Genomic DNA, 144179 nt, shown 5'->3' with positions numbered 1-144179 from the left:
GAGATGAATGAAGACACCTCCCCACTATTGAAGCAGGTTTCAAAGATGTAGTCCACATTAGACGAACTCTGTTATCAAATTTTTGTGTGCATTGTGTTGATGGTATCCTTTATGTCTCCTCTTCTTTAAGTGTTTACACATGTGGTTTTTCATGCACTTTTTCATGCAATTTTATAAACATAGATAAAGTGATGATCCCGGATCACCTAACCATTTCCTTGTTTAGGACCACATGTGTTGGACTTAGGAACAAAGTATTGTTCTCACAGTCTACACATACATCCTTAACACCATCCCAGACCCAACCTTATTATTATATATGATTATATAAATATACGCATATCTATTTATATCTCTTTTATTCAGCCATAGAGGTTTTTTTCCTTAAATATTATTTGCTTAGGAACCCTTTACAGGCTTCTTATCCAAATATTTCCATTTTAACTCAAGAACTTCTATTCCAGAACCTATACATCTTTTTGATCACCTGCGAAAGCATTGCTAACTTATCATAACATAATTCTAAAGACTTTATCTCTATGTTCAACAACATAAATTTTTCATCCATACAAATATACAAGTACCTTTAAATCTTTGACATGAACAATACTTTCTACTATACCTTTTCTTTATAATATACACATTTATAATACTTACTACCTATTACACTTATCTAAATTCCCTCCACGAACAAGCTAAGGTTTCCACATTCCACCCAATTTTGAACCAAATTCTCTTGTTAGTTCCCCTCGAGCTATCCTCTAACTGTCACAAAAAACTATGTAGAACTTTGTTCTAAATATCACTTCCTAAACCCTTAGTAGTGTCTTACTAATTTCTCTTATTCAACTAATGTTTCTCTAGATATCATAAATAACTTTGCTCAATATAATTTTCTACTATCATGAATTTTTTCTTAATAACAATCCTAAATAATTTTAGATGATAATAATAATTATATGTTCCATTATATATATATATAATTTAAGATGAAATTTTTTAACTTCAAAGAAATTGAAACATATAAATAAAAAAGCTAAACTAAATTTAAACATTAAAAAATAAAAATAAAAATAAATACCAAATATTAATTAACAGATAAAAATAAAAAAATTCAAATAGTCTAAGGTTATCTCTAATCTAAATTATCGATAAATCTATAATCATATTATACTTTAGTTGATTCAATTTTTAATTGAATAAATTGCATATTACAAGTCGTGCACGATCTCAAGTGGACACTACTTTAGTTGATTCAATTTTTAATTGAATAAATTATAATCCAAATGGAATGGAACACCCTCACCTGCATACTTTGTTGGAGTATCTTTGTTCTGAAATCCCTTTTTATCTTTATCGACTTTCTAAAGGTTACAAATACCTTCAAATTAATAACAATAGACACCATTAAGTATTATTTACATGATTATTGTGTTAAGTTTATGTTAAAAGTTGCCAATTATTTCTTTATATTTTTGGGATAATAGCCCCCCAAAAAAATGGTTGTAAAAGAATATGTAAAAAATAAATTATGTAACTGCTTTAAAAGTTATGGATAGAGTTAGAAAATAGTTGTTAGGTTGATATTTATCCACACAGAGGCAATAAGAACACACATAAACTGAATAGAAAATGGGTTGAATGGTTAAATAATGTATGTGATTGTTGTAAATCTCCCTTAAATAATAAAAGTGACTATTATTGCATGATTCTACTATCTTGTTCATTTGCCATTATTTTCAATTAAAATTTATTTGCAATTTATACTTTAACTACTTAACTCAACAATTTAACTAATAAAATCTTATTATTTTATTTACTACTTATATGGCCTATCTTGTGAGGCTCTCCTCCCCTTGCAACAACCTGCTTTCCATATGGTCTCTTTTGTGCCTCTCATCACCCTGTTAGCTTAACTCCTTGCTTCTATCCAAGTTCTCATCTAAGCATACCTCAGCGTGGTGCAACGCAGCACAACAAAACCAAGTTTGGTCATAGAGAACTCCCGTGAACCCATGCTCACATGATGTTGATAACTCCAACTCCATTAAAGAAAAGAAAATCAACAACCACGAGTTCAATGATAATGAAGAAGAGAATATTCTAGTATCATTGTCTTGGTAATTATGTAGACACTTCATTGTTTTGAAATATTTTAGAGTAATCATTGCAGTATATATAAATAAAAAATTGATATTAGTTTCAAGAGTTAGTTTAAGTGGTTTAAAATTTGATGTGAGGCTCTGGGTTTATGATTTACTGGGTTTAGAAAGCATGAAATGTGAGGAAGAATTTTGGATTCTTGTACTTTTATTTTAAGTAGAAAACACAAAAATTGAGATTTATTTCCAAATTGCTTATGTTATTTTTTTTCTTTTAATTAAATTGTATAATTAAAAAGATTGTCATATGAAAGTGTCATTTGAAGTGAGTTATGATTTTTCGGACTTATGGTATTGATAAGTCATGGTATTGGCACATGGTAGTGTAGCAAAGTTTATTTATCTTCATGGTAAAGTAGAGACAAATATCCATATTTGAGAATATTTTTCAATGTTTTTTTAAATTTATATATGTTTAAATTATATATTAATTATTTTATAATTACCCCTTCTTCCATAATTTTAATTTAGTTATCAATAATCATTAGGTGGATGGTAAAGATTTAACCTCCATGAAAATGGAGATGAATCTCTATGGTTAAGAATATTTCTTATGATTATGTCACTTCCAAGGAATTGAACCCCTATGGAGAGATAACCCCAATTGGCATGGTTAAGAGTATTGTTCAAATGTGTATTATATTTAACTCATATATTAATTCTTTTTAATAATAATAATAATAATAATAATAATACAAAATTAAAATTTACTTAAATATTATGACTTTTGTATACTATTATACTAGTTAATAATAACGATATCCATGAAGTTTTGGTTTGATGGTAAATAGATGTTTTGTTAGTGCACTTCATTCAAAAAGGTCATAGGTTCAAACCCTTGTGTAGGCTATATAAAATCATTAATTTTGTTACTTTTATGATTTTTTTATGATTTTTTTTTTTTTAATTCTAACAATGTAAGATGTATAATGAAATAAATGTTTTGATACTTATTATGGATTTAGACATATCAAACTTTACCAACCATTTAATTTATATGGTTAAGCTAGTTTAAAGTATAGACTAGGCAATAAGAACGCAAAGGTTATCACACTTAGTAATCAAGGATAAGTTGTTTTTTTTTGTGAACTAAATGAAATATAATTTCAATGTAAAATTATATACGATTATTTCCATTAAATTAGTAGTATAATAATGACATTAATAATTCATTTTTAGTGGGCTAAGTCACTAACAATTTGAACTTGACTTTTTGGCAAGGAATATCTTAATAACACATCCATTGACCATCAATTCAAAACCCCAAACAAAATTTAGTGTATATATATATATATATATATATATATATATATATATATATATATATATATATATATATATATTTCATTAATAAATAAATGGATTTCATATTTAAAAAATTAAAGAATTATTAAAAATAGATTATAAAAATATAGGTCTAATTTTTCATTATGTTCTAATTAAAAAATAAAAAATCGATCCTTCTGAGAAGATCTATGTTGATGGTAATATTTAGTTTGGTTACAAGAAATTTATCAAATACTAAAAAAATAAAAGAATATTAAAATTTTATTTATATGTTGGAAAAAATTTGACCAAAATATTATTAAATAATCATCATTGTTGAAGGCTTTTTATTTCAACTTAAGGTAGATAAGGATTTGTCCAGAATATAACAAATTTTTATAATCATTTAAATTACAATTGATTATTTTATTGGATATTTTTTACAAGTTTTATTTTATGTTATATAAATTAAAAATATATAAATATAAATATAGATTTTATATTAATCTATATATTTGAATTAATAATAATAAAATATAAGAAAATGAGTAATTATGTTGAAAGATGTTTTACTCTAAGATGGTAAGGAATTTGTTATGTAATGTTTTGAAAACATTTTGACATGTAAATTTTTTTGAAGTGAAAAGAGTAGATCACGAGTTAAAATGGATTTAGGCTAGTTTAATTTACCCCTTTAAATAGGCTATATTCCACATGAATACCATGGGTCAATAACATGGGTGGATACCATGAAGTTATTTTTATTTTAATTTTTTTTATATTATATTTTTTATTTTATTTTGATCAAGTAAAATTTTTTATTTTTATTAACTCTCTATGCTTACTTTTGCATCTTAAGATATTTGCACATCAAGAGATTTGATCTCTCTCTAGGTTGGTTTAATTCCCTACTTAAATATGCTATAGTCCACATGAATACCATGGTTTTTCATAAACCTCTCTCCAGGCTGGTTTAATTCCCCCTTAAATATGCTATATTCCACATGAATACCATGGCTTTTCATAAACCTGGAGCTTAAGTATCCAATAAAAATTAATAAAAATAATAATAACATAGAAATTTTTATTTAACATATGGTTATTTTTATTACCTTTACTATTCAACAAAAATTGATAAAAAGAATATAACATAGAATTTTTATTTTAACATGGGATTATTTTTATTTTATTTTATTTTGACCAAGTCAAAATGTTTACACAACACGACATTATAACATGTCTCCCATAGTGAGCTGGAGAGATGCTGGAGAGTGTCTATTGGCACAATAAAAATAATTTTAAACTAAATAATAAAATAAAAATCCTACCATGGGGTATAGGATAGCCATGAAGGGGTGTTCTCTTAAGGCACTTTATGGTGTAAACCTACCCATTTGAAATTTCGTGGTCATAAATTTTTAGTTGGTGTGTCTCGGTGAAATTCGCGGGGTTTTTTATGTCTTAGATGCTCTTTGGTTGCTACTATGTCTATAGGCATAATAAAAACAATTTTAAACTAAATAATAAAATAAAAATCCTACCACGGAGCATAGGATAGCCGTGTTTTGTTAAGGAACTTTACGGTGTAAAAGTTACCCTATGAAACTTCATGGTCATAAATCTTTGGTTGTTTCTACTCAAGCCACAAGATAGATGTGTCAATGATCCATAACTCACATATCCTAGCAAAAAAAAAATCTACATTATTATTATTATTATTATTTTGGCTAGTTAAAGTAAACTTGGCTTGGTCAAGTTACCGATCTATGTTTATGAGAACCCATGGTATTGGTATGGAATATTACCTATTTAAACTATTTAAACTAATAAATTAAACAAGAAAAAATGCATTTTAACTTTTGATGTACCAAGCCTTGAGAGTGATCAATTTCGTGTTCACTATAAAATAAGATTACATATGAAGAAATTTGATTATCTGAACACTTGGTATGGATTTGGGTTGGTATATTAACATTTACGTTAGCATTAACTATTATGTAAATAAAATTACAAATAAAAGAATATATAGACCAACCTAGATCCATTTGGATCTATCATGCCTCTCGAGGGATCAAATCCCTCAAGGTGCAACCCTTGTTTTTTGAGTATTTTTTAGTGTAGAATATGAGGAAATTTTTTCACCTTGAGGTATTTGATCCCTCTCAGTGCATGATAAATCCAAAGTTAGATAGATCTAGGATAGTTCCAGTTGAAGGTGTCATATTTTTATATTATCTTTATTATGTATATGTTTGAGATAAATTTCATATTTTGAAATTTACATTATGTTTTTTTTATTGACATGACCATATCATTATTTTCTTTAATTTACTTTGTGTTGCTTTCCTTGAATGGTTTAAAGATATGTGTTTGGATGTTTTGAGTGGTTTGTGTTTTTATGTGTTTGGATTTGGATGGTAATATTTATGAATGTTACAATGGTTGTGTTATATTTCTATATGTCTATGTTGTGTGTGTAATATTCTATATGCCATTTTCCATCTTTTCATATCCATTATATGAAAAGGGTAGCTGCAATCATAAACCATTCAAATCTTTAACTCTAGCACACTCCAACACAATTTGGTTAAATCTAGTTAAATATTAGCTCAAATCTTTAGCTCAAATCAAGTGGATTCCAAATTGTGGTTAAATCTGGTTAAATATTTAACTCAAGCTATTGTAATAAACGTCATACATTTCCTCTCTTACTCTCCAATATTAATAGGTTGAATTACTATAACACAAAATCAATGCACATTGTTAATTTTTCCTCTCTTACTCTCCAATATTAATAGGTTGAATTACTATAACACAAAATCAATGCACATTGTTAATTTTTTTTGTGCTTACACTGGAACCAATGCACACTATTACTCTAGTCACTTCAAAATTAATGCATCATCATACATCCAATCACATCGAATTAAAAATTAACATCTACACATCTAGTTTAAGAAATCAACATCTAGTGTAAGAAATCAAATAGGATTAGAAATCAACATCTACACTAAAATCAATTCATCTAGTGCAAGCAATTAAATAACATTAGAAACCTCCATCTACACTGAAATCAATGCATCTAGTGCAAGGAATCAAATAGGATTAGAAATCAACATCTACATTGAAATTAATGCATCTAGTGCAAGCAAAAAATAGGATTAGAAATGAACATATATATTGAAATCAATGCATATAGTGCAAAAATTCCAATAGAATTAGAAATCAATATCTGCACTAAAATCAATGCATCTATTGCAAGCAATCCAATCAATGCATCTAGTGTAAGTAATCAAATATAATTAGAAATCAACATCTACATTTAAATCAATACATCTATGAAATCAAATAGGGTTAGAAATCACCATCTACACTAAAATCAATGCATCTAATGCAAGAAATATTCTTACCTCTCCCCCCTCCATCTATATCTATATCTCCCTCTATCTCCCCTTCTTTGTCTCTCTACTTCATCCGCCCACTCACCCACCCAAACACGCACGCTCTCTCTCTCCATATATATCTATTTCTCCTTCCCTCCCTCCCTCTCTCTGTCTATCTCTCTCTTCTTCCCTCTCTTCACCTTCCATCTACACAAATATTGAGGGAGAGAGAGGGGGAGAGAGAGGAGAGAGGGAGGGAGATAGTGGCAGGGTTGGAGGGAAGAGACAGAGAGAGTGATGGGGTGAGAGAGAGGAATGTAAGAGAGCAATCAAATAGGATTAGACATCACCATCTCCCTCTCCCTCTCTCTCCATTTCCCTTATCACTCCCTCCCTCTCTCTCCATCTCTCTCTCTCTCTATATTTCCTTTTACCTCCCCCTCTCCCCCCCTCTAACTCAATCTCTTTCTCTCCCTCCCTCTCTACTTTTATCTCTCGTCCTCTCTCTTCCTTCCTCTCTCTCCATTTCTTTCCCATCTCTCTTTGTGTCTACCCCTCATCTCTCTCTCTCTCTCTCTCCCTCTCTTCCCCCTTCTCTCCATCTCTCCTTCTTTGTCTCTCTATCTCACTCCCAAATATTCACACTCTCTCTTCATATCTACCTTTTCACTCCCCCTCTCTCTCTCTTTACTTTTCTCTCTCTATGTATTTCCTCTTCCCTCTCTCTCCCCCTCCAACTCCATCTCTTTGTCCCTCCCACTCTTCTCCGCCTTGTCCCTCCCTCTCTTCTCCTCTCTCATCCTTCCTCTCTCTCCCTCTCTCTGCCCCATCCCCTCAATGCCCCCTCTATCTTTTTGTCTCTCACCATTCTTTCCCTCTCTCACACCTCTCCTTCTCTCTTCATTCCTCTTCTCCCTTGTCACTCCCTCTATCTCTCCACTTCTATCACTCTGTCTTTATTCTTCTCTCTATATATAATATAAAAAAATAATATTATATTAATTTTAATAATATATTAATCTAAAATTATTAAATCTAATAATATTAATATACTATAAATATTAGATTTAATAATAATAATAATCATAATAATAATAATAATAATAATAATTTAAAAGATTTATTGATATTTTTTGAAATAGTATCGTAATAAAATTTATTATAAAACTATATTAACTTATATTTCCAATGTCTTTACCTTTAATTAACATTTAGCTATAACATTACATCTTCGTGTTTAATTCTGGTTTATTTATATTAAGCACAATATGACATTTTTTTTTTGTCTATGTCTGTGTTACATTTAGTTTCCCTACATTTAGTTTCCCTACTAAGAACAATAGAGAAGACCCATGCCCCTCCACACAAATTAGTTAGGTAATACTACATCCTTTTTTTCCATTTTAATCTTTTCAAGTTCCATCTATTAGAGCTCCGGTTTATGTTTGGATTGCCAAATATTTAGAGAATCAGATCGGTAATTGAGATAAGCTCAAGATAAAGATATAATCTTAATGTCCAATTCCATGACTTGTCAGATCTAGTGAGTAATATCCAACAGAGAAGAATACCCTAATTGCTCCACCTCCCAGCACAATTTGGAAGCCTTGGGACATAAACCTGAAGCAAATGTTGAAATGGTGATCTTAATTAATGTTCAGGTGAAGCGGACTTAACACATAATATAATACTAAATAATGATTAGAACCTGAAGGGAGACAATTATATGGCAAGCTATCAGACTAATAAATCCTTCCTGCACAACTTTGTTGACGAAGCATATCAGCAAATTGTAGCAACTGTCTACTGAAAGCGATTTTCTTTTGTTAATAACTAGTCATTGCATTTTAAAGATGTAAGTCCTTCGAACAAATATGAAATATGTTAATAAATCCAAATTAATCTGGGAGACCTTAAAAGTATTCATTTCGGTGTTTGTAATAGCCCTAGTCTAACGATTATGTTTTTTTTGGGCAGATTATGTTTTTTGGTCATGAAATTTAAATTTCATTCAAATGGTAATAATATTAATATTTAAAAAATTTAACAAGGATTTTTGTAAATTCAAGTAAAAATTATTAAATTTCATAATTTTAGGTGTTCTAAAGGTTTTTGAATGCGTTGAATCTATTTTTACTATCAAAAACATGATTCAAACACCACATCTACAAGATTTTTTGAAATTTTTTTACCCAAATTTTAATCACTTTTAATCATCCACACAATTCCTCCACCTCCATAAACAACTCCTTTGTGATATTGACGTACATGAAATACACCCCTAAACTCAATAATTAATACAATTTCATAAAAAAAACACTAATATGAAACGTCTGACTCATAATCATTCGTGAGAGCAACCAAAACCTAAAGCAATATTCATTGCATGGGATACTCTTGATTCGTTGTTTCTATCCCACAAAAATCTAAAGGAAAGTAAAGCAGTAATCATTGCATGGGATACTCTTGATTCGTTGTTTCTATCCAACTAAAATCAAAATGAATACTCATTGCATGTGACATTATAAATGGAAAAACGTGAACATGGATGTGATGCTAATTTCATTAAGATGTTTCACATTCGTAAAATGTTTTAAAGCGTGGGAGATGAGATGTCGACCGCCATACTCATGCTTGTCTTTTCATAAAATCAAAATCAACATTAATATTTAGTTTTTTAATAATTATTGAAGATGAATTATTATATTAAAGTAATTTGGTGTGGTTTATATTGGAAGTGGTTTGAGAAATTTTTTATTTTTACATTATAAATTATTATATTATAATAATTATGTAGAAGGTATAGTTTGTGTGTTTTTTAATCTAAATTGAGTTTGAGAAATTTTTAATTTTTAAATTATAAATAGGAAGGTTTGATAATTTTGAAATATTATTTGTCTAATATATAACTCAACAAATAATATAAAAAGTATGTGAATTATTATATTTTTATTAAAAAATAATTCATATAACATAAATTGTGTTTTAATTTATTAAAAAAATTATTAATATCATATTTTAGCATGATTTTGTGTGGCAAAGTAGAGGGTATGCACTATGTCTAAAACGCTAAAAGATTGTCTCTCTGTAATATCATTATAATGGTAACATATAAATTTTATTGTCTATAATCATTTTTATGCATTATTGAGCTTAGAGGCTCATTCTACAACTTCTGAAAATAAAAATAAAATATTTGCTAAATAAAAAAGCAATTTAGTTATAAAATATTGGAATATGAGTTATGAATAAAATATTTAAATATGAATTAGTATTGACATATACTTAAAAATATCATATTAACAAAATAAGAAAAATTAATTTAATGTGCATTAATAAAATGACTCAATACACATATTATATAATCTCTATAACATTCAAAAATATAATTGACTCTAAAAATAAATTTATACTGTTTAAATCTAAACTAATTATTACTTACATAGTAAGCATAAAATATAAAACTTTTATCCAAAAATCTTATATGTGATTGCACCCTTACCTAGAGCAATACCAATCAATCTTGTAAACTTTTATTGAATGTAAAATATATTGTTTTCGTTATTAAAGAAATGGTCCATGTAAACTATTTAATGGATGGGTTATTTAATTCTACACTCTAAGCCACCAAGCCACAAGTCCATCCTGTAATATGTTAATGAGCGTCTCTTAATTTACATGCCTATGTCACCCAGTGATACCGCTGTTAATGGATCATGAAATCCCGATGATTACATTCACTGATTCTCTGCAATAACAAATACGTGAAGCATTATAATATCAACCCTATGCACTCGTAACAGCAAAATGTTATTATAACTCAATTATGGATTATTATAAGTCAATTATGGATTATTAGTAATATAATTTTCTTTTACATAATTATGGATTATTAGTAATAAAATTAAAGTTAATAATTTTGTTGTAATGTATAATAATGTTTTGAGTGTATATTAATTATATTTATTAATTTAAATTTATTAATGTGATTGTGCTAATTACATATATATAAATATATAATCTTTTACATACCATATACAAAAGAATTATTTAATGTGAAATTTAATTAAACTATTATTTAATAATAATAATAATAATTATTATTCTACAACCATTTTAAAAATCTAATTTAACTATTATTTTTAAATAAGTAATAAAAATAATCCGAAAATAAATATATATATAACCCTTAATTAAACTTTCCAAAAAGATTACCTAAGCTCTTGAACCAAGTCTATCATGATGCACTGTGACCAAGCAGTAAAACCTCGATCAAGATGTTTAGATCTTACTTTTATGTCTTTTCTAAAATCAATCTAGGCTCTACCTTAACCATATTCACTTTCACTTTACTATAGCATCTATGCCCAACAGTAAGCCGTTTATGTTTTTGTGGTTTTTTCCTTAAACAAATTGTAAAATTTATATAATTATATTAGTGGTATAACCGCATTTTTTTTAAGAAAAATTGTAAAATTTATATAATATATTAATGGGTATAATCATATTCACTTTAAGATTGCAATTATGCCCAATCCTAAGCAATTGTTTTTTTTCAAATATTATATAATTATATTAATTGGTATGTTTATTTTATAATAAAAGAATTAGAATTTTAATTGAATTTTTAATAATGATTAAATAGATAATAGAGATTTAATTTTCATAAAACATTCTAAAATATTTAGATATTAAATTTTGAGATTTATTTGAAAAGTAGTTATGCATTTTCTAAATTTTTAATTAAATTGATTAATTTAAAAAAATGTGACATGAAAAAGTGTCATGGTATTGGCTATCTTATTGTAATGAACCCTATTTCACATTAAAAATATCCATGGTAAGTAGGGGTGAAACTCCATGGTTAAAAACGGTGTTATATATATATATATATATATATATATATATATATATATATATTCAATAATTATTAATATTAAATTAATAAAGATATAGTTTAGTTAATTTTAATGATTTTTTAATATTGGAAAATGTGGACTTACTCGGCTTTGGATTGACAGTGAATGGGTGCATGTTAAGGAACTCCTTACTATATGTCACATATTCAAATCCCTCATGGGTTTAGCCTGCCAAGAAAAAGGAAAAATTGGAAATGTGAAACATGTCATGAAGTAAGAAATCTTTTTTATCGATCCATAGGTAATGGATTGACAGTGAATGGGTGCATGTTAAGGAACTCCTTACTATATGTCACATATTCAAATCCCTCATGGGTTTAGCCTACCAAGAAAAAGGAAAAATTGGAAAGTGAAACATGTCATGAAGTAAGAAATCTTTTTTATCAATCCATAGGTAATGGATTGACAGTGAATGGGTGCATGTTAAGGAACTCCTTACTATATGTCACATATTCAAATCCCTCATGGGTTTAGCCTTCCAAGAAAAAGGAAAAATTGGAAATGTGAAACATGTCATGAAGTAAGAAATCTTTTTTATCGATCCATAGGTAAACTCTAAGCCCCTAAAAAAATAGAAAATCAATTATTTAGTAATTTCCTCACCAGTCTTTTATAGGTAACTCCATAAACAAACATGGCTAAGAATCACCTCTCATCTGTTACTAATTGTAAATGATGGAAAACTAAAATCTAGATGCCTTATAAATGACCCGAGTATAATGCTAATGTTGACATGTTTCATATAAACCTTTATGCATAAATTTCCACTTTCTTAGGAAAAGAAATGTCAACAAAAATGCATTTTCACTTTTCATCCAAGCCGCTAGAAAATGTATGAGAATATTAATGGGGCGGATCATAACGTTGTTGAGAAATTGAAAAGGAAACCCCTCTTAGGGTGCCTTAGACTTGAACACTAAGCTCCAAGGAGAATAAACAAATGTTTGTTTATGTGAATAACTCCCATGATGCTCATTTAGCATCACCACTTATGTTACTGAGTAGAGAGAGTTGCAAACTAGAAGTTCACTACCCTAGAAATTATTTGTGACCATTGTAGAGGAGGACTCGATAAATATCTCACTTACAACCACTATTAACATCAAAAGACACTTCCACCTAAAATAAGTAATCACTTGCAACACATCAAAGTCTTTCAAATAACACAAGCACAATGGGAGTGGTCATCACATTGAGTAGTAGAGAAATTGAAAAGGCTGGCCTTTTTAGGGAGCCACAAGCACCACTCAACCTTCAAGAAGAATGGAAATGTTTCTCTTTATACCACTCATGTTACTAAGTGGAGAGGGTACCAAACTAAAATTCTACCACCTTGCAAATGACCTATGGCAATCATTAAAGGAGCCCTAATAATCCACTAATTTACCACCACTATTCACATGAAATGACACTTCCATCAATAAAGAAATCATGCATACAATACATTGTAGCCATTCAAGCACTTCATAACTTACTTATAATGCAAATATGGTATCAAATTACAAAAGACAATCCCTCTTACGGAAACAAAAAGAGCTTTAAACATCCCAAATAGAATTGAAAAAAGTTCCCTTATAGATGCCTCTCTATGTGAGCATGGCCAACAACTACCTCTCATCTATTATTAAGTGTAAACAATGGTAGACTAAAATCCAACCACCTTACAACCATGTTTTTGCTACCAAGAAGTGCCTAATTTGAGTTTATTAATACCTAATTTTAAAGCACAAAAAAGTATGTTCCACTTTAAGATCATGTTTTTGTTACCAAAAGGTGCCCAATTTAAATTTATTAATACGTAAATTTCGAGCACACATTTTCTTCCCACTCCCATGATGCTTTGTTTAAATGTGCTTACAATACATAATTTTCAAGCACAAATGATTGGTTTTTTATTTCTTTTTTCTTTTTTCTTTTTTCAGTTTTTCCTGATAGCAAGGAGCTTTGTTTAAATGTGCTTACAACACCTCTATAGACCTCTTGTATCAAATTTTCTACATACAACACCTGAACAATGCATAAACACATCAAAAATCCTTGGTGCTTTGAAATTTTCGCTTATTTGCACTTGTGGCGTGTGCTAACCTATGGTCCTATGAAGTTTTGTCTCATGGTGCATTTCATTGTCTATATCGTAGTGTTGCTCCTCCATATCTTTTGCCAAGCAAGTGGTGCGTGATCTCAAGTGGACAGAATTCTTATTAAAAGCAAACCGAATTTAAAAACCAAGATCGCAAACGAATAATCTTAAAGATAAAATAGTTAATGTTGATATAGTTTATTAAAAGATAGTTGAGATTCCTCACTATAATGGAAACTACACACATAATAGTGGTCACATTCAATTACAGGATTCTCTGCCCAACTGCACTTGCAATCATAATGGACTTCTCTCCGCTGTTTCAAAGAGCCGGACATCGAAATGAGCTATTGGGATCTGTTATAATCCAAATGGAATGTAACACCCTCACCTGCGTTTTGAAATTCATTTTCATCTTCAGCGACTTTGAGATTTGCAAATACCTGCAAAGTAATGAATAACAACAAACAACATTCAGTCCTCTTCACCAAATTGTTGCATTTAATTAAAATTATAGAATCGGATTCTTTGCTCTATCAACTGAATCTCCCCAGATATCTTATGCTTATAGAATATAACTTAATTGTAAATTTCAGAAATATTTGATAATTTGATTAATAGAGGAAAGTTAATAGTTTCACCTTGGTCTCTTAAATTTTTTATTTTTTTTTTCATTTTTCCCAAATATGAGTTGTATATTCTCTAAGTCTCAATCGCGGCATAATTTTCTGAGGTAAGCCCCATGAAGAGTGACATTAAATGGAGACAATTCATTACTCAGGATGTTGAGAAGAAGTTTTTGGTTGGTTTGAAATAGGCTTTATGAAACATGACATTAAAGGGAAACAATTCATTATTCAGCAGGTTTGGAGAAAGTTTCTGGTTGGCTTCTTTGATGGTGTATGTAACAATATTAAATTAGGGAATTTGGACATTATTTTCATTTCTGGTGAGGTGGTGGCAGGGTACTAATAACCTGGTAGAAATTATTGTATTTCACAGTTTCTTATACTCGGCTAAATGACTCAACATCAAACATATTCAGATATATGGTGACTCAAAAGGCTGTATTGATTAGATCAAAAGGCTAAATTGCTTTCAACCTCCAATAATATCATATTGGATGAAGTACCTTTCAACACTTCTCATTTACACACATTTTCTAGGAGAAAATCATATTGCAGATATGCTTTCCAAAAGAGACGTGACTGGAACACCTAGGTTATCTCCTACTTTTCATATATACAAGACAACAGGGTCTATACTGACAGCTTTGATATTTTCTAATTTTTTCTAAACTTGATTTTGAATTTTGGAGAGTTAATATGCTTTTTGGTAAGACTGTGCATGTTTCTAACTGCTTTATATTCTTTTGAAAGATCATTTTGACAGAATGTAAGTGATTTAGCTTGGTTTTTTTGTTCCAACATGTCATTGCTAGTGAAAAGGAAGAAAATATTGCTCCTATGCAAGAAACCAGAAAAATAGAAAAAATTAAAATCTATGTATATGCACTCTTTTTTTATTTATAAAAGATAACATATTTTTTCTTTAAAAATAAAAAAAATTAAATACTCTATAGGATGAATATCTTCGCACATCTATCAACATAATAACTAACTGTCAACGTCCATCATGTAACATGCCAAAATTGAACGATTAGAGAAAATTCCATACCTTCCTTCCCACCACCCATAAGAAACCACAGCCCAACCCCAATAATTAATTTCCTTTCTAAAAATAATTTATAATGCATATTATAATTTAATAAATCAGTCATCTTATCATCTTCTTTTCCCAAGAAAAAAGGCTCGATCATTATAACACTCCTCCCAACCTCCCAAGGATAAGACGTTCCTAGTCAGCTCGATAATACTATAATCGAGCTTAGATTCTCCAAATTAAAAGTAAATTAAATTAATATACTCTGCGTTAATGTCCCTGGATGGGGTGACAGCATTCTCCCACATGGACCAATGATGAACTGCAGCTCAGTGTGGACAGTGCATGCAACAAGATTTAAATTTATGGAAGGTGGTGCCAAACATTTTCTCTATCGTGCACACCATTTCCATCCCTTCTGAATGATAATTTCTATTTTTCCTTTACCTTTTCGTTTTCCCATCATGAATCTTAACTCCGAGAATATTATCAGACTCTTCTGGCTTTGGAATTGAAGTTTTCTCTCGACAAGGTAACCATCTTTTTATTGTTATCTTGGTTTTCTATATATACTCAAGTGATTTTCCTGGTTGGGAGTGTTATCTTACTTCGGGAATCCTCCCCTTTCTTAACTTCCAGCGGAATTTGGGTCCTTACTGGTTTTTTATGTTCTTCTTTCCTCTAGCTCAAAGAAGTTTTTTTCCTTATGGCAAATAGCTTTGTAGGTTCTTACCCTTCAAAAAATTAAAGTGTATTGCCAAGGTTTTCCCATCTGTTTCACTTCTTCTTTGTAATTTGAGGTGGTATATTTTGTGAGCCTTTCCTCCCATTGCAATAAATTGTTTCTTCTACTCTCTCATCTTTACTTATACTCACTATGTTATTTCAATTTTTTTTATTGTGAGTTTTTCAAGTAAGTATTTTTTAGTGCATGCTAATGTATAGTAAGAAAAACACAAGAAAACCACCTCTCCGGGAACCTAGCTCAGAGAAATGAAACATGTTTCCAACAATTAAAAATGAAGTTAATATTGCAAAGGTAAAAATAAGGGTAGAAGGAATAAGATAAAAAAATAAAAGAAATATGTGTCATGGATCCATGATATTGGAACTAACATATATCTTTACACAATGAACCTTTATTACAAGGTGTCAACCATTAGGGGAGAAGTGTTAGTGAAATGGGTGAGGTTAAATAGAAAATCTCGTTATGCATAGATATTTTGGAGCATAAATTTAGTGGAATGAGTGAAGACAAATAGAAAATTCCTTTATGCATAGACTCTCTTGAGCAAGTGGAAAAATGCGACCATAAGGTATCTTAGCTTGCAAAGAATATAGCTAACCTAGAATTCCTTGATTTTAAACCAGAAGAGGATTTTCCAATAGTAGAACAAGTGATTCACCTTCTAGAAAATCATTTCAAGAATTCATTTTGTCCTTTTTTTCCATTAATAATAAATCTACTATTAATTCATCCAAAAGTGGCTTTCATCCTCAATTTTAATATGGTGGAGACAAAATCCTAGACAAACAAATTAGTCTACACCTCATGAGTTGTGTATTTTACTATTATATCATCCATACTATATCTATAAAGATAAGAAACATTTCATTGAATCATATTTAGTTTAGTTGAATTAAATTTGGTTTGGAATACAAAGTTATATTAAATTTAGTAAAAAAAATGAAAAAAAAATAATTGTACATAAAAGTATTAATGAAATAATATAAATATGGATAAAATTTACCCTAAAAACGTATGCAAGATGAAATGGTCAAAGGCTCATAATCATACCTCTCCTTTTTGTAGTCGTTGTTTCTATCTTACATGCAATCCTTTTTGGATTCGTTGTTTCTATCTTAACAAAAGTCAAAAGCAATATTCATTGCTTTTGAGATTATAACTGGAGGAACGTGAACATAGATATGATGTATATTTCATTAATAAAAAATTATAAAACATGGGACATGAGATGTCAAATGTATCATTCATATCTGGCCCTCTTTAGATTCGCTTGTTTCCTTTTCCTGTCCCTCATTGGATTTGTTACTTCCTTTTTACAAAAGTTAAAAGCAATATTAATAGCATGGTATACGTTATTGTTTAGAACCACATATTATGAAAAGTGTGGATGAGAAGGAACAAACAAAAAGAATAAAAATGGTAACTTTACAATGATGAAGAGTGGAGATTTTTTTTTGTTTTAAAAATAAGATGGTTTTAAATTTGAGTTTATTTTTAATTACGAAATAAAATTAATAATTATTTTTAATGATTCAAAGATATATATAGAAAGAATAGAAGATTTTGGAAAATCAGCTTGAAAAGCTAAATTATTAGATATACTAGAATAAATATTAGATAAAAGATTATTTGAAAACAAAATTGAGAAAACTCTATGGGAAACTTTCTATTTGAGTTGTTGTTTATTTGTTGATGGAAAATTTGTGGTTACAACATTTTATTATGCCCAAAGTAACATGATTGATAGAAAATTAGGTAGGTAAATAAGTAAAAGACCACACAATTTATAAAATTCCTTATTTAATTCTTGGAGTATTAAAGAATACTTGGTTTATTATACTGCCTGCAATATTCCGAAGACAAAATGGATTAGTTTTTACACTATAGCTTTCACCACTCCAATCAATACAACTTAGAGGACAACTTCAAAGAACTAGAAAAAAAAACTTGGAGGACAACTTCAAAGAGCTAGACAAAAAAATTGACCACGCAGAAATTGTTGGGAATTGCCAACTTGTTAGTTTGGCAGAGTCTTTACCGAGCCGCCCAACCCCAGAGAGAGACACCTTCCATATAATTAGTAAATGTACAACAATTTTAACAATAATACATCAAACTAACCTTTTAGGTAAAAATTATACTCAATGAATATGCTTTTGCAACACCTTCCATATAATTAGTAAATGTACAACAATTTTAACAATAATACATTAAACTAACTTTTTAGATAAAAGTTATACTCAGTGAATATGCTTTTGGGATGCTCGTATTATAATTTCATATCTAAATATATATATTTCATATAATTAGTAAATGTACAACAATTTTATGTTGACAATAATACTGAGAGGGGGGGTGAATCAGTATTATCTAATTCTTTTAACAAATCTTCCTTATTTTTTCTTTGAATTATTTTTGCATGTCAGTACCATAAAATAATGAGCATGAACAAAGAAAACAAATAGTCACACCAAAGAACACAAGATGTAAGGTGGAAACCCAATGTGGGTGAAAACCACCTGCTGCAATATGTCTCTATCTTCTTTCAAATTAGAAACTTCTTTTACAATGGTTTTGTACTGGTGCAGTCCTTTACCAGTACGCAGGCTGCAACCTGCAGAGAGCTACAACTCTCTCTCTCTCTCGTTTTCTAGTCTCTCCTGGAAGGGAGCTGCAACCCCCTACTTCTTTTCATAAAGCATCAAATGATCATCAAGTACATAAAAGTTACAGACCACTACAGTTATCAGATCAGCAATAACAGAACTAACCCAGAACACCTTATCAACTGAAAAATTCAGTCAACAGAACATTTTAAGACAGATACGCAGTTTTCCCTTCTGTGGCCTGCATCGCTACGCAGTTCACCTTCTGCTTTCCTGCGTATAACCGCAGGGATCCTTCTGTCGAACTGCGTGCCCACGCACTGTTCCTTGAACCGCGCTGCGTACTATTACTGCAGGGACGCACCCAGAGATATTATCGCGCCGCGTACTGTTACTGCACGGACGCACCTGAAAATACTATCGCGCCGCGTACTTTTACTGCACGGACGCACCTGAACCTTAGTCGCTCTGCGTACCCACGCAGTTCTCCTTCTTCTACTCTGCGTACCGACGCAGGTCTCCTTCTTCTGCTCTACGTACCGACGCAGGTCTCCTTCTTCTGCTCTGCATCCCCACGCAGCTCTTCTGTTAAACACCTGCGTCCTTCTGATTAGGGCCGAATAGGCAGTCTACCAGAATGGCACAGTTGCTCAGATCTGATCATGTGCTCGAGAGATCACCCTTCACAGATTCGCCTTCAACTTCCCTTTCATATAGATCAAGCTTTTAAGACCATAACCCAATATTTCAGATCTAAAGATATTCAATTGCAAAAGATGCTTAGCCAAGTGATCTCCTTTGCTTTATATAGGCAAGCTCCTCCTAAAATCATGGAACAATACCACGAGCTGACACCGTAATAACCCAAAACCGTCGGCTAAATACCAAGAGTAAAACATAAGAAACCCCACGTGTGCTTTTCTCTGCCTTGAAATGTGTGCACTGGGGGGACGCACCTCCTGAACGGTTGGCCTGCGTATCTGGACGCGGTCCCTGCATGGTGTACCTGCGGGTACGCACCTTCTGAACTGATTTCCTGCGTACTTCTTTATTTTCAACAAATTTAGGGCCTTTCCACGGGAGTTGCCATCAAGTACAACATTTGTAACATATAGCCATACCAGAAACATAATGCCAACAATCTCCCCCTTTGGACTTGATGGCAACCTCACAAACCTCAGCTTCATTCTCCCCCTTTGACATCAAGGGCAAAGGGGTATGCTCCCCCTAAGATCATGCTCCCCCTGAAAATGAACCAGATCTGCAACAAAGAACCATAATCCACCATGAAAGAGATAGAGACATATTGCAGCTATTTCCAAGATCTCCTTCTGACCATTCTCCATAATGCCAACAATGCATTATATGCTCCCCCTGAACCTGTACCATCAATCAGAAAAGGTTCAACAATAAGATGATGCATCAACAACCCCCAGCTTTTGCCTGAGGTATTCAAAAGTGTCCCTGGGCAATGGTTTGGTGAGAATATCAGCAACTTGTTCCTTAGAAAGAACATACTCCAACTTGACCTTCTGTTCAAGTACTTGTTCCCGGAGAAAATGGTACTTGATTGGTATGTGCTTGGTTTTTGAATGCATAACAGGATTCTTTGAGATGCTGATTGCACTTGTGTTATCACATAAGATGGGGATTGGTGGTTTACAAGTGATTTGAAAATCCTGCAAAGTCTGCATCATCCAAAGGAGTTGGGTGCAACAAGATGCAGCAGCAACATATTCCGCTTCAGCTGTAGACAAGGCAATTGAACTCTGTTTCTTGCTGAACCAAGATACCAGTCTGGAACCCATAAAGAACGCACCACCACTTGTGCTTTTCCTGTCATCCACGCTTCCGGCCCAATCTGCATCTGTATAAGCATGAAGTGTAAGATCTGTATCTCTAGGATACCATAAACCATAATTTTGAGTCCCTTGAAGATATTTGAAAATTCTCTTCACTGCCTGAAGATGAGTCTCCTTCGGATTTGCCTGAAATCTTCCAACTATTCCAACTGCATGCATGATGTCCGGTCGGGTACCTATCAAATAAAGTAAACTTCCAATCATAGATCTGTAGGTTGGTTGATGTACTGCTGCAGATTCATCATTTGCACTGAGGCTACATCCTGTGACCATGGGTGTACATACTGGTTTTGCATCTTCCATACCATATTTCTTCAAAATCTGTTTGAGATACTTGGTTTGAGATAAAAATATTCCTCCTTCTTTTTGTTGGATTTGCAAACCAAGGAAATATGTCAGTTCTCCTAGCAAGGACATTTCAAATTCTTTCTGCATGACCAAGGCAAAGTTTTGACTCATAGCTTCTTCATTGCTCCCAAAAATGATGTCATCTACATACACAACAAGTATTAGCAATTTGTCATTTTCAACTTTTATATAAAGATTGCTATCTGCCGATCTTTTTGAAAAACCTTGTTGATGAAGATATTTGTCCAAACGGTAGTACCAAGCCCTTGGAGCTTGTTTGAGACCATAGAGAGCCTTTTTCAATCTGCATACAAGATTTGGATCATTTCCAAGAATGAACCCATCTGGCTGTTCAATGTACACTTCTTCTTCCAAATCTCCATTCAGAAAGGCTGATTTCACGTCCATTTGAAATACTTTGAAGTTTTGAAAACTTGAGAGAGCAAGGAACATTCGGATGGCCTCAAGTCTTGCAACAGGAGCAAAGGTTTCTTCAAAGTCTATTCCTTCTTGCTGCGCATACCCTTTACAAACAAGTCTGGCTTTGTTTCTAATTACTTCCCCATTTTCATTCAATTTATTTTTGAAGACCCATTTTGTTCCGATAACATTCTTATCCTTTGGTCTAGGAACCAGCTCCCAAGTGTTGTTCTTTTCGATCTGCTCAAGTTCTTCATCCATTGCCTTCACCCAACATTCATCTTTGCATGCCTCTTTCACACTTTGTGGTTCAGTAGAGGAGAGTAATGCCAAATAGCTTGAAGCTTCTGCAACTGTTCTTCTTGTTTGTACACCTGCTTCTTTCTGCCCCATAATCTGAGATTCTGGATGATTCTTCTGAACATATCTGGATGGAGTCTTTTCTTCTATTCTAGTCTGCTCCTCTGGTTCTTCTTGAGGTTCTTCTTGAGGTTCTTCTTCTTCATCATTCTGTCTTTGAGGGTAGCCTTCATCTTCTTCGATGTCTTCATGATGTACTTGCCTAGGAATGTATCCCTTCTCATCAACCACTACATCAATGCTGTCAACAATTCTGCCAAGTCTTTTATTGTAGCATTTGTATGCTTTGCTATGTGGAGAGTAACCAAGAAGAATGCCTTCATCTGCTCTAGGTTCAAGTTTGCCAAGTTGCTCATCAGTATTCTTGATATAGCATTTGCTCCCAAAGATTTTGAAGTGCTTTACCGAAGGAGTCTTACCACTCCAGAGCTCATGAGGAGTTTGAGTGTTGTTCACCCAGACATTTGTTTTGTTGAGAATAACAACCGCAGCATGTGCAGCTTCACCCCAGAAAGTTGCGGGAGTTCCTGATTCATCAAGCATAGCACGAGCCATTTGTTGGACTGTTCTGTTCATTCTTTCCACAACTCCATTTTGCTGAGGAGTTCTAGCTATAGAGAATTCTCTTCTTATCCCATGTTCTTCACAGAAATCGAAAAATTCGTTTGAGGTAAACTCCCCACCTCTGTCGGATCTGAGGCACTTAATTTTGTGACCTGATTCATTTTCAACCAAGGCTTTGAAGGATTTGAATTTTTCGAATGCTTCATCTTTGTGCTTCATAAGTCATAGCCAGACAAACCTGGAGAAATTGTCAATGAATAATATCAAGTATTCTTCTCCTCTAGGTGTTCTTTTCCTGAATGGACCGCATGTATCTGTATGAACTAGCTCAAGAGGCATGCTAGCTAATCCTTCCTTCTCTGGAAAGTTAGTTCTGGTTTGTTTTCCAAACTGACATGATTTGCATATGGTGTTGTCAGGAATTTTGATATCTGGAAGATCACGAACTGCCTGATATTTGCATGCTTTCCTTATTTGTGAAAAGCTTAGATGCCCCAACCTCCGATGCCATAACCAGTGCTCATCATCCTTGCTCAGATAGCATTGTTGTTGTCCTTCTTCAAATATGTACAGATTATTTGGAGTTCTTTTACCTTTGATCACTGTTTTACCTGTATCAAGATCACGAACAAGACATCCATTTGATCTGAATATAACCTCGGTTCTTTGATCACACATCTGGTTGACACTTAGAAGATTATGCTTCAAACCATCAACATACAAAACATTTCCAGCCTTGACCTTTTCTTTTAACTGAGCAATGCCCTTTCCTTTTATAGTTGCAGGAGTATCATTTCCAAAAGAGACTTTCTTTCCCTTTTCTAGAGCAGAATAAGACTCAAGTTTTTCTTTATCACCTGTCATATGCTTCGAACATCCACTGTCAATGTACCATAGATTTTCCTGTCCCTCTGCATAAAAAGTTATCCCACGTCTTTCTGTTTGAGGTTCCTTTATTCTCCATGTTTTTGTGCTTGAGGCTTGTTCCTTTTTCTGCTGAAACCTGCTTCTGCATTCAGAGTCTTCATGACCAAAGTTATTGCAAATAGAACATTCAACTTCATTTTCAAGAACCGAAAAGTTGTTATAGGTCCTTTTTGTAATCCCTGTCATACTTCTTTGTTTTTGAGCTTCCCTAGTCATGATCGTTTTATATGCAACACATTGAGCTGCTTTGTGACCAAAGTTATGGCAAGAAAAGCATTGTCCATTGAAGAAACTTCTACGGTTATCAAATCTACCAGCCAACTGATTGTAATTTCTATTTTCATCCATTCTTGAACCAAATTGAGAAGATTTTACGTGTGGTTGGTTGTAGCTTTTGTTCACCCTTAAGATGGATTGCCCCTGATAGTTTCTGTTTGTAATTCGTCCCTGCTTTACCTGATGATCTTCATTGTTCTTTTGCTCATTTCTTCTTGCTGCATCAAGATAACTTTTTGAGGTGGATGCTTGAGAAGTTTCTCCATTATAGCCCAGACCTGTCTTGTTTAGTGGAGACCGCTGCACATTGATAATCTCATCCAAAGTTTCAGATCCTTTGACAAACTTGAGATTAATAGCTTTTGTTTTCTCAATCTCTTTTCTAAGACCAACAATTTCACCTTCTAATTTTTCAAGATGTTTTTCCTTCTCATCAATTTGAAATTGTAGAGTATCAATGATCATGTTCTTTTCTTCTATACATCTCTTGAGTCTAGTAATTTCATCATAAAGGTTATCCACATCTATAGCATCCATATAATCATCATCTTCAAATGCCATTAACAACTTATATTCATTACCTTGTTCATCTTCATCACTGTTTGATAGACCATCACTATCTTCATGAGTGTAGTAGCTTTTCTTATTTGCGTTCTGTTTCTTGTTCCATCTAGCAGGTTCCTTTCCTTTATCCTTATAAGGACATTTTGCAGCATAATGACCTACTCTTCCACAAGCAAAGCATTTAAAAGGTAACTTACCTCTGAACCTTCCAGAACCCCTTTAAAGATTTCTGACGAAATTTGATTCTTCTTCCTCTTCTTCTGGGACGTGGCTTGCTTCATAATAATCTCCTTTGCCTGATGCCTTGAAAGTAGCTTCTCTTCTGTCTGATGGACCTCCCTTTCTCATTTCATAAGCAGTTAGAATCCCATGTAGCTGAGACATAGTAAGAATTCATAGATTTTCCTTTTCTTCTATTGCAGATACTTTAGATTCAAACTTGGGGGACAATGATCTTAGGACCTTTTCAACCACAATAGCCTCTTTTATTTCTTCACCCAAATTTTTCATACAATTAACAACCTCATCTACCCGAAGAAAATAGTTAGCCACACTTTCATCATTATACATTTTGAGAGTCTCATACTGAATTCTGAGAGTTTGAAGTTTAGCACGCTTTACCTGTTCGTCTCCTTCATAGCTCGTGACAATTTTGTCCCATATTTCTTTTGCGGATTTATAGTGCATTACCTTCATGAATTCTGATTGAGATATACATCCTAATAGAGTACTGGCTGCTTTCGCATTTGTTTCATACTTCTTTTTCTCGGCTGCATCTGTAGGAGTAGCTGAAGGGAAAGCATAGCCTGTCTCTACGATGTCCCAAACTTCTGTACCAAGAGATTGAAGATAGGCAGTAACTCTTACCTTCCAATAATTGAAGTTTGTCCCATCAAAAACCGGTGGCCTGATTGATGCTTCTCTCTCGTAGTTGCTCATGATGAACGATCCACCTTCAAGCGATCAAGCTTCTCTGAAGGACCTGCTCTAATACCAATTGTTGACAATAATACTAAGAGGGGGGGTGAATCAGTATTATCTAATTCTTTTAACAAATCTTCCTTATTTGTTCTTTGAATTATTTTTGCATGTCAGTACCATAAAATAATGAGCATGAACAAAGAAAACAAATAGTCACACCAAAGAACACAAGATGTAAGGTGGAAACCCAATGTGGGTGAAAACCACCTGCTGTAATATGTCTCTATCTTCTTTCAAATTAGAAACTTCTTTTACAATGGTTTTGTACTGGTGCAGTCCTTTACCAGTACGCAGGGTGCAACCTGCAGAGAGCTACAACTCTCTCTCTCTCTCTCGTTTTCCAGTCTCTCCTGGAAGGGAGCTACAACCCCCTACTTCTTTTCATAAAGCATCAAATGATCATCAAGTACATAAAAGTTACAGACCACTACAGTTATCAGATCAACAATAACAAAACTAACCTGGAACACCTTATCAACTGAAAAATTCAGTCAACAGAACATTTTAAGACAGATACGCAGTTTTCCCTTCTGTGGCCTGCGTCGCTACGCAGTTCACCTTCTGCTTTCCTGCGTATAACCGCAGGGATCCTTCTGCCGAACTGCGTGCCCACGCACTGTTCCTTGAACCACGCTGCGTAGTATTACTCCAGGGACGCACCCAGAGATATTATCGCGCCGCATACTGTTACTACATGGACGCACCTGAAAATACTATCGCGCCGCGTACTTTTACTGCACGGACGCACCTGAACCTTAGTCGCTCTGCGTACCCACGCAGTTCTCCTTCTTCTGCTCTGCGTATCGACGCAGGTCTCCTTCTTCTGCTCTGCGTACCGACGCAGGTCTCCTTCTTCTGCTCTGCGTCCCCACGCAACTCTTCTGTTAAACACCTGCGTCCTTCTGATTAGGGCCGAATAGGAAGTCTACCAGAATGGCACAGTTGCTCAGATCTGATCATGCGCTCGAGAGATCACCCTTCACAGATTCGCCTTCAACTTCCCTTTCATATAGATCAAGCTTTTAAGACCATAACCCAATATTTCAGATCTAAAGATATTCAATTGCAAAAGATGCTTAGCCAAGTGATCTCCTTTGCTTTATATAGGCAAGCTCCTCCTAAAATCATGGAACAATACCACGAGCCGACACCGTAATAACCCAAAACCGTTGGCTAAATACCAAGAGTAAAACATAAGAAACCCCACGTGTGCTTTTCTCTGCCTTGAAATGTGTGCACTGGGGGGACGCACCTCCTGAACGGCTGGCCTGCATATCTGGACGCGGTCCCTGCATGGTGTACCTGCGGGTACGCACCTTCTGAACTGATTTCCTGCGTACTTCTTTATTTTCAACAAATTGAGGGCCTTGCCACGGGAGTTGCCATCAAGTACAACATTTGTAACATATAGCCATACCAGAAACATAATGCCAACAATCTCCCCCTTTGGACTTGATGGCACCTCACAAACCTCAGCTTCATTTTAACTATAATACATTAAACTAAACTTTTAGATAAAAATTATACTCAATGAATATGTTTTTAGGACGCTCATATTAGAATTTTCATATTTAAATATAGATATTTATAACTAGCATAGATCCATCTTAAATAAGGATATAACATGAGCCGAGAGATCCTGTAACACCTAATAGTTTTAATGGCAGAAGTGTCCTCAGACATGTAATTTTATTAATCAGAAAAAAACAATTACATAATTGATTTTGCAAGAGTTTACACCCGAACAACAAAACACTCTTGCAATGAGCTATTTATAAGCTCCATGTCCTAACTACCTCTAATTATGGATCACTTATTAAATAACAAGTGTCCATTTACAATAAATGCTATTCAAACCAACTAGCTAACTAATCTCCTCTAATAGAGCCTAAGATACGACACATTTGGAGAGTCATATCTAGTTACAACAATATGCTAATTCTAAAAGTCTCCATTAAATAATTAAACATTCTAGAATAATAATTATTAATTTAATATCTTAAATTAATAATTATTTTATTCTAATTTTATAACCTATGATAAAATTTGTATTTTTGGATCATCTAACATTCCCCCCTATGATCCAAAGATACATTACAACAGATACCAAGTTCATCCCTGAACTTCGTAAATTTTATTCTGCCAAGCAGTTTTGTGAAAATGTCGGAGATCTGATCTTCAGAAGGACAATAAACTGGTTTGAGGACATCTTTGGCAATGAGAGACCTGATATGATGATACTTGGTGTCCACATGCTTTGTCTTTGAATGAAAAACTGGGTTCTTGGAAAGTTTGATGGCTGACTGGTTGTCAATGAACAATGATGTAGCTTCTCCCTGAGAAATGCCCAAGTCCTGCAAAATTCGGTGCAACCAAACAATTTCACATGTTGCTTCCCATGCTGAAATGTACTCTTCTTCTGCTGAAAAAGTGGCCACTGTAGCTTGTTTTTTACAACTCCAAGATACTGCTGCTGACCCCATATTCATTAAATAACCTGATGTTGATGCTCGATCATCAATACTCCCAACAAAGTCGGCATCAGAATATCCACCAAGTACAAAATTTTTAGTCTTTGTGTAAAGAAGACCAAAATATTTTGTTCCTTGGATATATCAAAGAACTCTTTTGGCTGCATTCCAGTGGCTGTCTCGTGGTTCCTGCATTAATGTGAAAGAATACTGACTGCATAAGATAGATCAGGATGAGTATTTGTCAAATAAATCAAGCTGCCAATCAACTGTCTGTAAGTTGTACTGTCCACCTTTTCCCCCCCTTCAAATTTTGAAAGTTTCAAGTTTTGCTCCATGGGGGTGAGAACGGGCTTGCAATCTTGCATGCCAAATCGCTGAAGAATCTCTGCGGCATACTTACTCTGAGAAATGAAAATATGATGTGGACGTTGGAAGACTTCAACTCCAAGATAGTAGTGAAGTAATCCCAAATATGTCATCTTAAAACCTGCATGTAACTCCTTTTTGACCTGTGCAATATGATCATCATGATTTCCAGTGATGATCAAATCATCCACATAGATAACAAGAATTACCAGATATTTGCCCTGTTGTCGCACATACAAAGTATCATCAGATTCACTTTGTTGAAAACCAACTTTCTTAAGGTAATCATCCATCTTTGCACACCAGGCTCGGGGAGCTTGTTTTAACCCATATAAAGCCTTGATCAATTTGCAGACTTTATGTTCTTGTCCTTCAATTTCAAAACCTGGTGGTTGGGTCATATACACTTCCTCCTGTAAATCCCCGTTGAGAAAAGCACTTTTCACATCCATTTGATGAACTTTCCATCCTTTTTGAGCGACCAATGCAAGTGTTAATCGGATGGTGTTCCATTTAGCTGTTGGAGCAAAGGTTTCTTCATAATCAATGCCTTCCTGCTGCGCAAAACCCTTTGCGACAAGTCGTGCTTTATACTTTTCAAGTTCACCCTTCTGATTATACTTAATTCTGTAAACCCATTTGCATCCTATGGGTTTAACATTTGCTGGACAATCAACAAGTTTCCAAGTGTTGTTATCAATTACTGCTTGATATTCTTCAACCATAGCCTGTTGCCATTCTTTATGTTTTACTGCCTCTTTGTATGTGGAAGGTTCAGTAAAATCATTTGCTATCAAGGCAAAATTGCCTTCACTTCTATGTGTCCTTCTGGTGCCAGTTTTATTCTGTTCATCAGGCTTTACATCTTTCAAAAGTTGAACTGCCCATTTCGGAAGTTGGTGCTCACTTGTTTGTGCTTCTGTAAAGTCCCCGTCATTGTAAAGAGGATTAATATAAACTGATGTACGTCGTTCAGGTGAAGAATGTGGAGACTCAATGTCTGAAGAACTGTTGCTGCTTGGAGATGCGAATGAACTGCTAGAAGACCCAGATGATGTTGTTGATGTAGATGGACTGGATGACTCATCGTCAGAGGAAGGAAAATCAAGTTCATACCAATTTGGTGAAGTTGGTTGACTTTGCATTTTTCCATTTCTTTTACTTCCCTTAGTTTCTAATTTGTGAAGAAGATTTTCAATTTCTTCAGCACTCTTACTCTCTGTTTCATAAAAAATGACATCCCTGCTCACAATGAATTTTCCATTGGTCAAAAGACGATACCCTTTCTTCTCATCAGAATAGCCAATCATTGTGCATTTTAAACTTCTTGAGTCAAGCTTAGTTCGTTTTTCTTTCGGAACTAAGGCATAACACACTGACCCAAAAACTCTAAGATGTTTAACTCGAGGTTTGAAACCAAACCAAGCTTCATAAGGTGTGATTCCGTCTAAAGAAGCAGTTGGAGATCTGTTTCTTAAGTAGACAACTGTATGAATTGCTTCTGCCCAATATGTTGGACTTAACCTCTTGAATGTTAACATGGATCTCACCATTCCTAACAAAGTGCGATTCATTCTTTCGACTACTCCATTTTGCTGTGGAGTGTAAACATTAGTGAGATGTCGTCTTATGCCATTTTCACTGCAATAAGTTTTGAATTCATTTGAAGTGAATTCTCCCCCATTATCCGTCCTGAGAGTACTTATCTTTTCTTTGACTTCATTTTCAACAAGTTGGCGAAAAATTTTAAACTTATCAAATGCTTCTGACTTGTTCTTCAAGAAGTAAACCCAAGTCATTCTGCTAAAATCATTAATGAATAGTAAGAAATATTTGCAACCACCAAATGAAGTTTGTAGTGGACCACAAACATCACTGTGAACTAGTTGTAGCCGCCTGTTTGCACACCATGAACTTGTTGGAAAACTTTCTCGATTTTGTTTGCCATAAATGCAAGCTTCACATTTTGCATTTTCCCTTTTGAATGTGGGAAGTCCTTTAACCATTCCTTGTTTCTGCAATTGAGAAAGACTCTCAAAATTCAAATGTCCATATCTTACATGCCATAGTCTGATAGGTCAAATACCTGTAGTCACTGCCCCTGCAAAATCAGAATGTCGTGGAATAACTGTCCCTTTCATCCGTAACAGTTTTCCATATTCATAACCTGTCATAACTGTTTTCAAGTTCTGTTTCACTGAATTAATCTTCACTAAACCATCTTCCATAATCACCTGATGTCCTGCTTGTCGAATCGTGACTAAAGAGAGCAAATTTTTCTTGAAACTGGGTACATACCATACATTGGAAATCATTTTTTCTCCAATGTCAGGGAGAAAAACTTTTACTACTCCTTTTCCATAAGGAGTATGTTTTGTATCATCAGCAAGAAAAATTGAATTAAGGTGGCATTCTTGAAAATTCCAGAAAAAATCACGTCGACAAGTCATGTGCTGAGTTGCCCCGGAATCCAAGATCCAGGCATCTTCATAGTCACTTCTAAGATGAGATGAAATTTGTGATGCTCGTGAGGAAGTAAAAACATATTCTGAGTTATCTTCATCTTGATCATTTGCAAATTGTGTTGAATGCTGCTGAAACTTGGGAATTTTATTAAGTGAAGTTCGATAATCTTCAGCATAATGGCCAACTTTGTTGCATCTTCGACACACAATTTGACTTAAGTCTCTTCCTCTTCCTGAAGATTGTCCTCTGCCTCTGCTTTGACCTCTATTTTGAGATTGTCCTCTACCTTGATTATTATATCCTTGTCCTTGAAAATTGCCTCTTCCTTGGTTGTTTCCTCTACCTTGAAAATTATTTCTTCCTCCTCTGTTAAAATTGTTGCCTCTGCTTTGGCTTCGACCTCGATTATGAGCTGCTTGATTATGATTCCATCTACCTCTTCCTCGAGAACTATCTGCTGATGACTTACTTGTGCTGGCTTCTGTGAGAAAAACATCTTCACCAAATTTCTTCTTCTTCCTAAAATTTTTATCATGTTGACTTAACATTTCACAAAGTTCATCAAACTTTAGTTTTTCTAATTTCCTAGTTACTTGTAAAGTCTCTAAAAAATGCGTATAGGAAGAAGGAAGCCCAACAATCACAATTGTGACCATAAAGCTATCATCAATTGCGGGAAAACCAGCATTAATAATTTCCGGCTTAATATTCTTAAGTCTGGAGAGATATTCAAGAATATCACCATCTTCAGTTAATTTTTGTTGCAACAATTTTAACTGTAGATCAACCTTCTTTGATTCAGGCTGAGTATCAAAGAGGTCTTTAAAAGTTTTCAAGGCAGTCCATGCATCTGTGGCATTTTCTATATGAACATACATTTCATCATTCACAGACGATTTAATAAGAGCTAAGGCTTTAGCATTCTTGATTTCCCATTTTTCCAGTGCATCTGCATCTGTGGGTTTATTCGGCTTAACATCTCCATCACATATTCCTTCCCATAATTCATTGTAAATGAGTGTGCTTTCAATAAGACGATGCCATGTTTTATAAGATTTGGTGCCTTCAAGTTTGTCGGAATCAGAAAATAATGGCACAATAATGGCAGAAGTGTCCTCAGACACGTATTTTATTAATCAGAAAAAAACAATTACATAATTGATTTTGCAAGAGTTTACACCCGAACAACAAAACACTCTTGCAATGAGCTATTTATAAGCTCCATGTCCTAACTACCTCTAATTATGGATCACTTATTAAATAACAAGTGTCCATTTACAATAAATGTTATTCAAACCAACTAGCTAACTAATCTCCTCTAATAGAGCCTAAGATACGACACATTTGGAGAGTCATATCTAGTTACAACAATATGCTAATTCTAAAAGTCTCCATTAAATAATTAAACATTCTAGAATAATAATTATTAATTTAATATCTTAAATTAATAATTATTTTATTCTAATTTTATAACCTATGATAAAATTTGTATTTTTGGATCATCTAACAAGTTTATCTCAAGTCAATTCATAGATACATAAATAACAATAATAAAGTACCACCTAATTGTTAAACATCACTAGTAATAGATCCTATGTTTTATAAACCGTATAACTATGACTTCTATAATGTAATGAATAATCAGTCCTTGGAAATTTGACATATAATACAATTGGCATGGCTTACATTATGACTTATAAATAAGTTAATGACCATGGAGTGTTGGGAATGGTTCTCGAGGCCATCCTTGTGCCCTCCAGGTGTGCTCCACAAGGTCTGCCACATGGAAGCCATCCCACAGTCATTATTCAATTGGGAAATCCAACGGCTCAAGTATTTTGAATCGTAATTAGGATAACTTTTGATGGGCATATGGACGAGCACAGTCATTCATTGCAATGCCTTGTCAAGAAAATGACTTTGCAACCTCTTCATGCCCCTACTTCCTGTAGCCAGAAACCTAGCCAGACGTTGTCGTAGTTATTAATCGATACTGCCTTTACAGTGTTTCTCAGGCTTATACGGTGGGTTGACATGGTCTCCAGTGCTTTTACTTGGCTTTCCCTTGGAGAAGGTTACTCCTAGTCCCTTCTCTCATCTCAATTTACTATAGACTTACCCATTGATGATAGTCATGGCTCAGAAGAATCGTTTCTCTTCTAGTAGACGTTTGGGTCACAAATTAGGGCTACCCTCCTTACAATAGACTTAGGTAATGAGGGCTTTTACTATAACATGGATGAATTGTGCTTTTGTTCATTTTATCTCTTTAGCATATAACTAAGGTTTTGGGTTTTCATGTTACGAGTGAGTCGGTCGATCTCCAGGGGGTTTGTGATGGCAGCTGCTCCTGGGTCTTCTGTGATGACCCAACCTCATGGATTGCCAGGTTGATTTCTCGCTACATTATGGTCATTCTTGGGTTTTGTATGGTCATAATCCCACTCAGTAATTTAAGGGGATTCTCCTGGTTTATTGTTAATAAATGTATAAATTTTTCCACTTATGGAAGGACTAGGTAGTCCCAAGACCCATTTTTATTCGCTTGTTGGTTTGGCCAAGATCTATGCAAACCTTTGAAATTTCTCTTCTTCAGACTTTAAAGAACGAAGGGTTTGTCTTTGTTGTTCTCATTTTCAAGTTGAGGGTATATTTATGCACGTCTCTATTTTCGATTCTTAGTTCAAACTGGTTCCATGTTCTATTATGCCATTGTTAACTTATTAACTTATATGGTATAAACTTGGTTTACTCATATTTTCTTCCTTTCTGTTAATTTCTCTGCACCAGGTGGATATTGCTGGTGCTATTTTAAGAGTACGAGGATTATTAAAGTAACAGGTTTTCTGGTTGTTTCAATTACACTTGTTGTCTGTATTTTATTTTCAACCCTACTAAAATTGGCATCGGTTAGTTTATGACATATTCTTGCTACTGGTTTAGCTCCATTAATATATAACTATTGTAAGTTTTCTCCACAAATTTCTAGTTGTCTAATGTTATATATCGAGATTATCTATCTACATTTCTTTTTCTAGGGTCCTAATGATCACATTAACCTCTATTTCAGAACATTAACACTCTGAGATTCAATTAATGGTTCCATATTGTGAAATGTGTTATCTCCAAGATTATCAATAGCCCAAAGGGTTTCTTTCTCATGTCGAGTTCATTAGCAGAAATTCTTGGCGATTATGCATTTTGTATCCACCAGAGTCATCTGGTGTTATGAAACCAGCTCAAAGAAAGATAGAAAAGATAGATCGATGCCTTAGAAATAAGCCTCTTCGAGGGGGAAACCTCCTTTACAATACACAAATGAATAATTCTTCGATGATACAAATGAAAAGACCTCCTTTCTATATATAGGAGTCTAAGGGGTCATAATATAATCAAGCCAACATAACAATAATAATGTAAGGGCACAATAATAACAATATGGGGACTACATGGGTACAAAAATATAATAAGGGGGTTGTACTAATAACAATAAGGGGTTACACTAGTAGTATAGGGGCCTAACATCTGGTTTTCAGTGTGAATGGTTAGTTATTTATTTAGAATAGTTTGAAAGTGAACTGTTTAATTTTTCGGGTGAAGAGTTTAAATTTTCAATTAGATAGTTTATTTTATGTTGCAGGACTACTCTTCATCCTGGAACTGCTAATGAGGCTGTTAGAAACAACCTGGCCTTTGGGATAACCCAGGTAGCAGACATAGTTGCCATCCACATTATACTCAAATTTCGAACCTAAAATTAGTTTATTTTTTTTCCTTTCTTTTTCTAAGGTGGGTTGTTTCATTTTCTCGTACCTGGATAAGTTTTCTAAGACAAAACCCCCATTACTGGGTTCATTATTTGTTTGCAATAATTTATTTTTTGGAGAGACTGTAGAACCTGACACGCACTAAGCTCTAGTTATTAGTATGTTTCATTCTCACAGATGGAGCATTTTAATCCTCTCTTCTCCTTGTAGATAGGAAATCTATGGTTGTAGAAACAATCCTAAAGCTATCTTTTCCATTTACACCTATATTATATCAGATTCACACCAACAGTTGTTTTCTTTTAACATTGCACCTTTTCTTTAGGTAATTCTAGTTAATAAACAACACTTGATCCAAAGATATCTTTTTTAATTTCTACTTTACTTTCCTATCAGTTGTTCGCATCATTATTTAATCATGACTCATACATAGAAATGTTTCCAGTTCTGTTTAGTCAATTTAGTGTTTCTAAATTGATGTCATTAATTGTCAACCCGGGGCTCGTAAGCTGATGAAGTGAAGGTGTACTATATGTACTTAAGTAACCTCTTAGATCTTTTTGTCGTTTGGGGGTGTTGTTTGTGGTCAATTTATCTTCCTAAGATGGAATGGAGTTTTTATAAACAGATGAGTGAGTGTGTGTGTAAGGTGATTTCTAGATGAGTGAGTGTGTGTTATAGGTGATTTCTAACTATCTTCTAAACTGCAAAGAAAAAGCTTGAAAGAAATAAATAACTTGAAATGAACTGAAAGCAAAGAACCACTTTCTAATGGCACTAGACACCATTCATGCTGCTGCAAATAAAAGGTAAGAAAACCACTTTAAAAACCAATGATAATGTTTATCTCTTCCTAACTCTCTGCTTCCAACATATGGTACTATGTAAAACACGATTAGGAAGTAGTTAGAGATGAGTTTAAAAAGTGATCAAAAATGAGAAAAATCTACTTTAAAGACTAGTTATAATGTTCAGCTCTTCCTAACTCTCTGCTTCCAACATATAGTACTATGTAAAGCATGATTAAAAAGTAGTTAAAGATTAGTCTGAAAAGTACTCAAAGCCAGCTGTAATTTATTAGTATTCTGATCTCTAAAAGATGAACAATTTATGATAAAGAGACCATCAATATGTTAGCAGACAACTTTGAGAAACTAAACTAGAAATCAGCTATGAAAATAAAGTAAAGGCAGCAACTTTGAATCTGTCAACTGAAAATACCATCAGATATTAAGCAAATACACAAAGACAAAACAATCCCGGGTTAAAAACCTGCAAAAAGAATACTGATCAGTTTAAAATGAATGCTGGAAATAAAATGACATGAAATCAAACTATTATACATGATAAAAGAAATAAAGATTGCTGAAAGCATGAAAATGAAACCAAACACTATGTACACGGGCTGTCATAGATGGGGGCCCTCCATCCACGCAACCAACTTAGAAGATCAGCTACGAAAAGGTGAACAGAACAGTCTTCTTTTATAAAAACAGCATGTCAAAAATACAGTGAAAAGTGTTGTAGGAACAACCTTCTAAAACAGAGTTTTTATACAAAATCAGCGCAGCAATTACAATAATCCAAAAGCTAATCTACAAGCGTTGGCACACGCTTATTTATAAGCACAGAGGCAACTACTCTCTGCGTGTATTAAGCAACTACAGCTTAACCTATTAACTACGCAGCAACACGAAGTCATAGCTAACTAGTTTGTGCAACAAACACGTAGGTAAATCCGTGCACTTTTAAGGGAAACGGTCATCATGGGAGACAAATCTATGCTTGGATCCTGTCTTTAGCTGTCCTCGTGGCAGGGAAGAGGTGCCAGCTACAGTTCCGTGTCCCAACTGCTCACGGCTCCTGTGCCACCGTTCAGAACTTGACCGTTTGACCGAGGGAATACCTGCGTTGACCAAGGGCATACGTGACTGGTTTGGCTCAACCAATAGCATACAATCCATGTGTACATCCAACCCAACATGCCCATGTGGCTCGTTCCTTGAGAGGACACGTGGAGCATATCAAACAACAAAAAGGCTGCGGAATCTCTGAACAACTGCGGAATTGCTGAACAGTTGCGGAACTGCTGAACAGCTGCGGAATTGCTGAACAGCTGTGGAACTGCTGAACAGCTGCGAAAACTCTGTTTATATGTCAAAAATCTAAACCAACAGTAAAACATAAGCAAAGTTAACTAATTATGCTTAGAGACATCAAATGTAATGATCTGGGCGGAAAATAGAGCAAAAGAGAGGGATAAGTGAAGAAAAGCTGTAGGTAATGATGGATAATCAAGTGCAAGTTAGAGGCTCTACATACCCCCACTACGAGGGTGTTGCATGTCCTCATGCAACGAAAACATTGTTTAGTCCACCTGCTGAGATGCCTCTGCTAAGACATCTAGTCTTCTCTTCTTCCTCTGTGTGGCCACATTGACTCTTGGTCTTTTCATCAAACATCTGAATTTTAAATTGATCAAAGCTCTGTTTAACTTTCTGCATTTCTTCTTGAGCTTTTTGTTTTCCTTTTGCCAAAGGCCCATATGAAGCATGGTGTTATCTTGGACCATCTTGTCCACATTGCTCTGTTCCTTCAGTCTTTCATTTTCTTGTTTGATGTGGCGATTTAGTACCTCTAGCTCAAATACTTCTTGCTTCAGTGATTGAACTTGCTGTTCAAGAGGTAGAACAGTGCTTGGACCAGCAGCAGCTTGTTCTAATGTTTCCAGGTAGTTATATACTCTTTGCTGGTCTGGGTCAATCTCTGGTGACCTCTTTGGACTAGGCTCATGCTCAAATTCAGGCTCATGCTCAAAAGGATTTTCCTCACGTGGAGTACTAGTCTCAACCTGCTCAACATGTGGAGAGATTTTTTCAAAGTCAAGTCTTGTAGCAACCTTTTGAGGTGTGCTCAAGTCAATAAAGAATGACTCTTTGTTCTCTATGGCCCCCATTTTTCTCTGTAACCTGCTGCTCCTTCTCACGGTGGTGATGCTCTGTTTTTCTTTTTGTTGCTTCTGTTTTTGTTTTTGCATCTTCTTGGAAAGGGAAGCCTCATGAAGTTGGGCCAACCTATGTGCCAATGGCTGAGTGTCCTCTTCACTAGAATTCTCAGGAGTAAGGTAGGTTTCTTGGGCTATGGCTTTTCCTTTATTTTTCTTTTGTTTCTTCCTATTCTCCTTTTTCTTTTGAGCAGCTTCTTGTACAATTTCTTGCAGGGTTTCTGCAATGATTCCTTGAGCTGTTTGATCAATGTCTTCAGCAGGTTCAGGGTCAATTTCATGTTCAGAATGATGGGCAACATTTTCTTCTTCAACAAGGTCTTGGACAGTTTCTTCTTGGACAGCAGTTTCAGGGGTAACCTCTTCTCTTTTTCTTCTACTCTTTCTAGGCACTGAGGCTTCTCCTGCCTCTTCAAAGTGGTTTCTCACAAGGAATCTTTCCCAGGTATCCCTTTTGGCTTTTAATTGATCTTCAACTAGTATTTTGACAAGCCCATGATGGTATAAATGTGGCTCAATGTTTCTTGGATTTCTTTGGACTATTGAGCACATTTTTCTAAGGCTTGAGAGTAAAAAGTATGGAAGGTTAATGTCATGCTCTCCTAAGAAATGCATCATAATTTTTGCATGATAAACATATAGAACTCCAAACCTTCCCTCACATGTAAAGAATTTTTGTACTAGTAGAAGCAGAGCTGTCCATTCTTCTTTGACAAGATTAACAAGGATTCCTTTTGTAAAGATGCTAGTGTCCATACCTGGATTCTTCAGAATTTGCTTCCATTGTTGGTCTTGTACTGATCGGTTTTTGAACCATCTCTCTCCAGTTTGTGGTAGTGAAGTGGCCTGTGCCAAACTGCTCTCGGTGACTGTGAATTTCAGATCTCCTATCTCCACTTGGTTGTCTTTCTCCTTGAAAGAACGTGCAAAAGTCTTTGTGACCTCTCTATGATAACCCTTGAATTTTTGAATGCACTGGAGCCAATTTGCCTTTTGCAAAGGGTCTTTGACTTGGGGATATCCTTCCAGAAATTTGGAGCCCTCTGGCTCTGCCCTCAGAAGTTTACCCATCGATTCTCTGGCTCTGTTTTAATACTCTTTGAGAAAGGGTTATACGGATTCAACAGTGGTTTTAACTCAACAGCTTTACGGCTTCAACAGTGGTTTCCACACAGTAGTCTTACGGCTTCAACACAACAGTCGTAATACATTCATAACAGTGGTCAAAGTTTAGCAGAGGAGATAGATGAAAACAGAGTATGGTTACGATGACAGAGTGGTGAATAAGGCAGAGCAGTGGAAAGCAAGGAAAATGCGGAAGTGAAACAACTGTGTGAATGAGATAATACATGCGTAGGAGGGTTATGAATGATGGGAAGAAACGGTTAAGTCCTACAACTTCGGTCATGAGTGTACATTTGGCTGCGGAATCACAACGCAGAGAGTCGTAGTACAATTGCCTACGTCACTTAGGTACAAAAATTTGAATGGAAATGCAGCCGTGTGTGGGCTTTTAAATCGTGATAAATGGTGGCTGTTAAGATTGAGAGATACAGGGATTTCGGTCGAGCAATGGAGAGGATTGGCAATCATTACATTGAATGGCAAAAAAAACACAACCCGTAAACTATGCAAAATGTTTAACCATAGGTTTAGAAGTTAGATCATACCTTTAGGTGTCCGCGTTTTGATTCCTTTTGCTGATCTGACATTACCCTTTCATTATTTGTTGCTGCTACATGACCTTTGGACTGCAGATTCCTTCTTTAAACAGACTATGTCTTTTTATGCAGGTACAGAAAGTGTATTGGCTGCGGAATTGGGATATTGGCTGCGGAATTGCTCCTCAGATGCAGAAACTGCAGAAATACCCTTTTGACTGCACAAAACAACTTTAGCTGCGTAAAAATAAATCTGACAATGACTTTATTGATGGAATGGAATGTAATGGATGGATGAATGAAAAGAAATGAGGTGGAGTGAGAGTGGTTGAATGAATAAGATGGTAAATGAAGTGGATGAAAAGGCGAAATGAGATGGAAGAGAGAGAGATTTGTTTTTTGGAAAACATGAGGTGTCAGGTGACCCTGATTTTCACCTCAGGTTTTCTGCATAAGACTGCCAATCAGAGATTGGTTTTCAGGATTATACACTTATTCCCTTTTTTTTTCTTTTTTTCTTTTCTTTTTTTTTTTCTTTTTTCTTTTTTTTTTCAAAAACCAAAGATTAGGCTGATGGAGGAGAAGAATCCTTCTCCACCAACCTGATTGCAGAATCTTCTTTAAACAACTTGAAAAATTCCTCTTTTGAGAGTGGCCTCTGGTAGATTTTCAATCTATGGCCGTTCACAATAAGAGGAGTATGAAATTCATCAATAGTTTTCACTGGAACTGCTCCATTACTAAAGACTTCATCAACCTCATATGGCCCAAGCCAATGAGTTTGAAATTTTCCTTTGAAGTCCTTAAATTTTGAATCAAACAATAGAGCCCAATCTCCTTTCTGAAACTTTCTTTCTTTGATATGACGATCATGCCATTTAGATCTTTGGTGCTGAACTAGATCGGTCCTTAGAATTGCATCTTGTCTTATTTCATCTAGCTCATTTAGCTGGTCCATTCTGTGTTTTTGGGCTTCTGAGAGGCTCATTCCCAATTGGACTGCCATCTTGAAGGTCTTGATTTGGAACTCAATGGGGAGCAGGACTTCCTTCCCATAAACAAGTTCATAGAAAGAATGTCCTGTTGTGTTCCTCCATGTGGTTCGATAGGCCCATAAGGCTTCAGGAAGCCTTTCCGCCCAATCTCTTCTATGAAGATGAACAGTCTTGGTGATAATGCCTTCAAGAACTTTATTGGTAGATTCCACTTGGCCATTGGATTGCGGATGGTAGGGAGTAGATGTTCTGTGCTTGATCTTATATTCCTCCATCAGCTTCTCCATCAATTTAGATGTAAATTGGCTGCCCTGATCTGTTACAATTTCCCTTGGGACACCAAAACGAGTGAAAATATCCTCAAAAAGAAATTGAACAACTGAATTTTCAGTGGCAGAAGGCAATGCCTTGGCTTCTACCCACTTAGTAACATAATCAGTACAAACCAGTATATACTTCTTTTGCTTTGATGGTGGATTAATTGGTCCAACGAAATCTAGAGCCCATTTCTCAAAAGGTTCGATGCATACCTGAGGCTGTAGTGGCATTTCATTTGAAGGAGTTGGTCTCCCAACTCTTTGGCAGCTGTCACACCTTCTAACATACTGCTTTGCATCTTTAAAGAGAGAAGGCCAATAATATCCTAGAGAAAGGATTTTATAGGCTGTCCTCTTGTCAGCAAAGTGCCCGCCGCATGTTTCATCATGACATGCCTTAAGGATGTCAGGCATTTCATCTTCCCGAACACACCTTCTGATTATACAATCTGGCCCTGTTTTGAACAATTCATTAGAAATCCAAGAATAATGTGAACTCTCCTGAATGATTTTCCTTTTCTCATTAGGAAATAAGTGCAGAGGAAGCTTCCCTGTAACTAGATAATTAGCCATATCTGCATACCAAGGAGTTTTGGTGGTTACTGCAAACAAGTATTCATCTGGAAACTTATCTTCTACTGGAGAATCCTCATTAGTGTTTTGGATTCTAGCCAAGAAATCAGCTACTGTGTTTTGTTTTCCAGGTCTATCTAACACAGTAATGTTGAATTCTTGTAAGAGTAAAAGCCATCTTGTAACTCTACCATTGGTAACAGGTTTGTTCATTAAATATCTTATGGCAGAATGATCAGTATGGACAAAGGTTTCATAGCCGGTTATGTAGTGTCTAAACTTATTGATCGCATGTACCACAGCTAAGAACTCTTTTTCTGTAACAGTATAATTTAACTCAGTGGGAGTCAAATTTTTACTGGTGTAATAAATGGCATAAGGGATCAGATCCTTTTGTCCCAAAACAGCTCCTAGAGCTGTATCTGAAGCATCAGTAGAAATGTGGAAAGGGAGTTTCCAATTTGGCCCCCTTAAGATGGGTGCTTCAGATATTCTAGTCTTTAAAGCTTCAAAGGCAGATTGACACTCAGGATCCCATTTGAACTCACAGTCTTTGGTAAGCAATTTGAAAAGAGGAGATGCTATCTTAGTGAAGTTTTCAATAAATCTCCTGTAATATCCAGTAAACCCAAGAAAACTTCTAACATCTTTCTGGCAATTTGGAACAGGTAACTTAGAGATGACTTCAACTTTGGATCTATCAACCTTAATCCCATCTCCTGAAATATGATGTCCTAAAACAATCCCTTCAGTAAACATCATAAAACACTTTTCATGACTTAAAGAAAGATTTGTTTCCTTACATCTTATCAGTACTTTTTCCAAATTTTCCAAAGCTTCTTCAAATATATTACCATAAACTGTGAAATCGTCCATGTATACCTCTACACAATCATGAATCAGCTCTGAAAAGATTCCTAGTACAGCCCTTTGAAATGTAGCGGGTGCATTGCACAATCCAAAAGGGAGTACTCGGTAGGCAAAAGTTCCCCAAGGACAAGTAAATGTGGTTTTGTCTTGATCTTCAGGTGCTACCTGAATTTGATTATACCCACTAAAACCATCCAAGAATGAGAAATACTTTTTACCTGCTAAAGTGTCTAGTACCTGATCAATAAAAGGTAGAGGGAAATGATCCTTTAAGGTTGCCTTGTTCAATTCTCGATAATCAATGCAAACTCTCCATTTACCATTCTTTTTGGGCACTATAACCAAGGGAGAAACCCATTGGCTATCTGAAATGGGGTAAATGAAGTTTACCTTGAGCAATTTCTGGAGTTCTTCTTTCACGATTTCCCTAAGGTTTGGATTCATCCTTCTTTGTGGTTGCCTAATAGGTCTGCTGTTTTCTTCAATATAGATGTGATGAATACAAGTCTTAGGATCGATTCCTTTCATGTCAGTGTATTCCCATGCAAATGCAGTGGAATGTTTTTGCAACAGTTTAGTTAATTCTTCTTGTTGTGGTCTTTCCAAGTTTTTGTTAATGTTCAATGGTTTTCCTGGAAGGATTTCAACTGTAGAACTACCAAACTCTTCCATTGAGAAGAGAGACATCTGTCTAGAGGAGAGATATTCAATGTCTACATCTAACTGAAACTGTGTAGAGTCATATTCTAAAGGTATTTCAAAATTTTCTAATGTATTTATAATTTGACTATCCTCACTGATCTCAGAGATGGTTAGGACAGGTTGAATAGTATCCTCATCATCAACCCACTCATCTTCTCCTATTTCTGTTATTGCCTTTCCTGGAGGATACAAGTTGAATTTCTTGGTGGAATTACCATCTGATATATACATGTCCCCAGACCTACAACTTATGAAAGCATCAGCTGTGGCCAGCCAAGGTCTTCCTAAAATAAGAGGATGTCCTCCTAGATTGTTCTTGGGAGTTAAAATCATAAAATCAACTGGATATTCCCAAGAATCTAGGGAGACTGGAATGTCTTCCAATACACCATCAGGTTTAATGATTGATCTATCTGCAAGTTGCAGTAAAGTAGGTGTAAAGAGAAGGTTAGGAAGCTTTAACTGATCCATGGTCTGTCTACTCATGATGTTGATAGCGGCTCCTAAGTCAATCAAAGTATTTGGGATTTCAACCCCATTAATATGAGTTTTGACAATAGGGCTACCGGGGTCCACATATTTTTGCATGGTAATCTTACCCATCATAATGTCTGCAATTTTTCCAACTAGATGTATCCTTTTGGTATCTCTGGTTCTCTTTCCTGTTTTCTTCAAACTCAACTCCTTTATTGTCTTCGCTAGAATGGGAATTTCCTTAATGGCTTGTAACAAGGGGATCTTGATACAGACATTCTTCAATTCATCTAGAAAACTATAGTCAGGCACCCATATTTGCTTTTCCACTCCTTTGTCAATTTGTAATCTTTCAGGAAAAGGAGGTGTAGCTAAAGGTGTAGGTTGCTCAACTATGGGAGTTGTAGAGGTTGATTCTTTTTCTTTTTCTTTTTGGATATTTTGGTTTTGAAGTGATACTTCAGAACCCTTATTGACTTTGAGAGATTCTTCCTCAGAAATGCTTGGTTGTTGAACACTTGTAGAAGGTTGATCTAAGATTCTACCTGATCTGAGTTGTACTTCATTGAGAGGAACAACCATATAGGTAGGGAATGGTTGACCTTCCATCATGTAAGCATTTTGAGGGTTCCTATTATTTGGATCTAGTAATGGCTGAGAGGGAAGTTGATTTGATTTCTGCTAGGATTGAAGCGATAGTTGAGAATTTTGATTTTGTGGAGGAGGTTGTTGTTGTTGAGGGTATGGCAATGATAGTTGTTGACCTTGATTTGGAAGTTGTGGAGCCTGCTGATTCTGAAATGATGGAGGATATTGATAGAATTGAGCAAATCTCCCATAAGGATTTTGCATGCTTTGCATCCATGCTTGAAAAGAATTTTGAGGTTGAGGCCAAGGTTGTTGCCAAGGATTCCAATTTGGTTGGGATTGAGAATTCATAGAGTTGTTAAACCCTTGATTCTGTTGCCCTTGCCAAGGTCTCCTTGCAATAAAACAGAGAGATTCAAGTGTACTTGGATCCTCTTGAAAGACTGCTTTGAGGCCAGGTATTGAAGGACAATCCTTAGTCTCATGAGTTTCTGAGCAAATTACACATGTTTCTACAACGTGTGTGTCCAAGGGACATTCCCTTAAAGCATGTTTCTTTCTACATTTCGGGCAAAAAATGGCCAAAGCCTCAGCTTCTGCTTTTTGTTTATTGTGAATCTTAAGGGTATCTAGTTGTTCACTAAGACTCCCTAAGATGTCAGTTTTGAATTCATCAAGCATATTGCCGATTTCAGCCCTACTTACTGATCCTGTTGCAGATTTATTTGCCCTAAGGAGAGAAGGATCTCTAGGCCCTTTTTGAGTTTTTGATTTGCCTCTTGAGAGATGGATACAAAGTTCTGCTATATCATTGAGTGAAAGTTGAGAAATATCCCCTTTCCCCATCATGTTTAAGATATCTATCCATTCATCCCTAATGGCTTTTAATAAGAGGGCTTTTAAGGTCTCTTCATCCAAGCTACTCATTTTTGCTCTTTTCAAATTATATTGAAATCTTTCAAGTAAATCTTCTAAGCTCTCATCCTCTCTTTGTATCATTTTAAAAACCTCGTCCTTGTGATTAGTAGGCATACAATAGTCCAAATACCTATCCAAAAATGTTTGTTTCATTTCATCCCAAGACCTAATGGATTGAGTGAGTAACCCCATGAACCATTTCAAGGCTTGATCCTTCAGTGTTGAAGGGAACAATTTGAGTTTCTGAGAGTCATCCAGGTAATCATAAGTTCGACACACCACTTCAAACTCAAACAAAAATGTTTCAGGGTCCTCAGTTCTTAACCCATGGAAATTTGGGAGGACAGATGGTGATATGTTTTTCATAGTGGCTCGGGAATCCTCATTAACAATGGGAAACCCAAATGAATTATCCCCATCTCTATTTCCTCCTCCAAGGGGACCTCTACCTCCATTATTATTGTTGTTGTTTCTTCCTCCTCCTCTACCTCTACCTCTACCACCTCCTTCTTCCTCTGCCATGATGGTTCTCCTAGGGATTTCAAAATCTTCTGGTTCCTCTACAAAAGGTGAATGAGAAGAGATTTCTCCTTCTTCTTCGGATGTTTCCACTTCCTCAATTACAATTGGTCTTTCTGTAGGAGAAAGAGAAGAGTCTCTTCCTGGTTCAAATTCAATAGAAGGTGTAGGAGAGTCAACTCTTGGCTCTTGAATTCCAGGAATTCTAGGACTAGGAGTGTCGGTTGGAGATAAGGGAGGTGTCTCTTGTCTATCCCTTGAAGCAGATGGACTTGTAAAAATTGAACTTCGAGCTCTAGCTAAAAACCTTCCCCTAGAATCTCTAGCTCTATGCATGTCATTTTTTTATTATTTTTCTTCAAGTCAAGTTAATAGTTCTTTTTCTGATCTTCCAGTTCACTCTAGGTACAAGAAGAGAGCATACTCAAGAAACTACCAAATCAATAACTTTCTCTTTTCTGATCCTCCAGATCACCTTGCAGTGCAAGAGGAGAGCATACTTTGATAGGTTATCAACTTCTTTCCTTGAAATTTTTATGTTTTTTTTTCTAAGAATATGGCTACTTAATTTCACTTCCCCGGCAACGACGCCAAAATGTTTAGTCAATTTAGTGTTTCTAAATTGATGTCATTAATTGTCAACCCGGAGCTCGTAAGCTGATGAAGTGAAGGTGTACTATATGTACTTAAGTAACCTCTTAGATCTTTTTGTCGTTTGGGGGTGTTGTTTGTGGTCAATTTATCTTCCTAAGATGGAATGGAGTTTTTATAAATAGATGAGTGAGTGTGTGTGTAAGGTGATTTCTAGATGAGTGAGTGTGTGTTATAGGTGATTTCTAACTATCTTCTAAACTGCAAAGAAAAAGCTTGAAAGAAATAAATAACTTGAAATGAACTGAAAGCAAAGAACCACTTTCTAATGGCACTAGACACCATTCATGCTGCTGCAAATAAAAGGTAAGAAAACCACTTTAAAAACCAATGATAATGTTTATCTCTTCCTAACTCTCTGCTTCCAACATATGGTACTATGTAAAACACGATTAGGAAGTAGTTAGAGATGAGTTTAAAAAGTGATCAAAAATTAGAAAAATCTACTTTAAAGACTAGTTATAATGTTCAGCTCTTCCTAACTCTCTGCTTCCAACATATAGTACTATGTAAAGCACGATTAGAAAGTAGTTAAAGATTAGTTTGAAAAGTACTCAAAGCCAGCTGTAATTTATTAGTATTCTGATCTCTAAAGGATGAACAATTTATGATAAAGAGACCATCAATATGTTAGCAGACAACTTTGAGAAACTAAACTAGAAATCAGCTATGAAAATAAAGTAAAGGCAGCAACTTTGAATCTGTCAACTGAAAATACCATCAGATATTAAGCAAATACACAAAGACAAAACAATCTCGGGTTAAAAACCTGCAAAAAGAATACTGATCAGTTTAAAATGAATGCTGGAAATAAAATGACATGAAATCAAACTATTATACATGATAAAAGAAATAAAGATTGCTGAAAGCATGAATATGAAATCAAACACTATGTACACGGGCTGTCATAGATGGGGGCCCTCCATCCACACAACCAACTTAGAAGATCAGCTACGAAAAGGTGAACAGAACAGTCTTCTTTTATAAAAACAGCATGTCAAAAATACAGTGAAAAGTGTTGTAGGAACAGCCTTCTAAAACAGAGTTTTTATACAAAATCAGCGCAGCAATTACAATAATCCAAAAGCTAATCTACAAGCGTTGGCACACGCTTATTTATAAGCACAGAGGCAACTACTCTCTACGTGTATTAAGCAACTACAGCTTAACCTATTAACTACGCAGCAACACGCAGTCATAGCTAACTAGTTTGTGCAGCAAACACGTAGGTAAATCCGTGCACTTTTAAGGGAAACGGTCATCATGGGAGACAAATATATGCTTGGATCCTGTCTTTAGCTGTCCTCGTGGCAGGGAAGAGGTGCCAGCTACAGTTCCGTGTCCCAACTGCTCACGGCTCCTGTGCCACCGTTCAGAACTTGACCGTTTGACCGAGGGAATACCTGCGTTGACCAAGGGCATACGTGACTGGTTTGGCTCAACCAATAGCATACAATCCATGTGTACATCCAACCCAACATGCCCATGTGGCTCGTTCCTTGAGAGGACACGTGGAGCATATCAAACAACAAAAAGGCTGCAGAATCTCTGAACAACTGCGGAATTGTTGAACAGCTGCGGAACTGCTGAACAGCTGCGGAAACTCTGTTTATATGTCAAAAATCTAAACCAACAGTAAAACATAAGCAAAGTTAACTAATTATGCTTAGAGACATCAAATGTAATGATCTGGGCGGAAAATAGAGCAAAAGAGAGGGATAAGTGAAGAAAAGTTGTAGGTAATGATGGATAATCAAGTGCAAGTTAGAGGCTCTACATACCCCAACTACGAGGGTGTTGCATGTCCTCATGCAACGAAAACATTGTTTAGTCCACCTGCTGAGATGCCTCTGCTAAGACATCTAGTCTTCTCTTCTTCCTCTGTGTGGCCACATTGACTCTTGGTCTTTTCATCAAACATCTGAATTTTAAATTGATCAAAGCTCTGTTTAACTTTCTGCATTTCTTCTTGAGCTTTTTGTTTTCCTTTTGCCAAAGGCCCATATGAAGCATGGTGTTATCTTGGACCATCTTGTCCACATTGCTCTGTTCCTTCAGTCTTTCATTTTCTTGTTTGATGTGGCCTTTTAGTACCTCTAGCTCAAATACTTCTTGCTTCAGTGATTGAACTTGCTGTTCAAGAGGTAGAACAATGCTTGGACCAGCAGCAGCTTGTTCTAATGTCCAGGTAGTTATATACTCTTTGCTGGTCTGGGTCAATCTCTGGTGACCTCTTTGGACTAGGCTCATGCTCAAATTCAGGCTCATGCTCAAAAGGATTTTCCTCACGTGGAGGACTAGTCTCAACCTGCTCAACATGTGGAGAGATTTTCTCAAAGTCAAGTCTTGTAGCAACCTTTTGAGGTGTGCTCAAGTCAATAAAGAATGACTCTTTGTTCTCTATGGCCCCCATTTTTCTCTGTAACCTGCTGCTCCTTCTCACGGTGGTGATGCTCTGTTTTTCTTTTTGTTGCTTCTGTTTTTTTTTTTGCATCTTCTTGGAAAGGGCAGCCTCATGAAGTTGGGCCAACCTATGTGCCAATGGCTGAGTGTCCTCTTAACTAGAATTCTCAGGAGTAAGGTAGGTTTCTTGGGCTATGGCTTTTCCTTTATTTTTCTTTTGTTTCTTCCTATTCTCCTTTTTCTTTTGAGCAGCTTCTTGTACAATTTCTTGCAGGGTTTCTGCAATGATTCCTTGAGTTGTTTGATCAATGTCTTCAGCAGGTTCAGGGTCAATTTCATGTTTAGAATGATGGGCAACATTTTCTTCTTCAACAAGGTCTTGGACAGTTTCTTCTTGGACAGCAGTTTCAGGGGTAACCTCTTCTCTTTTTCTTCTACTCTTTCTAGGCACTGAGGCTTCTCCTACCTCTTCAAAGTGGTTTCTCACAAGGAATCTTTCCCAGGTATCCCTTTTGGCTTTTAATTGATCTTCAACTAGTATTTTGACAAGCCCATGATGGTATAAATGTGGCTCAATGTTTCTTGGATTTCTTTGGACTATTGAGCACATTTTTCTAAGGCTTGAGAGTAAAAAGTATGGAAGGTTAATGTCATGCTCTCCTAAGAAATGCATCATAATTTTGGCATGATAAACATATAGAACTCCAAACCTTCCCTCACATGTAAAGAATTTTTGTACTAGTAGAAGCAGAGCTGTCCATTCTTCTTTGACAAGATTAACAGGGATTCCTTTTGTAAAGATGCTAGTGTCCATACCTGGATTCTTCAGAATTTGCTTCCATTGCTGGTCTTGTACTGATCGGTTTTTGAACCATCTCTCTCCAGTTTGTGGTAGTGAAGTGGCCTGTGCCAAACTGCTCTCGGTGACTGTGAATTTCAGATCTCCTATCTCCACTTGGTTGTCTTTCTCCTTGAAAGAACGTGCAAAAGTCTTTGTGACCTCTCTATGATAACCCTTGAATTTTTGAATGCACTGGAGCCAATTTGCCTTTTGCAAAGGGTCTTTGACTTGGGGATATCTTTCCAGAAATTTGGAGCCCTCTGGCTCTGCCCTCAGAAGTTTACCCATCGATTCTCTGGCTCTGTTTTAATACTCTTTGAGAAAGGGTTATACGGCTTCAACAGTGGTTTTAACTCAACAACTTTACGGCTTCAACAGTGGTTTCCACACAGTAGTCTTACGGCTTCAACACAACAGCTGTAATACATTCACAACAGTGGTCAAAGTTTAGCAGAGGAGATAGATGAAAACAGAGTATGGTTACGATGACAGAGTGGTGAATAAGGCAGAGCAGTGGAAAGCAAGGAAAATGCGGAAGTGAAACAACTGCGTGAATGAGATAATACATGCGTAGGAGGGTTATGAATGATGGGAAGAAACGGTTAAGTCCTTCAACTTCGGTCATGAGTGTACATTTGGCTGCGGAATCATAATGCAGAGAGTCGTAGTACAATTGTCTACGTCACTTAGGTACAAAAATTTGAATGGAAACGCAGCCATGTGTGGGCTTTTAAATCGTGATAAATGGTGGCTGTTAAGATTGAGAGATACGGGGATTTCGGTCGAGTAATGGAGAGGATTGGCAATCATTACATTGAATGGCAAAAAACACAACCCGTAAACTATGCAAAATGTTTAACCATAGGTTTAGAAGTTAGATCATACCTTTAGGTGTCCGCGTTTTGATTCCTTTTGCTGATCTGACATTACCCTTTCATTATTTGTTGCTGCTACATGACCTTTGGACTGCAGATTCCTTCTTTAAACAGACTGTGTTTTTTTATGCAGGTACAGAAAGTGTATTGGCTGCGGAATTGGGATATTGGCTGCGGAATTGCTCCTCAGCTGCAGAAACTGCAGAAATACCCTTCTGACTGCACAAAACAACTTTAGCTGCGTAAAAATAAATCTGACAATGACTTTATTGATGGAATGGAATGTAATGGATGGATGAATGAAAAGAAATGAGGTGGAGTGAGAGTGGTTGAATGAATAAGATGGTGAATGAAGTGGATGAAAAGGCGAAATGAGATGGAAGAGAGAGAGATTTTTTTTTTGGAAAACATGAGGTGTCAGGTGACCTTGATTTTCACCTCAGGTTTTCTGCATAAGACTGCCAATCAGAGATTGGTTTTCAGGCTTATACACTTATTCCCTTTTTTTTTCTTTTTTTTTTTTTTTTTCAAAAACCAAAGATTAGGCTGATGGAGGAGAAGAATCCTTCTCCACCAACCTGATTGCAGAATCTTCTTTAAACAACTTGACAAATTCCTCTTTTGAGAGTGGCCTCTGGTAGATTTTCAATCTATGGTCGTTCACAATAAGAGGAGTATGAAATTCATCAATAGTTTTCACTCGAACTGCTCCATTACTAAAGGCTTCATCAACCTCATATGGCCCAAGCCAATGAGTTTGAAATTTTCCTTTGAAGTCCTTAAACTTTGAATCAAACAATAGAGCCCAATCTCCTTTCTGAAACTTTCTTTCTTTGATATGACGATCATGCCATTTAGATCTTTGGTGCTGAACTAGATCGGTCCTTAGAATTGCATCTTGTCTTATTTCATCTAGCTCATTTAGCTGGTCCATTCTGTGTTTTTGGGCTTCTGAGAGGCTCATTCCCAATTGGACTGCCATCTTGAAGGTCTTGATTTGGAACTCAATGGGGAGCAGGACTTCCTTCCCATAAACAAGTTCATAGGGAGAATGTCCTGTTGTGTTCCTCCATGTGGTTCGATAGGCCCATAAGGCTTCAGGAAGCCTTTCCGCCCAATCTCTTCTATGAAGATGAACACTCTTGGTGATAATGCCTTCAAGAACTTTATTGGTAGATTCCACTTGGCCATTGGATTGCGGATGGTAGGGAGTAGATGTTCTGTGCTTGATCTTATATTCCTCCATCAGCTTCTCCATCAATTTAGATGTAAATTGGCTGCCCTGATCTGTTACAATTTCCCTTGGGACACCAAAACGAGTGAAAATATCCTCAAAAAGAAATTGAACAACTGAATTTTCAGTGGCAGAAGGCAATGCCTTGGCTTCTACCCACTTAGTAACATAATCAGTACAAACCAGTATATACTTCTTTTGCTTTGATGGTGGATTAATTGGTCCAACGAAATCTAGAGCCCATTTCTCAAAAGGTTCGATGCATACCTGAGGCTGTAGTGGCATTTCATTTGAAGGAGTTGGTCTCCCAACTCTTTGGCAGCTGTCACACCTTCTAACATACTGCTTTGCATCTTTTAAGAGAGAAGGCCAATAATATCCTAGAGAAAGGATTTTATAGGCTGTCCTCTTGTCAGCAAAGTGCCCGCCGCATGGTTCATCATGACATGCCTTAAGGATGTCAGGCATTTCATCTTCCCGAACACACCTTCTGATTATACAATCTGGCCCTGTTTTGAACAATTCATTAGAAATCCAAGAATAATGTGAACTCTCCTGAATGATTTTCCTTTTCTCATTAGGAAATAAGTGCAGAGGAAGCTTCCCTGTAACTAGATAATTAGCCATATCTGCATACCAAGGAGTTTTGGTGGTTACTGCAAACAAGTATTCATCTGGAAACTTATCTTCTACTGGAGAATCCTCATTAGTGTTTTGGATTCTAGAAGAAATCAGCTACTGTGTTTTGTTTTCCAGGTCTATCTAACACAGTAATGTTGAATTCTTGTAAGAGTAAAATCCATCTTGTAACTCTACCATTGGTAACAGGTTTGTTCATTAAATATCTTATGGCAGAATGATCAGTATGGACAAAGGTTTCATAGCCGGTTATGTAGTGTCTAAACTTATTGATCGCATGTACCACAGCTAAGAACTCTTTTTCTGTAACAGTATAATTTAACTCAGTGGGAGTCAAATTTTTACTGGTGTAATAAATGGCATAAGGGATCAGATCCTTTTGTCCCAAAACATCTCCTAGAGCTGTATCTGAAGCATCAGTAGAAATGTGGAAAGGGAGTTTCCAATTTGGCCCCCTTAAGATGGGTGCTTCAGATATTCTAATCTTTAAAGCTTCAAAGGCAGATTGACACTCAGGATCCCATTTGAACTCATAGTCTTTGGTAAGCAATTTGAAAAGAGGAGATGCTATCTTAGTGAAGTTTTCAATAAATCTCCTGTAATATCCAGTAAACCCAAGAAAACTTCTAACATCTTTCTGGCAATTTGGAACAGGTAACTTAGAGATGACTTCAACTTTGGATCTATCAACCTTAATCCCATCTCCTGAAATATGATGTCCTAAAACAATCCCTTCAGTAAACATCATAAAACACTTTTCATGACTTAAAGAAAGATTTGTTTCCTTACATCTTATCAGTACTTTTTCCAAATTTTCCAAAGCTTCTTCAAATGTATTACCATAAACGGTGAAATCGTGCATGTATACCTCTACACAATCATGAATCAGATCTGAAAAGATTCCTAGTACAGGCCTTTGAAATGTAGCGGGTGCATTGCACAATCCAAAAGGGAGTACTCGGTAGGCAAAAGTTCCCCAAGGACAAGTAAATGTGGTTTTGTCTTGATCTTCAGGTGCTACCTGAATTTGATTATACCCACTAAAACCATCCAAGAATGAGAAATACTTTTTACCTGCTAAAGTGTCTAGTACCTGATCAATAAAAGGTAGAGGGAAATGATCCTTTAAGGTTGCCTTGTTCAATTCTCGATAATCAATGCAAACTCTCCATTTACCATTCTTTTTGGGCACTATAACCAAGGGAGAAACCCATTGGCTATCTGAAATGGGGTAAATGAAGTTTACCTTGAGCAATTTCTGGAGTTCTTCTTTCACGATTTCCCTAAGGTTTGGATTCATCCTTCTTTGTGGTTGCCTAATAGGTCTGCTGTTTTCTTCAATATAGATGTGATCAATACAAGTCTTAGGATCGATTCCTTTCATGTCAGTGTATTCCCATGCAAATGCAGTGGAATGTTTTTGCAACAGTTTAGTTAATTCTTCTTGTTGTGGTCTTTCCAAGTTTTTGTTCATGTTCAATGGTTTTCCTGGAAGGATTTCAACTGTAGAACTACCAAATTCTTCCATTGAGAAGAGAGACATCTGTCTAGAGGAGAGATATTCAATGTCTGCATCTAACTGAAACTGTGTAGAGACATATTCTAAAGGTATTTCAAAATTTTCTAATGTATTTATAATTTGACTATCCTCACTGATCTCAGAGATGGTTAGGACAGGTTGAATAGTATCCTCATCATCAACCCACTCATCTTCTCCTATTTCTGTTATTGCCTTTGCTGGAGGATACAAGTTGAATTTCTTGGTGGAATTACCATCTGATATATACATGTCCCCAGACTTACAACTTATGAAAACATCAGCTGTGGCCAGCCAAGGTCTTCCTAAAATAAGAGGATGTCCTCCTAGATTGTTCTTGGGAGTTAAAATCATAAAATCAACTGGATATTCCCAAGAATCTAGGGAGACTGGAATGTCTTCCAATACACCATCAGGTTTAATGATTGATCTATCTGCAAGTTGCAGTAAAGTAGGTGTAAAGAGAAGGTTAGGAAGCTTTAACTGATCCATGGTCTGTCTACTCATGATGTTGATAGCGGCTCCTAAGTCAATCAAAGTATTTGGGATTTCAACCCCATTAATATGAGTTTTGACAATAGGGCTACCGGGGTCCACATATTTTTGCATGGTAATCTTACCCATCATAATGTCTGCAATTTTTCCAACTAGATGTATCCTTTTGGTATCTCTGGTTCTCTTTCCTGTTTTCTTCAAATTCAACTCCTTTATTGTCTTCGCTAGAATGGGAATTTCCTTAATGGCTTGTAACAAGGGGATCTTGATACAGACATTCTTCAATTCATCTAGAAAACTATAGTCAGGCACCCATATTTGCTTTTCCACTCCTTTGTCGATTTGTAATCTTTCAGGAAAAGGAGGTGTAGCTAAAGGTGTAGGTTGCTCAACTATGGGAGTTGTAGAGGTTGATTCTTTTTCTTTTTCTTTTTGGATATTTTGGTTTTGAAGTGATACTTCAGAACCCTTATTGACTTTGAGAGATTCTTCCTCAGAAATGCTTGGTTGTTGAACACTTGTAGAAGGTTGATCTAAGATTCTACCTTATCTGAGTTGTACTTCATTGAGAGGAACAACCATATAGGTAGGGAATGGTTGACCTTCCATCATGTAAGCATTTTGAGGGTTCCTATTATTTGGATTTGGTAATGGCTGAGAGGGAAGTTGATTTGATTTCTGCTGGGATTGAAGCGATAGTTGAGAATTTTGATTTTGTGGAGGAGGTTGTTGTTGTTGAGGGTATGGCAATGATAGTTGTTGACCTTGATTTGGAAGTTGTGGAGCCTGCTGATTCTGAAATGATGGAGGATATTGATAGAATTGAGCAAATCTCCCATAAGGATTTTGCATGCTTTGCATCCATGCTTGAAAAGCATTTTGAGGTTGAGGCCAAGGTTGTTGCCAAGGATTCCAATTTGGTTGGGATTGAGAATTCATAGAGTTGTTAAACCCTTGATTCTGTTGCCCTTGCCAAGGTCTCCTTGCAATAAAACAGAGAGATTCAAGTGTACTTGGATCCTCTTGAAAGACTGCTTTGAGGCCAGGTATTGAAGGACAATCCTTAGTCTCATGAGTTTCTGAGCAAATTACACATGTTTCTACAACGTGTGTGTCCAAGGGAAATTCCCTTAAAGCATGTTTCTTTCTACATTTCGGGCAAAAAATGGCCAAAGCCTCAGCTTCTACTTTTTGTTTATTGTGAATCTTAAGGGTATCTAGTTGTTCACTAAGACTCCCTAAGATGTCAGTTTTGAATTCATCAAGCATATTGCCGATTTCAGCCCTACTTACTGATCCTGTTGTAGATTTATTTGCCCTAAGGAGAGAAGGATCTCTAGGCCCTTTTTGAGTTTTTGATTTGCCTCTTGAGAGATGGATACAAAGTTCTGCTATATCATTGAGTGAAAGTTGAGAAATATTCCCTTTCCCCATCATGTTTAAGATATCTATCCATTCATCCCTAATGGATTTTAATAAGAGGGCTTTTAAGGTCTCTTCATCCAAGCTACTCATTTTTGCTCTTTTCAAATTATATTGAAATCTTTCAAGTAAATCTTCTAAGCTCTCATCCTCTCTTTGTATCATTTTAAAAACCTCGTCCTTGTGATTAGTAGGCATACAATAGTCCAAATACCTATCCAAAAATGTCTGTTTCATTTCATCCCAAGACCTAATGGATTGAGTGAGTAACCCCATGAACCATTTCAAGGCTTGATCCTTCAGTGTTGAAGGGAACAATTTGAGTTTCTGAGAGTCATCCAGGTAGTCATAAGTTCGACACACCACTTCAAACTCAAACAAAAATGTTTCAGGGTCCTCAGTTCTTAACCCATGGAAATTTGGGAGGACAGATGGTGATATGTTTTTCATAGTGGCTCGGGAATCCTCATTAACAATGGGAAACCCAAATGAATTATCCCCATCTCTATTTCCTCCTCCAAGGGGACCTCTACCTCCATTATTATTGTTGTTGTTTCCTCCTCCTCCTCTACCTCTACCTCTACCACCTCCTTCTTCCTCTGCCATGATGGTTCTCCTAGGGATTTCAAAATCTTCTGGTTCCTCTACAAAAGGTGAATGAGAAGAGATTTCTCCTTCTTCTTCGGATGATTCCACTTCCTCAATTACAATTGGTCTTTCTGTAGGAGAAAGAGAAGAGTCTCTTCCTGGTTCAAATTCAATAGAAGGTGTAGGAGAGTCAACTCTTGGCTCTTGAATTCCAGGAATTCTAGGACTAGGAGTGTCGGTTGGAGATAAGGGAGGTGTCTCTTGTCTATCCCTTGAAGCAGATGGACTTGTAAAAATTGAACTTCGAGCTCTAGCTAAAAACCTTCCCCTAGAATCTCTAGCTCTATGCATGTCATTTTTTTATTATTTTTCTTCAAGTCAAGTTAATAGTTCTTTTTCTGATCTTCCAGTTCACTCTAGGTGCAAGAAGAGAGCATACTCAAGAAACTACCAAATCAATAACTTTCTCTTTTCTGATCCTCCAGATCACCTTGCAGTGCAAGAGGAGAGCATACTTTGATAGGTTATCAACTTCTTTCCTTGAAATTTTTATGTTTTTTTTTTCTAAGAATATGGCTACTTAATTTCACTTCCCCGGGAACGGCGACAAAATGTTTAGTCAATTTAGTGTTTCTAAATTGATGTCATTAATTGTCAACCCGGGGCTCGTAAGTTGATGAAGTGAAGGTGTACTATATGTACTTAAGTAACCTCTTAGATCTTTTTGTCGTTTGGGGGTGTTGTTTGTGGTCAATTTATCTTCCTAAGATGGAATGGAGTTTTTATAAACGGATGAGTGAGTGTGTGTGTGTACAGTGATTTCTAGATGAGTGAGTGTGTGTTATAGGTGATTTCTAACTATCTTCTAAACTGCAAAGAAAAAGCTTGAAAGAAATAAATAACTTGAAATGAACTGAAAGCAAAGAACCACTTTCTAATGGCACTAGACACCATTCATGCTGTTGCAAATAAAAGGTAAGAAAACCACTTTAAAAACCAATGATAATGTTTATCTCTTCCTAACTCTCTGCTTCCAACATATGGTACTATGTAAAACACGATTAGGAAGTAGTTAGAGATGAGTTTAAAAAGTGATAAAAAATGAGAAAAATCTACTTTAAAGACTAGTTATAATGTTCAGCTCTTCCTAACTCTCTGCTTCCAACATATAGTACTATGTAAAGCACGATTAGAAAGTAGTTAAAGATTAGTCTGAAAAGTACTCAAAGCTAGCTGTAATTTATTAGTATTCTGATCTCTAAAGGATGAACAATTTATGATAAAGAGACCATCAATATGTTAGCAGACAACTTTGAGAAACTAAACTAGAAATCAGCTATGAAAATAAAGTAAAGGCAGCAACTTTGAATCTGTCAACTGAAAATACCATCAGATATTAAGCAAATACACAAAGACAAAACAATCCCAAGTTAAAAACCTGCAAAAAGAATACTGATCAGTTTAAAATGAATGCTGGAAATAAAATGACATGAAATCAAACTATTATACATGATAAAAGAAATAAAGATTGCTGAAAGCATGAAAATGAAACCAAACACTATGTACACGGGCTGTCATAGATGGGGGCCCTCCATCCATGCAACCAACTTAGAAGATCAGCTACGAAAAGGTGAACAGAACAGTCTTCTTTTATAAAAACAGCATGTCAAAAATACAGTGAAAAGTGCTGTAGGAACAGCCTTCTAAAACAGAGTTTTTATACAAAATCAGCGCAGCAATTACAATAATCCAAAAGCTAATCTACAAGCGTTGGTACACGCTTATTTATAAACACAGACGCAACTACTCTCTGTGTGTATTAAGCAACTACAGCTTAACCTATTAACTACGCAGCAACGCGCAGTCATAGCTAACTAGTTTGTGCAGCAAACACGTAGGTAAATCCGTGCACTTTTAAGGGAAACGGTCATCATGGGAGACAAATCTATGCTTGGATCCTGTCTTTAGCTGTCCTCGTGGCAGGGAAGAGGTGCCAGCTACAGTTCCGTGTCCCAACTGCTCACGGCTCCTGTGCCACCGTTCAGAATTTTGACCGTTTGACCGAGGGAATACCTGCGTTGACCAAGGGCATATGTGACTGGTTTGGCTCAACCAATAGCATACAATCCATGTGTAAATCCAACCCAACATGCCCATGTGGCTTGTTCCTTGAGAGGACACGTGGAGCATATCAAACAACAAAAAGGTTGCGGAATCTCTGAACAGCTGCGGAATTGCTGAACAGCTGCGGAACTGCTGAACAGCTGCGGAAACTCTGTTTATATGTCAAAAATCTAAACCAACAGTAAAACATAAGCAAAGTTAACTAATTATGCTTAGAGACGTCAAATGTAATGATCTGGGCGGAAAATAGAGCAAAAGAGAGGGATAAGTGAAGAAAAGTTGTAGGTAATGATGGATAATCAAGTGCAAGTTAGAGGCTCTACAAGTTCCTTGCTCATTTTCCTTCTATACATTAAACATTAAGCACATTACTCACATTAAGCACAGAGATTCTTGCATTAATAAACATCATAAAACAACAAGAATTCTTCTTTAATTCAATAGAAAATTTCTTCCCTTGCAAGATTTAAATTTCCTGTAAAAATTGTACAACAAATAATAGAAGTATATAATCACAAAATACTTTGAACACCACATTGCCCTACTTATGTATGATTTCCTCAACCATCTAAGAAATTGTATTCAGGATGAGTACGCTCCTCCCTTCCAATGGAACTGGAAATTACGTCCAAGTTCCCCCCCTAGCGTTCACTTTCTAGCACAGTTGGATATTAACCTCTACAGGTTAAGTTCTCAAACCTCAGGACTTGCACAGTCCAACTTAGAACATTCAAATTTTCATTTGACTGGAGAGTTTCCACTGGCCAAGAACCATCTCAGGACAACGCTGTGGTAGCATTCGTGTTCCTTCTCTTTCTTTCCTAAGGTGGTTCTGCCTACGTCTGGTGGCTAACCCCTACTAATCCCTCAGGATATATTTTATCTATAGGATTCAGAATAAAAAGGAATAACTACCCTCAACTATTTCTTGAATGTTTTAATTAGTTAATGTGTCCTCACCCTTGTTCCACTTCTTAACAACTTTTCTTTAGAATTATCACAAAATAAAATTTATTATTGTTTTTCATAAATTGTTTTCCTTCTTTTACTTACAACTAACTCTAATAACAATAATAATAGTAATTCTAGAATTTACTTTAGCATCTGAGGGTGTTACATCTCCCCCCTTGAGCAAAACACCATCCCTGATGTTCATTCCTACCCTTGAAATAGGTTGGGATATGTTTGTCGCATCACAACCTCGTCCTCCCAAGTGGCCTCTTCCGAGATAAAGTGCTTCCATTGAACTTTAACCTAGGTGATAACTCACTTCTGCTGTGTGGTTTCTCTTTGATTAAGAATACATAGAGGCTCTGCCAAAAATTCCCCATCCAGTTTGACCTATAGGTCATCATTCAAATCATTAGTTTACATGTCTTCAATCATCGATACATGCATTTTTTAGAATTCGTTTATACTTTATTGTGTATATTTCTGGTTGGTAACGTGTCTGGAATCATACACATACTTATTTAACAGGGAAATGTGAAATACATTATGAACCCTTATATAACTTGGAAGAACAAGTTGATAGGCCACTGACCCTATTCTTTCTAAGACTTGGAGAGGTCCACAATAGCGAGGTGCTAGCTTTGTGTAACTACCCCATTGTAGGGTGCTCTTCCTGGGTTTTATTCAAACATAGACATGATCTCCTATCTGGAATTCTTTGTAAGTTATTTTTTTGTCTGCATACTCTCTACCAATCTTTAGCAGCCTTCAAATTCTGGTGGACCTTCTTTACCTCCAACTCCATTTCTGCCAACATGTCAGGTCCTAATATCATTTTGTCTTCCGGACTACTACAATTAGTAGGTGTTTGACACTTCTTGCCATATAATACCTCATATGAGATCATTTTCAATTATTTGTGGTAGATGTTGTTATAAGAAAATTCAACCAAGTGGATATCATCCTCCCATTTGGTTGGTTGTTGCATCGCGTACATTTGTGGCATATTCTCCAAAGCTTGGCTTACCCGCTCAATTTTTACGACTCTTTGAGGGTGGTAAGCAGTGCTAGAATGAATTTTCATGCCTAACCTCGTAAAGGGAGATTTCTAAAATGCAAATGTAAACTTTACATCCCTATCTGAAATCACCATCCTTTCCATGCCATGCAACCAAAATATCTCTTTCATAAAAATATCTGCAATTTCCACAATTTTATAAGTAGATTTAACAGGAATATAATGAGAAGTTTCACTTAATTTTTCCACCACCACAATGATGGAGTCATGTTGTTTATGGGTTTTGGGTAATCTAGTTATAAAATCCAATGTGATTATCTCCCTCTTCCATTTAGGGATAGGGAGTGGATGGAGTAAACCAGCGTGGTGTTGATGTTCATCTTTAACTCGCTAACATTTTAAACACTTGGCTATATATTCTATGATATCTTTCCTCATCCCAGGCCAAAAGTATCCTCTTTTGACTGCAGTAAATAACTTTTGATATCCAGGATGGGCAGAATAAGGGCTATGATGAAATTCATCTAGTAACATTTGTTTAAGGGTCATTTGATTAGGTACATAGATTCTTCCCATGAAAGTTAATAAAACCTTCTCATTGCTACAATAATCAGATTGGTTCCCATAATTTTGTGTTTGTTTAGATTTTTGCCACCAAAATCTATTTTCAGGGTCCTTTGATGCAGAATCTTTAAGTTGTTCGGATATATCAAACTCAATATGATGGTACCAAATTTCATACACATAATGTACCTTCTAGCTTAAGGAATCAATCGCACAGTTCTCTTTTCCTTTAAAATGATTTATATCAAAATCAAACTAACTCAAGAAAGTATTCCACCTGGCTTGTCAAGTATTCAAATTATGCTACTTAAAAAAATTGGCTAAACTAATATGATCCATCATCAGTATGAACCTCTTCCACTAAATCTGGACTAGCACAACACTTCTAAGTAAGGTTGGAAAAATCATGTTTTGGAGGCCTTCCCATGGGTATTGTTTGGAGCTTGATGGCTCATTGGAAAGTAGGCATGTGGGGCTACTTGACACAACTTTCAAAATGTAGAATGGACTCCTAAAATTCTTCCAAAATTATCTCTCAACAGATGTGAACCTTTTGCTGGCTCATGCAACCCTTATGGAGACACCTTAGGAGAATGAGTTTTTGGAGGCCTTCCCATTGGTCATTTTCAAAAATTCAAAATTTTCTGGAAGCTAGAAAGCCAAGGCTAGTTTAGCATTCTTTCATATTTCAATTTTGACTTCAGGAAGGCACCTAAAAATGGCCTCAAACTTGGTGCTATGCTTCTGCAATTTTCTGAGATTTTAATTAAAATTTTCACAGTGTAATTTTTCAGAGTTTCTAGTTTGACTTTTGTAAAAGTCAAAAGGTGAAAGTGGATGAATGTAAAAGGTCAAATGCAGATGAAAATGGGTTACTATATGGGTAATTAGGGGTCTTATCCTCAATTTAATGCTTTGGATAAATATCTTGTGATAATTAGATAAAAGAGGAAATGGTTGAGTAACCTCCCTAGTGTGTAGCAATGATTAGATAGGTGCATGTGTTTGACTTTCTTTGCTTGAAATTCGACCTCCTTGGGATGACTTCGACTTCAAAGCCTATATGAGGCCTTTTGTAATCATTTTCAAGGGTTCAATGCAATGGAATTAAGCCTTGAATTCTAGTGTAATTGAGAATTCGTCAAGAACTAATAGACAGAGTTTGCAGCTATTATAGTGGGATTCTTGTGGTATGTGTTTTAGCAGTGTTTTTCCTTCTATGATCATAAGTTTGAATGTATTTTATATTTCATTTTGATTTCCATGTTTCATGTGCTTGTTTCCTAAGATAATAAACATAATTCATTCATGTAATGCTCTTTTTTGGAGAAGCTTTCACATTATTGTTCATTGTTCTTATGATATAAATGAATTCATAAGACTCATGCTCATTTAGAAACCCTACCTATCACCCATATACACAATGACAACCCTAAAGTGCTAAAGTGTGTGCCTACCTTGCCCAATTACATCTCTACAAATATGATTCTCAAAGCCTAGACCTAGCTCCCTAGACCTAAGCCCTCATCCAGCAAACAATCAAAATCAAACCCACCTAGGCCTAGCTATATAGCCTAAAATCCTTTACATCTTAGTCATCTATTTTCTGTGATTTCATAGAGAGGGCCCTCTCTCATTTGGTAGGGCTAGCTACCAAACTAAAAGATTGGTCTTCGGTTACCTCCATCAATTCCTCTCAGCCTGGGACTTTGTGGAGGATAATATTTTGGCACCATTGTCGGGGACACAAGAGATCATATATTCCCTAGGAAAGAATGACAACGATCAGATTTGATTGCTAATGGTGGATAGTGGTCAAACACACGAAGGATGAAATCATTCACCTGGTGACTCCAAATCAGTTTCAAATTTAATTTGAAGACTCCATTGGAGGATGAATCTTACCAATAGAAAAATTAAAGGACAATATGGGAAGATCAAGTATTCAAATTGGACTTTCATCCAAGACTTCACATTCTTTACTGTAAATTATTTCTTCTCTTTTCCTAAGAATGTCAAGAATGTTTTCTAGAATATACTCTATTTGAGGAAAGATCCTAGACTTGCATTTGATTCCTTTTCTTTTAAGATTGTGAATACAAATTTTGATTTTGATCAATACCCTTCTTCTGAATCTTATGATGACCATCTTCAACTTGATGAGCCTCAAGAGATCAAGACTTATCCCATAGCTTTTGTACATACTCCTACACCTTATAAAATTCCAAATAGATACAAGTCACTCATCTTACCTCCTATACTCCATGATTTCCCTAAAAATTATTACAAATATCTTCCCAGGTTTGATGGAGAATATGGTAACATCAATGCGGAGAAACACATTCAGAATTTTGAAAATTTTCTCAACCTTTCTGAGGTTGAAGAAGATGATGTCCGTATTAGGATTTTTGCTTTATCTATGCAAGGTGAAACTAAAAATGGTTTAAGAACTTGCCAACTGCAATAATTTTCGGTTTTCATCAGTTTGTGAAAGTGTTCCTTGATAGATGGGTGATCAAAAGAAATCATTTTCAAATTTTAGAAGTATATAATAATTTAGAAAGACAACCAGGAGAAACAGTGTAACACTTTTCAGCGAGGTTCAATCAAGTATACCATTCAATGCCCGTTGATATAAAATTGCCTCCCAGTGTAGCTCTCTTACACTACCCAGATGCCTTTGACTCGAAAATGGAATTTCAATTGAGAGAAAGGGATCCTACCACACTCGACAAAATGCAGGATAGTGAAATAATTGTGGAAGCTAATCTATTGGTCAAAAGGTCAAAGTTGAAAAAAAAAGCGAGGGAGAACATAGAGAAGGAACATCTAACATCTTCATAAGTGAAGCTCGATATTTTGGTAAGAACAATGGAAGAAATGATGCAAAAGGTCACCATGAGAGATGAACTTGTTATTCAAAGACACCATGTCCCACTTATTGCAAAAGAAGAAGAGGTTGTTGACCCTAACCATTTTGCTGCTAATCTCAGTTATCATAGATCAGAAAATGATTGTTTTATGTATTTGCTTGAGGACAATCCTGAAACTAAATTTATAGATCAACATGAAGGAAAACAGTTTTATTTATCAATGTTCATGTTTGATGATGTTTCTCTTGAACCTGATTTTCCTAAGTACGATGAATATGATGATGATTTTAATGAGCAACCAACAGCATGTTTTCAGCACTTTAAGGAAGACAGTCAGCTTGCACATGTGGTTTATGACAGAGAGGAGGAGTTTGATGAAAACTCTAAATTAGGTAAGCATTTTTACAGCTTGTATAGTGAACACAAAGAAAGTAATGAAATGGATTATGGTAACTCTTTACCTTTATGTTATGCTGCATTTGAATTAATAAAGGAAGATCATAATCTCACAAAAGCAGAGAAGCAGTCTAAAGCTAGTTTAAAATGACAACAACCTTCTTTGATTTTGAATGATTTGATATTTGATTATTTGGATGGGTTATGCAGCCCTAGTGATCCTCCTTTAGTTTTTTGTGAAACTGAAAACAAGGGTGAGGAGGTTTTAATTAATCATCTTTCATTTTTTATATGGAGCACGGAGAAGATCATGAAATTCTTGATCAGGGCTCCTTAGCTCTGTGTTTCTCTTCATTCGAAATAATAAAATAAAACTATAAGGTTTCCAAGAAAGAAAATAAGAAAGTTGAAAGCAGTCGACAACCTTCTTGTGAAGTTGTTCAGAATTTTGTTTGTAATATAGAACCTTTTTTCAGTCCATAATCACTGTTACCAAGCAACATTCAATTTGAAAATGTAGCCGAAAGTTTGGATCATGAAGAGTTTATAGCAAATCATGTAGCCTCATTGGAAATAATGTATGACAAGTTGTAACAGTCCTATTAAGTTCTCCTTGATCTAATAGCTGATGTTGTGGATGGTATTTGTAGTCAAAGTCCTTCTCCATTAGCTAACTATGAGCTTTGAAACAAAGATGACACGAATTTGATCGAGCAGTTGGCTTCATTTTTTTGTTTAGAAAGAGTCTTGTTACAAAGTTCATCCAAAAATTTGCAATCTACATTTGTTTTGCTTGAGAATGAAAAATTTCATTTTATAAAAAAACCAATGTCTAAAAAGGAAGAATATTCTTGTCTCGTTGTTGATCAACAAGAAAAGGTAGTCATTCACGAGTCGCAGGATCCTTTTTTCAAGTTGCTACAGTCATCAAGGGAGTTGAGTTTTATTATATTTATGGATCATGTACACATGTTCAGTGGACACTTGGAGTGGCCTAGCTTTTGTTTTTCTGCTTGCTCAAGGAAAGTACGAGCAGAATTCAAATAAGTAGCCATTTGTTGGATTGGTTACACTGGAGGGATCATTACACATGATTGTATATACAACTTCAACAGGTTGGCAGTTATCATTAGAAGTTTGAAGCCCGAGGAGAAGGTCATAAGGCTTTTATGATCATCTGCTATTTTGTTTTTGTTAAAAATTTGTAAAGTTAGTTTTTCAGTCAATATGTTTTTTATAGTCAAGTCAGTCAATTTGTCAGTCTGCTTTCAGTTTGAGTTTAGTATTTGAATTTTCACCCCATGCCTAATGAATAAGGCTACTTGTTCTATGGCTTTCTTGACACCTCCAAGGAGATACCATCCCTAATTGGAGACAATTTTAGTGTCAGTCAGTTTTGCCTGTCACCAGTGATCAAATATGCTTTTACCAAGTTTTGTTAGGAGTCTCAAGTCAAATTTTATCATGTCACTAGGTTTTCAGAATAAAATTTGGTCACTGGCTAGTGTGTCTAGGTCTACTACTGCTCCTTCAAGATTTCCATGTCTAATCACTGCCATCACTTAGTTGGATGTGCCATCATTGAACAAATCATCATCATCATTTCAATCATGTCACCATGGTCTTCATTCAGCTCAGTGTTTCCACTAGATCATTAGGGTTAGAGTCATCAAGGTTGTCATTTCATTCAAGAAATCGAGAAATGAAGGAGTAGTGATAGGGTTTGATAAAAAAATTATGTTTCTAAGTGCAATTCACTTCAGAATGATGTAATAAGTCAAGTTTCAAAGCTGCATGAAAATGTTCCAAGCTACATAGTTTATATCAAAAAGCAAAATGAAAATTATGGTGGGCCACCCTACCATTACAAAGTTGAGTTCTATGACCTATAAAGACCATTTTTTCTCTCATTCATCACATTGTCAAGGGAGCTCTCATCCATCATAACTGATTTCTTCACTCATTTCATTGCTAAAGTGATCTCATTCATCACCAACCACTTCCTCAACATTTTTATGGCCAAGGTTTACAGTTATTGTTGAACCAGGGTATGATATGGCTAAATTTTTAATGATAGGATGATTTAACTTCGGCAAAGTTGTTGTGAAAGTGGACTTGACTGTGAGAGCTTATGCTTACTAGGGTTTGATGTTGAGAATGTTTTATATCACAAATATTAGATTGGTTATTGATTTTTATTGTTACAAATAAGTTGAGTAGAAGTTTTTATGGTTTGTTATTGATCTACTTCTACATGTTGACCTAGGGTTTGAAAATTAATAGAGTTAGAAGATTGTTATGTTGCATTTTATATTACTATTGAGCTCAAGTGGATCTTGTTTGAAAATTGTGAAGTGTGGTCCATTGTGGTGAATAAAGGTGGAAGGGTGGTGCAATGTAGGAGAGTGGAGTCTCCTTCAAGTCAGATCCTAAGAACACTTCAGGGTGGTAGGGTGGTTCTAGGGAAAGTTGGGTCCTGTGTAGTGTGTTGGACCATACTTTCAGTCAGAGCTGATAAAACTAGGGCATTGAAGCATCCTTCTAGTTAGAGTTAGTAAATCAAGGCATTGGATCATCCTACCAGTTGGATGTGGTAAATTAGGGAGTTGGAGCTTCCTTCAGGTTGGAGCCTATAAATTAGGGCATTGGAGTGTCCTTCTAGTTGAAGCTAGTAAACTAGGATGGTGGAGCACCCTTTCAATTGGAGTTGGTAAATTAGGGCATTAGAACGTCCTTCCATTTGGAGCTGCTAAACCAAGGAATTGGAGTGTCCTTTTAGTTGGATATGGTAAACTAGGGAGTTGGAGCTTCCTTCAGGTTGGAGTTTGTTTCAATTGACACTAAAAATATTAGAATTTGAAGCTTCCTAATTGATGTAAAATTTTCAAGACCTATATTAAGAAACGTTTGGTGGTTTTTCTCCCATAAGGGTTTCCACCTAAAATCTCTTATCTATTGTCTTGGATGTTGTGCATTGGTGAATGGTGTTGTTATCTATTCATGTGATGTGATGTTAACTTACTTTCTTAATCTAATGTTAATGGTAATCAATTCCCTTTGAACTTAAAATTGATTTATTAAAATGAAATATTATTTAACCCCCCTCTCAGTGTTTCCAACAAAGGATTTTACTGGTACGCCAATTATCTACAAAATCCTTTGGGGAATTTGTCACCGTTCCTTATTAGCTTCATTTCTCAAATTAATTTTCTCCATGGGGTAAAAATATTTGCAAGTCCTTATGATAACCCAATGAATTAGTCATCTAATCATGTATTTATCACAATCCCCCCAGCCACCCACCCCCTTCCCCACCCCCCCCCCCCCCCCCCAACAACACGTGCACACATATGGAGTAGCAATGAGTTTTATATGGAATGACAACAACAACAACATATCAAACATATGAATAAATTCAAGCCATGTTATTAGCGAAAAACAAAAAATAGATATAAATAATGTAGTTTATTTAAGAGTATGATAATTTCACAATAAAATGTATTTGGATTTATTATTATGAATTAGTTTTATGTAGGGGTTTCTATGATAATTTATGGTTTCCATTTATTGTTGCTTGTATGTATTGTGATTATGTTTTTATTTATCCCTCTTTTTATAACAAGGGTATCAATGTTGAGGGAAGAACTTTATATGAAAAAAAAGGTTATCTCGTTGTACATGGACCTAGGAGACATGGATGTAATCAAAGATAATGAAGTTACACTAAGGAGGCCTCGTAGTTGTATGGATAAATATCTCCAAGATAGCCATCGAATATGTGGCAAGGTGTTTTGTCAAAAGTGACAGCAACTTGCATCCATGGTGAGGTATTTTGTCGAAGCAACTTGCATTCATTGGCATAGAAGACACAGCTAAGGCTAATGAGGAGCTTCCAACAAATTGTGGGGCATAGTTAAAGCCAAAATGTAAGCACTTGAAGGACCAGCCTTTTGTTTTAATTTCAAGCCCTAGCAAAGAGCCATGGGGGTTGAGCACATGGGAAGGTAAGATGTACCCAAGATGAAAGGAGTAGTGAAAGGATTTTCAGGCAATGGCTAGTAATTGCAAGCAAGTAGGCCTGATGGGAAGAGAAGAATGATGCTTTTTGAATGGATGTGAGCTAGTAATATGAGAAATTGTGGGTGAAAATGAGGTTTACAGGGCATGTTGAGGTGAGACACTATGGTAGATTATTATTGAGTAGAGGTTAAGGAGTACAAGAAAATTATATATTGGCATGGGCTAAAGATATAGTAAGAAAATATTTCATAGCTATATTGATGAGAGAATGTAGATGGATTCAATAGTTAAAGTATGGTGAAAGGGTTAGCATGTTATGGAGAGTTTCACTAATGCATGAGCACCCTAGAGTGCTTGGCCTAAGTTGTAAAACCTAGACATGTGAAGACCTATTATTCAGGCATACATGATCTAGTGTAATAGAACATGATGTCATTCATCTAATGCATAAAGAGGACGAAAGATCAAGTTCTAGAATGAACCACTTGAATAGGTACAAGGGTGGTAGATGTACTCATCAACTAACTTGAGTTTAAATTTATGTAAGACTTTTCATTCAAGAATACATGTTTTAGTGTAGTGGCACATGGAGTTATGCATGATAAAATTTTGGAATGGACCACTTGAATAAGTATGAGGGTGATAGATGTATTTTTATGCTAAATTGAGTGGGAAATATGAGATATTAGGATGTGAGATGGTCGATGAACCATTTTCAAGAAAAAGTTTCATAGAAAGCAAGCTCATTGCCCATGTATTCCAATGGATAATAAATTTTCTATATGGATTTCAATTAATATATTGGGCATATGTTAATTTCCCTCAGGAAATTTTAAAAAGGAAATTTTACAGTAGAAAATTTACCATTCATTGTTTATTATAGAGATTTCAATAACCCATGGTTTTTTCATGTAATATAATGTAGATCCTTTAAAGTCTGTGAAATGGAGAAGAAGAATAGAATAAGGTTCACTTTAAAATATAGGCATTGTTACCTAAATTCTATATTCAAAGATCAGAAGAAAACATAAAAAGCATTCGTAGCCAGGTGCAAAGTGTAGATTTAAACAAATTCTCCCCTTTATTTATCTATCGAATAATTCAAATTTTAGAAAACAATCATATGCTATAAGCATATAGATATAAACAAATATAATAGATAGATGTACCTCACCACCAATTTGACACATGAATCCTATGAAAAATCCTTTGTATTACTTTAGAAAATTAGTTGATGCTTCAGCAAAAGGTATACAATAGTGTTTCTTCGTACAAAAACTAACCTGTACTACTTCAATGTTTGAAGTATTTATAACTAAATTACAAAAATATCTTGTCAAGATGACAAGGATGTATCTACAAAATAATAGGACTGAATTAAGCTAACTTATTACAATAGAATGAGGAAAATCGAGCAGTCTTAAGTGGCGACACCGAATGAAGGAACAATTGGCTGTCTGGTGCTGAAAAACTGGATGCGCTATGATGTTGAGTTGTGCTGCTAAATTTACCATTTATTCTAGTAATTCACAAATTTTATCCCAGTGTTGCTCGCTTGGGATATTCATCTTCATTAATTTCCTGCACACTTCATCAACCTCGGTGTACCTGGAAAATATCGGTTGGGTGATGGAAAAATTCAGAATTTCATTCTAGATGTCGAGATCAAATGATAACACTTCCAGAAACACCCTTCCTGTCATGTTGAGTCTTTCGGCTATAACTCTTGAGCTATCTCTTGCCTTATTCATAATATGTCCATTGTAATCTGGCCATGTACTGAGTTTGTCATTTATAACTAATAGGTATGGAAGTCCCTTCTTGTGGAGAGGCTCTAGCTTGGCAAAGAACCTTTGTATGCCTGTGTTCATGTCTTGCCATTTCTCCTCCAGTTGTCTCATCAGGTTCCTTTTAGTCAGCACCCTCCTGATTTCCAAAATTTTCTCAGTTCTATCTTCAATCTCTAATTCTTCTAGCTCTTGACTATTCTTGGAATTTAGAAACTTTATCAACTCAGTAGCTTCATTTGGTTTGCCTCCTAGCTACTTTCTAACCTAGTCAATGGTCTTACTTGACCTTTTAAGAAGTTACTTCTCTTCAAAAATGGTTTTAATAGAAGGCCAAATTTCTCCCATGTCTTCATTAATTGTTTTCCAGATGTTTTCCTTCACCTGTGCTAATTTTTTTCCCATGGCATGGTCTTCTTCCATTTTCTGTAACCTTCGGGACAAACTATGAGCTTTATGCCTTTCTATCAAGTAGGCATTTTTATGCCCTGCACTTTGCTCCTGAAATTTTTTTATCTACTACCTTAGTTTCTTCAGCGCTTCCCTTTGTATTGTCCTATTTTCAATAGATTGTGCTCATTTGACTGAGTCATCCACCATTGAGGTGGGAAGCACTTGTTAGGAAGATGTTCTGATAGTATTAGTTGTTGTAGAGACTCCTATCTGAAGCAGACATGCAAGAGGAACCACAACAAGTTGTGAATTCTACTTCTTCTCCTTTATTAACTTATCCATTTATGCTTCCATTTCTTTAATCTGGGCAGCTTGCTCCACTAGCAGCTTTATCATTTATTCCTCTTGTAGCTCCGTCTCTCCAAGTTCTTTAGTTTGGGGATCTTCGATTGCTGGCAGCTTCAATTGTTTCTTCAATGATGCAATATCAACATTCTTCTTTCTTATTATTCCTTCTATAGCTTTTACATTTTCTAGATCAAGGTCTACTTTTACTATCATGTCCTCCAAGTGTTTGATTCTGGTGCCCTTGGGCAATGAGGAGATTTTCTCCAATTTGAGTTGAGACTGCACACTATTTAGAGTGAGCTGTAATTTTGAGGCAATGATAGCAGTTTGTCTGAAAGTCGGATATACCATCTCACCTTCTTGTCTATGGATATCTGTAATGATCCTTTGCCTCAAATTCAAAGGTGGTCTATTTGAAGTCTGTTTTTGACTTTGGTTTAGGGACCTGGGCCTGTAATAATGCCATATGCATTATCCCCTTCTTTGTATCATATTTTGATATAAGTTTGTGCTAAATGGAAGATGATTGGTTTTTGAACTGAGCTGATATGTTGTCATGAATGGCCTCATTCCTCTACTTGATTTCTTTGTATATCTGAAAAATATCACATTATCTTTGCTCTGTAGAGTCTCAGGTGTCTGAGGGATAGTGGTTGGAATATCCTTTGTAGCTGAGGAAGATGATAGAGATTTTGTAGTTCCACTGTCTAGCTTGAAATTCTTCAAACCTGAAAGCACAATGGTGCCTTCTGTGTCATCTAGTGATGGAAATTCAGTTTTAGAATTGGAGACATATTTAAGCTTCTTAGTATATATTTTAAATTCCTTAGCTTATAATTTGGTGACTAAGGAATCATCCTCCCTTGCTCTATTTTATGTTTTCTCTTTGGGTAGTGGAGTCTCTGAAGTTGTCCTTAAAAGTACTTGCTTCTTGGCCTCCTGCAACGTATTTTCCACCCAAGTGTGTTGGTTCATATATTTTTCAATTTCAGGCCCCTATGTGTGCACATATGATGTAATATTTTGTTCTACTGTCAACTTGGAAATTACCTCAAAGGGGTCATAAGACCAAGTAAAACTGAGAGGAAAGTTGATTTGCTTCAGCAGGAGGTCTTCTTCCTCTCCTATTGCTCTAGTTTTGCAGATGAATGGTCAAACTCATGTCTTAATCCTAAAATGGGATTTTTTCTCGGTTGCCACAAAGTGAATATTGTCAGAATGAATTATCTGCCTGATATATTGCAAGGAAAATATCCTTGTGGGTAAGTATTTGGGCAGTTTGTATTGTGGCAACTTTGAACCATACACTCTAATCTCTGTAAATGATTGGTAAAGGTATCAATCCCCTGTTTTAACATGTTCATTGAATAGTAGAACCTTCTCAATTTCTTTGCTAATCCTAAGTTGGAACCTGCGAGCCACTCAACACAAAAGTGGTTGGATATACAAATTGATCTATAAACTCTGAAAATTTGTACTCTTATTATTTTTTTCTGGCTAAAGAAGTCCAGAAAACAACTAACTATGGCTCTTCTTACTGATCCAGTTTTTGCACTGAGAATGGAAACTTATCTGCTTGGAAAAATATAAACATGTGCATAAGAATGGATGAGTACCTGAACATTCCTTTAGTTAAAAATTGAAGGAATTGTTCATGAATTATATTTTCTAAGAAGTGACCATAGTCAAATGTGACTAATGGTCCTTCTTCTGAAGAAAGAGTGGAAAGAAAGCCTAGAATAGGCTCATCTACCCACTGATCAGAGTAGTAACCAAGAATAGAAGAAAAAACAGAAATAATATGTCTTGTCCTTTGAGGGAACATAGAAGAGGGATATGGGGGATTTTTCTTAGGGAGTTGGGAATCTTCAGGGAGGAAAATTTCAAAGATGGCAGCTCTTTGGGGAAAGGTCAATTTCTAATATATTTCTCTAAGAGCTTCAATGGAGAAAGGGGATAGGGAATCATAGTGGGGAACCTAGAAAATTTGATTAATGCTGTCAGTTGTGATGGTGAAGATAATTTCACCATTTGGGGAAATTATGGCCCTCTTGCTTGTAAGGTAAGAGGCTTCGCATCTCAAGAAAAACTCAAGAAAATGACAGGATTGAGGAATAACAAACAGAGGGAGTTTAGATTTCCAGAGATGTATTTCATCAGATTGGTCAAGAAATTTGTCTCTGAGCCAACATCGTAGTTTGAACAATTCTAATTTTCACTAAGCTTCAGTGATTTTATAATCTCGGTCTGCAAGTGGAATATGTTCTATATCAATAGGGGGATTAAGCATCAGATTGATCACTAGGGCAATTTTAGGTGCCATAGTGGTTTACAAGATGAGGATCAAAGACTGTAATAGTAAAAATCACTATGCATTCAGTAATTTTGGAAATTAAGAGTGGCAGACCACTTGTGATAAGCAAATGATGGGCAGTAGGAATGCTGTAGAAATAATTTTAGTACAAATAGGAGGGAATTCAATTGAACAAGTGATGAAAAAAGTGTGAACGGAGTATTAAATTATGCATTTATCAGCCACGAATCTTGTCTTAACCGTTAGATAAACGACCTCTTTAAGAATTAAACTCCCTGTAATGGCATGGGTAAATGGTTATGGTATTAATGGAGGCTGAACTGGTCTTTGACGTGGAAACTGGGGATTAGGGAAAGAGTGGAGTGGGACTGTTGGCGAGAGTGATAGGACATGGGTGAGGTGGCGTGATGGGAGTGGCGGCTGTGATAGGACATGGAGGCTACCGTTAGGGGGAATGCATGATAGGCGGGAAGGCAATACCGCTTTCGGAGGGGGGGCACGGAGGTATCAGGTTTATAGGGGGGGTCCAAACCAGGGAAAATTTTAAGAACCACCCTAAATTCATATGTATAATAAATGGGTGAATCCCCGTGACACATAGGAAAAATGGGAGGTGATTTTATCAATAATATAATATGTATATATAATTTTTTTGGCGAATCTCTCACCAAATTATATTTTCTTGTAAAGTCGTGGTGAATCTTTCACTAAATTATAAAATCTTGTAAGATCTTGGCAAACCTTTCACTGAATAATAAAACATTGTGAAGTCTTGGTGAATGTTTTGTTAAAGTATGAAACCATATATGATAATAGGAAAACATATTCATTAAACTGTAATATACTAACATACATATTTGGAAAAAAGAAACATAAATTTCTCTTCCTACAAACAATGTTGCAAGTTTCAGTGGTTGTGTTTGTCAAGGTTCTTACTGTCCACTATTTCATATCCTTCTATTAATTTTGATAATATTCCACAACAAAGTTCTTGTAGGTGTTGATCTTGACAACCAATTCTGTCAAGGTAGAAGAGATTAATCTTTTCCCTACCACTTTTGTCAAGCTACCACGTTTGTCAAGCTATCAAATTTCTTTCTTATTCCATAGACTCCAACTGCAAGATAAAAAAAAACACATCAAGTTTGTTTACTCCAACACGCCAACAAGTAGCAAGCCCCAACTATTTAATATAAGAAAGTAGTAGGTATCCCAAAGGCCTGAAGGGGATATAATGGAAAGAAGTGACCGTTGTCAGAAGCCTTCCAATCAATATATAAATATATAAATGTAGATTTATTATTATTTTAATTGGAAATCTTCAATTAAATAATAAATTTTAATTACATCTCTCCCAATCTAAATTTCTATTAGCATAATTCACTACCTTCATATGTCTTGCATTTTTTAACAATGTTGTAACATGTGGATTAATTTCCTTTTTTGTGCACAATCTCCACCCAACCCCTACAGATCATTACAACAAACTAAGAATAACAGAGAAGATGAAAGGTCATACAAACCAGCATATTTTTCAAACAACTAATCCAACATAAGTACCTTAACTTTTTCATGAAGATATCATATTGAGAACATTTGAAAAATGGTGGAAAATATGGGCAGCTACTATCTCTCTTCTACGAGGGTGATGTAGAAAGAGTAATAAGATTTCACTGTTTTGAATTTTTTTTGTTAAATCAGAAAAATCAATATTAATGGAGATATTGGTGTTTTTTACTATATTTTGTGAAGTGACTAAATGTAGCTTTAACCATTCATCTTAAGATGTTTTTAACAATATAATTTCCTAAGTTTATTTAATATCTTCATTATCATAAAAACCAACCTATATCAATCTTAACTCCACATCTACGACTCTTAGAGGGATGAAATCTATATATCCCTCTCAGCACTTGGTAGACCCAGAATTAAGATGGATCTAAGCTGATAGAATTTCCCCTTTAAATAGTCTATGCTCACATGAATATCATGGTATTACCATGGGTCAATACCATGTGCCATCTTTATTTTATATAAAAATGTTTTATTTATTTACCATACCTATCATTTATTTATATTTTTATTAATTTACGATACCTCTTTTATAAATATGGTATTTGGCCCATAGGATTCACTTAAGTAAGACCTCTTTTTTTAGTCTTCTTAAATAGAAAGAGGGTTATGGACTAAATATAAAAAGGGCTTTTATTTATTTACCATACCTCTAGTTTATTTATATTTTTATTTATATACCATACCTTTGGAGTAAGTATAAAAAGAGGTTTTATTTATTTACCACAACTCCACTTTATTTATATTTTTATTTATTTACACCCTTGCATGTTTGTAAATATAAAGTGACTTATGAAGTAAATATAAAAAAATGTTTTATTTTATTTACCATACTTCTCGTTTATTTATATTTTTATTAATTTATCATACCTCTTTTATAAATATGGTATTTGGCCCATAGGATTCACTTAAATAAAACCTCTTTTTTGAGCCTTCTTAAATAGAAAGAGGGTTATGGACTAAATATAAAAAGAGGTCTTATTTATTTACCATACCTTTGGAGTAATTATAAAAAGAGGGTTTATTTATTTACCATTTATTTTTATTTTTATTTATTGGGACCAAATACAACCTCCCAAACCACCTCCCAAACCAGAAAATGGGCAATTGCAAATGAATTTAACATTGCAAAGTAGAAAATCACGTGATTGTAATGGAATATAACCTCCCAAACCAGGCGAATCGGGTCAAATGAGTCTTTTCATAGTTTATCCACCCCTTTTTTTGGGCTAAAATGAAAAAAATAATTATTTTTTAAATAAAAGTTGGGCTAAATATATGAAATGGGTGTTTTATAAAAAAAATTCCCCTCTAAAATGAAAAACCCCTTAAATTTCATTCTTGGGCTAAAATTCACCCCTAAAATTTACCATGGTCCGAACTCACTTGATGGCACCACATCGGGGAGTGATAAACCGCTTTTCGGACCCCTGTCATTAAACATTGTTGTTTCTGGAGGTCTAAAATCCTTTATGGACCGTCGAATGTAAGTGGGGGATGATTGGGTGGTGGTAAAATGTGAGGAAGTTAACACAGGAGGGCCCCGCCATATCTTTCGGGCGCATAAATAATAGCCCAAAGTCCATACTTTGGATAACGAGGCACTTCATACTTATTACATCAAAAATCTTCATTTTTCCTATCCTAATGTTATTTAAGTAAATGAGGGTGCATTTAAACATGCAAACCTTATCAATTTTTCATTGTAGGGAGATTTAAAAATATTTATTTTGACACTAAACTAATCTACTCAACTATATTAATCCAGATTAAACAGTTGGATTAACATTATTCACCTATTTCTACCTATCTAATATTAACCAAGATTAAATTGTTTGGTTAAGTTATTCCTTCTAACTTAATTGACATAAATTGAAGACAACTTGAGCATGATTAAACAAATTTCTTCAAGCAAAAAAGGGATTGTGGCATTTTAAACGAGCTGCACACAATTTCATCTATTTATTCCTTTATAAAGCCAAAAGGCTAGTAGTGGCACTTAAGCTAGCATCACTTTCATGTTTATTCGTTTTTTATGGGGTTCATTTATCATTTCTTTTCTTTTTTCTTTTTTTTTGTATTTATACCCTCTTTTCATTTTTTATTTTCACTTTTCTATCTTTTTTTGGAAATAATTTGCAGAAAGTTGTATTATTTACAATCTAAAATACTAAAAGCAAATACTCAATGATCATTGATCTTATAAACTATAGGACCCTAACAGTGGCTCCAGTTGGGGATGGAACTTCCTGGTGAAGTGTCAAGAACACAGTAGACCAGTAGCCTTGAGTCCTTCTCTTCAGTATTTACTGCATTTGATTTTTTCTATATTTATGGTGGCAAATGCGTCAAGGCATAGGGCCTTCTCCATGGGCTTCAACTTTGAGATATAAGCCAACCACTCATGGCAGTACAAAGTAAACGGTATCAACAATGATGGTGATAAAAAATAGTCTATTAGTCCTGAAAAACATAATGTTTGAGCATCGTGCCATTTACAAGTCCTCCAAGTATTTCTGTCCCATTTGTGTTTTTTAGAAAAAAGGCATTGTTACCTTAGTAAGAATCAATAATGTAAGGTCCCATCCATAAGTTGTCAAAATTACCATGCTTTCCATTTTATTCCCTTCTAGAATCCCATTTTAGAACATGATTACCAATCTGAAAATCATCAACTTTTGTCCTTCGGTCAAATGTTTTCTTGATGTTGTCTTGGATCACCTGAGTTTTGTTATGATCTTCTTCTCTAGTTTGATGCAAATGGATGGTCTGGTTTATCCTCCTCTGTAAATCATTTGGTTCCACCTACAACTCTTGCATTATTTTTAAAACAGGAATTCCCAATGAAGTTGGAAAAACAACATCTATCCCATACACTAGCTGATATGGAGACATGCCTATTGAATTTTTGGTAGTAAGCTTGTTTTCCCACAATGCATTAACTAGCTTGATATGCCATGATTTTTTATTGTCCTGCAACAACTTTCTAATAATGTTAACCAAGCTCTTATTGGAGAATTCTGCCAGTCCACTCCCCTGGGGGTAATAGGCTGTAGAATGTCCCAATTTTATCTGATATTTGTTACAGAAATCTATCATCCTTTTTGACCTAAAAAGTGTAGCATTGTCAGTAATAATCTTCCTAGGGAAACCGAATCTAGCAAGGATATTTTTTTCTAGGAATTGAATAATGACTACATCATAAGCTTGTCTAGTAGGGATGGCTTCTATCCATTTTGTAAAATAATTAGTGGTTGTGAGAATCCACTTATGTTGGGAAAATCAGGTAGGGTGTATTTCTCCTATAAAGTCAAGGCCCCGTTGCTGGAAAGGAGTTTCAGTAGATATAGGCCTCAAGGGTAAAGGAAACATCTTTTTCTTACCTTCAAAAATTTGGCACTTATGGCATGAAGCAACCTTATTTTGGATATCAGGAAATAGAGTGGGCCAATAAAAACATGCCCTTAAAATCTTATTTGCAGTAGTTTTCCAATACAGGTGTCCACCGCAGTCTCCTTCATGGAACTCTCGCATGACTTTATTTGCTTCATTTTCTAATAAAAAAATTTGTAAAACACCACCAACATCTTTCCATAACAGATTTTCATTCAAAATACAAAACTTAACAAATTTAAGTTTAATAAATCTAGCCTTTGTTTTAGTTAAACTAGGAGGAGATTTCAAATTATGTAGCACATAAATAATGTCTGCATACCAGGGAGAGGTGGCAAAATATTATGCTACCATAGGAGTCGCTAGCTCATCTAGTTCGTTAAATATTTCCAGAAATTTTATATCTAAAGCATACAAGTTAGATTCTGCCATTAATTTTGCTAACCCTTGTCCTTTGATGAGTTTAGTAGGTAGGATTTCAATATCATATTCTAGTATAACAACAATCCACTTGCCCCTTTTTACATCTGGATCATTTTGAGTCAGTATATATTTAACTGTTGCACTTGGAACAAAAGCAATGATGTGTGAATGGAGAATATACACTCTAAAGTATTTTATAGCCTTTACCAAGTCAAAGGCTTATTTTTCCATAATTTCATACTTCAAGGTTGCATCTCTCAAGGCTTTTTTGAAAAAAAAAAAGAAATGGGTTGTTCATGGCCCTCATCATTATTTTGTAGAAGGACTATAGCAATGGTGTGTTCTGAAGTGAATGAAAAAATGAGAAAATATTTAGTAAATTCTGGACTAATTAACACAGGTGCCTAAGTTAAATCTTTCTTTACACTATTAAATAGTTGTCTAGCTTCCATGTTCAATTTGACCATAGTATCCTTTTTTAGCATATTGGTAATATTCTTTAAGAGTTCAGCTAAATTCAGAATGAATCTCCTTAAAAAAAAAATTTGTCCAATAAAAGATTGAACTTCTTTTAAATTCCTGGGGGGATTAATTTTCAATATAGCTTCTATTCTATTGGGATCTATCTTGATTCCTTCTTTCGAAATAATGTGTCCAAACAATTTTCCTTCTTGTAAACTGAATAAAGTTTTCTTAGGGTTGAGGGAAATGCCAAATCTTTGACATTTTTCAAAAACTCTTCTCAGGTGGTTTAAGTGTTCCTCATCTGTTTTCGAAAAAACAATAATGTCATCCAGATATATAACTATGAAATGACCCATTTCATCAACAAAAGAAAAATCCATGGCCCTCTGAAACATTTCTCTAGCATTCATTAGACTGAAAGGCATTTTCACATACATGAAAGTGCCCCAGGGTGTAGTAAACATTGTTTTTCTTGATCATCTGGGTGCACTAAGACTTGCTTGTAACCAGAAAAGCCATCCAACAAGGAAATCCTGCTACATCCAACTACCTTTTGTAGGATGTGGTCCATCTTAGGTATAGGGTAATTTTATTTTAGAGAGGATTTATTTAAATTCTGGAAATCAATGCAGAGTCTGATTTCATCAGTCTTCTTCTAAGTGGGCACCACGTTGGACACCCATTTGGAATATCTTAAAGTTACTATGATTTTTGCATCATACGTTCTCTTTACCTCATTTTCAACCAGAGGCATAAGCATGGGATTAATCCTCCTTAATTTTTGTTTAAAGGGTTTATGATCTTCTTTCAGTGTAATTTTGTGTTGTATGATACTGGTGTCATAAGATTTTAGGTCCTCATAATTCTAGGAAAAAACATCAATTTATTCTTTGAACAATTTAATGTGGTTCATCTTTTCAGCTGGAGGTAAGGTTTTAGACAGTTTGATCATTTTAGGTTGAAGTTCAGTCCTAATGTTATGTTCCTCAACCCCAACTCCAATGGGTTCAATTTTTGGCTTCTTAGCTACGTCATTGAAATAAAATAGATCTTCTAAAGGAACAAGTTCTCTAGGTAGGATATTGTCTTTTAATTGTAAAATATATGTTTCTTGTTTTTCTTCATTTATTTCATGTAATTCTAATTTATTTACATTAGAATGTACAGTATCTTCTATATCAAACTCTTCATCTATATTAGTATGTTCAAATTCATCTTTAGACTACAAAAAGTTTTGAATCTGAGCATCATCTCCAAAAACCTGCTAGTATCTAATGTTATCAGGTACAGTAGGTCTATTCTTTACTTCTATTATCTATGGACGAGTGGGGCGAAATGGTAATTTACAAGTACTTGCTAAAGTAGCAAGACCATCAGGTAGTATATTTTGATCTCATGAAACTGCAGACAAACTATATTCAGTGAAAGAATCAAGAAATTCTAACACAACATTTCTATAGGCTCTCATCCTAGGATGTTTTGCAGAGTATTCTCCTTTGATTTGTTTTATCATTAAATCAGAATCTTCGTGAATGGAAATTCATTTTGCACCAAGTTTATTTAAGAGTTGTAATCCTAAGAGTAAGGTTGCGTACTCTACAACATTATTGGAACACTAAAAATTTAATTTGTAGGAGTGACCTTCTGAGTGATGAGTATAAGAATTAGAAACCTAAACACCGGCATCAACTCCTTCTTTACTGACTGATCCGTCAAAACCCAAATTCCACAAAACTTCATCTAAATTATCCTGTTCAGTGATTAAGGTTTGACCATTAGCATTTAGACAAAAATCAATACTATGGCTTTGAATTTGTTCTTGTGTGCTTACATCATTGCAAAGAATAAATGAGTCCAAACAAGAATGAACAGAATATATAGGATAATTTTTGGGCCTATCCTGAGTGGTGACCATGAATATCATGAGTTTCTCTATAAAGAGTCTTCTGTTCTAACAAAAGATAGGGATAGTTGCATAAGGCATTTCCATCTGTAAAGTTCCTTGGAGTTTGGCTCCCCATGAATGGGAAAGCGGCATTCGATATTTGGGTAGAATATCGACAACAACTATATCCATAAGTACACTTTTGGCAGGGATTTGAACTAAATTCAGACATAAATCTTTTATCTGTCCAAGGAACTTAACTTGACTAGAATCGAATGAATATAGGTCTTCATACCTTCTGGCAATGTCTAACCCCAACTTCTCCACAATTAATTTTGGCATAAGATTGTGGGAGGCCCCTGAGTCGAGCATAGCATTGTGTAGGATTTTGTCATGAATAGTTAGACTAACATAAAAGGGAGGAACATCCCCCTCTTGAAGTTTGCCATCAACTTCTAGGCCAAATAGTAATTCAGGTTGATCATATGATACTTTAATTGTGTTAGTGCCTTCTCCTATGCTCACTTCCTTCATTACCTAGGATCTATAAGGAGTTTTACTCATCAATTCTGTCAAAGGAATAGGGATTTTGAGTTTAGCCAATTTGTTTTCAATATTAAATGATGTTTGTGTTTTATTTGAATTGACATCTTCTATTTTATCAGCCACATCTCTTTGGAGTATATCTCTTGGTTGGCTGGTAGAGGGATCTTTGTTTGAATTGTTTTGGACGTGGTGTTAGGTTTTTTTGGGATTATAACATCAAGACTCTTTCGAGTAAGGATTTCAGCATTCTTTTTGGTAGGTGTTTTAGTTGGTTTCTTTAGAGGAGTATTAGGTACTTTTCGACTCCTGAGGTTGTATTGTTTGTGAACTTCCATGATAGTGTTCTCAAAACCTTTCTTGTAATCCTATGTTTCTTCAGGTTCTATTTCATTTTTGGATAATAGGAAAAGGTCTTGATCTTCCTCAGTAAGAAAAATATAGTCATTATCATTTACTCATAATAGATTTATTTGAGTATGTTATGTATCATCAATTACTTCAGCGTCCTCATATGTATATTTTTCTTGAAAAGGAGGTATTACCTGCTAGTCTAGACCCTTTTGGTCTCTTTGTTTATTCAAGGATTGATTTCTTCGATAGTTTGGATTTCTTATTTGCCCAGTTTGATTTTCTCTTTGAGGATTCCTATCAACTATATTTATTTTGTCCATCATTTTTTCCATTGTTCTTAGTAGAGTGTCTAATTTATAATTAGCAGAAATGGAAGATGAAGGTTCCTCTTTTATTTTTACGCTTTTTTCAGCCTTTAACTTAGCTTTCTTGGCTAATAAATTAACCTCTACTTTAAGTGTGTTTTCTTACATCTCCTCTAGGGTGGAAGGATCTCTTTCTCTCAGTTGATAGGCCATATCAACATCAAATCCTTTTGGGAAATGTATCAGGGCCAAGCCCCGGGGTGGTTTAATGGAAATGGGATATTCATTATAAACCTTATTGAATATGTCACAATACTCCTCTACAGTTTCATTGATATCTCTCTTAAGGTTTTTATAATCATTAAGGATCTGCAAAGGACTCTTTTTGATTTCCCACCTAGTTAGGAAAGATTGATGAAAAGCAGCAAGGTAAGTTATACTACCAACCACTAGGTCTTTGAACCAATTTCTGACTTCTCCCTAAGCTCTACGCAAAAAGCCTTAGTTTTACATCATTATCATCTACTTCATGAAGGCCAAAGAAGTCATTCATATTTTCAATGTGATGTTGTGCAGTCACAGGAATAGCACCATCAAACTGGGGTATCCTAGTTTGATAGTCTTGGGGTATATTATGTAACTATGCAGGTAGAACCAGAGGTGCATAGCGCGAAGCCATGATATTTTGTCTTAAGGGAGGAGCAGATATAGGATTTGTGGGAATTAATTCGATGACTACTTGAGATACTACTGGATAAGTAGTTTAAATTATAGAAGAGGAAGTGACAACTAATGTTGGATAAATTGATTGAGAGGATGAAGTGGCTATAGTAATTAGTGAGAGCAGAGATATCAACAGATTGTTGTATGTAAGCTTGATGTACAACTTCATCAAGGGCTGAAACAAGATGTTGCAATTTGTCAAACTCCTGAAGGGCTTGTTGATCTGAATCGATCTCAATAAATGGTCTTACTGATTTATATGGTTGAAGAAGGGCTTCATCAACTATAGTCTGATCAACAAAAGATTCAAACTTAGTCCTGAAAATATTGTGCTCGAAAGGAAGGTCAAACAGAATATTGTGAATAGTATCAAGGTACTCAGGAAGGGAATTGGCCCTCAAAAGGGGGCTATTGTTTCCCTGGCTTTCATATAAACTTCTCCTTCTGAGTATTCTTTCAGGATTGTCTAGAATTTCAGGTGGGTCAGGATCATGATTAGCTTGAGTATAACTCTTTTTGGAGCCAGATTTTTTAATTTTGTTTTTAAAAGTAAAACAACCTCTAATCCTTTATTTCCAATGCGTTAATCATTAAATTTCATGAAATAAGGATATAGAAACTAGGGAAATAATCTTATGATGATGGAATAAAGGATTATTTTAGTCTTCCCCAGTATGGTCACTAGAATGTTAGCACTCAGCTATTTTCTGAGGTTGTAGAAGAAAATAACCAAGGTAACCACAAACCTAATTTGTAAATTGGGATCTAGCCCTGCCAGCTTCAAAGAGGGCTCTCTCTGTAATATTTAACTTTGTTTGGTTTAATATTAGGCTAGCTATGAAGTTTAGGGTTTGATTTGTATTTGATGATTGGTTGATAACTTAGATTTCCATTGGGCTATGGAGTCTTATACATAAAATATTGATTAACTAGAGTATCTAAAAATAGACATCACAAAGCAAGGTAGCCAAACCAACTAGATTTTATAAATTATGTGAAATGGAGAAGAAGAATAGAATAAGGTTCACTTTAAAATATAGAGCATTGTTACCTTAATTCCATATTCAAATATCAGAAGAAAACATAAAAAATATTCGTAGCCAGGTGCAGAGTGTAGATTTAAACAAATTATGCCCTTTATTTATCTATCGAATAATTCAGATTTTAGAAAACAAACATGTGTTATAAACAGAGATATAGAAACACATATAACAGATAAATGTACTTCACCACTAATTTGACACATGAATCCTATGAAAAAGTCTCTGTATTACTTTGGAAAATCAGTTGATGCTTCAGTAAAAGGTATACAATAGTGTTTCTTCATATAAAAACCAACATGTACTACTTCAACATTTGAAGTACTTATAAATAAATTACAAAAATATCTTGTCAATATGACAAGGATGTATCTACAAAATAATAGGATTGAATTAAGCTAACTTATTACAATAGAATGAGGAAAATTGAATTGTCTGAACTGGTGGCACTGAAATGAAGGAACAGTTCGTTGTATAGTGCTGAAAAACTAGATGTGCTATGATGCTGAGTTGTGCTACTAAATTTACCATTTACTCTAGTAATTCACAGAGTTTATCCCAGCACTGCTCCCTTGGGATATTCGTCTTCATTAATTTCCTATACACTTCATCAACCTCAGTGTACCTAGAAAATGTCAGTCGGGTGATGAACAAGTTCGGAATTGCATATTGGATGTCGAGATCAAACAATAGCACTTCTAGAAATTCCCTTCCTATCATGATGAGTCTTTCGACTGTAACTTTTGAGTTGTCTCTCACCTTATTCATAATCTGTGCACTATAATCTGGCCATGTACTGAGTTGTAATTTATAACTAACATGTTTGGGAGTCCCTTCTTATAGAGAGGCTCCGACCTAGCAAAGAATGTTTGTATGCATGTGTTCATGTTTTTCCCTTTCTCCTTTGGCTGTCTCATTAGGTTCCTTTTAGTAAACACTTTCTTGACTTCCAAAATTGCCTCAGTTTTGTCTTCAATCTCTAATTCTTCTAGCTCTTGGTTGTTCTTCGAATTGAGAAATTTTATCAGCTCAGTAGCTTCATTTGGTTTTTCACCTAGCTACTTTCTAACCTGCTCAATGGCTTCAGTTAACCATTCAAAAAGTTCCTTATGTTCAAAAATGATTTGAATAGAAGGCCAAATTTCTCCCATGTCTTCATTAATTCTTTTCCAGATGTTTTCCTTCACCCGTGCCATTTTTTTGCCCATGGCATAGTCTTCTTCCATTTTCTATAACCTTAGAGGACAACTTCAAAGAGCTAGACAAAAAAATTGACCACGCAGAAATTGTTGGGAATTGCTAACTTCTTAGTTTGGCAGAGTCTTTGCCGAGCCACCCAACCCCACAAAGAGACACCTTCTGTATAATTAGTAAATGTACAACAATTTTAACAATAATACATTAAACTAACTTTTTAGATAAAAATTATACTCAATGAATATGCTTTCGGGACGCTCATATTATAATTTTCATATTTAAATATAAATATTTCATATAATTAGTAAATGTACAACAATTTTAACTATAATACATTAAACTAAATTTTTAGATAAAAATTATACTCAATGAATATGCTTTTAGGACGCTCATATTAGAATTTTCATATTTAAATATAGATATTTATAACCAGCATAGATCCATCTTAAATAAAGATCTAACATGAGCCGAGAGGCATCTTGTAACACCTAATAATTTATTCCAAATAGTTTATTCCAAGTCAATTCATAAATACATAAATAACAATAATAAAATACCACCCAATTATTAAACATCACTAGTAATAGATCTTATGTTTTATAAACTGTATAACTATGACTCCTATAATGTAATGAATAATTAGTCCTTGCAAATTTGACATATAATACAATTGGCATGGCTTACATTATGACTCATAAATAAGTTAATGACCATGGAGCATTGGGAATGGTTCTCGAGGCCATCCTTGTGCCCTCCAGGTGTGCTCCACAAGGTCTGCCACACGGAAGCCATCCCACAGTCGTTATTCAATTGGGAAATCTGACGGCTCAAGTATTTTGAATCGTAGTTAGGGTAACTTTTGATAGGCGGATGGACGAGCACAGTCGTTCGTTGCAACGCCTTGTCAAGAAAATGACTTTGCAACCTCTTCATGCTCCTACTTCCTGTAGCCAGAAACCTAGCCAGACGTTGTCACAGTTATTAATCGATACTGCCTTTACAATGTTTCTCAGGCTTATACGGTGGGTTGACATGGTCTCCAGTGCTTTTCCTTGGCTTTTCCTGGGAGAAGGTTACTCCTAGTCCCTTCTCTCATCTCAGTTTACTGTAGACTTACCCATTGATGATAGTCATGGCTCAGAAGAATCGTTTCTCTTCTTGCAGACGTTTGGGTCACAAATTAGGGCTACCCTCGTTACGACAGACTCAGGTAATGAGGGTTTTTACTGTAACATGGATGAATTGTGCTTTTGTTCATTTTATCTCTTTAGCGTATAACTAAGGTTTTGGGTTTTCTTGTTACGAGTGAGTCGGTCGATCTCCAGGGGGTTTGTGATGGCAGCTAGTCCTGGGTACTCGGTGATGACCCAACCTCATGGATTGCCAGGTTGATTTCTGGTTACGTTATGGTCATTCTTGGGTTTTGTATGGTCATAAGTCCACTCAATAATGTTAAGGGGATTCTCCTGGTTTACTGTTAATAAATGTATAAATTTTTCCACTTAGGGAAGGACTAGGTAGTCCCGAGACCCATTTTTATTAGCCTGTTGGTTTGGCCAAGATCTATGCAATCCTTTACAATTTCTCTTCTTCAGACTTTTAAGAACGAAGGGTTTTATCTTTGTTGTTCTCATTTTCAAGTTGAGGGTATATTTATGCATGTCTCTATTTTCGATTCTCAGTTCAAACTGGTTCCATGTTCTGTTATGCCATTGTTAACTCATTAACTTATATGGTATAAACTTGGTTTACTAAGATTTTCTTCCTTTCTGTTAATTTCTCTGCACCGGGTGGATATTGCTGGTGCTGTTTTAAGAGTACGAGGATTATTAAAGTAACAGGTTTTCTGGTTGTTTGAATTACACTTGTTGTCTGTATTTTATTTACAACCCTACTGAAATTAGCATCGGTTAGTTTATGACATATTCTTGTTACTGGTTTAGCTCCATTAATATATAACTATTGTAAGTTTTCTCCACAAATTTCTAGTTGTCTAATGTTATATATCGGGATTATCTATCTACATTTCTTTTCCTAGGGTCCTAAATGATCACATTAACCTCTATTTCAGAACATTAACACTTGAGATTCAATTAATGGTTCCATATTTTGAAATGTGTTATCTCCAAGATTATCAATAGCCCAAAGGGTTTCTTTCTCATGTCGAGTTCATTAGCAGAAATTCTTGGCGATTATGCATTTTGTATCCACCAGATAAACCAGCTCACAAAAAGATAGAAAAGATAGATTGACGCCTCAGAAAAAAACCTCTTCGAGGGGGCAACCTCCTTTACATTACAAAAATGAATAATTCTTCGATGAGACAAATGACAAAACCTCCTTTCTATATATAGGAGTCTAAGGGGTCATAATATAATCAAGCCGACATAACAATAATAATGTAAGGGCACAATAATAACAATAATGGGCTTCTATGGGGCACAATAATAACAATATGGGGACTACATGGGTACAACAATATAATAAGGGGGTTGTACTAATACCAATAAGGGGTTACACTAGTAGTATAGGGGCCTAACATGCCCCTCTCCTTCAAAAAGTGTTGTCCTCAATGCTTGAGTAGTTCTTGATGCTTCTGTATAAAATTATTGTCCCCTTATGTGAAATTTTCAGTGGGTGAGTTCTTCTACTTGATGAGATACTCTGAAATTGATCGATTTCGTAGCTGTCGGGTTCTTGTTTCTGTGACTGCTCCAGGTTCTAATATGGTTTTTCCTTCCTCTTCAAGTTCTGGCAATATTGTTTGAATTGGGATGTTTTGCAACTTTTGAATGAGTGGTCACACTTCATCTTCCTTCTTCCATTCATCCCTTGCTTCATTTATCCAATCTGGTTGGATAATAGAAATAGCACAAAATAATGCTTCCACATCCTCATCCTTTCTTGAGAGTGCATCTACAACAAAAATTTTCTTCGCTTTTCTGTAGATGATGTCAAAGTCATAACCAAATATATTTGTGACCCATTTTTTCTATTCTCCTAAATATAATATTTGTTCTAAAAAGTATTTAAGACTATCATGATCCATTTTTACCTTGAAGTGTCTTGCCATTGGGTAAGGTCGCCATTTCTTAAGTGCATGTAGTATTGCCAACATTTCCTTCTCATAAATAGCTTGCTTGAGATGTAGTCGTAAAAATACCCAATCACCTATATCATAACCTTTTTCATTGCGATGATGATCTAACTATTGTTTCATTCTATTCTGCACCAAAGTGGCGTTATCCTTTAAAAGTTGGAGAACTTGTTGTTGATGCTCGATGTGATCTTTCACTACTTAAACCTTTTTCTTCTTGATATGTCCTTCTATCTTAAGAGTTTGAGGAGTGGTAGTTTCTTCCAATTGTTTACAAGATATGCTCGGATTGATTTCTTGATGCTCGATGTGATCTTTCACTTCTTGAACATTTTTCTTCTTGATATGTCCTTGTATCTTAATAGTTTGAGGAGTGGTAATTCCAGCCAATGCATTACAAGATATGGTTAGATTCATTTCTTCTTTCTCGATGTGATCTTTCACTTCTTGAACCATTTTCTTCTTGATATGTTATTCTATCTTGAGAGTTTGAGTGGTAATTCTTTCCAATGCTTTACAAGATATGGTCAGTGTATATCCTCTTCTTTTGATGTTTCTTGCTCATTTTCTTCCTCCTCTTCATAATCTATGTAAAATAATTTCTTCTCAGCACACTTATGACCTTTAGTGCATTTTCTATCACAACTGTAACAAAGCCATTTTTCTCTTTTTTCTTCCAATTGTTGTGGTGTAAACCTTGTAGGTTGTGGAAGGCTAGTAGAAAAAACACTTCCATAATTATAGTCGTGAGTGGTGGGATTCTTTGTTTCCATAATTTCGCTTTCAATTTTTCTTTCCCACTTGAATGCCTTCTCCCATGAATCAAATTCCCAAAGACGAACCTCATGTTAAATGTTATCCTTTAAAGTACCTATGAAGACATCAATCCTTTTCTTCTTTGGAATATCATTTACGCTTATATTCAATTTTTCAAAGTCCTCAATGTGCTCTTCCATTGAACACTTTTGTTTGAGATTTATCAAATTGGCTAAAGAAGGTGTTTCTCTTTGTATCCTCATAATGTGCTATCATTTCCTTTGTGAAAATTGACCACGTAACAAGTGGTTTACAAAAACAAAGCCCTTTATACCATAAAAATTGATTCGGTCCTAAATAATTAGATGCAATACATACCTTTTGTAATAGTGGTACACCATGTAGATAAAAATATTTCTCCATCTGTAGTATCCAATTTACCGAATCCTTGCCATCAAACTTCCTCATCTTGATTTTTGTTGATTTTAGGAGCTCGATCTTGAAATGGCTGTAACTCTGTAATTTCAGATCTTTAAGTTCTGAAATTTCGGTCTATAATAGCCCTCTAAGTCCTCTTTCTAACCCTACAAGTTTGATCAATATTGGATTCCCCAAGGAAGAGTTATGCCAAATCTCCCATGGTGTCGTGCTTATAGACTTGTTCAATAGAGCGAACTTTTACGACATGCTGTGGGTCACTGTTTCAACCTTAGGTTCTGAAAATGGTACGAAAAAACCTATAGTCTGTCCTATTTTTGTAACATTTTACAAAAATTTAATCTGATACTCAGAGAGAAAGTTATGACGATTTTCCCAAGATGACCTGTTTGGAATGTAATTAGGGGTTCTGCAAAAACCCTAACTTCTTCAGCTTATATCTCAGAAAATATAGCATGATAGGATCTAAAATTCGGAGTCGAGGTTCAGACCGATATCTTCTCAAATGGTTTTTTTTTTTAGCTTTTGAAACTTCGTATCGAAATATTTATATTGAAAATTCCACGATGACTTGTTTGGAGCAGCGAAACCCTAGAATCCAAAGCTTTGATACCAAATGTTATGAAACCAGCTCACAAAAAGATAGAAAAGATAGATCAACGCCTTAGAAATAAGCCTCTTTGAGGGGGCAACCTCCTTTACATTACATAAATGAATAATTCTTCGATGATACAAATGACAAGACCTCCTTTCTATATCTAGGAGTCTAAGGGGTCATAATATAATCAAGGCAACATAACAATAATAATTTAAGGGCACAATAATAACAATATGGGGACTACATGGGCACAACAATATAATAAGGGGGTTTTACTAATAACAATAAGGGGTTACACTAGTAGTATAGGGGCCTAACATCTAGTTTTCAGTGTGAATGGTTAGTTATTTATTTAGAATAGTTTGAAAGTGAACTGTTTAATTTTTCGGGTGAAGAGTTTAAGTTTTCAATTAGATAGTTTATTTTATGTTGCAGGACTACTCTTCATCTTGGGACTGCTAGTGAGGCTGTTAGAAATGACTTGGCTTCTAGGCTAACCCAGATAGCAGACATAGTCGTCATCCACATTATACTCAAATTTCAAACCTAAAATTAGTTTATTTCTTTTCCTTTCTTTTTCTAAGGTGGGTTGTTTCATTTTCTCGTACCTGGATAAGTTTTCCAAGGCAAAACCCCCATTGCTGGGTTCACTGTTTGTTTGCAATAATTTATTTTTTTGGAGAGACTGTATAACTTGACACGCACTAAGCTCTACTTATTAGTATGTTTCATTCTCACAGATGGATCATTTTACTCCTCTCTTCTCCCTGCATATAGGAAATCTATGCTTGTAGAAACAATCCTAAAGTTATTTTTTCCATTTACATCTGTATTGTATCAGATTCACACCAACAGTTGTTTTCTTTTACCATTGCACCTTTTCTTTAGGTAATTCTAGTTAATAAACAACACTTGATCCAAAGATATCTTTTTAAATTTCTACTTTACTTTTCTATCAGTTGTTCACATCATTATTTAATCATACATAGAAATGTTTCTAGTTCCTTGCTCATTTTCCTTCTATACATTAAACATTAAGCACATTACTCACATTAAGCACAGAGATTCTTGATTAATAAACATCATAAAACAACAAGAATTCTTCTTTAATTCAATAGAAAATTTCTCCCCTTGCAAGATTTAAATTTCCTGTAAAAATTGTATAGCAAATAATAGAAGTATATAATCACAAAATACTTTGAACACCACATTACCCTACTTATGTATGATTTCCTCAACTATCTAAGAAAGTGTATTCAGGATGAGTATGCTCCTCCCTTCCAATTGAACTGGCAATTACGTCCAAGTTCCCCCCTTAGCATTCACTTTCTAGCACAGTTGGGTATTAACCTCTACAGATTAAGTTCTCAAACCTCAGGACTTGCACAGTCCAGCCTGGAACTTTCAAATTTTCATTTGACTGGAGATTTTCCACTAGCCAAGAACCATCTCAGAACAACACTCCGACAACATTCGTGTTCCTTCTCTTTCTTTCCTAAGGTGGTTCTACCTCCGTCTGGTGGCTAACCCCTACTAATCCCTCAAGAGATATTTTATCTTTGGGATTCAGAATAAAAAGGAATAATTGCCCTCAACTATTTCTTGAATGTTTTAATTAGTTAATGTGTCCTCACCCTTGTTCCACTTCTTAACAACTTTTCTTTATAATTATCACAAAATAAAATTTATTATTGTTTTTCATAAATTGTTTTCCTTTTTTTACTTACAAATAACTCTAATAACAATAATAATAGTAATTCTAGAATTTACTTTAGCATATGAGGGTGTTACATCTCCCCCCTTGAGCAAAACACCATCCCTAATGTTCATTCCTGCCCTTGAAATAGGTTGGGATATGCTTGTCGCATCACAACCTCGTCTTCCCAGGTGGCCTCTTCAGAGATAGAGTGCTTCCATTGAACTTTAACCTAGTTGATAACTCACTTCCATAGTGTGGTTTCTCTTTGATTAAGAATACGCAGAGGCTCTGCCAAAAATTCCCCATCCAGTTTGACCTGTCGAGCATCATTCAATTCATTAGTTTACATGTCTTTAATCATCGATACATGCATTTTTCAAAATTGGTTTATACTTTCTTGTATATATTTCTGGTTGGTAATGTGTCTGGAATCATACACATACTTATTTAACAGGGAAATGTGAAATACATTATGAACCCTTATATAGCTTGGAAGAACAAGTTGATAGGCCACTGACCCTATTCTTTCTAAGACCTGGAGAGGTCCACAATAGCGAGGTGCTAGCTTCGTGCAACTACCCCATTATAGGGTGCTCTTCCTGGGTTTTATTCGAATATAGACGTGATCTCCTATCTGGAATTCTTTGTAAGTTATTTTTTTGTCTACATACTCTCTACCTATCTTTAGCAGCCTTCAAATTCTGGTGGACCTTCTTTACCTCCAACTCCATTTCTGCCAACATGTCAGGTCCTAATATCATTTTTTCTTCCAGACTACTACAATTAGTAGGTGTTTGACACTTCCTGCCATATAATACCTCATATGAGCTCATTTCCAATTATTCGTGGTAGCTGTTGTTATAAGAAAATTCAACCAAATGGATATAGTCCTCTTGTTTGGTTGGTTGTTGCATCGCGTACATTTGTGGCATATCCTCTAAAACTTGGTTTACCCACTCAATTTGTACGTCTCTTTGACGGTGGTAAGCAGTACTAGAATGAATTTTCATACTTAACCTCGTAAAGAGAGATTTCTAAAATGTAGATGTAAACTTTACATACCTATCTGAAATCACCATCCTTTCCATGCCATGCAACCAAAATATCTCTTTCATAAAAATATCTGCAATTTCCACAATTTTATAAGTGGATTTAACAAGAATAAAATGAGAAGTTTTACTTAATTTTTCCACCACCACCATGATGGAGTCATGTTGTTTATGGCTTTTGGGTAATCCAGTTATAAAATCTAGTATGATTATCTCCCTCTCCATTCAAGGATAGGGAGTGGGTGGAGTAAACCAGCAGGGTGTTGATGTTCATCTTTAACTCGCTCACATTCTAAACACTTGGCTATATATTCTATGATATCCTTCCTCATACCAAGCCAAAAGTATCCTCTTTTGACTACAGTAAATAACTTTTGATACCCAGGATGGGCAGCATAAGGGCTATGATGAAATTCATCTAGTAACATTTGTTTAAGGGTTATTTGGTTGGGTACACAGATTCTTCCCTTGAAAGTTAATAAAACCTTCTCATTGATACCATAGTTGAATTGGTTCCCATAATTTTGTGTATGTTTAGATTGTTGCCACCAAAACTTATTTTCGAGGTCCTTCGATGCAGAATTTTTAAGTTGTTCGGATATATCAAACTCAATATGATGGAACCAAATTTCATACACATAATGTACCTTCCAGCTTAAGGAATCGATTGCATAGTTCTCTTTTCCTTTAAGATGTTTTATATAAAAATCAAACTAACTCAAGAAAGTAGTCCACCTGGCTTGTCAAGTATTCAAATTAGGCTACCTAAAAAAATTGGTTAAACTAATATGATCCATCATCAGTATGAACCTCTTCAACTAAATCTGGACTGGCACAACGCTTCTAGGTAAGGTTGGAAAAATCATGTTTTGGAGGCCTTCCCATGGGTATTTTTTGGAGCTTGATGGCTCATTAGAAAGTAGACATGTGGTGCTACTTGACACAACTTCAAAAATGTAGAATGGACTCCTAAAATTCTTCCAAAATCATCTCTCAATAGATGCGACCCTTTTGTTGGCTGGTGTGACCCTTCTAGAGACACCTTAGGAGAATGTGTTTTTGGAGGCCTTCCCATGGGTCATTTTCAAAAATTCAAAATTTTCTGGAAACTAGACAGACAAGGCTAGTTTACCATTCTTTCATATTTCAATTTTTACTTCAGGAAGGCACCTAAAAATGGCCTCAAACTTGGTGCTATTCTTCTACAATTTTCTGAGATTTTAATTAAAATTTTCACTGTGTAATTTTTCAGAGTTTCTAGTTTGACTTTTGTAAAAGTCAAAAAGTGAAAGTGGATGAATGTAAATGGTCAAATGTAGAGGAAAATGGGTTACTATATGGGTAATTAGGTGTCTTATCCTCCATTTAATGCTTTGGATAAATATCTTGTGATAATTAGATAAAAGAGGAAATGGTTGAGTAACCTCCCTAGTATGTAGCAATGATCAGATAGGTGCATGTGTTTGAATTTCTTTGCTTGAAATTTGACCTCCTTGGGATGATTTCAACTTCAGAGCCTATATGAGGCCTTTTGTAATCATTTTCAAGGGTTGGATGCAATGGAATTAAGCCTTGAATTCTAGTGTAATTGAGAATTTAGCAAGAACTAATAGACAGAGTTTGCAGCTATTATAGTGGGATTCTTGTGGTATGTGTTTTAGTAGTGTTTTTCCTTATATGATCATAAGTTTGAATGTATTTTGTCTTTCATTTCGATTTCCATGTTTCATGTTCTTGTTTCCTAAGATAATAAACATAATTCATTCATGTAATGCTCTGTTTTGGAGAAGCTTTCACATTATTGTTCATTTTTCTTCTGATATAAATGAATTCATAAGACTCATGCTCATTTAGAAACCCTACCTATCACCCATATACACAATGACAACCCTAAAGTGCTAAAGTGTGTGCCTACCTTTCCCAATCACATCTCTGCAAATATGATTCTCAAATCCTAGACCTAGCTCCCTAGACCTAAGCTCTCATCCAGCAAACAATCAAAATCAAACCCACCTAGACCTAGCTATATAGCCTAAAATCCTTTACATCTTAGTCATCTATTGTCTGTGATTTCATAGAGAGGGCCCTCTCTTGTTTGGTAGGGCTAGCTACCAAACTAAAAGATTGGTCTTTGGTTACCTCCGATGATTCCTCTCAGCCTGGGACATTCTGGAGGATAATATTTTGGCACCATTATTGAGGACACAAGAGATCATATATTCCCTAGGAAAGAATGACAAGGATCAAATTTGATTGCTGATGGTGGATAGTGGACAAACACAGGAAGGATGAAATCATTCACCTGGTGACTCTAAATCAGTTTCAAATTTAATTTGAAGACTCCACTGGAGGACGAATCTTACCAATAGAAAAATTAAAGGACAATATGGGAAGATCAAGTATTCAAATTGGAATTTCATCCAATACTTCACATTCTTTACTGTAAATTATTTCTTCTCTTTTCCTAAGAATGTCAAGAATGTTTTCCAGAATATACTCTATTTGAGAAAAGATCCTAGACTTACATTTGATTCCTTTTCTTTTAAAATTGTGAATACAAATTTTGATTTTGATCAATACCCTTCTTCTGAATCTTATGATGACCATCTTAAACTTGATGAGTCTCAAGAGATCAAGACTTATCCAATAGCTTTTGTACATACTCCTACACCTTATAAAATTCCAGATAGATACAAGTCACTCATCTTACCTCCTATACTCCATGATTTCCCTGAAAATTATTACAAATATCTTCCCAGGTTTGATGGAGAATATGGTAACATCACTGCTGAGAAACACATTTAGAATTTTGAAAATTTTCTCAACGTTTCTGAGGTTGAAGAAGATGACGTCAGTATTAGGATTTTTGCTTTATCTTTGCAAGGTGAAACTAAAAAATGGTTTAAGAACTTGCCAACTGCAAGAATTTTCGGTTTTCATCACTTTGTGAAAGTGTTCCTTAATAGATGGGTGATCAAAAGAAATCATTTTCTGATTTTAGAAGTATATAATAATTTGGAAAGACAACTAGGAGAAATAGTGTAACACTTTTTAGCGAGGTTCTATCAAGTATACCATTCAATGCCTGTTGATATAAAACTACCTCCTAGTTTAGCTCTCTTACACTACCTAGATGCCTTTGACCCAAAAATGGAATTTCAATTGAGAGAAAGGGATCCTACCACACTCGACGAAATGCAGGATAGTGAAATAATTGTGGAAGCTAATCTATTGGTCAAAAGGTCAAAGTTGAAAAAAGAAGCGAGGGAGGACATAGAGAAGGAACATCTAACATCTTCATAAGTGAATAAATGATGCAAAAGGTCACCATGAGAGATGAACTTGTTATTCAAAGACATCATGCCCCACTTATTGCAGAAGAAGAAGAGGTTGCTGACCCTAACCATTTCGCTGCTAATCTCAATTATCATAGATCAGAAAATGATTGTTTTATGTATTTGCTTGAGGACAATCCTGAAACTAGATTTATAGATCAACATGAAGGAAAACAGTCTTCTTTATCAATGTTCATGTTTGATGACGTTTATCTTGAACCTGATTTTCCTAAGTACGATGAATATGATGATGATTTCGATGAGCAACCAGCAGCATGTTTTCAGCACTTTAAGGAGGCAATTAGCTTGCACATGTGGTTTATGACAGAGAGGAGGAGTTTGATGAAAACTCTAAATTAGGTAAGCATTTTTACAGCTTGGATAGTGAACACAAAGAAAGTAATGAAATGGATGATGGTAACTCTTTACCTTTATGTTATGCTGCATTTGAATTAATAAAGGAAGATCATAAACTCACAAAAGCAGAGAAGTAGTCTAAAGCTAGTTTAAAATGACAACAACCTTCTTTGATTTTGAATGATTTGATATTTGATTATTTGGATGGGTTATGCAGCCCTAGTGATCCTCCTTTAGTTGTTTGTGAAACTGAAAACAAGGGTGAGGAGGTTTTAATTAAGCATCTTTCATTTTTTATATGGAGCACGGAGAAGATCATGAAATTCTTAATCAGGGCTCCTTACCTCTGTGTTTCTCTTCATTCGAAATAATAAAATAAAACTATAAGGTTGCCAAGAAAGAAAATAAGAAAGTTGAAAGCAGTCGACAACCTTCTCCTAAAGTTGTTCAAAATTTTGTTTGTAATATAGAACATTTTTTCAGTCCATAATCACCGTTACCAAGCAACATTCAATTTGAAAATGTAGCCGAAAGTTTGGATCATGAAGAGTTTATAGAAAATCATGTAGCCTCATTGGAAACAATGTATGACAAGTTGTAACAATCCTATTAAGTTCTCCTTGATCTAATAGCTGATGTTGTGGATGGTATTTGTAGTCAAATTCCTTCTCCATTAGTTAACTATGAGCTTTGAAACAAAGATGACACGAATTTGATCGAGTAGTTGGCTTCATTTTTTTGTTCAGAAAGAGTCTTGTTACAAAGTTCATCCAAAAATTTGAAATCTACATTTGTTTTGCTTGAGAATGAAAAATTTCATGTTATAAAACAACCAATGTCTAAAAAGGAAGAATATTCTTGTCTCGTTGTTGATCATCAAGAAAAGGTAGTCATTCACGAGTCTCACAATCCTTTTGTCAAGTTGCTACAGTCATCAAGGGAGATGACTTTTATTATATTTATGGATCATGTACACATGTTCAGTGGACACTTGGAGTGGCCTGGCTTTTGTTTTTTCTGCTTTCTCAAGGAAAGTACGAGCAGAACTCAAATAAGTAGCTATTTGTTGGATTGGTTACACTGGAGGGATCATTACACATGATTGTATATACATCTTCAGCAGGTTGGCAGTTATCATCAGAAGTTTGAAGCTCGAGGAGAAGGTCATAAGGCTTTTATGATCATCTTCTATTTTGGTTTTGTTAAAAAGTTGTAAATTTAGTTTTTCAGTCAATATGTTTTTTATGGTCAAGTTAGTATGTTTGTCAGTTCGCTTTCAGTTTGAGTTTAGTATTTGAATTTTGACCCCATGCCTAATGAATAAGGCTACTTGGTCTACCATTTTCTTGACACCTCCAAGGAGATGCCATCCCTCATTGGAGCCAATTTTAGTGTCAGTCAGTTCTGCCTGTCACCAGTGATCAAATATGCTTTTACCAAGTTTTGTTAGGAGTCTCAAGTCAAATTTTATCATGTCACTAGGTTTTCAAAATAAAATTTGGTCACTGGCTAGTGTGTCTAGGTCTACTACTGCTCCTTCAAGATTTCCATGTCTAATCACTGCCATCACTTGGTTGGATGTGCCATCATTGAACAAATCATCATCATCATTTCAATCATGTCACCATGGTCTTCATTCAGCTCAGTGTCTCCACTAGATCATTAGGGTTAGAGTTATCAAGGTTGTCATTTCATTCAAGAAACCGAGAAATGAAGGAGTAGTGGTAGGGTTTGATAAAAAAAGTTATGTTTCTAAGTGTAATTCACTTCAGAATGATGTAATAAGTCATGTTTCAAAGCTGCATGAAAATGTTCCAAGCTACATAGTTTATATCAAAAAGCAAAATGAAAATTATGGTGGGACACCCTACCATTACAAAGTTGAGTTCTATGGCCTATAAAGACCATTTTTTCTCTCATTCATCACATTGTCAAGGGAGCTCTCATCCATCATAACTGATTTCCTCGCTCATTTCATTGCTAAAGTGATCGCATTCATCACCAACCACTTCCTCAGCATTTTTATGGCCAAGTTTTACAGTTATTGTTGAACCAGGGTATGATATGGCTAAATTTTTAATGATAGGATGATTTAACTTGGGCAAAGTTGTTGTGAAAGTGGACTTGACTGTGAGAGCTTATGCTTACTAGGGTTTGATGTTGAGAATGCTTTATATCACAAATATTAGATTGGTTACTGATTTTTATTGTTACAGAGAAGTTGAGTAGAAGTTTTTATGGTTTGTTATTGATCTACTTCTACATGTTGACCTAGGGTATGAAAATTAATAGATCTAGAAGATTGTTATGTTGCATTTTATATTATTATTGAGCTCAACTGGATCCTGTTTGAAAATTGTGAAGTGTGGTCCATTGTGGTGAATAAAGGTGGAAGGGTGGTGCAATGTAGGAGAGTGGAGTCTCCTTCAAGTCAGATCCTAAGAACACTTCAGGGTGGTAGGGTGGTGCTAGGGAAAGTTAGATCCTGTGCAGTGTGTTGGAGCATACTTTCAATTGGAGTTGGTAAATCAAGGCATTGGAGCATCCTACTAGTTGGATCTGGTAAATTAGGGAGTTGGAGCTTCCTTCAAGTTGGAGCCTGTAAATCAAGGCATTAGAGTGTCCTTCTAGTTGAAGCTAGTAAACCAAGATGGTGGAGCATCCTTTCAATTGGAGTTGGTAAATTAGGGCATTAGAACGTCCTTCCATTTGGAGCTGGTAAACCAAGGAATTGGAGTGTCCTTCCAGTTGGATATGGTAAACTAGGGAGTTGGAGCCTCCTTCAGGTTGAGGTCTCTTTCAGTTGAAACTAAAAATATTAGAATTTGAAGCTTCCTGATTGATTTAAAATTTTTAAGACCTATATTAAGAAACGTTTGGTGGTTTTTCTCCCATAAGGGTTTCCACCTAAAATCTCTTATCTATTGTCTTGGATGTTGTGTATTGGTGAATGGTGTTGTTATCTATTCATGTGATGTGATGTTAACTTACTTTTTTAATCTAATGTTAATGGTAATCAATTCCCTTTGAACTTAAAATTGATTTATTAAAATGAAATATTATTTAACCCCCCTCTCAGTATTTCCAACAAAGGATTTTACTGGTACGCCAATTATCTACAAAATCCTTTGGGGAATTTGTCACCATTCCTTATTAGCTTCATTTCTCAAAATAATTTTCTCCATGAGGTAAAAATATTTGCAAGTCCTTATGATAACCCAATGAATTAGTCATCTAATCATGTACTTATCACAATCCCCCCAGCCACCCCCCCTTGCCCCCCCACACACGCACACATATGGAGTAGCAATGAGTTTTATATGGAATGACAACAACAACAACATATCAAACATATGAATAAATGCAAGCCATGTTTTTAGCGAAAAACAAAAAATAGATATAAATAATGTAGTTTATTTAAGAGTATGATAATTTCACAATAAAATGTATTTGGATTTATTATTATGAATTAGTTTTATGTAGGGGTTTCTATGATAATTTATGGTTTCCATTTATTATTGCTTGTATGTATTGTGATTATGTTTTTATTTATCCCTCTTTTTATAACAATGTTATCAATGTTGAGGGAAGAACTCTATATGAAAAAAAGGTTATCTCATTGTACATGGACCTAGGAGACATGGATGTAATCAAAGATAATGAAGTTACACTAAGGAGGCCTCGTAGTTGTATGGATAAATATCTCCAAGATAGCCATCGAATATGTGGCAAGGTGTTTTGTTGAAAGTGACAACAACTTGCATCCATGGTGAGGTATTTTGTTGAAGCAACTTGCATCCATTGGCATAGAAGACACAGGTAAGGCTAATGAGGAGCTTCCAACAAAGTGTGGGGCACAGTTAAAGCCCAAATGTAAGCACTTGAAGGACCAACCTTGTGTTTTAATTTCAAGCCCTAGCAAAGAGCCATGGGGGTTGAGCACATGGGAAGGTAAGATGTACCCAAGATGAAAGGAGTGGTGAAAGGATTTTTAGGCAATGGCTAGTAATTGCAAGCAAGTAGGCCTGATGGGAAGAGAAGAATGATGCTTGTTGAATGGATGTGAGCTAGTAATATGAGAAATTGTGGGTGAAAATGAGGTTTACAGGGCATGTTGAGGTGAGACACTATGGTAGATGATTATTGAGTAGAGGTTAAGGAGTACAAGCAAATTATATATTGGCATGGGCTAAAGATATAGCAAGAAAATATTTCATAGCTATATTGATGAGAGAATGTAGATGGATTCAACAGTTAAAGTATAGTGAAAGAGTTGGCATGTTATGGAGAGTTTCACTAATGCATGAGCACCATAGAGTGCTTGGCCTAAGTTGTAAAACCTAGACACGTGAAGACCTATTATTCAGGCATACATGTTCTAGTGTAATAGAACATGATGTCATTCCTCTAATGAACAATGTAAACTTTGAAATGGGAACTATAAACTCAAAACGATAACTCTAGCCAAAAAACCTCGAAAAAACATCAAAAATAGTGTTAAAAACGAAAAGTGTCGATGCTGGAATAACAACTTTTTTTTTCTTGGATAAATTTTCAACATGTTTTAAAAATGGCAATGAAAACCAAATTTTTGCCCAAAAATTGTCTAAAAAACACCCTTAAAATGAAAAGTTGGAAAAACACTTTTTTTTTTTCAAAAGTAAAATTTCAACATTTCGAGAGAATGGCATAAAATATTTTATCATGACCCCAAAAAACATTAAAATTTAAAAGAAATAATGAAAACATAAAATAAAATAAAATATTTAAATAATGAAAAAATACAAAACAAAAAAAAATAAAAGTAAAAAAAAAAATAACAAAACATAAATTAAAATATATACTAAAAAAAAGAAAAAAAAAAAAAAATCAAATATTAAAAAAAAATCAATCATAAAAATGTAAAAAAAAACAAAATTAATGATAAGGATTAAAAAACAAAAAATAAAAATAAACATTATAAACAAATAAATAGTGTAAAAAAAATATTAAAAAAAAGATGGAAAAAAATATCTTCTAAACCATAAAAAAAAAATTGGCATAATGAAAAAATAACGAAAACATGGAAAAGAAAAACTAACATTTAAAATAAACTAAAAATTAAGTAGGTAGAAAAAAAAAATTAAAACAAACTAGATTTTAAAAAAAAATAGAAAATTAACAAAAAAATATTAAAAACTACTAAAATGAAGATTAAAATGTTGATTACTTAAAAAATATATATAAAAAAGACAAAAAAAAAATAGAAAATGTTAAAAAAAAAATTATCTCATAAACCATAACATAATTTGGATATATATATATATATATATATATATATATATATATATAGAGAGAGAGAGAGAGAGAGAGAGAGAGAGAGAGATTATCAAAAAACTAGAAAAAAAAAAAAATTTAAATATATATATATATGAAAATTATTTTAAAAAACCAAAAAATATTTAAAATTTAAATTTCTTTTTTTAAAACAATTTCTTTTTATTAAAAAAATTATTATTGTTTAGAAAATCTTTGGCAAAATCACATAACCAATCTTTTGTCGACAATGTTATGGATCACAGAAGTTTAAATTCCTTAATAAAAATTATTATTATTAACTTTTTTTTTTAACAAATTTTTTTCCTTGTTTAAAAAACAAAATCATTTAAAAAAATTTAAATTTTTTATAAACAAATTAAAAATTTTAAAAAATTATTTAAAAAAAACATTAAGGATATTTTGAAAACATTTTTTTTAAATAATTATTATATTAAATTAAAAAAATATATATTAAAAAACATTTATACATATCAAAAATTTTAATTTAGAATTTCAAAATTTATAATTATTATTTTAAGCATGGAACTCATTCCAATGATCAAAAATCACACAACATCTTCGCTCAATAGGAGAAGGCACAGTCTAGTGCATGGGTGCAGCAAGGTAAAGGCACAGAACTTGAGATGCGCCCATTCTTGGGCAGCGCTGCACGATGATAGCGTGGTATTGGGGGAAGGCGCAGGCAGGAGCGCCCGGTGGTTGGGTGAGGGCGTGCACGGGTGTGTGGCACCCGACGATCGGTTCAGACGCGTACGGGTGTGTGGCACCCGATTTGTGCAAAGGTGCCCGACGATGAAACAAAGGAGCACCTGGTTTGTGCAACGACTTGGCACGGGTTCTTGGGTGACTCGGGTGAGCACCCGCCCATCGTGCAAGTGTGCACGGTGATTTGGTGAAGTGTTGAGATTGTGGACAAAGGTGTGTCTCGGGTGGAGGCACCCATGTGTGACGACTTGGAGGCATGCCCAAGTTGGGCAAACAACATGATCGTGTGATGAGGTGAACGAAGGGTTAGTGAGTCATGCGGTGACCGTGCGGAGGCGCCGACGAGCTGGGAAACCGCGTTTGCCGAAGATTGTAAATTTGGCTAAGTATGAAACTTGGGTTTTCCAAGTATACTTGTAAAGCTTGTAACTTGTAAAATATTGTATAATATATTATTGTGCAGACTCATTGTTCAGGGAGTTTCCCCTCCCTCTATGCTATGCAATTGTGTTCTCGTTTATAATTGCTGATGTTAATGAATGTGTATGGGAGTTCATTGGTATAAAGGATAACATAATAATACTTGGTTGCGAAACACAAACTAAGTAGGAGCAAGTGGTTAGGCGTAGTCCACAAACATAAGTATTCGTAAAAAGAAAGTGTTCGGTAGTGCCGCACCTCGCTAAGAGCGGTTGAAAGACTACCGTCGGCTTGGGGGCATGACAGGTGGTATCAGAGTAGCTGATTCGGGCATTGAAGATTGAAGCTACTACAAACCTCCATTGAAGTGAAGGTGGTATCAGAGCAGGGTTTCTCGTGACGAAGTGAAGATATTGAAGCTGATTCAGGGTTGAAGAAGCTTGACAGTTGGTGACAGTGAAGGAAGTTGTTTCACATACAAGTGGAACAAGAGCTGGTTCAGGTTGCAGGCATCTTGGTGAAGCTGTTGGATGGTCGAAACTAGATCGCAAAGAAGAAGGAAGCTGTTAGCAATGGCAGCTAAATCTCAGGCTAGGTCTAGTCACGGTGTGAAGGATGCTACTATAGCAGTTACGGAAAAAGTGTTGGAGAAGATGGAGGACTTGGAAGCTTCCTGGAATAAGAAGATAGATTTGATCGAGAGAGATCAAGAGGCCAACTCGAAGATGAAGGAAGAGCTCAAGGAACTCCGGACTCAACACCAGTACACTGATCTTATGGGTACACAACTTGAAGTAAGGTTCAATGAGGTTGAAGAGGCAAGAGACCAAGGTCTTGCAGAGATCGTGGGCTTGCGAAAATCTCTTGATGAAGTGAGAGATGAGATCGCGGTGTTGAAGAAGGCCGTGAGGCATAACTCAGGTGGAGGAGTACCTCATGTGAAAGTCAAAGAATCGGAATCTTACGATGGTACAAGGAGTGCAAAGACTCTTGGCAACTTTCTACGGGACATGGATCAATACTTGGAATGATTGGGTCTATCTGATGATGAGACGAAGGTTAAGGTAGCAGCTCAGTTCTTGATAAAGGATGCTAGGATGTGGTGGTGAAGGAGAATGGATCAGATTGCCAATGGCAGTGCTGGTGACATTACCTCGTGGGATGAGATGAAGAAAGCTTTGCAGACCCGCTTCAGTCCTCAGGATGAAACGTGGGAAGCAAGGATGAAAATTAAGTTCATAAAGCAGACCGGGAACCTTCAGACATATTAGTGGGAGTTTACAAGTGCGGTTTTGGAACTTCCTGACATGGCAGAGAGGGACAAGGTGTTCAACTTCATTATTGGGTTGAAGCCTTGGGCACGCAATGAAGTGAAGAGGCAAAGGATTAGAAAACTTGAGGAAGCTTTTGCTACTGTGGATAGGTTGGTGGAGCATTATGATGAGACTTTTGATGATAGGAAGAAGAAGTCTGATAAGCCAAAAGATAATAAGAAGGATGATGCTTCGAAATCAGATTATAATTCAAAGATGAAGAAAGCCTTGAAGTGTTGGATATGTGTTGGACCACATACAATGAAGAATTGTCCTTTTAGACCGAAAGTGGCTGCGATTGCACAATCTAATACAAAGAATGAAGAAGCTTTTGTGGGGATGATGCAGATACTTGGTGCTACTGCTACTACAGAGGTGGTCTCTCAAAGGGATCCTGAGAGGAACAGGTTGGAGTATGTTCGGATGAAGGTTGGAGGTGCTGATATACTCACTATGGTGGATAGTGGGGCTTCTCACAACTTCATGGGTGAAGATATTGCGAGAAGAATTGGGCTAAAATTCGTACCAATGAAGGCACAAATGAAGACAGACAATTCTCCTCCTGATAATGTTCTTGGTGTAGCTGAGAAAGTGGACACAACAATTGGTGAGTGGACAGCGAAGGTCGACTTCACTATAGTGTAGATTAATGACTACGAAGCTGTGCTGGGAATGGAATTCATGAAACAGTTTGATGCTATGATTGTTCCACATTTGAGGAAGCTATACATTTACAATGGAAGGGAAGATGTACCCATTGGTGTACCAACCATTGGAGTGAAAAGGCCTGATTGTAAGTTGGCAGTGATGCAAATGGAGGATGAGAAGCAAATGGAAGATATGAGTAAGCAGTTGTCTATGGTTGAGACAAAGCTTACCGAGCAGTCATTGGTCATCAGGACACTTTCAGATAGTATCTTGGATTTGTCAAGAAGGCTAGAAGTGGTTGAGGATGATGATGATGATGAGGAGACATGTGTGAGGCCGAATATCCGGGAGGAGGATCGGGTCACTTATCTACAGAGGATGGAGATAAAAAAACCTGACAGATGGATTGAGATGATTAGTGAGGGTGAGCCTTCAGACTCTACTCCCTCCACATCTTCTTAGATGACAAAGAAGATGGGGCTCATTGTTAGCTGCTCAAGGCAGTGAGTCCTTTAAAACAGGTTGAGCAGGTATGGCAGATGGTGCAGGGATGGTTTGGCATCAAGCATCATGACATGTTGCAGATGGGATGGAGTTTCCATGGACCTGAGCATGGATGGGAGAGATTCTTGGTGAGTCTGGGATGTGGCAGAATCCGAGATAGACTGGTGAAGGCTTAAGGATGTTCACTCTCATGGCTTGAGCGTGACAATTGGATTAGCTACCCAACTAGTTCAAACATGGGGTCCGAAAGTGCACAGAGAGATGTTGACATCAGGCAGACGAGGAGGACAGTTCACAGGATGAGGACAACACATGGTCGAGATGGAGTTCTACATATGTTGTAGGGATGTTTGTAGTATGTGGAGAAGTTGACATCATGGACCAAGGATGAGACAGATATCGATGTTGATCTTGGTGGATGGCTACCAGGATGGTATGTTGTCGAGGACAACAACGATTTCAGGTGGAGGAGGATGTAATGACCTGCAATTCGGTTGATGTGCAACCGCGGGTGAAGGCCGAACGAGCGCATGGGTAGGCTGAACGAGCTGTGGTTTGGTGAAAGGTGCGAGCTCAGATTCATGTGTGCGATGGTGTTATGCGCATATGAGGAGGGCGAACCGATGTTTAGATGGCGTGGAGACACAGTTTAGAAGTTAAGAGGCCGACCCATACTTAAAGGCAAGTTGACGGTGCGTTTCTGGAGAAGTAGGGGTACGTGGAGCATGGAGGACGAGTCAGCCGAGTGAGCCAACTCGCCCTACCATGCATATATATTGGTTGAGTGTGGAGCTCATTCCAATGATCAACAATCACACAACATCTTCTCTCAATAGGAGAAGGCGCGGTCTAGTGTGTGGGTGCAGCAAGGTAAAGGCGCAGAACTTGAGATGTGCCCATTCTTTGGTAAGGCCGCACGGTGACAGCGTGGCATTGGGTGAAGGCACGGGTAGGAGTGTCGGGTGGTTGGGTGAGGGCGTGCACGGGTGTGTGGCGCCCGATGGTCGGTTGGGGCGCGCACGAGTGCGTGGTGTCCGATTTGTGCAAAGGTGCCCAACGATGAAACAAAGGAGTGCTTGGTTTGTGCGACGACTTGGCACGGGTTCTTGGGTGACTCGGGTGAGCGACCGCCCGTCATGCAAGTGTGCATGGTGATTTGGTGAAGTGTTGAGATTGTGGACAAAGGTGTGTCTCGAGTGGAGGCGCCCGTGTGGGGCGACTTGGAGGCGCGCCCAAGTTGGGAAAGCAACACGATCGTGCGACGAGATGAACGAAGGGTTGGTGAGTCGTGCGGTGACCGTGCGGAGGCACCGACGAGCTGGGAAACCGAGTTTGCCGAAGATTGTAAATTTGGCTAAGTATGAAACTTGGGTTTTCCAAGTATACTTGTAAAGCTTGTAACTTGTAAAAGATTGTATAATATATTATTGGGCAGACTCATTGTTCAGGGAGTTACCCCTCCCTTTATACTGTGCAATTGTGTTCTCATTTATAATTGCTGATGTTAATGAATGTGTATGGGGGTTCATTGGTATAAAGGATAACATAATAATACTTGGTTGCAAAACACAAACTAAGTAGGAGTAAGTGGTTAGGCGTATTCCACAAACATAAGTATTGGCAAAAAGAAAGTGTTCGGTGGTGCCGCACCTCGCTAAGAGTGGTTGAAAGACTACCGCCGGCTTGGGGCATGACACCGGGGGTCGGGCGTCCGATTCCGTGGTGGCTCGACTATGGGCGGAGGGGAATCGGATGCCTGCCCATCGTGGTGCAGCCGGGGGCAAGAAAAACCAATTTTTTTTTTAAATAATAATTATAAATTATAAAATTTAAAATTTTTATACGTATAATTTTTTTTAAATAATAATTATAAATTATAAAATTTAAAATTAAAATTTTTTATATGTATAATTTTTTTTTATATACTATAATTTTTTTTAATTTAATATAATTTTAAATTAAAAATTTTTATAGGTATAATTTTTTTTAATGATTTTTTTTTTAAATAAGAAAATAAAAATGTTGTAAAAAAAAATTAGTAAAAAAAAAAATGTTTTTAAAAAAATACATAATTTTTTTTTTAATTTTTAAATTTATTTTTTAAATAAATTTTCAAAATTTTTGAATTTTAAATGAAAAATTTTAATTCGTTTAAAAAAAATGTAAAATTTTTTAATGATTTTTTTTTAAATAAGAAAAAAAAAATTGTTTTAAAAAAAAGTTAATAATAATAATTTCTTTTAATTAAAAATAAAAAATAAAAAATTGTTAAAAAAAAATAGATGTTAAATTTTTTTTTATATATTTTAATATTTTTTTTTGTTTTTTTTTTAATAATTTGAGTTAATTTTTGTTTTTTTTAATATTAATTTTACTAGTTTTTAAATTTTTTTCGTTAATTTCTTTTTTCTTTTTCTTAAACTAGCTTGTTTTTAATTTTTATTTTTTATTTCCTAGTTTTTGCTAATGGTATTTTTTAATTTCTCTATTTTTTACTTACTTAATTTCATTTTTTTATTTTTTTATTTTTTTTTATTTTTCCCAAATTCTTTTATGGTTTATGTGATAATTTTTTTTTAACATTTTTTATTTTTCATTTCTGTCATTTTTATATATGTTTTTTAAAGACAATTGTTTCATGTGGATTGAAAATTTAATTAATGATGTATAAATATATAGAATATCAAAAATGCAAATATCGACCTTCTTCTTTAAATATGTAAAATAATAAAAACCTCACTACAAAAAAAATAAAAATAAAAATAAAAACAAGAAAATATGAAGAAGAAGACCACTTCCAAAGTTATTAAATTTACAAAATAATTATTTACATTTCAAACATTATAAAATTAAAAGTGAAAAAAAAGCCTTTTGAAAAAACGACATGGTGTAGAATTACCACTTTTTTAAACCAACTTCAAAATCACTACAATTCTAAAACACAATGTACATAAAAAAAAATTATAGTGCCAAAAACTATGCTCTAAAAAAAACATGTGTGTTATGCATTATCCCTTTTCAAAATCGGGTCACTTTTTTGCTATCTCTACAAAACGGGTAACAGTATCAGTTCACGTTTCAAAGTTTACATTGTTAACGCATAAAGAGGACGAAAGATCAAGTTCTAGAATGAACCACTTGAATAGGTACAAGGGTGGTAGATGTACTCATCAACTAACTTGAGTTTAATTTGATGTAAGACTTTTCATTCAAGAATACATGTTTTAGTGTAGTGGCACATGGAGTTATGCATGATAAAATTTTGGAATGGACCACTTGAATAGGTATGAGGGTGGTAGATGTATTTTTATGCTAACTTGGGGGAAATATGAGATATTAGGATGTGAGATGGTGGATGAACCATGTGCAAGCAAAAGTTTCATACAAAGCAAGTTCATTGCCCATGTATTCCAATGGATAATAAATTTTCTATATGGATTTCAATGAATATATTGGGCATATGTTAATTTCCCTCAGGAAATTTTAAAAAGGAAATTTTACAGTAGAAAATTTACCATTCATTGTTTATTATAGAGATTTCGATAACCCATGGTTTTTTCATGTAATATAATGTAGATCCTTTAAAGTCTGGAAATGGAGAAGAAGAATAGAATAAGGTTCACTTTAAAATATAGAGCATTGTTACCTGAATTCTATATTCAAAGATCAGAAGAAAACATAAAAAACATTCGTAGCCGGGTGCAAAGTGTAGATTTAAACAAATTCTCCCCTTTATTTATCTATCGAATAATTCAAATTTTTTAAAACAATCATATGCTATAAGCAGATAGATATAAACAAATATAACATATAGATGTACCTCACCACCAATTTGACACATGAATCCTGTGAAAAATCCTTTGTATTACTTTAGAAAATTAGTTGATGCTTCAGCAAAAGGTATACAATAGTGTTTCTTCGTAAAAAAACTAACATGTACTACTTCAACATTTGAAGTATTTATAACTAAATTACAAAAATATCTTGTCAAGATGACAAGGATGTATCTACAAAATAATAGGAATGAATTAAGCTAACTTATTACAATAGAATGAGGAAAATTGAACAGTGTGAAGTGGCGCCACCAAATGAAGGAACAATTGGCTGTCTGGTGCTGAAAAACTAGATGCGCTATGATGTTGAGTTGTGCCGCTAAATTTACCATTTACTCTAGTAATTCACAGATTTTATCCCAGTGCTGCTCGCTTGGGATATTCATCTTCATCAATTTCCTGTACACTTCATCAACCTCGGTGTACCTGGAAAATATCGGTCGAGTGATGGAAAAATTCAAAATTTCATACTAGATGTCAAGATCAAATGATAGCACTTCTAGAAACACCCTTCCTGTCATGTTGAGTCTTTCGGTTGTAACTGTTGAGCTATCTCTTGCCTTATTCATAATATGTCCACTGTAATCTGGCCATGTACTGAGTTTGTCATTTATAACTAATAGGTTTGGAAGTCCCTTCTTGTGGAGAGGCTCCAGCTTGGCAAAGAACCTTTGTATGCCTGTGTTCATGTCTTGTCCTTTCTCCTCCAGTTGTCTCATCAGGTTCCTTTTAGTCAACACCCTCCTGATTTCTAGAATTTTCTCAGTTCTATCTTGAATCTCTAATTCTTCTAGCTCTTTACTGTTCTTGGAATTTATAAACTTTATCAACTCAGTAGCTTCATTTGGTTTGCCTCCTAGCTGCTTTCTAACCTAGTCAATGGTTTTACTTGACCTTTTAAAAAGTTACTGTTCAAAAATGGTTTGAATAGAAGGCCAAATTTCTCCCATGTCTTCATTAATTGTTTTCCAGATGTTTTCCTTCACCTGTGCTAATTTTTTTCCCATGGCACGGTCTTCTTCCATTTTCAATAACATTTGGGACAAACTATGAGTTTTATGCCTTTCTATCAAGTAGGAATTTTCATGCCCTACACTTTGCTCCTGCAAAAATTTTATCTACTACCTTAGTTTCTTCAACTCTTCCCTTTGTATTGTCATATTTTCAATAGATTATGCTAATTTGACTGAGTCATCCACCATTGAGGTGGGAAGCACTTGTTAGGAAGATGTTCCGATAGTAGTAGTTGTTGTAGAGAATCCTATCTAAAGCAGACATGCAAGAGGAACTACATCAAGAGGAACCACAACAAGTTGTGAATTCTACTTCTTCTCCTTTATTAACTTATCCATTTATGCTTCCATTTCTTTAATCTGGGCAGCTTGCTCCACCAGCAGCTTTAGCATTTCTTCCTTTTGTAGCTCCGTCTCTCCAAGTTCTTTAGTCTGGGGATCTTCGGTTGCTGCCAGCTTCAATTGTTTCTTCAATGATGCAATATCAACATTCTTCTTTCTTATTATTTCTTCTATATCTTTTACATTTTCTAGATCAAGGTCTACTTTTACTATCATCTCCTCCAAGTGTTTGATTATGGTGTCCTTGGACAATGAGGAGATTTTCTCCAATTTGAGTTGAGACTGCACACTATTTAGAGTGAGCTGTAATTTTGAGGCAGTGATAGCAGTCTATGTGAAATTCAAATATACCATCTCACCTTCCTATCTATGCATATCTGTTTGATCCAAAGGATGGATCCTTTTCCTCAAATTCAAAGGTGGTCTGTTTGAAGTCTGTTGCTGACTTTGGTTTAGGGACCCGGGCTTGTAATAATGCCATATGCATTATCCCCTTCGTTGTATCATATTTTGATATAAGTTTGTGTTAAATGGAAGAAGATTGGTTTCTGAACTAAGCTGATATGTTGTCATGAATGGCCTCATTCCTCTTCTTGATTTCTTTGTATCTCTGAAAAATATCACATTATCTTTGCTCTGTAGAGTCTCAGGTGTTTGAGGGATAGTGGTTGGAATATCCTTTGTAACTGAGGAAGATGATAGAGATTTTGTAGTTCCAATGTCTAGCTTGAAATTCTTCAAACCTGAGAGCACAACGGTGCCTTGTGTGTCATCGAGTGATGGAAATTCAATTTTAGAACTAGAGCCATATTTAAGCTTCTTAGTATATATTTTAAATTCCTTAGCTTATAATTTGGTGACTAAGGAATCATCCTCCCTTGCTCTATTTTATGATTTCTCTTTAGGTAGTGGAGTCTCTGAACCTGTCCTTGAAAGTACTTGCTTCCTAGCCTCCTGCAACATATTTTCCACCCAAGTGTGTTGGTTCATATATTTTTCAATTTCAGGTCTTTGTGTGCGCACATATGATGTAATATTTTGTTCTACTCTCAACTTGGAAATTACCTCAAAGGGGTCATAAGACCAAGTGAAACTGAGAGGAAAGTTGATTTGCTTCAGCAGGAGGTCTCCTTCCTCTCCTGTTGCTCTAGTGTTGCAGATGAATGGTACAACTTATGTCTTAATCCTGAAATGGGATTTTTTCTCAGTTTCCACAAAGTGAATATTGTCAGAATGAATTATCTGCCTGATATATTCCAAGGAAAATATCCTCATGGGTAAGTATTTGGGAAGTTTGTATGGTGGTAACTTTGAACCATACACTCTAATCTCTGTAAATTATTGGTAAAGGTATCAATCCCTTGCTTTAACATGTTCATTGAACAGTAGAACCTTCTCAATTTCTTCGCTAATCCTAAGTTGGAACCTGCTGGCCACTCAACACAAAAGTGGTTGGATATACAAATTGATCTATAAACTCTGAAAATTTGCACTCTTATTATTTTTTTCTGGCTAAAGAAGTTGAGAAAACAACTGACTATGGCTCTCCTTGCTGATCCAGTTTTTGCACTGAGAATGGAAACTTATCTGCTTGGAAAAATATAAACATGTACATAAGAATGGATGAGTAATTGAACATTCCTTCAGTTAAAAATTGAAGGAATTGTTCATGAATTATATTTTCTAAGAAGTGACCATAGTCAAATGTGACTAATGGTACTTCTTCTAAAGAAAGAGTTGAAAGAAAGCCTAGAATAGGCTTATGTACCCACTCATCAGAGTAGTAACCAAGAATAGAAGAAAAAATAGAAATAACATGTCTTCCTTTGAGGGAACATCGAAGAGGGATATCGGGGATTTTTCTTAGGGAGTTGGGAATCTTCAGGGAGGAAAATTTCAAAGATGGCAGCTCTCTAGGGAAAGGTTAATTTCTGGTAGATTTCTCTAAGAGCTTCAATGGAGAAAGGGGATAGGGAATCAAAGTGGGGAACCTAGAACATTTGATTAATGTTGTCAGTTGTGATGGCGAAGAGAATTTCACCTTTTGGGGAAATTGTGGCCCTCTTGCTTGTAAGGTAAGAGGCTTAGCATCTCAAGAAAAACTCAGGAAAATGATAGGATTGAGGAATAACAAACAAAGGGAGTTTAGATTTCCAGAGATGTATTTCATCAGATTGGTCAAGAAAGTTGTCTCTGAACCAACATTGTAGTTCGAACAATTCGAATTTTCACTGAGCTTCAGTGATTTTATAATCTCGGTCTGGAAGTGGAATATGGTCTATATCAATAGGGGGATTAAGCATCAGATTGCTCACAAGGGCAGGTTTAGGTGCCATAATGGTTTACAGGATGAGGATCAAAGACTGCAATAGTAAAAATCGCTATGTGTTCAGTAATTTTGGAAATTAAGTGTGATAAGCGAATGATGGGCAGTAGGAATGTTGCAGAAAGAATTTTAGTACAAATAGGAGGGAATTCAATTGAACAAGTGATGAAAAGAAAGTGTGAACAGAGTATTAAATTATGCATTTATTAGCCACGAATCTAGTCCTAACCGTTAGATAAACAGTTTCTTTAAGAATTAAACTCCCTGTAATGGTGTGGGTAAATGGTTATGGTATTAATGGAGGTTGAACCGGTCTTTGATGTGGTAGCTGGGGATTAGGGAAAGAGTGGAGTGGGATCATTGGCAGGAGTGACAGGACATGGGTGAGGTAGCATGACAGGAGTGGCGGCTGTGATAGGACATGGAGGCTACCATTAGGGGGAATGCATGATAGGTGGGAAGGCAATACCGCTTTCAGAGGGGGGGCATGTCGGTCTCAGGTTTATGGAGGGGGGGTCCAAACCAGGGAAAATTTTAAAAACCACCCTAAATTTATATGTATAATAAATGGGTGAATCCCCAGGACACGTAGGAAAAATGGGAGGTGATTTTATCAATAATATAATATGTATGCATAAATTTTTTGGTGAATCTCTCACCAAATTATATTATCATGTAAAGTCATGGTGAATCTTTCACTGAATTATAAAGTCTTGTAAGATCTTGGCAAATATTTCACTGAATAATAAAACATTGTGAAGTCTTGGCGAATGTTTTGTTAAAGTATGAAACCATATATGATAATAGGAAAACATATTCATTAAACTGTAATATACTAACATACATATTTGGAAAAAAGAAACATAAATTTCTCCTCCTACAAATAATGTTGCAAGTTTTAGTGGTTGTGTTTGTCAAGGTTCTTACTGTACACTATTTCATATCCTTCTATTAATTTTGATAATATTCCACAACAAAGTTCTTATAGGTGTTGATCTTGATGACCAATTTTGTCAATGTAGGAGAGATTAATCTTTTCTCTACCACTTTTGTCAAGCTACCACGTTTGTCAAGCTACCATGTTTGTCAAGCTATCAAATTTCTTTCTTATTCCATAGACTCCAACTGTGAGATCAAAGAAAACACATCAAGTTTGTTTACTCCAACATGCCAAAAAGTAGCAAGCCCCAACTATATAATATAAGAAAGTAGTAGGTATTCCAAAGGCCTGAAGGGGATCTAATGGAAAGAAGTGACCATTCTCAGAAGCCTTCCAATCAATATATAAATATATAAATGTAGATTTATTATTATTTTAATTAGAAATCTTCAATTAAATAATAAATTTTAGTTACATCTCTCCCAATCTAAATTTCGTATTAGCATAATTCACTACCTTCATATGTCTTGCATTTTTAACAATGTTGTAACATGTGGATTAATTTCCTTTTTTGTGCACAATCTCCACCCAAGCCCTACAGATCATTATAACAAACTAAGAATAACATAGAAGATAAAAGGTCGTACAAACCAGCATATTTTTCAAACAACTAATCCAACATAAGTAACTTAACTCTTTCATGAAGATATCATTTGAGAACATTTGAAAAATGGTGGGAAATATGGGTAGCTACTACCTCTCTTCTACGAGGGTGATGTAGAAAGAGTAATAAGATTTCACTGTTTTGAATTTTTTTTGTTAAATCAGAAAAACCAATATTAATGGAGATATTGGTATTTTTTACTAAATTTTGTGAAGTGACTAAATGTAGCTTTAACCATTCATCTTAAGATGTTATTTACAATATAGTTTCCTAAGTTTATTTAATATCTTCATTATCATAAAAACCGACCTATATCCATCTTAACTCCACACCTATGACTCTTACGGGGATGAAATCTATATATCCCTCTCAGCACTTGGTAGACCCATAATTAAGATGGATCTAAGCTGATAGAATTTCCCCTTTAAATAGTCTATCCTCACATGAATACCATGGTATTACCATGGGTCAATACCATGGGTTATCATAAACCTGGAGCTTAAAAGCTACTATTAGTAATTTATAAAAATTAATAAAATTAATAATTGATTTTTTTTTTAACCAAGTTAAAATGTTTAAGTGACATTAAATTACAAGATCCATTTTTACTCTTGATCTGCCAAGCCCGGGGACGGATCAAATATTTTTTCACTCTATGCTAGTTTGTATATCACGATATTTGATCCCTCTGGGACCTTAGTAGATCCAGAGTAAATATGGATCTATGTTGGTTTAATTCCCCCCTTTAAATAGGCTACATTCCACGTGAATACCATGGGTGAATACCATGTGCCATCTTTATTTTTATTAATACTAATATTAGGGTTAATAATGTTTTTTTGCATGGTATTAATAATAATTTGGCCCATAGTATTTGGCCCATTGGCTTCACCTAAATATAACGCATTTTTTGAGTGTTCATAAATATAAAGTGACTTATGGAGCAAATATACAAAAAAAAATTATTTATTTACCATACCTCTCATTTATTTATATTTTTATTAATTTACGATACCTCTTTTATAAATATGGTATTTGGCCCATAGGATTCACTTAAATAAAACCTCTTTTTTGAGTCTTCTTAAATAGAAAGAGGGTTATGGACTAAATATAAAAAGGGGTTTTATTTATTTACCATACCTCTAGTTTATTTATATTTATATTTCTTTACCATACCTTTGGAGTAAGTATAAAAAGAGGTTTTATTTATTTACCATTTATTTTTATTTTTATTTATTGGGACCAAATACAACCTCCCAAACCACCTCCCAAACCAGAAAATGGGCAATTGCAAAGGAATTTAACATTGCAAAGCAGAAAATCGGGCGATTGTAATGGAATATAACCTCCAAAACCAAGCGAATTCGGTCAAATGAGTGTTTTCATAGTTTATCCGCCCCTTTTTTGGGCTAAAATGAAAAAAATAATTATTTTTTAAATAAAAGTTGGTCTAAATATATGAAATGGATGTTTTATAAAAAAAATTCCCCTCTAAAATGAAATACCCCTTAAATTTTGCCCTTGGGCTAAAATTCACCCCTAAAATTTACCATGGTTTGAACTCACCTAATGGCACCACATCGGGGAGTGATAAACCACTTTTCGAACCCCTGTCATTAAACATTGCTGCTTCATGGGGTCTGAACTCCTTTATGGACCATCGAATGCAAGTGGGGGATGATCAGGTGGTGGTAAAATGTGAGGAAGTTAACAAAGGAGGGCCACACCATATGTTTCGGGCACATAAATAATAGCCCAAAGTCCATACTTTGGATAACGAGTCACTTCATACTTATTACGTCAAAAATCTTCATTTTTCCTATCCTAATGTTATTTAAGAAAATGAGGGTGCATTTAAACATGCAAACCTTATCAATCTTTCATTGTAAGGAGATTTAAAATATTTATTTTGACACTAAACTAATCTACTCAACTATGTTAATCCAGAAAAAACAGTTGAATTAACATTATTCACCTATTTCTACCTATCTAATATTAACCAAGATTAAATTGTTTGGTTAAGTTATTCCTTCTAACCTAATTGACATAAATTGAAGACAACTTGAGCATGATTAAACAAATTTATTCAAGCAAAAAAAGGATTGTGGCATTTTAAACAAGCTGCACACAATTTCATCTATTTATTCCTTTACAAAGCCAAAAGGTTAGTAGTGGCACTTAAGCTAGCATCACTTTCATGTTTATTCGTTTTTTATGGGGTTCATTTATCATTTCTTTTCTTTTCTTTTATTTTTTTGTATTTATACCCTCTTTTCATTTTTTATTTTCACTTTTTTATCTTTTTTTGGAAATCATTTCCAGAAAGCTATATTATTTACAATCTAAAATACTGAAAGAAAATACTCAATGATCATTGATCTTATAAACTATAGGACCCTAACGGTGGCTCCAGTTGGGGATGGAACTTCCTGGTGAAGTGTCAAGAACACAATAGACCAGTAGCCTTGAGTCCTTCTCTTCAGTATTAACTGCATATGATATTTTCTGTATTTATCGTGGAAAATGCCTCAAGGCTTAGGGCCTTCTCCACGGGCTTCAACTTTGAGATATAATACAACCAATTATGGCAGTACAAAGTAAATGGTATCAACAATGATGGTGACAAAAAATAGCCTATTAGTCCTGAAAAACATAATGTTTGAGCATCGTGCCATTTACAGGTCCTCTAGGTATTTCTGTCCCATCTGTGTTTTTTAGAAAAAAGGCATTGTTACCTCGGTAAGAATCAATAATGTAAGGTCCCACCCATAAGTTGTCAAACTTACCATGCTTTCCATTTTATTTCCTTCTAGAATCCCATTTTAGAACATTATTACCAATCTAAAAATCATCAACTTTTGTCCTTCAGTCAAATTTTTTCCTAATGTTGTCTTGGATCACCCGAGTTTTGTTATGATCTGCTTCTCTAGTTTGATGCAAATGGATGGTCTGGTTTATCCTCCTCTGTAAATCATTGGTTCCACCCACAACTCTTTCATTCTTTTTAAAACAGGAATTCCCAACGAAGTTGGAAAAACAACATTTATCCCATGCACTAGCTGATATGGAGACATGCCTATTGAATTTTTGGTAGTAAGCTTGTTTGCCCACAATGCATTGACTAGCTTGATATGCCATGATTTTTTAATGTCCTGCAACAACTTTCTAATAATGTTAACCAAGCTCTTATTGGAGAATTCTGCCAGTCCATTCCCCTGGGGGTAATAGGCTGTAGATGGTCCCAATTTTATCAGATATTTGTTACAGAAATCTATCATCCTTTTTTACCTTAAATTTGTAGCATTGTCAGTAATAATCTTCCTAGGGCAACCGAATCTAGCAAGGATATTGTTTTCTAGGAATTTAATAATGACTGCATCAGAAGCTTGTCTCGTAGGGATAGATTCTATCCATTTTGTAAAATAATTAGTGGTTGTCAGAATCCACTTATGTTGGGAAAATGAGGCAGGGTGTATTTCTCCTATAAAGTCAAGGCCCCATTGCTGGAAAGGAGTTTTAGTAGATATAGGCCTCAAGGGTAAAGGAAACATCTTTTTCTTACCTTCGAAAATTTGGCATTTGTGGCATGAAGCAACCTTCTTTTGGATATCAGGAAATAGAGTGGGCCAGTAAAAACATGCCCTTAAAATCTTATTTGTAGTAGTTTTCCAATACAAGTGTCCACCACAGTCTCCTTCATGGAACTCTTGCATGAATTTATCTGCTTCATTTTCTAATAAAAAAATTTGTAAAACACCACCAACATCTTTCCATAACAGATTTTCATTCAAAATACAAAACTTAACAACTTTAAGTTTAATAAATCTAGCCTTTGTTTTAATTAAACTAGGAGGAGATTTCAAATTATGTAGCACATAAATAATGTCTGCATACCAGGGAGAGGTAAAAAAATATTTTGCTACCATAAGAGTCGCTAGCTCATCTAGTTCATTAAATATTTCCAGAAAATTTATATCTAAAGCATACAAGTTGGATTCTGCCATTAAGTTTGCTAACCCTTGTCCTTTGATGAGTTTAGTAGGTAGGATTTCAATATCATATTCTAGTATAACAACAATCCACTTGCCCCTTTTTACATCTGGATCATTTCGAGTAAGTATATCTCTAACTACTACACTTGGAACAAAAGCAATGATGTGCGAATGGAGAATATACACTCTAAAGAATTTTATAGCCTTTACCAAGTCAAAGGCTTATTTTTCCATAATGTCATACTCAAGGTTTCATCTTTCAAGGCTTTTCTGAAAAAAAAAAAAAAAAAAAAAAAAAAAAGCAATGGGTTGTTCATGGCCCTCATCATTATTTTGTAGGACTATAGCAATGGTGTGTTCTGAAGCGAATGAAAAAATGAGAAAATCTTTAGTAAATTCTGGACTAATTAACATAGGTGCCTAAATTAAATCTTTCTTTACACTATTAAATGATTGTCTAGCTTCCATATTCCATTTGACCATAGTATCCTTTTTCAGCATATTGGTAATATTCTTTAAGAGTTCAGCTAAATTCAGAATGAAAAATAAAAATAAAAAAAATTTCCAATAAAAGATTGAACTTCTTTTAAATTCCCGGGGGGATTAATTTTCAATATAGCTTCTATTCTATTGGGATCTATCTTGATTCCTTATTTCGAAATAATGTATCCAAACAATTTTCCTTCTTGTAAACTGAATAAAGTTGTATTGGGGTTGATGGAAATGCCAAATCTTTGACATTTTTCAAAAACTCTTCTCAGGTGGTTTAAGTGTTCCTCATCTGTTTTCGAAAAAACAATAATGTCATCCAGATATATAACTATGAAATGACCCATTTCATCAGCAAAAGAAAAATCTATGGCCCTATGAAACGTTTCTCTAGCATTCATTAGACCAAAAGGTATTTTCACATACATGAAAGTGCCCTAGGGTGTAGCAAATGTTGTTTTTTCTTGATCATCTGGGTGCACTAAGACTTGCTTGTAACTAGAAAATCCATCCAACAAGGAAATCCTGATGGATCCAACTACCTTTTGTAGGATGTGGTCCATCTTAGGTAGAGGGTAATTTTCTTTTAGAGAGGATTTATTTAAATTCTGGAAATCAATGCAGAGTCTAATTTCGTCAGTCTTCTTCTGAGCGGGCACCACATTGGACGCCAATTTGGAATATCTTAAAGGTATTATGATTTTTGCATCATACATTCTCTTTACCTCCTTTTCGACCAGAGGCATAAGCATGGGATTAATCCTCCTTAATTTTTGTTTAAAGGGTTTATGATCTTCTTTCAGTGTAATTTTGTGTTGTATGATACTAGTGTCACAAGATTTTAGGTCCTCATAATTCCAGGAAAAAACATCAATTTATTCTTTGAACAATTTAATGTAGTTCATATTTTCAGCTGGAGGTAAGGTTTTAGACAGTTTGATCATTTTAGGTTGAAGTTCAGTCCCAATGTTATGTTCCTCAACCCCAACTCCAATGGGTTCAATTTTTGGCTTCTTAGCTACATCATTGAAATAAAATAGGTCTTCTAAAGGAACAAGTTCTCTAGGTAGGATGTTGTCTTTTAGTTGTAAAATATATGTTTCTTGTTTTTATTCATTTATTTCATGTAATTCTAATTTATTTACATTAGAATGTACAATATCTTCTAAATCAAACTCTTCATCTATATTAGTATCTTCAAATTCATCTTTAGACTACAAAAAGTTTTGAATCTGAGCATCATCTCCAAAAACCTGCCAGTATCTAATGTTATCAGGTACGGTAGATCTATTCTTTACTTCGACTATATATGGACAAGTGGGACGAAATGGTAATTTACAAGTACTTGCTGAAGTAGCAAGACCATCAGGCAGTATATTTTGATCTCATGAAATTGCAGACAAACTATATTCAGTGAAAGAATCAAGAAATTCCAACACAATGTTTCTATAGGGTCTCATCCTAGGATGTTTTGCAGAGTATTCTCCTTTGATTTGTTTTATCACTAAATCAGAATCTCCGTGAATGGCAATTCATTTTGCACCAAGTTTATTTAAGAGTTGTAATCCTAAGAGTAAGGCTGCGTACTCTACAACATTATTGGAACACTAAAAATTTAATTTGTAGGAGTGACCTTCTGAGTGATGAGTATAATAATTAGTAACCCAAACACCAGCACCAGCTCCTTCTTTACTGACTGATCCGTCAAAACCCAAATTCCACAAAACTTCATCTAAATTATCCTGGTCAGTGATTAAGGTTTGGCCATCAGCATTTAGACAAAAATCAATACTATGGCTTTGAATTTGTTCTTGTGTGCTTACATCATTGTAAAGAATAAATGAGCCCAAACAAGAATGAACAGAATATATAGGATAATTTTTGGGCCTATCCTGAGTGGTGACCATGAATTTCATGAGTTTCTCTCTATAGAGTCTTTTGTTCTAACAAAATATAGGGATAGTTGCATAAGGCATATCCATCTGTAAAGTTCCTTGGAGTTTGGCTCCCCATGAATGGGAAAGCGGCATTTGATATTTGGGTGGAATATCGACAACAACTATATCCATAAGTACACTTTTGACAGGGATTTGAACTAAATTTAGACATAAATCTTCTATCTGTCCAAGGAACTTAATTTGACTAGAATCGAATGAATACAGGTCTTCATACCTTCTGGCAATGTCTAACCCCAACTTCTCCACAATTACTTTTGGCATAAGATTGTGGGAGGCCCCTGAGTCGAGCATAGCATTGTGTAGGATTTTGTCATGAATAGTTAGACTAGCATAAAAGGGAGGAACATCCCCCTCTTGAAGTTTTCCATCAACTTCTAGGCCAAATAGTAATTCAGGTTGATCATATGACACATTAATTGTGTCAGTGCCTTCTCCTATGCTCAATTCCTTCATTACCTAGGAGCTATAAGGAGTTTTACTCATCAATTCTGTCAAAGGAATAGGGATTTCGAGTTTAGCCAATTTGTTTTCAATATTAAATGATGTTTTTGTTTTATTTGAATTGACATCTTCTAGTTTATCAGCCACATCTCTTTGGAGTATATCTCTTGGTTGGCTGGTAGAGGGATCTTTGTTTGAATTGTTTTGGATGCAGTGTTAGGTTTTTTTGGGATTATAACATCAGGACTCTTTCGAGTAAGGATTTTAGCATTCTTTTTGGTAGGTGTTTCAGTTGGTTTCTTTAGAGGAGTATCAGGGACTTTTCTACTCCTGAGGTTCTATTGTTTGTGAACTTCCATAATAGCGTTCTCAAAACCTTTCTTGTAATCCTATGTTTCTTCAGGTTCTATTTCATTTTTGGATAACAGGAAAAGGTCTTGATCTTCCTCAGTAAGAAAAATATAGTCATTATCATTTACTCCTAATAGATTTATTTGAGTATGTTCTATATCATCAACTACTTCAGCGTCCTCATATGTATAGTTTTCTTGAAAAGGAGGTATTACCTGCTAGTCTAGACCCTTTTGGTCTCTTTGTTTATTCAAGGATTGATTTCTTCGATAGTTTGGATTTCTTATTTGCCCAGTTTTATTTTCTCTTTGAGGATTCCTATCAACTATATTGATTTTTTCTATTGTTCTTATTAGACTATCTAATTTATAATTAGCAGAAACGGAAGATGAAGGTTCCTCTTTTATTTTGACTCTTTCTTTAGCCTTTAACTTAGCTTTCTTGGCTAATAAATTAACCTCTAATTTAAGTGTGTTTTCTTTCATCTCCTCTAGGGTGGAGGGATCTCTTTCTCTCAGTTGATAGGCCATATCAACATTGAATCCTTTTGGGAAATGTATCAGGGCCAAGCCCGGGGGTGGTTTAATGGAAATGGGAATTGCATTATAAACCCTATTTAGTATGTCACAATACTCCTCTACAGTTTCATTGAGACCTCTCTTAAGGTTTTTCTAATCATTAAGGATCTGCAGAGGACTCTTTTTTATTTCCCACCTAGTTAGGAAAGATTGATGAAAAGCAGCATGGTCAGTTATACTACCAACTACTAGGTCTTTGAACCACTTTCTGACTTCTCCCTAAGCCCTACGCAAAAAGCCTTATTTTTACATCATTATCATCTACTTCATAAAGGTCAAAGAAGTCATTCATCTTGTCAATGTGATTTTGTGCAATCACAGGAATAGCACCATCAAACTAGGGTATCCTAGTTTGATAGTCTCGGGGTATATTATGTAACTGTGCAGGTAGAACCAGAGGTGCATAGCGAGAAGCCATGATATTTGGTCTTAAGGGAGGAGCAGATATAGGATTTGTGGGAATTAATTGGGTGACTACTTGAGATACTACTGGATGAGTAGTTGAAATTATAGAAGAGCAAGGGACAACTGATTTCGGATGAAATGATTGAGAGGATGAAGCGGCTACAGTAATCAATGAGAGCAGAGAGATCAATGGACTGTTGTATGTAAGCTTGATGTACAACCTAATCAAAGGCTGAAACAAGATATTGCAATTTTTCAAACTCTTGAAGGGCTTGTTGATCTGAATCGGGCTCAACAGATGGTCTTACTGATTTATATGGTTAAAGAAGGGCTTCATCAACTATAGTCTGATCAACAGAAGATTCAAACTTAGTCCTGAAAATACCATGCTCCAAAGGAAGGTCAAACTGAATATCGTGAATAGTATCAAGGTACTCAGGAAGGGAATTGGCCCTCCAAAGGGGGCTATTGCTTCCCTGGCTTTCATATAAACTTCTCCTTCTGAGTATTCTTTCAGGGTTGTCTAGAATTTCAGGTGGGTCAGGATAATGATTGGCTCGAGTATAACTCTTTTTGGAGCCAGATTTTTTATTTTTGTTTTTAAAATTAAAACAACCTCTAATCCTTTATTTCCAATGCATTAATCATTAAATTTCATGAAATAAGGATATAGAAACTAGGGAAATAATCTTATGATGATGGAATAAAGGATTATTTTAGTCTTCCCTAGTATGGTCACCAAAATGTTAGCACTCAGCTATTTTCTAAGGTTGCAGAAGAAAATAACCAAGGTAACCACAAACCTAATTTGGAAACTGGGATCTAGCCCTACTAGCTTCAAAGAGGGCTCTCTCTGTAAGATTTAACTTTATTTGGTTGAATATTAGGCTAGCTATGAAGTTTAGGGTTTGATTTGTATTTGATGGTTGGTTGATAACTTAGATTTCCATTGGGCTATGGAGTCGTATACATAAAATACTGATTAACTAGAGTATCTATAGATAGACATCACAAGGCAAGGTAGCCAAACCAACTGCATTCTATAAAGTATGTGAAATGGAGAAGAAGAATAGAATAAGGTTCACTTTAAAATATAGAGCATTGTTACCTTAATTCTATATTCAAAGATTAGAAGAAAAGATAAAAAATATTCGTAGCTAGGTGCAGAGTGTAGATTTAAACAAATTATTCCCTTTATTTATCTATTGAATAATTTAGATTTTAGAAAACAATCATTTGCTATAAATAGAGATATATAAACACATATAACAGATAAATGTACCTCACCACCAATTTGACACATGAATCCTATGAAAGAGTCTCTGTATTACTTTGGAAAATCAGTTGATGCTTCAGTAAAAGGTATACAATGGTGTTTCTTCGTACAAAAACCAACATGTACTACTTCAACATTTGAAGTATTTATAAATAAATTACAAAAATATCCTATCAATATGACAAGGACGTATCTACAAAATACGAGGATTGAATTAAGATAATTTATTACAATAGAATGAGGAAAATTGAATTGTCTGAACTGGTGACACCGAAATAAAGGAACAGTTGGTTGTCTAATGTTGAAAAACTAGATGTGCTATGATGTTGAGTTGTGCTACTAAATTTACCATTTACTCTAGTAATTCACAGAGTTTATCCCAACACTACTCCCTTGGGATATTCATCTTCATTAATTTCCTATACACTTCATCAACCTCAGTGTACCTGGAAAATGTCAGTCGGGTGATGAACAAGTTCGGAATTGCATACTGTATGTCGAGATCAAACAATAACACTTCTAGAAATTCCCTTCCTGTCATGATGAGTCTTCCGACTGTAACTTTTGAGCTATCTCTCACCTTATTCATAATCTGTGCATTGTAATCTGGCCATGTACTGAGTTTGTAATTTATAACTAATAGGTTTGGGAGTCCCTTCTTATAGAGAGGCTTCGGCTTCGAAAAGAACATCTGTATGCCTGTGTTCATGTTTTTCCCTTTCTCCTTCGGCTGTCTCATCAGGTTCCTTTTAGTCAGCACCTTCCTGACTTCCAAAATTGTCTCAATTTTGTTTTCAATCTCTAATTCTTCTAGCTTTTGGTTGTTCTTGGAATTGAGAAACTTTATCAGCTCAGTAGCTTCATTTGGTTTGTCTCCTAGCTGCTTTCTAACCTGCGCAATGGCTTTAGTTGTGCTTTCAAAAAATTCCTTATGTTCAAAAATGATTTGAATAGAAGGCCAAATTTCTCCCATGTCTTCATTAATTGTTTTCCAAATGTTTTGCTTCACCAGTGCCATTTTTTTGCCCATGGCACAGTCTTCTTCCATTTTCTGTAACCTTTGGTACAAATTGTGAGTTTTATGTCTTTCTGTCAAGTAGGCATTTTCATGCCTTGGACTCTGCTCCTGCAAAACTTTTATCTCATGCTTCAGTTTCTTCAGCTCTTCTCCCTATGTTGCCATATTTTCCATAGATTGTGCTAATTTGACTATGTCATCCACCATTGAGGTGGGAAGCAGTTTTGAGGAAGATGTTTCGGTAGTAGTAGTTGTTGTAGAGACTCCTGTCTGAAGCAGAGATGCAAGAGGAACTGCATCAAGAGGAACCACATCAAGCTGTGAATTATGCTTCTTCTCCTTTATTAACTTATCCATTTATGCTTCCATTTCTTTAATCTGGGCAGCTTTCTCCACTAGCAACTTTAGCATTTCTTCCTTTTGTAGATATGTCTCTCCAAGTTCTTTAGTTTGGGGATCTTTGGTTGCTAGAAGCTTCAATTGCTTCTTCAATGCTGCAATATCAACATTCTTCTTTCTGATTATTTCTTCTGTAGCTTTTTCATTTTCTGGATCAAGGCCTACTTTGACTGTTATCTCCTCCAAGTGTTTGATTCTGGTATCCTTGGCCAATGAAGATATTTTCTCCAGTTTGAGTTGAGACTGCACATTATTTAGAGTGAGCTGTAATTTTTAGGCAGTGACAGCAGTCTGTGTGAAAGTCGAATACACCATCTCACCTGCCTGTCTATGCATATCTATTTGATCCAAAGTCTCGACATCCTTTGCCTCAAATTCAAAGGTGGCGTATTTGAAGTTTGTTACTGACTTTGGTTGAGGGACCTGGGCCTGTAAGAATGCCATATGCATTCTCCCCTTCTCTGTATCATATGTTGGTATAAGTCTATGCTGAATGGAAGAAGATTGGCTTCTGAACTGAGCTGATATGTTGTCATGAATGGCCTCATTCCTCTGCTTAATTTCTTTGTATATCTGAAAAATATCCAACTGTCTTTTCTTCGTAGATGTCTGAGGTGTTTAAGGGATAGTGGCTGGAATATCCTTTGTAACTGAGGAATATGATGGAGATTTTATAGTTCCATTGTCTATCTTGAAAGTCTTCAAACATGAGAGCACAATGGTGCCTTGTGTGTCATCCAGTGATGGAAATTCAATTTTAGAACTAGAGTCGGATTTAAGCTTCTTAGTATATATTTTAAATTCCGTAGTTGATTCTTCGGTGACTGGGGAATCATCCTCCCTTGCTCTCTTTTCTTATTTATCTTTGGGTACTGGAGTCTCTAAAATTGTCCTTGAAAGTACCTGCTCCTTGACCTCCTGCAACGTATTTTCCACCCAAGTGTGTTGGTTCATATATTTTTCAATTTCAAGCCTTTCTGTATGCACATATGGTGTAGTATTTTTTTCTACTCTCAACTTGGAAATTACCCAAAATGGGTCATAAGGCCAAGTGAAACTAAGAGGAAAGTTCATTTGTTTCAGCAGGAGGTCGGTTTCCTCTCCTGCTACTCTAGTGTTGCAAATGAATGGTCCAACTTGTGTTTTAATCCTGAACTGGGATTTTTTCTTGGCTGCCACAAAGTGAATATTGTCATAATGAATTATTTGCTTGATCTAATCCAAGGAAAATATCCTTATGGGTATGTATTTGGGCAGTTTGTATGGTGGAAGCTCTGAACCATACACTCTAATCTTTGTAAATGATTGGTAAAGGTACCAATCCCCTATTTTAACATGTTCACTGAGTTTTAGAACCTTCTGAATTTCTTCGTTGATCATTGGAACCTGTTGGCCACTCAACATACAAGTGGATGGATATAAAAATTGATCTATAAACTCTGAAAAGTTGTACTCTTGTGATTTTTTTCTAACTAAAGAAGTCCAGAAAACAATTGATTGTGGTTCTCCTTGCTAATCCATTTTTTTCTCTAAGAATGGAAACTTATCTACTTGGTAAAATATAATCATGTACATAAGAATGGATGAGTACTTGAACATTCCTTTAGTTAAAAACTGAAGGAATTGTTCATGAATTATATTTTCTAAGAAGTGACCATAGTCAAAGGTGACTAATGGTCCTTCTTCTGAAGAAAGAGTGGACAGAAACCCTAGAATAGGCTCATCTACCCACTTATCAAAGTAATAACCAGAATAGAAGGAAAAAAATAAATAATCTGTCTTATCCTTTGAGGGAACACAAAAGAGGGATATGGGGGCTTTTTCTTAGGGAGTTGGGAATCTTCAGGGAGGAAAATTTCAAAGATGGCTGCTCTCTGGGAAAGGTTAATTTCTGGTAGATTTCTTTGAGAGCTTCAATGGAGAAAGGGGATAGGGAATCACAGTGGGGAACCTGTAGCATTTGATTAATGCTGTTAGATGTGATGGTGAAGAGAATTTCACCATTTGGGGAAATTATGGCCCTCTTGCTTGCAAGGTAAGAGGCTTGGCATCTCAAGAAAAACTTAGGAAAATGATAGGATTGAGGAATAGAAAACAGAGGGAGTATGGATTTCCAGAGATGTATTTCATCGGATTGGTTAAGGAAGTTGCCTCTGAACCAACAACGTAGTTCGAACAATTCGAATTTGCACTGAGTTTCAATGATTTTATAATCTCAGTCTGCAAGTGGAATATGGTCTACATCAATAGGGGGATTAAGCATCGGATTGATCCCAAGGGTATTTTTAGGTGCCATAGTGGTTTACAAGATGAGGATCAACAACTGCAATAGTAAAAATCGCTATGAATCCAGTAATTTGGGAAATTAAGAGTGGCAGACCACTAGTGATAAGCAAATGATGGGAAGTAGGAATGTTGCAGAAATAATTTCAATACAAAGAGGAGGGAATTCAATTGAATAAGTGTTGAAAATAAAGTGTGATTGGAGTGTGAAATTGTGTATTTATCAGTCGTGAAACTGGTCTTAACCGTTAGATAAACGGTCTCTTTAAGCATTAAACTCCCTATAATGTCGTGGGTAAATGGTTATGGTATTAATGGAGGCTGAAATGGTCTTTGACATGGCAGCTAGGGATTGGGGAAAGAGTGGAGTGGGACTGTTGGCAGGAGTGACAGGACATGGGTGAGGTGGCACGATGAGAGTGGTGGCTGTGATAGGATGTGGAGGCTACAGTTGGTGGGAATGCATGATAGGCAGGAAGGCAATACCGCTTTCAGAGGGGGGCCACGACGGTATCAATTTTATGGAGGAGGGTGTCCGAACTCACCTGATCGTGCCATGTCATGGAGTGGTAAACTGCTTTTCGAACCCCCCCTCCCCCATGTCATTAAACATTGTTGCTTTGGGGGGGAGTCCAAACTTCTTTATGGATCGTCGAAGGTAAGTGGGGGATGATCGAGTGGTGGTAAAATGTGGGGAAGTTAACATAGGAGGGCCCTGCCATATGTTTCGGGCAGATGAATAATAGCCCAAAGTCCAAACTTTGGATAACAAGGCACTTCATACTTATTACATCAAAAATTTTCATTTTTCCTATAGTAATTTTATTTAAGAAAATGAGGGTGAATTTAAACGTGCAAACCTTATCAGCTTTTCATTGTAGGGAGATTTAAAAATATTTATTTTGATATTAAACTAATCTACTCAACTACATTAATTCAGATTAAACAATTGGATTAACATTATTCACCTATTTCTACCTATCTAATATTAACCAATATTAAACTATTTGGTTAAGTTATTCCTTCCAACCTAATTGACATAAATGAAGACAACTTGAGCATGATTAAACAATATGCTTCAAGCAAAAAAAAGATTGTGGCATTTTAAACAAGATGCACACAATTTCATCTATTTATTCCTTTACAAAACCAAAAGGCTAGTAGTGGCACTTAAGCTAACATCACTTTCATGTTTATTCTTTTTTTATGGGGTTCATTTATCATTTTTTTTTTCTTTTTTCTTTTTCTTTTGTATTTATACCCTCTTTTCATTTTTTGTTTTCACTTTTCTATTTTTTTTTTAAATCATTTACAGAAAGCTATATTATTTACACTCTGAAATACTGAAAGCAAATACTCAATGATCATTGATCCTATAAATGATAAGACCCTAACAAACCGTATATTATTATAATATGAAAATATCCTTGCAATGTCGAGACTAATTAATTAGTTCCATCTTGGAGTGCAGATTAGGTTCGTTTTTCTAAGTGTGGGGAACCAATGTAAAAGATCATGTAGTGTGGAATGTAAAGTTGAGGATAGACCACTCTCATTATGCATAAAAATGAGTTAGTGAATGAATTCATTAAGACAGGGTCTCTGCTTTCAAATGGTGAAGGGCATCACGTGAGGTTAATATTTGGCGTTTTGCATATAGATACAAGGATGTTAGTATGATGGTGTGTGAATGTTAATTAAGTACAAGTTGTGTGTCTTGATATTAAACGTCATTGAGGAAACATTTAAAAATGTATATGTATATGTATATGTATATGTGTATGTATATATATATATATATAATTTATTTTATTTTAAATTTTATAAAGAATGTTAAAAAATTATGCATTTGTTTTAGAAGTTTATTAATAACATGAAAAAAATTAAGGAGAATTTTTTGGAGTTGGCATTTCCTATTTTGATATGATGTTAGCTGACATGAAAAGGGGTTGAGGCTCTTATTATATTTCATGTATTGCATGTTTTCTCATCACATTATTGATCATGGCATAATGTAGACATAAGGTTAAACAACATTTGAATATCGCAGGTTGCACAGGGAGGTACAAGACTCAATAGGAAAATTTTATCATATTGGCAGAGCTAGAGGAAGAAATTGATATTATAAATCTCAAGCTCACCATTCTAGCCAATGGATCTGCGAGCATCTCCTTCTCCTTGGATCAGAGTAGTGACAAGTGAGCCCCATATGCCTACCCAATAGTTGTTATTACTTAATAGTTTTTTTTATTGCAACATTAGTAGTCATTTTTGTCTTCTCATATTAATGTATGTCAAGGTGTGGCACAAACAACCTATTTTTATAAATTTCTAGTAGGGTTTAGAAACCTCAAAACTCTAACTTATTTTACTTTTCCTTTGAGGAAACAAGTAATTGAAAATTTTTAGTCCATATAATCCTCATTTCATATAACACAAAATGTTAAACTTCTATATAAAAGAAACATAATCATCCTAATATATTATATTGTGTATCTTCTAATTAATATGGTTATATAGATTACATATAACTTATTAAAAATTAATTTATTAAAATAAATATATTGTAAAGAAAAAAATAAATTTAAATAAAATGAATTTTTTTAATGTCTGCAAAGGGTAGCTCAAGTGGCGATGGCTGCGGAATGAAGTCTCACAAAACTGGAGATCTTGGGTTTTGAATCTTATGCTACTCTCCCCACAGTGAGGTGAACAATAGACATCTTAAACTCGAAAATCAAAAAATCCTACAAAATTTACCAAAAAAACATTTTTTAATATCATTCCAATCGCATTCATATATATAAAATAAAAATCATAAATTAAAATAATACTTAAACTTTTAAATTAACAATTATGAAAATAAAACTATGAATGAAAAATTATAGATTTTCCATCATTGGTACTTTTTCATACAATCGTATAAGCCGAAATGTCAAGGACCATTATGATAATCTCCTCTTCCGAATCGTTGTTTCTATCCCTAAAAACAAAATCAATATTCATTGCATGTGACCCTCTTTGGATTCGTTATTTCTTTTTTTCTACCAAAAATCGAAAGCAATATTCATTACAGGTTAGATAAATCAACATTCATTGATGTGATCCTCTTTGGATTCGTTATTTTTTCTTGTCAAAACTCAAAAGAAATATTCATTACATGTGACATTATAAATGGAAGAACGTGAACATAGATATGATTTCAATTTCATGAAAATGTTTGGCATTAATGAAAAGTTATATTATTAAGTGTAAAATAATAATTGATTTTTATTCATTTACCCCTTTAAATTTCCACGATTGCAAATTAATAATTTAAAAATAATAATTATTATTATTTATTTATTATATTTTCTTTTTTTTCAACATAAACTGTTATTAATATATTACCATTTATATTAATTTAGAAGAATTATATTTAGAAAAGAAAACACCAATACTTAAGTATATATGAGATACAAAATTAAAAATATAAATTATAGTATTTTTAAAAGTAGTTTAGATTTATCTTAATTCAAGATCTACCAAATAATAAGAGGGGCCAATTTTTTTTATACAATTTCTTTTCAAGTGAAAAGAGTTTTGAGATACAATCTTTTTTTAAAGTGAAAAGAGATTCAATCCCAACACTTGATAAATCAAAGTTAAAAAAATAATATCAATTTTTTTATTATAAAATAAATATTTTAATAAATTTATAATAAAAATTAACTCCAAAAAAGAAAGAAGAAAAGTAATAGGATTATATCAACATTTAATGTACAAATGAAATAGTTAAATTTTATTGAAAACAAGGTGGATATATAAATATAAAATTGATTTAAGCCATCTTCGTTAACATGTGTTTAGATTTTAAACTTGAAATCAATCTTAAGGTGTCCTCATTAATATGTGTTCAAATTTTTAGCAACACATCACCGTATAAATAGCCTATTCAAAACTTTAATCAGGGTAATTTTACTTACAAAATTTTTTAAACTAACAATTGTACCAAAAGTTGCAAAGGAAACGTCGTATGGTAGTAGATTGCTAACATCAAATCACTAAAATTTCACAAAATCTTTTACTTAGGAAATTTTTTAAACTAGCAATTGCACCAAATGTTGCAAAGGAAATGTCGTAAGGTAGTACATTGCTAACATCAAATCACTAAAATTTCATAGAATATTTTCCCCTCCCACAATATGCTCCTCTTCTTCCTTTCTTGTATCATGTTTTCATCATTCATCATTTATTAAAAAAAAAAATTCATTGCTTGGTCTTAGGGTTCATCCCACAAACCTAAGTTGTCAAAATCATATCATTGACGTGAGCATGTGCTATACAGTTTCAAAATCATAATCCTTGGTTCAAAACCCTTAATACAACTAAATTTTTTGTCAAAATCACAACATTGACATGAGAATGTGCTATACAGTTTCAGAATCATAATCCTTGGTTCAAAACACTTAATACAACTAAATTGTTATCTGAGTTAATATATGTGGCCACGTACATACACTATTGTGTATGATGTAAATAATTACCAGGCCACAATGAATGCTCTATGTGAATACCTTGTCTAGTGGATAACTCCTCTTCAAGGTCCTCTTTTTCTTTGATATAATGGGGATCTTTTCTTCATGGTGAAGTGATTTTCTTACCAAACTCCTCATGATTAGTGTTACAGGTAGGACTGCTCTAACACTCTACAATGCTTCTTAATTAAATTGGTACTCCTACCATCAAAGGGGGGATCTAATACAAAATTAGTTTTTCCTTCAATGCATGAGTGCTCTGGTTGCACTATCATATGCCCAAATTAAACCACAGTGATACATACCCAAATTTAAGTCTTCCTATAATTTTGTTCTCCCTATTATGACCCATCTCAAGCTCAACCAAAGCCTTGATTCTTTCTTCCTATTAGCAGTGCTCAAATAAAATATCTACTTGGCAGTGTCTAGTATATTTGCACAAGCATTTACACTGGGGGTGGGGGAGATATTATGAAGAAAAAAAATTATATGTTGCATAATATCTCCCCCCACCCCCAAACTCATATATTGCATTATAAGTCTATCAACATGACAATTTTTAATTTTCTAACAAGTAGCAAAAGCAAGCCTATTACATGCCATATGTAAGTTCATATATCCTTTGCAACAATAATATGGTCACATCCACTGGTTCAATGTTGTGTTGAAGTCAAGGATCCAAAGGATCTGTTGTTGCCTCTACAATAATTCCTTCACACATGCAAAGAAAATCTAGCAGAGAACAAAATCCATAAAATGTTTGGATGTATCAAGGAATCTACCTTGGAATGCTCTTATGATCTTAGTAATATCACGCTCCCTCTATAGAAGCCCCATTAACTCTGATATATCTCTTTCTGTAACAACCTTCTATAATGCAATATGAAATATTATCTGATTAAATGACATTTCAGCATTGTACAATCTTAGTGATAATTTAAAACAAAAATATCCTCTAGACATCATAAGCAACAAATAGAAAACTTTAGTGGAAGCCTAGAATTCACATGATACAACCAAAATCCCTTTGTTTTGCCTACCTGAAATGAATTTCAAGGCTAATGAACCCCTGCAGTTGTTTACATAAGTTACACCTAAAGTCATTCAAACTTATGATGATAATTGTGCATGAACATATTTTGTCATGTGTCAAAATGGGAATCATTATAAAGTTAATTTAGATAAATGGTATTTTGGCTTCTTATTGTTGCTTCTTATTTCCAAACATAACAATATACATGAAGCAAGAATGAGACAACGCCAACAACATGTTCCATTTTTTATAATATCTCCAATCAACAACTTAAATGTAAGAAAGAGTGCATGAATTATAGCTTTGAAACACAACATGAAAAATAGATGATTGTAGTTGAAAGAAATATATTCAAATCATAAATTTAATTTCAGTCACGACAACATTTCCATGCATCTTGTAAGGAAATTTGAATTCTAAAATACAACTCAACATAACAATTACAAGTTCCTAATGAACCCTTGAATGATGAAAGTGTTGAAAATGCAAGAAAGGTCCTTACCTTACAGACCTAGGGAACTTATAAGACCTAATACCTCTAGGCCACTTTCAATCATTTCTAACATCAAATCACTAAAATTTCACAAAACCTTCACCCCTACCCCAATAGGCTCCTCTTATTCCTTGCTTGTATCATATTTTCATTATTTATTGGTTATGTAAAAAGAAAATCATTTTCTGGTCTCAAGGTTCATCCTACAAACCTAAGTTGTCAAAATCTTAGCATTGACATGAGCATGTGGTACACAATTTCATAATCCTAATCCTCGATTCCAAACCCTCACTACAACTAAATTGTTACCTAAGTCAATATATGCAGCCACTTACATACACTATTGTGTATGATGTAAATAATTCCCATGCCACGATAATTTCTTTGTGTGAATACCTTGTCTAGTGGACAACTCCTCTTCAATGTATTTTGTTTCTTTGATAATGGGGATCTTGCGTTCTATGTATGGTGAAGTTATTTTCCTTCCTCAGATCAATGTTATCTCTTGTGTCATAATTAGTGTTACCATTAGGACTGCTCCAACACTCTACAATGCTTAATTAAACTAGTACTCCTATCATCGAAGGGAGGAGCCAATGCAAAATTAGTTTTTTCCTTCAGTCCACTGAGTGCTCTGGTTTCACTATCATATGCCCAAATTAAACCACAATGATACATACCACAATTAATTCTTCCTATAATTTTTGTTCTCCCTATTATAACCCATCTCAAGCTTAACCAAAGCCTTTATTCTTTCTTCTTGTCAACATTACTCAAATAAAATATCTGCTAAGTAGTGTCTAATATATTTGCATAAGAATTTACAAAAGGGGTGGGGGAGATATTATGCAAAAAAATAATTTGTATCCTACATAATATCTCCCCTCATCCCCAACCTTATATATTGCACTATAAATCTATCAACATGACAATTTTTAATTTTCTAACAAGCAACAAAAGAAGGCTTCTTTCATCCCATATGTAAGTTCATATATCCTTCGCAACAATAATATGGTCATGACCACTAGTTCAATGTTGTGCTAAAGGCAAGGATCCAAAGGATTTGTCGTTGCATCTACAGTAATTCTTTCACACATGCAGATAAAATCTAGTAGCTAGTTGAAGGCCAGTTCATATTGGAAGTGTCCCAAACCGGGAACCCACAAACTAATACAGTTAGTTGCTCTGCAGCATGAACCAGTTTGTCCACTTCTAGTAACATTGCATGTAGTATGTACTTATAGATTATAGTGTCAACTTCTAGTATGTACAATGTATTTTCATTTTTGTAACTACAATTTGCAATTTCCCAACTACCTACTATGAGCCTTCAAGGACCAAGGACCAAGCATAGTACCATTTTTCTCATGAACAGTTAAAAGAAGGCATTATGTCCAATGCAGTTTTGTGAAACCTAGAAGCAACATCTACTTCAACTTGATGCAGTTCACTTATATTGATGAAATTTCGCTAATATATAATTTTTAAAGTCATGAGTAGTTAGATGGAATTGGAAAAACTGCATGTAACCAATAGTTATGGTATGATGTGAAGGTCACGGGTTCAAAACTCCATGGGAAAAAAAGTAGTCATGTTAAGAGTTGGTGTGGCCCAACCCAGGTTTAATCCCTAAGTGATTTTGACGACTTAGATGCCCTTGGGTTGCGACTTCTCAAGCCACATATCAAACCTAATGTAATCTCTAATAAACTCAAACCACTTGACAAACCAAAAAAATAGTGATGGTGTTATTGAATAAAAACTTCAAAATTCAAAATTGAACACCATGAAACTTTGTAAATTTTAAAATTGATCATCCCAAAGCATGGTTTGGTGAAGGATCTTCTAAATAAAGTAGAATATCAGTTGTATAATTTTATTTATTTATTCCAAAATTTCTAAAGAATCATAAGTATACAACAAAATTTGAATGTTCATCATTCCCCAAACCAAAGCTCATAACTATTGATGAACAACACATTCTACTACATCTATTTGTTATTTTTGCATGTTTTTTTGTTATTAATTTGTATATATGATATTACATTATCAACAAAGAGTTCAATGCCATGTCAATGAAATAAATTAAAATAAGGGAAAAAATGCATAATATAATATATACAATTAGCAACTTGATTGAAAGATATTCTAAATTTAGATAAAAAGAAAAGTAAGAAAATTTTGCCACAATTTGATTAAATTTGGATAAGAGTCACAACATGTTATCCTCCACATTGTTCCCATGCTCCAATCATGTTTTTCTTTGGATAAGCTTGGTGTAGAGTACTAATGAAACTTTACATTTCACCTTCAAATTTTTCTATATCAATTACTAGTAAGTGTCCAATAAAAGAAAAGTCACATAAACATCTCAACCATCATTTCATTTCATATTCTCTTTCATTCTCTTCTTCAAAGTAAGAAAAATGATGAAATAATTTTTCAACATTGAATACTGGAAAATTTGTAAACTTTTCATTGAGACAATCAATCAACTTTTGAACAAATGCTTTACCCAAGTGAACACAATCTTCCATAATACCTAACCCTAATGAATTAGGTATAGGTTTGAATCTTAACATATGCACATGTGAAGCAACTACATTATCAATAAATTCTAATTTTTCATACTCTAATAATTTTTGGAAATATAAAACATGTTGAGAACCTTCTCCAAAGACATTTCGCAAAAATCTTCTGCAAAAAAGTTAAGTAAGCATATTTATTTGCATACCAATAGATGTTATATCAATATGCCCCTCTTAAAATCATTGACTTAACCTATTTAATTCACTTAGGACATATATAAGTGAATGAGTACAAAATTGAACTTGAAATATTGCTCTCATTTCACACATTATTGATTGCCATGTTTCCATTATTGTAATAATATTGGCATAATTATGGCAAGCTTGTTTATCACATATTGCCTAAAAAGTTGTCAAATTTAATGATTTTGAAGTACCTATAGTTTATCATTTTGAAATATGTCTATTAAAATTTTAAATTCTTCAAGCGTTTTTGCGTATTTTTCCAACCAATAATGTACTATATTGGTCAACTTATCAATATATTTAAACTTGGGAAATAATTTAAAGCATGAGATATAACTAGTGCCTCATGATTTGCTACACAATGAATGCATAACAAATGAGGCATATCATGAAGCAACTTATTTATAAAACCTTCAAAAATACTTCTCATAGATGAATCTCCATCTAACCCACAATTTTGTATATTGATAAATTCATTTCAAGTAATAATCCCAATAGTGATGCATACATTGCTTGTGCAATATTATCCTTGATATTTAAAAGACAAATAAATTGCATTGCATGTGGGTCTCTTCCTCCATCAATTTGATATGTAAAATATACAATAAGGTGTTTCTCCAATGTTTTACATGTTCTTCCATTCACTAAAATATAATAAAAAGGACTATAACAAAGTTATGCCTTCAATATCTCCCATCAAACTATTTCTGCTACTGATAAGAACTATTTTCCATAAGTAATATTAATATATGAAGTATGTTCATTAGATAAAGGCATATTAGATGTTCCCTTGTACTTATGCAATCCATATGAGTCTTTGTAAGGCAAATATTTTATAGCTACAAAATACGTAGTTTCTATCACACTCATTACTATGGATTTCTCAACATCTAGTATAAGTTCAACATGTATAGTCATGGGGAAATATGATTTCCTTAATTCACTCTCTAATAGTTGAATTGAATGTTTACGAGCCCTATATACAACATGACCATGACGTTTATGAGTCTAAGATAGAATCTTAGAATCTTTGACGCTACCATACCAAGAATCTCAGCAGAACCACTTTGCACAGCAAAACAATATAAAGTAGTAAATCACATATACAAAAGTATAGACACATTTTTACAAAATATTATACAAATATGTACAACAACCCAATCTTCATTATATTAAACCAACCAGGTAATAAAATAGTCTAGGGCTCCCATACAAGGGATATAAGATACAATGACAATCTTATTGTAGTCTCTATGTCATATCTAGTCCTATGATCCTTAGCTTATGTTCTGCTCTCTAGCTACCCCTTAGTCCGTTAAGGGACAACACATCGAGTCTCCAGGAGGGTTTCCACCTATCACCGCTGCAAGTTGCTTATGCTACAATAAACATGGGTTGATCCAATCTGCTCTTCTAGGCTAGCCAGCACCTGAGCTCCAATCTGCCAATCTAGCAGTCACTTTCATCCATCAAAATGTTGCACATTAGGCTCCAATATTCACCCAACCTTCAGTTGTCAAGCTCTCGTTATGACTGTTTGTCAATGGCTACTTTGGGCCATCAACACACTACCCTCCACCAGTCCAATGATGCCCAATACAATCACTGTGAGATATGCTCCTAAGAAAGGCTTCTAACCCTCCAACTTATCCTTTCTAATTGGCTCCCACAAGCTGCAACTATACATCCACTTCAGTAAACAATTCAACATAAAATCAATCTCATCATACCTCAAGTCTGATGTCACTCTGTTGTAGGATAGGTTGACTGGTTAGGGCATGAAAACAATCACATCAACCTTGTCTAACTCCTCAAAATAACCTCCTATCAGTTGTGATAGCCTCTTCCTTGATTTTGTCCACCTGTGCTTGAGTTATGGGTTCTTCTAGCCCTCCAATTAGGCCTGTAGTGCCTTCACTGCAGTGGTATAGGGCTGCAGCTTCCTCTGTTCTCAAGACCATACCTGTGGCTTCCTCAATTGGAGACAAATTGCCCACAACACACTCAAAATTTGACCTAGACTTGCTCCTTGAGACTACGACCTCCTCTGCTCCTACTCGACCTCAGGAAAACACAAGAACAATTATAAACTTCCTTCTCTTTTCCAACTTTAGCCTCCTTTCTTGAGTTGCAAATATCTCATATTGATTCACTGTGAAATGTTTCTCTTGGATGATCAAAATTATTATCTCACACCTTATATTTATACCAAAATAAAGACTCCATGAATTTGTTGAAGGGACATGACTTTTGGTTAATATCTCTTCAAGCCTACATGACTCGAATACCCAAAAATTCATTGTCAACTTCAAAAATTCATATCTCATCAAGGACTTCTTGGAATTCGATGATTCTTGAAGCATTCGATTCTCCTCAATGTCCTCTATCATCCACATCCATCTCATGTCCAAAATGCTCCATGGTTTTGGCCCAAACATCGATGGGTGCAAAACCCCAACCTTGAGTTCCAAGCCCATAAGTGACTCTTGTGGTGCTCCAACCTCCAAACCCTAAACCCTAGGGCTTGGAGTACCTCCCAAGCTACTCAAAAATCAAAAGTAAATGTACTTGTCAACTAGCTTGAGGTTAATTTGTTGTAAGACTTGTTATTCAAGCATACATGTTTTAGTGTAGTGGTACATGGAGTATTGCATGATCAAATTGTGGAATGGAGCACTTGAATAGGTATGAGGCTAGTAGATGTACTTGAATGCTAACTTGAATGGGAAATGTGAGATATTAGGATGTGAGATGGTTGATGAACCATGTACAAGAAAAAATATCATAGAAAGCAAGCTCATTACCCATATATTCTAATGGATAATAATTTCTCTATATAGACTTCAACAAAGATATTGAGATCATGTTAATTTCCCTTAATCAATTTTAAAAGAGGAATTATACATTAACAAATTTACTATTTACTATTTATTATAAAAATTTAGATAACTCGTGATTTTTTGCATGTAATATAATATATTTAAAAATATGATAACTTCATTGTAAAAAAATTGAATGAGATAATAATAAATTTATTATTAAAAACTAATTTCCCAACCAAAAAAATGATAATTTATGATTTCTATATATTGATGTATTTATATGTGCCATTATATTTTCATTTATCTTTTTTATGATAAAATATTTGCAATAGCCCTATGTTGTTATAATATGAAAATATCCCTGGAATGTCGAGACTAATTAATTAGTTCCAACTTGGACTGCAGATTAGTTCCGTTTTCCTAAGTGGTGAACCTCTCTGTCGATGTAAAAGATCATGTAGTGTGGAATGTAAAGTTGAGGTTAGACCGTTCTCATTACGTATAAAAATGAGTTAGTGAATGAATTCACAGGGATACAATTATGTTAGCCTGATGGTTTATGAATGTTAATTAAGAATAAGTTTCGTTTATTGTTATTAAACGTCGTTTATGAAATATTTAAAAATGTAAAAATATATATATAATTTATTTTATTTTAAATTTTATTTGAAAAAAAATATAAATAAAGAAAGCTAAAAAATTATTCATTTGTTTTAAAAAGATTTATTAATAATATGGAAAAATAAAATTGAAAGTTTTATGGAGTTCGTATTTTCTATTTTGATATGATGTTAGTTTATATGAAAGGGGTTAAGGTTTTCACTATACTTTATGTATTGCATGTTTTCTCATTCCATCATTGATTATGGTATGATATACTTACAAGGTTAAACGTCATTTGAATATTGCAGGTTGCACAAGGAGGTACAAGACTCAATAGGAGAATTTTATCATACTGGCATAGCTAGAGGAATAAATTGACAGTATAAATCTCAAGTTGATCATTCTAGCCAATGGATCTGCCAACATCTCCTTCTTCTCGTAGTGACCAGTGAGCGCATATGCTTACCCAATAGTTGTTATGACTCACTAGTTTTTTTATTGGAGCATTACTGGTCATTTTTTTCTTCTCATATTGATGTATGTCAAAATGTGGCACCGTCATCCTCTTTTTATAAATTTCTATTAAGTTTTAGCAACCTCAAGACTCTAACTTATTTTACTTTTTCGTCAAGCAAACAAGTAATTATATCTTTTTAATCTATATAATCTTCATTTCATATAATGCAAAGTGTTAAACTTCTATATAAAAGAAACATAATCATCCTAATATATTATATTTTGTATTTTATATAGTTATAAGATACATGTTTATTTGTTTTGGTTGGTAAGTTTCTTTTTCAATCTATCACTTCTATCTTGAAGATAGATTCACATTAAGATTCGAAATATCCATAACAAAAAGCACAATGATTCACATTAAGATTCGAAATATCCATAACAAAAAGCACAATGGATAATCCAAAAAAAAATCCTTACATATAACTTATTAAAAATTAATTTATTAATTTTTACATCATTGTTACATTTACATTTTCATACAATCTTATAAGCTGAAATGTCAAGGACCCGTTATGATAATCTCCTCTTTGGATTCGTTGTTTCTATCCCTAAAAACAAAATCAACGTTCATTGCATGTGACCCTCTTTGGATTCGTTATTTTTTTTTCTATCAAAAATCGAAAGCAATATTCATTGCATGTGATACTCTTTGTATTCGTTATTTTTTCTGCCAAAAATCAAAATAACGTGAACATAGATATGATTTCAATAGTTTGGCATTAATGAAAAGTTACAGAACATGGCAGATTAGATGCCAAAAGTCATATTCATACCTGTCCCTCCTTGGATTTGTTATAGCATGGTATACTTTATTTAGAACTATTGATAATGAACAAACATATATTGCAGGAAGATGGGTAAGCAGAATGTAAAATAAAAATAAAAATTATTGGTATTGGAAAATTAATATTTAAATTAAAATATATATAAATATAAAATATAAATGAAAGTCAAATAATTTTATAATAATAATTTATTTAGTCATTTTAATTATAAAAAAAAATTAAATAAAAATTAATGAATTGGATAAATATAAAGTACAAAATCATGAGCTCTAACAAAATTATGGACAAAAAACTAGTAAATAAAATAAATGTGTACAAAATCATCAAGTATAACCAAATCATGGGATATAGTACTTATCTCAAAAGCTATTTTAACACGATTAAAGAGGAAGACTAAAAATGAAAGATTTAGTAAATATAAAGTCAAGTGATATTCAAATATATTACCTAATTTCATAGAAATTAAAAAAATCATAATTTAATAATATGTTTAAAATCAATTAAGGTTAATAAAAAATAACTAATATTAACCTAGTGTAGTTAAATTTGACCATTAAAATTAAATAAAGTAATAAATTTAATATAAAATTATGTGGCTGGTCCATTAAAATTCTATATATATTTAAACACTTTAATAATAATTTAGCAAAAAATATATGTAAATATGTCCATCTTAATTTATAAGTGAAATCCAAAAAAAATTAAATAAATAAATCAAGAATTAAACACTATGGATTATTAATAGATTAATAATTATAAGATTATGACATTTTTTTATCAAACTTATTAATTAAGTTTAGTAATGTAATTAATAGATGAAATTGTCATTTTTCGGTCAATTTTATTTAGAATCTAGTACAAATTTTTATAAAGTCATATATTTACGTTGTTTAATTTGCAAAGATCAAGTGTCTAAGGGTTTTTCAGATTGAGGAATATTTTTTATGCATTCAAAAGCCTATTTTTAAACAACAAGAAATCATAATATTACTAGAAATTGTATTTCCATATTCCAGCCAAAAATTCATTTCGACTATTAAATTTAAAATAATAATTAATTTTTATTCATCTACCAATTTGAATTTCAACAATTACAAATTATAATTATAATTATAATTATTGTTTATTTATTATATTTTTCCCAAATTTTTCAACCTAGACTACTATTAATATAGTATAATTTATATTAATTTATAAAAAATATATTTAGCTAACAAAACACTAATATTTAAGTATGATATGAAATATGAAATAGAAACTATAAATTACATTATTTTTAAACTAGTTTAGATCTATCTTAACTCGGGATCTACCAAATGTGTAAAGGGATCAATTTTTTTTAGATATAATTTTCTTTTAAAATCTTAATTGAGGATCTACCAAATGTCGAGAAAGATCAATTTTGTTTAGATACAATTTTCTTTTAAAATGAAAAGAGTTTTGAGATACAATATTTTTTAAAATAAAAAGAGATTAGATCCCTCTACCATACTTAATAAATCAGAGATAAAAAATAATATCAATTAAATTAATAAATATTTTAATAAATTTATAATAAAATTAACCCCGTGAAAAAAGTAATAAGATTATATCAAAAATTAATGTATAAATGGAATAGTTAAAGTTTAATGAAAACAAGATGGATATATAAATATAAAATTGATTTAAGCCATCTTCGTTAACATGCGTTTAGATTTTAAACATGAAATCGGTCTTAAGGTGTCCTCATTAATATGTGGACAAATTTTTGGCAACATAACACCATAAAAACCGTCTTTTCAAAACTTTAATCGAGGTAGTTTTACTTAAGAAATTTTTTAAATTATACTTAAAAATTTAAATAAGTTTTTTTAAATTATTATTAAAATTTTAAATAAAGTTTTGGCTAAGGAAATTTTTTAATCGAACAAATGTAGAATCTGTTTGAGAATATAGTTTGGAAGGCGCTTTTGCATGAATCACATACCATGACCTGCAGCTAGTTACCTTAATTGGCTAAGTCAATTTATTAATGAATTTCATACGTTAAAATTTTAGAAAGCAATTTAATTTAAGTATTGGGTATTTTTTATAAAAAGGGGAAATAAGTCAATGACAGATTAAGTATGTAGTTAGTTACTTTAATTATCTAAGTCAATTTATTAATGAATTTCATGAGTTAAATTTTGAAAAAGCAATTTAATTTAAGTATGGGGTATTTTTTATAAAAAGGGGATTAAGTTGTTGTTGATATTTAGTAAAGCGAGAATTAATTTCAACCATTGAGATTAGGAATTTCGTTTGAGATTAAATTTTGATATTTTTAATAAAAAGTTTGACATGTTCGATTTGGCCTGAGTTGGGATTTAATCTAAAAGACTTGAGTTTCTTTATATGCAGAATTTTTTGGGTTGGACCACACATGTGGGTCGTACAAGAGAGAAGTGAGAGAAAAAGGGCTCTTTTGTTGGGTATTTTTCAAAGCAAATTATTTTGTAATTGTTATAAGATAATATTTCTTTTAAAGTTGCCTCGCCATTGGGAGGGTCCATTCTCCCTGAAGCCCTTGGGTCAGGGTTTGCAGTTGGTCAAGGGGCGTCAGCCTAGATTTTTTTGTGGACGACCCATTGATCAGGGTGTCCATGAACGACTCTGAAAAGAAAAAAAAAAGCAAAAACAAAAACAAAAACAAAAACAAAAACAAAAACAAAAAAACAAAAACAAAAAACAAAAACAAAAACAAAAACAAAAAAAAGCAAAAACAAAAACAAAAAAACAGTTTAAAGCTGAATAAGGAGCTCAAAGTTTATTGGTTTTCCCCACACTGGGATTCTAAGGTATATAAATGTTATTTTATGTTGCATGTGATTAGTTTTGAATATTTTTGCTTATGTTGTTTATTTGGTTTAAAATCTATTTATTGTTACAAATCATATTAGAAAGAATTGTTTATTTTAGATTTGTAACATATGTTAATATTTGTTGAGACAATAAATTTGTAATTGGGTTTAAAGAAATTAACATGGTATTGGAGCTCTAAACTCTGAATACGAAGCCAAAGATATTTCACATGGGTTTCAGGACAAATAAATTTAAATTACAGTGTTTAATATCTTTGAATATTTTATTCTACAATGTCTACCAGTGTCCGATTTGGGGATAGGATTGAGGGTTCTTCAAACTAGCTACAATGGAAGGTTTGAATGTCAATCATTCTCATGGAGAACAAGTTGTGGAACGTCGTTCATACAACAATGGTTCCAGCAACAAACGATCCAATTACTCTCGATCTGCATGAGGTTAAGGAGGCCAAGGTGTAGAGGATTATTGTCGATGGGATCAAAGGTAATTTCATACCCCATCTGTTAGAGATGGATACTGCAAAACATATGTCGTATGCTCTTAGGAAATATCAAAGTGACTATCAAAGTCTGAAGATGATGCTCAAGGACAAGAGTGTCCAAGGGTGAGAGAATGACATCTTATTTGTCCAATATGACATAGGTAAGGGACAAATTGGTTATTGTTAGAGAGACAATAACTGAGGAGGAGCTAGTGTGTATGGTCTTGAATGGATTTTCGAAGGACTAGAATGTTAATGGGCTTGGATCACCTACTCGATTAAGCGAGACTTTAGGATGATTTCATCTAAGAGGAAATCCGAGAAAGTGGTTGGCCAGGAGAGTGTCCAAGGGTGAGAGAATGACATCTTATTTGTCCAAGATGACATAGGTTAGGGACAAATTGGTTATTGTTAGAGAGACAATTACTGAGGAGGAGCTAGTGTGTATGGTCTTGAATGGATTTTCAAAGAACTAGAATGTTAATGGGCTTGGATCACCTACTCGATTAAGCAAGACTTTAGGATGATTTCATCTAAGAGGAAATCCGAGAAAGTGGTTGGCAAGGAGATCAGAGGAAGAGATTTGATGAATAGGAGAACCTTTCTTTGGAAAGCAAGGGTGGATATAAG

General features: G+C 34.6%; 1 long non-coding RNA gene across 5 annotated transcripts; it reads left to right on the top strand.

The window, feature by feature from the left end:
* Positions 1–84945: 84945 nt before the first annotated feature.
* LOC149240620 (uncharacterized) lies at positions 84946–85815 on the top strand. 5 transcript variants are annotated; one of them, XR_016245543.1, is made up of 3 exons: positions 84946–85217; positions 85360–85405; positions 85521–85815. It is a non-coding gene; the product is annotated as an uncharacterized LOC149240620 (long non-coding RNA). The 5 variants fall into 5 exon arrangements; XR_016245544.1 differs by having other exon boundaries at positions 85502–85815; XR_016245542.1 differs by having other exon boundaries at positions 84946–85267.
* The last annotated feature ends 58364 nt before the right edge of the window (positions 85816–144179 follow it).

The sequence above is a fragment of the Pinus tabuliformis genome, chromosome 8 (genome assembly GCF_031772625.1).
Source record: "Pinus tabuliformis cultivar Carrire ecotype Pingquan chromosome 8, CPIR1, whole genome shotgun sequence".
Lineage (NCBI taxonomy): Eukaryota > Viridiplantae > Streptophyta > Pinopsida > Pinales > Pinaceae > Pinus > Pinus tabuliformis.
The sequence above is the reverse complement of the archived record's forward strand: the minus strand, read 5'-3'. Positions and strand labels throughout refer to the sequence as shown.